At 36.6% G+C, this 116,845-nt stretch overlaps 15 protein-coding genes, 1 long non-coding RNA gene, 1 other non-coding gene and 7 pseudogenes across 22 annotated transcripts; 11 read left to right on the forward strand and 13 right to left on the reverse strand.

The window, feature by feature from the left end:
• Positions 1-9,318: 9,318 nt before the first annotated feature.
• LOC106362974 lies at positions 9,319-9,963 on the reverse strand. Its single transcript, XM_013802789.2, has one exon. It carries the CDS (start codon positions 9,961-9,963, stop codon positions 9,319-9,321), a length of 645 nt encoding a protein of 214 aa, XP_013658243.2.
• An 898-nt stretch (positions 9,964-10,861) lies between these two features.
• On the forward strand, positions 10,862-15,581 carry LOC106366768 (probable sucrose-phosphate synthase 2). Its single transcript, XM_013806428.3, has 13 exons — positions 10,862-11,190; positions 11,267-11,356; positions 11,537-11,781; positions 11,879-11,942; positions 12,204-12,908; positions 12,991-13,095; positions 13,186-13,317; positions 13,400-13,576; positions 13,709-13,762; positions 13,846-13,908; positions 13,982-14,875; positions 14,963-15,090; positions 15,170-15,581. Exons 1-13 carry the CDS (start codon positions 11,008-11,010, stop codon positions 15,447-15,449), a joined length of 3,120 nt encoding a protein of 1,039 aa, XP_013661882.2. The 5' UTR covers positions 10,862-11,007; the 3' UTR covers positions 15,450-15,581.
• Positions 15,582-15,849: 268 nt separating this feature from the next.
• Positions 15,850-19,607, reverse strand: LOC106366767 (DEAD-box ATP-dependent RNA helicase 15). Of its 2 annotated transcripts, XM_013806427.3 has the most exons (12): positions 19,475-19,607; positions 19,181-19,312; positions 18,906-19,006; positions 18,260-18,432; positions 17,929-18,160; positions 17,718-17,836; positions 17,149-17,205; positions 16,869-17,053; positions 16,613-16,757; positions 16,418-16,501; positions 16,257-16,320; positions 15,850-16,159 (listed from the first exon to the last, which is right to left on the reverse strand). In XM_013806427.3, the coding sequence occupies exons 2-12, from the start codon at positions 19,291-19,293 to the stop codon at positions 16,149-16,151; spliced, it is 1,284 nt and encodes a 427-aa protein (XP_013661881.1). In that variant the 5' UTR covers positions 19,294-19,312; positions 19,475-19,607; the 3' UTR covers positions 15,850-16,148. The 2 variants fall into 2 exon arrangements, with proteins under 2 accessions (XP_013661881.1, XP_048607856.1); XM_048751899.1 differs by lacking the exon at positions 19,475-19,607 and having other exon boundaries at positions 18,260-18,563.
• Positions 19,608-22,327: 2,720 nt separating this feature from the next.
• On the forward strand, positions 22,328-23,729 carry LOC106364414 (probable sugar phosphate/phosphate translocator At5g25400). Its single transcript, XM_013803997.3, has one exon. The coding sequence runs from the start codon at positions 22,480-22,482 to the stop codon at positions 23,530-23,532; it is 1,053 nt and encodes a 350-aa protein (XP_013659451.1). The 5' UTR covers positions 22,328-22,479; the 3' UTR covers positions 23,533-23,729.
• A 702-nt stretch (positions 23,730-24,431) lies between these two features.
• LOC106362973 lies at positions 24,432-28,809 on the reverse strand (annotated as a pseudogene).
• Positions 28,810-29,877: 1,068 nt separating this feature from the next.
• LOC111198369 lies at positions 29,878-34,290 on the reverse strand (annotated as a pseudogene).
• Positions 34,291-35,333: 1,043 nt separating this feature from the next.
• Positions 35,334-35,857, forward strand: LOC106365446. The gene is made up of 3 exons (XR_001273496.3): positions 35,334-35,403; positions 35,537-35,579; positions 35,673-35,857. It is a non-coding gene; the product is annotated as an uncharacterized LOC106365446 (long non-coding RNA).
• Positions 35,858-35,952: 95 nt separating this feature from the next.
• LOC106362972 lies at positions 35,953-41,105 on the reverse strand (annotated as a pseudogene).
• Positions 41,106-41,785: 680 nt separating this feature from the next.
• LOC106366766 lies at positions 41,786-43,495 on the forward strand. The gene is made up of 5 exons (XM_013806426.3): positions 41,786-41,873; positions 42,193-42,424; positions 42,507-42,799; positions 42,904-43,028; positions 43,128-43,495. The coding sequence occupies exons 2-5, from the start codon at positions 42,212-42,214 to the stop codon at positions 43,133-43,135; spliced, it is 639 nt and encodes a 212-aa protein (XP_013661880.1). The 5' UTR covers positions 41,786-41,873; positions 42,193-42,211; the 3' UTR covers positions 43,136-43,495.
• A 536-nt stretch (positions 43,496-44,031) lies between these two features.
• On the reverse strand, positions 44,032-47,560 carry LOC106362970 (annotated as a pseudogene).
• A 532-nt stretch (positions 47,561-48,092) lies between these two features.
• Positions 48,093-51,043, forward strand: LOC106366765 (annotated as a pseudogene).
• LOC125575423 lies at positions 48,714-49,159 on the forward strand. The gene is made up of 2 exons (XM_048752887.1): positions 48,714-48,810; positions 48,873-49,159. The coding sequence occupies exons 1-2, from the start codon at positions 48,714-48,716 to the stop codon at positions 49,157-49,159; spliced, it is 384 nt and encodes a 127-aa protein (XP_048608844.1).
• A 3,983-nt stretch (positions 51,044-55,026) lies between the features above and the next one.
• On the reverse strand, positions 55,027-56,937 carry LOC106366763 (putative inactive serine/threonine-protein kinase At5g11400). The gene is made up of 6 exons (XM_013806425.3): positions 56,643-56,937; positions 56,327-56,553; positions 56,106-56,241; positions 55,888-56,024; positions 55,467-55,584; positions 55,027-55,392 (listed from the first exon to the last, which is right to left on the reverse strand). The coding sequence occupies exons 1-6, from the start codon at positions 56,719-56,721 to the stop codon at positions 55,091-55,093; spliced, it is 999 nt and encodes a 332-aa protein (XP_013661879.1). The 5' UTR covers positions 56,722-56,937; the 3' UTR covers positions 55,027-55,090.
• A 201-nt stretch (positions 56,938-57,138) lies between these two features.
• Positions 57,139-58,027, reverse strand: LOC106364412 (annotated as a pseudogene).
• A 517-nt stretch (positions 58,028-58,544) lies between these two features.
• LOC106364411 (protein ANTI-SILENCING 1) lies at positions 58,545-62,532 on the reverse strand. Of its 2 annotated transcripts, none has more exons than XM_013803992.3 (12): positions 62,221-62,532; positions 61,421-61,817; positions 61,174-61,342; positions 60,212-61,095; positions 59,981-60,007; positions 59,810-59,902; positions 59,615-59,693; positions 59,441-59,531; positions 59,249-59,348; positions 59,048-59,164; positions 58,875-58,958; positions 58,545-58,786 (listed from the first exon to the last, which is right to left on the reverse strand). In XM_013803992.3, the coding sequence occupies exons 2-11, from the start codon at positions 61,790-61,792 to the stop codon at positions 58,902-58,904; spliced, it is 1,989 nt and encodes a 662-aa protein (XP_013659446.1). In that variant the 5' UTR covers positions 61,793-61,817; positions 62,221-62,532; the 3' UTR covers positions 58,545-58,786; positions 58,875-58,901. The 2 variants fall into 2 exon arrangements, with proteins under 2 accessions (XP_013659446.1, XP_013659447.1); XM_013803993.3 differs by having other exon boundaries at positions 58,545-58,790; positions 62,221-62,531.
• Positions 62,533-62,951: 419 nt separating this feature from the next.
• TRNAF-GAA lies at positions 62,952-63,024 on the reverse strand. The gene has a single exon. It is a non-coding gene; the product is annotated as a tRNA-Phe (tRNA).
• A 127-nt stretch (positions 63,025-63,151) lies between these two features.
• On the reverse strand, positions 63,152-65,606 carry LOC106366762 (GTP-binding protein At2g22870). Its single transcript, XM_013806424.3, has 4 exons — positions 65,005-65,606; positions 63,946-64,015; positions 63,591-63,753; positions 63,152-63,495 (listed from the first exon to the last, which is right to left on the reverse strand). Exons 1-4 carry the CDS (start codon positions 65,492-65,494, stop codon positions 63,277-63,279), a joined length of 942 nt encoding a protein of 313 aa, XP_013661878.1. The 5' UTR covers positions 65,495-65,606; the 3' UTR covers positions 63,152-63,276.
• A 320-nt stretch (positions 65,607-65,926) lies between these two features.
• Positions 65,927-70,012, forward strand: LOC106366760 (beta-adaptin-like protein A). The gene is made up of 10 exons (XM_013806422.3): positions 65,927-66,183; positions 66,399-66,915; positions 66,993-67,117; positions 67,225-67,423; positions 67,674-67,902; positions 68,001-68,167; positions 68,259-68,579; positions 68,669-68,845; positions 68,929-69,372; positions 69,497-70,012. The coding sequence occupies exons 1-10, from the start codon at positions 66,131-66,133 to the stop codon at positions 69,785-69,787; spliced, it is 2,523 nt and encodes an 840-aa protein (XP_013661876.1). The 5' UTR covers positions 65,927-66,130; the 3' UTR covers positions 69,788-70,012.
• Positions 70,013-70,171: 159 nt separating this feature from the next.
• On the forward strand, positions 70,172-72,396 carry LOC106366761 (coiled-coil domain-containing protein 25). Its single transcript, XM_013806423.3, has 6 exons — positions 70,172-70,433; positions 71,250-71,377; positions 71,533-71,636; positions 71,723-71,810; positions 71,910-71,971; positions 72,055-72,396. The coding sequence occupies exons 1-6, from the start codon at positions 70,321-70,323 to the stop codon at positions 72,205-72,207; spliced, it is 648 nt and encodes a 215-aa protein (XP_013661877.1). The 5' UTR covers positions 70,172-70,320; the 3' UTR covers positions 72,208-72,396.
• A 6,779-nt stretch (positions 72,397-79,175) lies between these two features.
• On the forward strand, positions 79,176-84,272 carry LOC106358530 (transcription factor MYB3R-4-like). The gene is made up of 12 exons (XM_013798347.3): positions 79,176-79,457; positions 79,675-79,807; positions 80,318-80,372; positions 80,680-80,737; positions 80,832-80,926; positions 81,048-81,151; positions 81,256-81,384; positions 81,469-82,912; positions 83,164-83,390; positions 83,485-83,599; positions 83,711-83,896; positions 83,990-84,272. Exons 2-12 carry the CDS (start codon positions 79,734-79,736, stop codon positions 84,083-84,085), a joined length of 2,583 nt encoding a protein of 860 aa, XP_013653801.1. The 5' UTR covers positions 79,176-79,457; positions 79,675-79,733; the 3' UTR covers positions 84,086-84,272.
• Positions 84,273-84,437: 165 nt separating this feature from the next.
• Positions 84,438-87,272, reverse strand: LOC106355381 (aspartate aminotransferase 3, chloroplastic). The gene is made up of 10 exons (XM_048751902.1): positions 87,017-87,272; positions 86,488-86,559; positions 86,319-86,380; positions 86,140-86,223; positions 85,965-86,064; positions 85,744-85,864; positions 85,500-85,663; positions 85,252-85,389; positions 84,940-85,156; positions 84,438-84,859 (listed from the first exon to the last, which is right to left on the reverse strand). Exons 1-10 carry the CDS (start codon positions 87,203-87,205, stop codon positions 84,654-84,656), a joined length of 1,353 nt encoding a protein of 450 aa, XP_048607859.1. The 5' UTR covers positions 87,206-87,272; the 3' UTR covers positions 84,438-84,653.
• An 11,631-nt stretch (positions 87,273-98,903) lies between these two features.
• On the forward strand, positions 98,904-104,246 carry LOC106358528 (protein EMBRYONIC FLOWER 1-like). 3 transcript variants are annotated; one of them, XM_048751903.1, is made up of 8 exons: positions 98,904-99,189; positions 100,051-100,218; positions 100,412-100,587; positions 100,683-100,820; positions 100,894-100,956; positions 101,028-102,115; positions 102,370-103,859; positions 103,981-104,246. In XM_048751903.1, the coding sequence occupies exons 2-7, from the start codon at positions 100,124-100,126 to the stop codon at positions 103,825-103,827; spliced, it is 3,018 nt and encodes a 1,005-aa protein (XP_048607860.1). In that variant the 5' UTR covers positions 98,904-99,189; positions 100,051-100,123; the 3' UTR covers positions 103,828-103,859; positions 103,981-104,246. The 3 variants fall into 3 exon arrangements, with proteins under 3 accessions (XP_048607860.1, XP_013661871.1, XP_048607861.1); XM_013806417.3 differs by having other exon boundaries at positions 98,905-99,189; positions 100,689-100,820; XM_048751904.1 differs by lacking the exon at positions 98,904-99,189 and having other exon boundaries at positions 100,079-100,192.
• A 3,145-nt stretch (positions 104,247-107,391) lies between these two features.
• On the reverse strand, positions 107,392-108,703 carry LOC106364410 (annotated as a pseudogene).
• Positions 108,704-112,534: 3,831 nt separating this feature from the next.
• On the forward strand, positions 112,535-115,286 carry BNAC03G04890D. 2 transcript variants are annotated; one of them, XM_022697889.2, is made up of 8 exons: positions 112,535-112,701; positions 112,785-112,871; positions 113,315-113,354; positions 113,460-113,503; positions 113,625-113,786; positions 113,871-113,924; positions 114,586-114,723; positions 114,804-115,286. In XM_022697889.2, exons 1-8 carry the CDS (start codon positions 112,606-112,608, stop codon positions 115,197-115,199), a joined length of 1,017 nt encoding a protein of 338 aa, XP_022553610.1. In that variant the 5' UTR covers positions 112,535-112,605; the 3' UTR covers positions 115,200-115,286. The 2 variants fall into 2 exon arrangements, with proteins under 2 accessions (XP_022553610.1, XP_013659444.2); XM_013803990.3 differs by having other exon boundaries at positions 112,538-112,701; positions 113,315-113,503.
• Positions 115,287-116,845: the final 1,559 nt, after the last annotated feature.

Raw genomic sequence — 116,845 nt, forward strand, 5'->3', positions numbered from 1 at the left:
CCGAGTCATGAGACGATCCCGATGCACGGGAACTGCTCACCGAACTACGTCGAAGACGGGCTGCGGGGCGGGCTTCATCCTCGGCCCTAAAAAAAAATTAATACATCAAACATATTCTCAAATCATTTCTATTTTTAATGTTTTCATTTATATATTTACAAAAGGTTTTATAAACGTTTTAAAAAAAACTATTAAACCTTTTATATATATATATATATGTATACAAAATTATTAAAAATTTATAAATATAAAAAAATGTTGTTAAAAATTTATAAATGAAGAAAAATGTTGTTAAATATTTATATTTTTTTTAAAAAAACGTTTTATTATACATAGTTTATTAGTGGAAACTTATAAAAAATTATAAAAAATTTTAAAATTTTTATTATACATGATTTACATATATATATATATGTATACAAAATTATAAAAAATTTATAAATATAGAAAAATGTTGTTAAAAATTTATAAATGAAGAAAAATGTTGTTAAATATTTATATTTTTTTTAAAAAAACGTTTTATTATACATAGTTTATTAGTGGAAACTTATAAAAAATTATAAAAAATTTTAAAATTTTTATTATACATGATTTACATATATATATATATATGTATACAAAATTATAAAAAATTTATAAATATAGAAAAATGTTGTTAAATATTTTAAAAAAAATTTAAAAACGTTTTATTATATATATTTCATTACTGGAAACTTGAAAAATGTTTTTAAAAATAAAAAAAAAACGTTTTACAAAATCAAAAAACGTTTTTAAAAATCAAAAAATGTTCAAAAAAAAATAAAACAACAATCCAAACAACAATCCTAACTTATATTCCTAAACTATCAATCAAACAACCTAAAATCCGAGATCTAACATCCAAAACCCTAAACAATTGAGATTAAAGAAGGTTTGAGATGATTCTTACATGATTTAGGGTTTGGGGGAGGAATCGCCGGTGTAGAGGGATGAATCGCCGGTTTTGGGGGAGGAATCGCCGGTGAATCTCCGGTGGAGAGAGGAATTTAGAGAGAGAGATGCGGAGATAACGAAGAAAGAAGGAGGAGGGTTATTATATCAGACGATTCCGACGGACACGGGTTCGTCGGTATTCCGTAGGTATAATTAAAATATACTAAATGCCAATTCGCGAAAATTTTCAAGCGGTTTGGTTATCCCGGGCAAATTTAAATTCCGACGGAATGTGTCCGTCAGTATATTCCGACGGACACATTCCGTCGGTATATTCCGACGGAATTTGGACGACTTAGTGTTTAGGGTGTTGATTTCAAGTTTCTAAATGCAAAATCCAAATCTTTGATAATATATATAGTATTTGCATAAAGATTTAACAATAAAAATGTTTTATAACACGATTTTACACAATAACATTTTTTGTAGTGTAAGCTTATATAAATATGATTGTATAAGTATATAATGTTAAGATGAGATGTTATGAAAACAATGATATGCATACATAAATATTTTAATGAGTTGTTATATTAGAACGGTTGCGATCTAATACCATACTAAACACTTATTATGTGTTATTCTCATAGTTTTGGCATCTAAATTTATAGATTTTTATGATTGAAACTTTATAGAAACATATGTCGTCGGTATTTCGTCGGAAAATACCGACGACATTCCGACGAACTTGTCCAGTTCGTCGGCATGTCGTCGGTATTTTCCGACGAAATACCGACGACCTTTCCAATTTTCAATGAAACCCATTGTCATCGCTATGTCGTTAGTATATTGCGAGAGATTTCCGACGGACCATTAAAAAAAAAAAAAACTAATCAGAATCTTCTGAATCTTTATCAAACTCCCCAACCTCGGCTTCCAGCTCTGAATGTACGACAGCATCATGTCCAAACACAGTCAAATTCTCAACGAGTTGAACATTTTCCAAATCTTCAACTGCCTGGGCGTTGCTGGTAGACTCTGGTTGCAATGGTTCATCATCATCAGAAGTTCCATCCACTCGTCCTCTTGGGTTGATTTGTGTTATAGTAACCCATGGATCGTCTCTGTACGTCACCCGAGGGTAACTGATGTAGCACACCTATACATATCAATTATACAAGTATTAGTAAAATATATAACATTAATTAATTATATTGGTAAAAAATTATGAATAGATTGACATACCTGATCAGCTTGCGAACCAAGAATGAAGGGATCATAATATTGAAGTTTCCGCCGCGAATGAACTGATGTAACACCAAACGCATCAATCTTCACTCCTCTATCTGGGGTGGTGTCATACCAATCACAATAGAATACTACACAACGCAATCCAACCATTCCAGAAAATTGGATTTCCAATATTTATTTTATGTTGCCGTAGTAGACATCGTCACCAGAAGAAGATGAAACACCAGCATCATATGTTGTCTTAAAATGACCTTTCCTTGTGAATGCATATCCTCGCGTACAAAATTTAGGATATGATTTGACCACATAGTTTGGTCCCTGCACAAATTCGCGTATCCAATCATCGAACACAAGACCTCTGGCCAAACCATCATTCACCTATAAATTAAAAACATATATGATTGAAAAGTTAATTAGTTTATATATATTAAATTTAAACTAATCATTTGCATAGGGTAATATGATATATGACTCACATAACTACGAAGCCACGCAGAAAATCCGTTATCTCTAAGTTGTCGAAGCTCATCTTCTGTTGCATGCATGTGAGTCATACGCAACTCCGCCATATATACACTATATACAAAAATATTATCAATATGAAATAAATTTATTGAATATTAATCTAACAATAAATGAATAAATATTTTTACCTCTCATATTGTAGAACATCTTCACAGTTGGTGAGCAAATATGTTTGCAAATGAGCGTGCTCAGTGTCCGTAAGTCTCCGATTCGTGAATTTTCCACTAAGTCGTCCTATTTCCTTGAACATGCTTGGGACAGTAACATGATATGTTGCTCTCTCCCCTCTATCATCATGCCGAGCAGGTCTTCGGTGTTTTGTATGCACTTCTGGTGGAAAATAATTTTCAGCAAAGATTGCAGTTTCTTCATTGATCACCTGTGCCACTATAGATCCTTCCACCCTGCTTTGATTTTTGACCATCTTCTTCAGATGATGCATATAACGCTCAAAAATATACATCCATCTGTACTGCACAGGACCACCAAGTTCCAATTCTCTTGCGAGATGAATAGCAAGATGTTCCATTACATCAAAGAATGATGGAGGAAATATCTTCTCAAGGTTGCACATGCTGGCTGGTGCGTTTGTCTTCAAATTATTAATACCCTCTTCAGTCACTACTCTGCTGCATAAGTCGCGGAAGAAAACACTAATCCCTACATAGATAAAAGACATAATTTTCGTAAGTATTAAGTTTTTATAAGCATAATTGTTAAATATAAAAATAAATTAAATTTTAAAAATATAATATACCTGCAATTGCTTCATGAACATTACGTGGCAATAATGCTGAAAAAGCAAACGGAAGGAGGCGCTGCATAATTACATGACAATCATGACTCTTCAAGCCAGTAAACTTTCCTTCGCTTCTATCAACGCAGTTCCCCAAATTTGATGCATATCCGTCAGGAAATTTCACTTTATCTGTAATCCAATCAAAGAACTCTTCTTTTCTAGCACCATCCAGCCGATAAATGGGAAAAGGGGCCGTACCGTTCTCATCAACGTGAAGTTCAGAACGATCACAAATATCGACTAAATCCAACCTTGACTTCAAATTATCCTTCGTTTTACCTTGGATGTTAAGGACTGTGTTCATCAGATTATCGAAGAAGTTCTTCTCAATATGCATGACATCTAAATTATGCCGCAATAGATGACTCTCCCAATATGGCAGATCCCAGAAAATACTCTTTTTGTGCCAGTTATGTAGCTCTCCAACCGCATTGACTCGAATGTTTTCATGTCCACCTACATCTGGCGTCCTTTCTGCATCAAAATACCTAAACTGCTTCAACAAATCTTTCCCACTAACTTCCTCAGGTGGACCATCAAACACCTGCTTGTTCTTCGTAAACGAAGTCTTACTCCTGCGGTATGGATGATCAGGTGGTAGAAATCGTCTGTGACAGTCAAACCAACACGTTTTCCTTCCGTTCTTTAGTTGGAAAGCATCTGTGTCATCTTGACAATATGGACATGATAGCTTCCCATGTGTTGTCCATCCAGATAACATACCATATGCTGGAAAGTCACTTATTGTCCACATAAGTACTGCCCGCATCTGAAAGTTTTCTTTGCGCGAAACATCGTATGTCTCAAAACCATGCGCCCATAGTTGTTGCAACTCGTATATTAGTGGTTGAAGAAACACATCTAGTGATCTTTTAGGATGATCTGGCCCGGGGACGAGAATTGAGAGAAACAAAAACTCTCGTCGCATGCACAAGCTCGGCCGTAAGTTGTACGGTGTCACAATAACTGGCCATAGAGAATACTGCCTTCCATGCTTTCCAAATGGGCTGAAACCATCAGTAGATAATCCAAGATAAACATTTCTTCTCTCTTCCGCGAATTCTGGATATGTTGACTGGAAATGTTTCCAAGCCTTTGCATCTGAAGGATGTCTAATCTCACCATTTGTGGAATGCTCTGCATGCCATCTCATTGCTTTTGCTGTGCGCTCACACTGATACAACCTCTTCAATCTTTCCGTCAAAGGCAAATACCACATTCTTTTGAATGGGATCGGAACTCTTCCCCTCGTCTCCTGATAACGAGGTTTTCCACAAAATTTGCATACATTCCGTGTCTCATCCGCTCTCCAGTAGATCATGCAGTTGTCAATACATACATCTATCACTTCATACGGTAGTTGAAGACCTGCAACAAGTTTCTGAACCTCGTAGTATGAACCCGGTGCAAGGTTATCCTCAGGTAGAATACCTTTGACAAAATCAGTAATCGCATCCATACATTCTTCAGCCAAATTATAGTCTGTCTTAATACCCATTAATCTAGTTGCAGATGATAAGACTGAATGACCATCTCTACAATTTTGATACAAAGGTTGTTTTCCTGCATCCAACATGTCAAAAAATCTCCTAGATTCGGGGTTTGGTTCTTCCCCTCTATAATGATCATGTACCATCTGCTCAGTACCTACACCATAATCTATATCCGTTCTAGATTCTTCTAACCTAATATCAGGCTGAGGTTCACTAACAGGCTGAGGTTCGCTAGTACTACCATATTCATAACCAGTTTCCCCATGAAGGTACCAAACTTTATAATTACGTGAAAACCTTTTCATATACAAATGAGTCCAAACATCAAATTCTTTTATAACCTTATTATTATTGCAAGAAGAGCATGGACATCTTAACATACCACTTTTTGCATCCGGTTGCTGTTGAACAAGCCTCATGAATTCTCCAATCCCTTGAACGTATTCTTCCGTAAGCAAATTGGTGTTCGGATCCAAATGAGGTTTATCCATCCACGAACGATAATAAACTTCTGAAGACATGATTTTCACGGAATTGTTATGACTAAAGAGAATGAAGAGAGAATGAAGTGTGAATGAGTTGAATGAGGAGGGGTTGTATTTATAGGAAATTGCTTACGGACCTCCGACGACTTTCCGACGGAATTCCGACGGATGTAAAGCAGTCCGTCGGAATTCCGTCGGTATTGTCCAATCTCAAACGGCTATACAACGGTCATATATATTTGTCGGCAACGGTCACATGGTTCGTCGGAATTCCGTCGGTATTTTCCGACGAACTTCCGACGACTTTGCTGTTAATCAGAATGTCGTCGGAAATTCGTCGGAATATACCGACGAACTTCCGACGACTACAACGGTTACATTTTTTATCGGAATGTCGTCGAAAAGTCGTCGGAAAGTTCCGACGAACCATATTTCGTCGGGATTCCGTCGGAAATGGCCGACGGAATTCCGACGACTTAATTTTTTTGGATTTGGTCAGAAATTTGTCAGTATTCCGTCACAAATGTCCGACGACCTTGGTGTCCGTCGGAACCTCCGTCGGAATTCAGTGTGTTTTCTTGTTGTGTATTATAGAAATAAAAATAGAAGAATACATTGGAGATGGTCTACACCGTCTTGATGGCTGGTAGAGCGGTGCTTCTGACGTCCAATCTCGTGACTCCAATGGTTTGAAGACTCTTTCCGAATAAATAAAAGAGTGAAGATTACAAAAAAAAATTAAAAAATAAATAACTGAAAATGCTGTTAGTAAATTAATTGAAACGGTTACATTCGTTTGGTGTTTTGGAGTCAGAAAATGACGAAAGTGAGTGTATTTTGCGTGGCGGATTGGAACTTTCTGAAAAAGACTCGAAGATAGAGGGTTGCTTGTGTCCAAAGCGTGAGTTTACAAACAACTCTTGATACTCCTTTTTTTCTTTTTCTCCAACTTAATATTCTTTCTCTTTTATTTTTATTATTTTCGACTTTTGAAGTTTTTAAGAAAAAAGAGGTCTCATCATTTCTTTCTATAACTTCTGTAAATCATTTTTGGCTAGCTCATTATAGGGAAATGTAGGACGTTTTGTTAATAATCAACATCAATCATACTAAGGTGTGTTCTCAAATGTTCCACGCCCTAATCACACGTCTTTTTGCTCTCTTGTTTTTCTGACATGTATGTGGGGTTATGTTTTCAGGTCAAACCGACTTTTAACAAAAGCAGATGACTATATAATATCAACATATTTTCCTGCGAGATACACCTCCTATGTGGTCCTTTTCCTTTTAGCTTGTGTTTGTTGAATTCGAAGACCTTCTCTTTTGAATTTTATTCTCTAAAGAAATAAGATGGCTTAACAAGCAAGTTAATAGAGAATTTTGGTGTCAAGTCCATATTAAATTTTTGAATTTTATATTTGCTTATATAAGTTATGATGACAACCAAACAAAACAGAAAACAATTATTGGACATCAAGTCATCAAGTCATTTCATATCAATTATTTAAAAGACTGACGGAGATCATAAGTTTCGTAACTAATATTCATAAGTTTCGTAAATAATATTTTCCCCCACACAATCATAATCTGCAAGCTTCTATTTTTTTATGATTCATCTTTTCTTAGCAACGATCTTAGTCTTGATGAATTCTAAGTTGATATTAGTACTATTGTTTATTCACATTCCAAAAATAAATGTGAAGAACGGTCAACAACGGCAGTTCAATGATCAAGGAGACCTAAATATTAAAAAAAATCGTTCTTGAATACTTAATTCCAGTTTTGACATCTAGCTACATGTAGCAAAATTTTAAAATAAGAGAAACACATGACGGTCTTAAATATGATTAATCTTAAATATGATTAATGTGTTGTATGCAACCGTTTCGATAGTTATGACCATTAAATACAAGAGGCAAGGCTCGTGTGTTCTGTTCTTTCCTGCTTTGTTCCGTTAAGCAAGTACCTTTTTCATGACTACTGATAGTCTGAATATAGTCAGTAATCATTCTCTAAATACCTTAAATGTTAGTAGAAGCTATTAATCAAACAGTATCCCTTAAATGTTCTTGTAACTAAAACGAATAAGAAACTATTCGTTAAAAATTTGATTACCAATTACATAGCAGTTGAGGTGGGGAAACGAGAAATGAGTGATGACTAGCCCACAGCCACATACTTTCATTAAGATGCGTAAATAACTCTTTAACTTTAGGTTGAGAAAGAGCTAATCCACAGACACTACATGTGACTATGAAAAACCACAAAGAGATTATATAACTTTTATTTTTCAAGGCTATGGCACAATTTCACTTTGGCTTCTTCAGAAAAGAGACCTCGTTCACATTCTTTTTGTGAGTTTCTCTCTTCTTGATAATAGAAATCTTTCCATCCACACAAACAAGATACCTTTTGTTATCTCCATGTCTCTTCATAGTCCTAGATAATCTACAACCATTCACTATAAAGAAGGTGTACTATGAATTTTCTAAATTCGATTCGGATGCAAATTTACGCAAATCACGTTCACATACCCGAGAAGAAAAAATGAAATAGGAGACGCAATATTCAAAGTCAACTGGCGTTTAGTGTGAGATGAGACCCCGTCGGAAAAAATAAAAAAGAAATTGAGGATCAAAGAAGTGTAATTATTAACTGCCGAAGTCAGGTTTAAAAGTCAGAAGAGATCTCATTCATGAAGACTCTATTCATGTGTTAATCACAATCATTGGGAACAAAAGAATAAGTCAAAAATTGGACTATGGTTTAACAACTGGGCAGGCCCATCTAGAAGACAAAAACAATTTACGGCGTAGTAGTATAGATTTCTTAGATGAAGATACTAATCATATTCTCTTTTATACAATCACTAGGTGTCTTGCCCGCATGTGCGGGCATAATCTTCTTATAGATATTTATTATTTTATATTTTGTTAATTCAAAAACAACATGTTAAGTTATTATATATTCTTAACAAGTTTATACCAAACATAAAATAATTTATATATGACAGCAAATTTCATTAAAATATATATGCTAATTATTGTGTTGAAATTTTCTAAACACTCATATATTATAAATGTTTTAGATTATATTTTTATACAAATGTTTTTTCTTCATTAATATTTAATTATATACTGTTTTATATCTTAATTTTTATGATAAAAATATTATTTAAAGATAACAACACAACATATAAGTATTATCTTATTTTTTAGAAATATAAAATATTATTTCAAGATAACAACAAAATATATGAGAATTATCTTTTTGAAAATTTAAATTATTAATATAAAATTCGTTTTTAATTAAATTATTATATATAAAAATTTATTAAGGGTAACAACGACATTAACCAGTCTAACTTTTAACGTGAGAGCTCGATTCCAAAAATTTACTTCGCAAATAATAGTATAGATTATATCAAGATACGTGTATGATATGATTAAGATCCTCTTCATGGTAAACTAAACATGATTTATATATGAGTCTGTAAAATCAACGTGGTTGGTCTGTTTTTTTGTGGAAGGATAAAATAGGGAGAATGATAATGACATCGACACGGGTGATGTTAGGAGAGTTTCTAACGTGCTTTGAGTAAGACGGAGCTAGATTAGGGAAGCTTTGTAATTTTGTATCCATCTCAAAAGGGCTCCAAGGCTGACGCTCAGATAGCTTCTTAATTCTACTTTCACCGCATTACTTTACTTTTAATTGTTTTTCCTTGCTTTCTCTGGTTGTTTTTTGGTGTAAATATTAAAGATTTATACCAGGCTTTTCTTTTACATAGTTGTGGAAGACCACTTATTACAACAAGAAGATAACAGAGCAAGCAGTTACAAGATTAAAAAAGATGTTACGGATCAGGAGGTGGCAGGCGGAAGTAGACGAGCATAGGAGACGGCGACAACGGGGTAGAAGGTGGAATGGAGATGAGTCGATCACGCATCAGGCGATCGACACGTGAATAGATCCCGGCTTCGGTAGTAGATGTTTGCTGGAAGATGCGCATATTTTTTTCACGCCATACGCAGTAGACGATGCACTGCAGCAACAACTTGATAACGCCTGATAGAACTGAAGAAGAAGCGACCTGATGATTTGATAATAAACCAGCAACCTCAAGAAAGGATGACGGGGCAGAAGGGATGGATTGTCCACAGAAGTGGCCCCAGACCCTTGATACGAATGAGCATTGGAAGAACAAGTGTTGATGGGACTCTTGTCCTGCCGAGCAAAGCACACACTGCAAAGGAACAGAAAGACCCCAAGAAGCTAGCCTGTCCTTTGTAGGGAGTCTTGATAGTATTGCCATCCATGTAACAAAAGAACATCTCGGTATCTCCTCCTTGAACCAGACCATAGAATACCATTCGACTATCGGAGCTGTCTCACGGATTGAGTGCCATGTTGCCTTGGTAGAGAACTTAGGAACAAAATGACCGGCCCCATTGCGCCAAAGAAACCTATTAACTCCTCGGGTTGGAGCAGGAGGAGTCATAGTAGATAGAACTATTTGCAAGGTTACAGCAACATTAGATCTAGCAGGTGGAAGTTGCCACTCCCTATTCACTGTGGCATCAGCCACAACTGATTCAAGAGTGATCCTGAGTTCTCTGATTCAAGAGTGATCCTGAGTTGCAACTCCTTGCTTTCTCTGTTGTCTAGTGTTCTGATGACTGATAAGTAATTGTCTAGTGTTCTGATGACTGAGAAGTAATATATATGTTCTTTTTGAGAAAATTAATATAAATAAGATTAAATATAAACTTTTTTGTTTCAAAAAAAGTATACAAAATAAATAGATTTGAAAGGCTAATACAAAATAAAGTAAAAAATAAATATGTAATGCGTGTGTGAACAAATGTTGGGTTCTATAGAGAGAAAACTTCAAACTGTAACAAAATACAACGATATTTTAACCTAAAATATTAATACTTGGTTTTTTTTTTGGTGTAGTATTTTCTTGGTTTTGGCTCTTCTTTCTATTGTTATTTTTTTTTTTACAGATACACCGTCTGACATAAACGTATATGTGTAAATAAACATAGCATGAAGCAGCCACCAATGTGAGAAAATGATGCATAATTCGTGGCATGATCATGGAGAATAGTAATGAATAAAGAAATTAAAATGTAGACAGCTCAAAACGTAATATTCGATCGTATAATAAGATTCTATATTTCCATTGCTTATTGTCAAAGGACAAAAGAGAAGATTCTTATGCTTATGCTGTTTGCCAAGTGTACATCTCTCACTGCTCGTAACATGCTTTTCTGAATATTCAAATTGAATCTTCCAGTATGCTTATGCCTCTGCGTGAGACACATCATCTCGCTTTTAAGTTTTAACATTTTTTTTTTTTAATTTCATAGAACGAATCATTCATTCACATCTCAAAACTAAATAATCAGATATTCGATCAATAATTAAATCTTAAATCATTAAAACCCGAACTATATAACTATTTAATTTCTTGATTATAGAAGATCAGTAAATCACTCACCGAATATCTTAAACCTTTCTGTTTCTCCTTCCATCGAAAATGGTGGGAAACGATTGGGTGAATAGTTACTTGGAGGCGATCCTAGCCGCGGAACCAGGGATCGGTGACTCCAAATCGTCTTTGCTACTAAGAGAGCGTGGCCATTTCAGTCCAAGTCGTTACTTCGTCGAGGAGGTCATCACTGGCTTCGATGAGACTGATCTTCACCGTTCCTGGGTCCAGGTATGCGCATAACACACTCACCTTATGATCTCTGTTGCTTTTTTGAACGTTTCTGAGTGTTTTCTATTGATTCAAGGCTGCTGCAACAAGGAGTCCGCAAGAGAGGAACACGAGGTTGGAGAATCTGTGCTGGAGGATTTGGAATTTGGCTCGTCAGAAGAAAAAGGTTAGTCTGATTTCGCTGCGACCTACAACAATTAGGATCGGTCGTAGCTTGTTGTTTGTTTTGTTGTCGCGCGACTGATCAATTATTAGTAGGAAGAGTTGCAGTGACATTAAAACGAACATGGCTTTTTATTTGTGGAGGAATTGATCATGATGTGGTTGTGAAATGTGATTTGATTAGGTTGAAGGGAAGAATGCTAAGCGTGCTGCTAAGCGTCACCTCTTGCGTGAGAAAGCGAGGAAGGAAGTAACTGCTGATATGTCAGAAGATTTTTCTGAAGGTGAGAAAGCTGATGTTCCTGGTGAGATTCCAACTCATAGTGATGGCAACACCAAAGGAAGGATGTCTCGGATCAGCTCTGTTGATGTGTTTGAGAATTGGTTTGCTCAACACAAAGAGAAGAAGCTTTACATCGTCTTGATAAGGTATATAATGATACTCTACCTTTAATAGAAAGTAATGGTGTGAGTATTCTGGTGATATATATGACTAAGTTGTAAACATTCTGTAATTGTCTTTCAGTCTTCATGGTTTGATACGTGGTGAAAACATGGAGCTTGGTCGGGATTCTGATACTGGTGGCCAGGTACTCTTCTTCCTACAAGCAATTTTTAAAAATTCTAGTCTTACGCTTTGAATGGTAAGGCTAAAACCACTCTGAATTTAACCGTAACAGAGATATTTTTTTTTGTTACTATTAGAACCGCACCTTAGTTAACAGTAACAAAAATCTGTACATATCTACATATATCTATATATTTTTGTTACTATTAGAACCGCACCTTAGTTATTCTGCATGTTACCCATTTGAAGCCTTAAGTTTCTCAATTCAGACTTCTACAATCAGGTGAAGTATGTTGTGGAACTTGCAAGAGCACTGGGCTCAATGCCTGGAGTCTACCGTGTCGATTTGTTGACCAGGCAGGTATCTGCACCGGATGTGGATAGCAGCTACTCTGAACCGACTGAGATGCTGAATCCTCTGGACACAGACAGCACAGAACAGGAGCATGGGGAGAGTAGTGGGGCTTATATCGTCCGTATACCTTTCGGTCCGAAAGATAAATATGTTCCCAAAGAGCTTCTCTGGCCTCATATCCCTGAGTTTGTTGATAGAGCACTTAGCTATATTATGAAAATCTCTAAGGCTCTTGATGAAGAAATCGGTGAAGGAGGAGGAGGAGGACAAGTGTGGCCTGTTTCTATTCATGGACACTACGCAGATGCTGGTGATTCCGCCGCTCTTCTATCTGGGGCGCTGAATGTACCGATGGTTTTCACCGGACATTCTCTCGGTCGTGATAAGCTTGAGCAGCTCCTGAAACAAGGACGGCCAAAAGAAGAGATCAATGCTAACTACAAAATAATGAGGCGGATAGAGGCTGAGGAGTTATGTCTTGACGCTTCTGAGATAGTCATTACTAGTACAAAGCAGGAGATAGAAGAGCAGTGGCGGCTTTACGATGGTTTTGATCCGGTTTTGGAGCGTAAACTCAGAGCAAGGATGAAAAGGGGTGTGAGCTGTCTAGGCAGGTTTATGCCTCGCATGGTTGTAAGTATCATCTCTATTATTCCTCTTAGAGATGTTTATTTTTTACCATGACTTATGAGTAGAGTTGTCATGTGGTTCCTAGGTGATTCCTCCAGGAATGGAGTTTCATCACATTGTACCACATGATGTGGATGCAGATGGAGATGATGAAGATCCACAATCTCCTGATCCACCAATTTGGTCTGAGGTACAATGTAGTCTAATCATCTCTTTGATCAAATGTTTTATGTATTATGATGTAATTTTGTATTTACGGTGAACTTTTTACTTGGGGCAGATTATGCGTTTCTTTTCTAACCCGCGCAAGCCAATGATACTAGCTCTTGCTCGGCCAGACCCTAAAAAGAACTTGGTTACTCTAGTCAAAGCCTTTGGAGAGTGCCGTCCATTACGTGAACTTGCTAACCTTGTACGTCCTGCAGTTATTCTTCACATAATCATATGATTTAGTGGAAGTTAATTCACCTTTTTTTCTCTCTCTTTGATTGCAGACACTGATAATGGGAAACCGAAATGATATTGATGAGTTATCCACCACGAACGCCTCGGTGCTGCTATCAATTCTGAAGCTAATCGACAAGTACGACCTTTATGGTCAAGTGGCAATGCCTAAGCATCACAAACAATCTGATGTTCCTGAAATTTACCGTTTAGCAGCCAAAACAAAGGTAAAAAAATGCTTAAACGTTTACTTTTCTCCACTTTGTATCATTCAGTTATCATTAAGTGTTCCCATATTATACATAATACATAGGAAATTAAACTTAGATTTGCTTCTATCTATCTATCTTATTTTTCAGGGAGTGTTTATAAATCCAGCTTTCATTGAACCATTTGGATTGACTCTAATCGAGGTACTTAATTATCATTTTTCTCTCTTTAGTGATCTATTTTTTTTCATGGTTTCAAATTATATAATAAGATCTGTATCTAACAGGCGGGAGCTCATGGTCTGCCCACTGTTGCAACAATAAACGGAGGACCTGTAGATATTCAAAAGGTTTGCTTCCCATAAAACTTTCCACTATACATCACTGCAGAGTTATAGCTGATTTCTGATCCTGACTTTTCAGGTTCTAGACAATGGTCTTCTCGTTGACCCTCATGATCAACAAGCTATATCCGACGCCCTCTTGAAACTGGTCTCAGACAAGCATCTCTGGACAAGATGCAGACAAAACGGCCTAAAGAACATCCACTTGTTCTCATGGCCAGAGCATTGCAAAACATATTTAGCTCGGATAGCTTCTTGCAAGCAAAGATCTCCCAAATGGCAGAGAGTCGAGTTCCAAAACTCGGACTCAGATTCGCCAAGCGACTCCCTCAGAGACATACACGACATCTCCTTGAACCTAAAACTTTCCCTGGACGGCGAAAAGAGTAGTGTAGATACCAACTTAGACGCTGAAGACACCACCACCGCTGAACGTAAAGCCAAGCTGGAGAAAGCTGTTTCAACCTTGTCGCAAAAGAAGATCTCAACTGAGAAAATCGACTCAAAGATGCCAACTCTGAAACGACGGAAACATATCTTCGTCATCTCTGTTGACTGCAGCGCAAACTCTGATCTTCTCTCGGTGGTCAAAACAGTTATGGACGTTGCTGGAGACTCAACAGGGTTTATACTCTCGACCTCAATGACTGTATCCGAGACTCACACAACATTGCTCTCAGGAGGGTTGAAGCCACAGGACTTTGACGCTGTTATCTGCAACAGCGGGAGCGAGCTCTACTTCACAGCCTCAGCTTCTTCCGAGGATAAAACCGCACTTCCTTATACACACGATCCGGATTACCATTCTCATATAGAGTTCCGATGGGGTGGGGAGAATTTGAGGAAGACTTTGATTCGTTGGATTAGTTCTGTTGAAGCGAAGAAAAAGCTGAAACAAGGAGAGATTTTGTGTGAGGATGAAGCTTCTTCGACTAACTACTGCTTATCTTTCAAAGTGAAAGATCCTGCTTCGGTAAATACTCTCTCACTCTCAGGCTAGAGTTTTCTTTCTTCTTGAGAGAGACTCCATTGATTCGTTTAATCTATTATGTATATGCAGATTCCTCCAATGAAGGAGCTGAGGAAGTTGATGAGAATCCAAGCTTTACGTTGCAATGTGGTTTACTGCCAGAATGGAGCTAGGTTGAACGTGATCCCTGTTCTTGCCTCACGATCTCAAGCCCTTAGGTATGTTTTGATCGTAAACCAATCATATCTACACGTCAACTGTTTAGGTTCGTGTTTGAGCTCTATGTGTTTTTTTCAGGTACTTGCTAGTGCGGTGGGGGATTGATTTATCGAACATGGTGGTGTTCGTGGGAGATTCAGGTGACACAGATTACGAAGGCTTGCTTGGAGGGGTTCACAAAACTGTGATACTAAAAGGAATAGCCAGTGACTTGCGCGAGCTGCACGGCAACAGAAGCTACCCAATGGAAGACGTTACGCCACTCAACAGTCCTAATATAACAGAAGCTGACGAATGTGGCCGTGACGCTATTAAGGCCGCCCTTGGGAAGCTTGGGATAAATCTCCTCAAGCCTTGAAGCTGTTTTCCTCTATTAAAGAAAGTTTTTGTACCAACATGCCACGATGGTGGAATTGATAATAAGAAATACACTATACAGATAACATTGTATAATATTGAGCAAAATATAATTTTTTGTGTTTGATTTTCATAGTGATGTATTGGAAAAAGCTAGGTAAAATCGTAATTGCATAGATTTAATCTCATGAATGTCAAAAACACAATGTTTTTTATCAACTAATTTTCGGATATCCCTTGAGAATTGTCCAAAAGGTAAATGTAATTAAACGTACGGGTGTTTGTTCGGATCATTGGTAGAATGCGACTAAATACGAATCACTGTAATCACAACTAAATATACAAAAGATTGCAAGACAATAACTAATATCAAGGGCGATTATTTTCAAAATTTTATAGCGTTGAAAGGCAAGAGGTAAATCTGAGATTAACTCGAAGGAAGAACCAGTACAAAACGAACTCTAAAGTTACACAAACTACTAAAACACAGAACAAGTAATGTCTGAATTCTGACAACACAAGGCATCATATTCGCTTGTACACAAATCTGGCTGAGTTTAAGAGGATAGTGCAATCTAGGAATCCTCTCTATATCTCTCTCTCCTTTTTAAAAGGTTACAAACGATAACAAAAGGGGATAAGATGGCAGGTAAGCATAAAGGGGAGGGATCATTGCAAACTCTCGTAATCTGAAGTCGTTTTAGGACGGCACTGCACAGTGAAAGAAGAAAAACATCAGATCTCAAAACCAGAAAACAGAAAAAATGTAGCTGCTTTTGCAGAAGGGTAAGAAAGGATAGACGCTTACTGTAAGTCGACGTATCAATCTGCTCAGGAAGTTCCTTTATATCAACCTCAAACCTATCTTGTACCTGTAAACCAAAGAAATTACTTCTTCATTAAACACCCCCAACTAATTTAAATTCAGAAGCAAGACAACAGACTTATGAAGAAGATCAAACTCCAGACCTGGTTGAGAACTTCCGAATCAGAAGCTGATGCCACGAATGTTATTGCAAGACCCTTTGTTCCAAACCTTCCAGCTCTACCAACCTATACCATATAACCAGTGTGCTGATAATAAGTTCACGCTTCTAAGATTACCTAATGAGAATCAATAATCTATATATCAATTCAGGGCTTTATAAATAAAACATTACATACCCTGTGAAGATATGTATCAGCAGAATCTGGCATGTCGTAGTTGATGACAATGTTGACACGCTCAATGTCAATTCCTCTCCCTACCAAGTCTGTCGCCACCAGAATTCTCTTGTGCCCTTCCTTGAAACTTTTGTAGTGAGTCAGCCTACATATCAAATCATAGTGTATATAGGTTAAGAGTTGGTTTCCATGAACAAAACTTAAGAAAAAGTAAGGTTGATTCAGAATAAACAATTTAATGAGAAAAAACACAAACCTCTCTTCCTGAGACATGCCGGAGTGAATGCATATTGAGGGGAAATTGCACTCGATAAGCAACTTGTTCAGCTCCCCAGCTCTGCTAACGCTCTTCACAAATATGACAACTTGATTGAAGTCCAATGCGTCAAGAAGATCATTCAACTTGCGGTTTTTCTCCATCTCGCTCAGTTTGATGTAGTGCTGTAACAATGACAGGACACAAACAGAGTTACAGTCGGATAAAAAATAGTAATAATATCAATCAATATGAAAGGTATTAACACGCGTTAAATTACCTGGACAAGTCCATGAAGAGTCAATTTGGCTTCATCATCAACATAAATCTCCATTGGCTGAAAGGAATAGATATCAGAGTAAAGTGTATTAGCAAGCCTTCCTCAGGTAATGATTTTCATTACAGAATCGAGGACGGATGAAAGACCCCCCAAACTGAGATCCTCCTCCACCAGGTTTCCATGCTCAAAGATCAATATTGCTTGGAACATTAAGGCCCGTAAACCAGAGCATGAAGAAACCTTGAGACCTCCCTACACCCCGACTCAAAACCTATCCCGCACCATTAGCATTGCAAATACTAAATAGAAAAAGAAAAACACAAGATGACAGAAGACCCACTGAGCAAAGACATAACTGAACTACACCAAAGCTATGTTACATCTCCAGTTGAACCACACCGAAGCTATGTTACATCTCCAGTTTCCTATTCTCTAAACCCCTACATACTACCCAAGTAATTATTGGATCGAGACCGCGCGTCCAAGGATCAAATGGCAGGTCTCTCGTGCCAGAAGGTACAAGACTACAGAACTTGTAAACCGAGAAAGTATTGGTCGTGGGACATTACATCTTGCATAAATTTCTTGCAGACAGGGCGTATCTCTTTGCTGAGCGTTGCTGAGAACATCATAACTTGTTTGTCGTGGGGAGTCATCTTGAAAATCTCCTGCACATCCCTCCGCATGTCTGATAAATAGGACCAAAAACGTTAAAACATGCAATATCAAAGCATTGGTGAGATATATATTTATGCACGAGGATGCTAGAGATATACATACCTAGTGACTCGAGCATTTTATCACACTCGTCAAGAATAAAATGCCTCACATTCTTCAAAGAGAGATCTTTGTCCCTGGCGAGTCCAAGAACTCGACCAGGTGTTCCAACAACAATGTGAGGACATTCATTCTTCAGCAGTTCTTTGTGAATTTTGTTGTTGACTCCTCCATAGAACACTGAAACCTTTGTATCAGGCAGGTAGGTACTGAATCGCACAAACTCATTGCAGATCTGCACGCAATTCGCATCATCAAGGTATGAGAAAACTTCGGGACAGACAGCAGAGCTATTTATTAGAAGCAGAGAGTAAAAGAAACAAATATGACATACCTGGTATGCTAACTCTCTTGTATGGCATAGGATAAGTGCAGACACCTGGCCAGGAGTCGGCTCGATCTGTTGCAGAGTCGAAAGCACAAACACAGCAGTCTTCCCCATACCAGACTTAGCTTGGCAGATAACATCCATGCCCAAGATAGCTTGAGGGATACACTCATGTTGCACTGGTGGAGAACCAAAGAAAATTGCACCGAAGAACCGTTTATAAGTAGAATATTATCTCCATATATTTAATTGGAGTCTTTACGAAAAGCTGAGCTCACTCCAAATCAATAGATTGAAATAGCGTTTTTACCTGAAAAAAATAATCAATGAGATGTCAGTGGACAATACAGAAATCAATCATAACAAAGAATCGAACTTCATGATAAACACATACTCCCAAAACTAGACTAAGTTATCTTCCACCAACCTATCTTGTCGAACATAGGTGATAAGCATAGGACAAAGAAAGATGCATAAAGTATTCTATATATCAACATATCTTTTCGTAAGTAGACAATTAAATTTTACTGGACAATCAAGAACAGCTCACAGAGAAGTAATTTCTGTTTATATAAACCATATCATCCGATAACAAAATGGTACAAAGACAATAGAAGGCGGCATACTCAAAAAAAGATTAAAAGGTACTTGCCTTCAGATGGATGCTCAAATCCAGAGTCAACAATAGCTCGGAGAAGCTCCGGTTTCAAAAGGAAGTCTCTGAATCCTGAACTGTGTATCCCAACGTAACCTCTGCCACAAACAAAAAAAAGCTATTAGTTTCCAAGATGATTTGCGTTAAATAACTAACAATTTACTACTCTCATAGGCAAACGACTAATGAATCCTCCGTAATCTCAGAACAAACTCAAAATTTAAGCAGCCGTTATCATGAAACGGATCGAGAAGCGAAAAAGAAAAACTCACTTCTTCACAGCGTCGCCGTTAACTTTATTCCCAGAATCGAGAACCTTCTCGTCCTCTTCCTCATAATCAAGGAGCTCCTCCTCATAGGCTTCGTTGTCCCTAGCGTCTCCCATAGTAAGCAAATTCTACAAGCTGCACACAGAAACTTCCCGTAAGATTTCTAATCCCAAATCAAAAACCTAAGACTCACTCAGTGACAAATCATCTCAATAGTAAACCTCCGACGATAGCTATATACGACTAGGTTAATCGAGCTCCGATGAAAACACTGGAGATCTTGAGGTAGAAATTTACCTGAGCGAAGAAGCAGATTCGGTTGGATCTCGATATCGATTGACGGGAAAAAAAATTTTAATGCCTTACGCCGCGTTGATGTTCAGCGATTTATATAGATAGGGTTGCGAGCGAGGCTATCGTGGGCTTTATTGTATTGGGCCTACAATTTATATGAATCGGCCTTGTCGGACGATAATATATAAGTGAGCGAGGCTAAGTGAGCGAGGCTGGGCTTACTGGCCCAGAAAAATTTATCCCGGGTTTGACTTAGTCAACCCTTTCCATAGTCTCGTTGCTACATATCGAACTCTAGTCTCAGAGAACTCGACTGAAGATTTTTCTTATAAACATTTTTCCTTCCTGATTTAATTCTTGTTCCAAACTAAAATTTTAATTATGTAATTAAATAATGCATGGATATGAGCTGAAGCGGTTAAGAATGATAAGTCTGTCAAGGGTCTTGTTATTCTTTCCTTTGAGACTGCTCTCCTCACTTCAGGTTTCAGCTTCAATGAACCTAACACTTCTGGAGCAGAATCCACAGGATGTTGAAGCTTGGATTAAGCACCGATGATGATGCTGAAGCTGAAGTTGATGAAGATATATTGCTGATGGCTGACGGCTGACGCTGTGGACAGCAAGATGAAGTTAATTAAAAGTTTCAAATCTTGTCACGTGCCATGTAATGCCGATGGCCAAATTAGTTAGTAATATTCTCTCTGCCAAAAGGCACTCAACGTCCTCTTAATTCTTTAGATACAAATAACTTCAACGTTATCTTTTGTTATCTATTTAGATATAGAGAAACCATAACTAAAAGATAGGACAGTTTGATGGGAGTTAGTAGTAGTGAACAAATCATACAATGGGTTAGGTAAACATTTGGACATCTCCCATTTTCTTAGTTCACGGAAGTGGTCCAAACGAAAGGGATATATATGAACTATAAAATAATATCACTCTTATTAAACCATTTTTATCCATACACAATAATTAATCTAGCAAAAAAAAAACCTGAAATCGACAAACTCTTCATGTGAAAATGGAGAAAGCCACCACTATTTTGTGTGTGTTTGGATAATGATATGTCACAATCTCTAAACTAAAACATCCACAACCTCGTTGTGATGACTCCATTGAGAAGAGTCTTAATCTAATATATAAAAGAAGGATTCAAAAACTAAAACCTTTATACACATTTGTGATGACTCCATTGACATCGGTGATGATCAACAATTAGAATGACACTATATATGATTTTTCCTAGAAGGTAAAAACATTGTGACGGTTTTACCTCATCCGTCAGAAAATTTTGACTTGTTAATAAGTTGAACGAAGATACTTATTAAGACAAAGATGCATAAATTCGATAAACCAATTATGAACATAAATTTGATAAATCAAATGAACATAGGAAAATAGATCACAATACACTCGGTGTTATTTTATGGAACAGTGATTTCACATGCAGTTAGGTCTGTGACTTTTGTTTTCGATGCTCATAATTTAGATGTGGGTGTGTAATTATACCATATAGAATTAAAACCTCATATGAAACTTTTATTTCTACCTCCAATGAATCTTGAGGAGAAGAAGTTGATGTTGTATGACCGCACCAACGAAAGCATAACCTTCAAATGCAATTGGTTTATGTCAGGACGGTGTGGTTGGTAATAAATTAACATCACTTGGAGTAAGTGGCGTTATTCAACTCCATATAGTTTCTTCAACACACTTCCTAAATCCTAGTGTATAATATTAATTGCAAATTAGTAACATAATAATAACAAACACAACAAGAAAGCTGCACATTTCAACAAAGCTATTATTTTTTCACATACATCCCAACTGATTACATTCTTATCTATAAAAATGTCTCAAACATCAAAAATCAAAGTCTTCAAAGATAGATGAATAACAGTCTTTGAAAGCTAAGTACCAACCTACAGAAGACAAGTACATTATTGATCAATTACAAGTAGAGTGTCTCAATTTTCAATCCCATTTTTTTATATCTCTGGATTCTGGATGCTAGAGCTAGTTAAAAAAAAATCGTTGTTCCTTTATTTTCCCTAGTGGGTAAAGCACTTACAAGCGACAAATGCATTGAATCACAAATCAATCACACGAAATGCGCATTGGAGGCCACGTGAATTTGGTGCGACGCATGATCACACCTGAAAGCTGGACGCGCGTTGCCCAAACACCAATTTACTCCTGGCGTTTTATGGACCCAAACTATCTGGCTTTGACTGCGATTTGTGGACCCATTTATTGACTAAAGGGCAACACTTGTAAAAAAATTTGGAGACCATGATGTTGTTCATGACATGTTTAAAAATCTTATTCACTGAGCCAAATTTAGGGTAATTCTCTTCATTTTTTTCTTTCTATAAGATACCTATTTTGTTTGTAAACAAATTACTTTTAAAATGAATTACGGATTTAACCAAAAAATTAAATCAAATAAATTTTCATTTAGATTAGGATTTTGTTTCCAATCATGTAAGCTAAACTAAACAACACTAAACTAACATAAACTCTAATACTAGTTTATTGGAAAAAATCTAATTACAAATAGTATCTTCCCTAAACTGAAAAAAATCTGTTGGTTTCTAAACTATAAAGAACTAAAATATACATACTATTATGACTATTAATTTATAAAAAAAATACTAGATTTATACTTAAATATCATACTATTTTCATGAACAAAATATTTTGTTCTTTTGGAAAACGTTCTCAATTAATTTAGTGATTACTATTGATTATTTCTAATTATTCGTCACTATCTTCACATTATTATCGTTTAATTCTTTTAAAAATTAATATATAAAACGATAAATGCGACAACATGGAAGAGCACAACTGAACCACTTCTCTCAAAAAAAAACCCAAACACACTATAAAACCCTTTTTCTCGCTCTCCCTCTGTTCATCTTGCTGAACCCCCACCACTACCGTCGTCCTCCGCCTCACACCCGTCGCACAAAGAAAGAGCCAACTTCAACATCATCACACAAATGGGGAAAGGCGGCACCCTCAGCGACAGCGTGATAAAAAAAATCATCCTCTCCTACAGCTACGTAGCGATATGGATCTTCCTAAGCTTCACAGTAATCGTCTACAACAAATACATCCTCGACAAGAAGCTCTACAACTGGCCTTACCCGATCACTCTCACCATGATCCACATGTCCTTCTGCTCGACACTAGCGATCCTCCTCATCAAAGTCTTCAAACTCGTCGAGCCGGTGTCAATGTCGCGCGAGACTTACCTCAGATCAGTCGTACCCATAGGAGCACTGTACTCTCTCTCCCTCTGGCTCTCCAACTCCGCTTACATCTACCTCTCCGTCTCCTTCATACAGATGCTCAAAGCTCTGATGCCGGTGGCCGTTTACTCCATCGGCGTCTTCTTCAAGAAAGAATCGTTCAAGTCTGATACCATGACGAACATGCTATCCATCTCCTTCGGCGTCGCGATCGCAGCTTATGGAGAAGCGAGGTTCGATGTGTTTGGTGTGTTTCTTCAGCTCGGAGCCGTTGCTTTCGAGGCGACGCGTTTGGTTTTGATTCAGATCTTGCTCACTTCCAAAGGCATCAATCTTAACCCGATCACGTCTCTCTACTACGTCGCTCCTTGCTGCTTAGCGTTCTTGTTTATCCCCTGGATCTACGTGGAGTTCCCTGTTCTTAGAGACACGTCTAGCTTCCGGTTCGACTACGTCATCTTCGGGACGAACTCGTTGTGTGCGTTCGCGTTGAACCTCGCTGTGTTTCTTCTCGTGGGGAAGACTTCTGCGTTGACTATGAACGTTGCTGGTGTGGTTAAAGATTGGCTGTTGATTGCTTTCTCCTGGTCTGTGATTAAGGATACTGTGACTCTTGTTAATCTTTTTGGGTATGGGATTGCGTTTTTGGGGGTTGCGTATTATAATCACGCGAAGTTAAAGGGGTTGAAGGCGAAAGAGGCGCAGAAGAAGGTTCAGCAAGGTGATGAAGAGGGTGGGAGGTTGTTGGAAGTGAGGGAAGGTGGTGATGTTGAAGGTAAGAAGAATGAGTCTGAGAACTAGTTTTTTGTTTTACTCAAAAAACGCATAATAAGAGGTGGAAGTGAAGTAAGATTATGATTTTGTCCTGCTTCCTATTGATTTTGCTCATAAGTAGTGTTGTCAGAATCTCTTACTGTTTTCCTCTTTGCTTAAAAGCTTTTTATTCTCCTTTTGTTTTGTTTTATTCAAGTTATTGCGATTATAATGGTGTTACCAAATCATTGTTTATGGATGGTAGATTTTGTGAATCTCTTTAGTAGAATGGTGTTACCAAACGTCCTCTTGCCACGTTTCAGTTAATCAATGTTATTTTGTCTTGATTGCTCAAAGAAGTAGGCTTGAGTGAAAATTTTGAAAGAACAAGCTTCAAGCAGCTTTGTGTGTTAATTGAAGCGTTGACTCTTCTCACGATTTTTCTATTTTTGAGCAATGACAGGGGAAACAACCTTTTGTCATCGTTAGACACTGGATTAATTTCAACGACAAAAAAAAAAAAAAAGATTAAGAAATGAGTTTAACAAAAATGTGCACATCCCTCTAACAAACTGCAACGTGACAATTGACAATAACAAGCAACAGACCAGTACAAATAAACAAGTGTTACTTATTAGTGTAACAAAAGCTCTGCATATTGCCATTCGTTTCATCTCCGCTGATCTTCTTGGATCTGGTTCTTTAATTGCTCTCTCCATCAACCCATGTTTTATACGGCGCAATTATCTCCTGACTGCGTTCAGGGTTTGAAAACATCATGTTCTAGCTTGAATCATCTGCTGCCGAGTCATCAAGATAGTTCTTTTCTTTCAAGAACGTACCAGAGCTTCTAAAGATCATCATATGACTTTAGACGCAGCTCCGAAGCTTTCAAACCTCAACCTATAGCACCCAAGTAATTGCAAATGATCTTAAAACAACCCCAATACAAAAACATACAAATCCTTAATTCTAACATTACAATTTTCAAAATTTTCCACGGCATAACCTTAAAAGGTAGAGAGGGCCAATAGTGGTTACATGAACATAGAATCAAAAGGATCCATAAACATTCAAATTAATTGAAAAGGAATTGGTTACAATCCTAAGCCACAATGAAATCTTGTTGGTACTTACTTGTTCAATTAATTATATTGTGTAAACAATCCTCAGGGAACAGCATATATTGCAAAGGGATGGATTTTGAAGTAAATGCAGAATGAGGTGAGTGAGGAAAAAAACGCACCATAGACAACAGGTTTGTCTTCGTCTTGGCTTATGTCGGAAAAAAAAAACAGAGGAATACACTAGAACACAAAACAGAGACCGATTGATTAACTTTATATGTTTCATATCCTCCATGGCCACCATCTCTCAAGCTCTCATCGTGTTCATAAACATCAAGGGATCTCCCAGCCTTGAACTAGCCCGCATTCTCCTATCTTCAAACCACCATATATTTCCAGCTTGAACTCAAAGAGAAGCTCGCTAGAAGTCACCTCTGCTTCAATTAGGAATGTGTACAGATGCTCTGCTAAAGCCGAATTCAGAATTTGCCTGCAGTTTTTATACACAACTTCCACTACCATTGATTTCTCTTTAGAGCAAGCGTCGTCGCCCCCTTTATTAAGCAGCACGATACAAGCTTTAAATCTCATGGATTTTGGTAGAGGCTTTTCAGTCAACTTGATTGTCAATGGACCGCCACCAGTAGCTCGGTGAGTGAAGTGTGCAGGCACTTGTCCACCTGGTAAGACTGCACATCCACTAGTCTTGATGATGAGGTCTCTCGCCTCTTGATTCAGTTTGAAGCAGTTGGCAAAGATGAGCCAAACCCGTGGATTGGAAAAGGAGCACTCTAGAACCTCCAGGGACTCGCAGTCACTTGCATCCATGACACAGATGGACTCCGAAATTTGTGGGAGTGATACCAATTTCGGGCATCCATAGAGGGAGAATCCTTTTAGATGAGAGATTTTCTTGATACAAGGAGGAACCTCTCGTATCTCTGTGTCGGTCAACCACAGTCCTGTGATTCTTTCAAGAGCATGAGGGAAGTCCTTGAGGTTTTCAAAGTATGACATCTGCAACGAATAAAGACGAGGCCATGACCTGATCGAGGGAGGCACTTGTTCTATTGCAGTTCCTATGAGGTAGAGAACTCCAATATTTGAGGAGATCTGTGGAAAACATTTCAACCTGGAGCAATCACGGAGATCAAGCACATGCAAAGATTCCAAGTTGATGTCGGTGGGAAGGACCTCTAGCTTAGTGCATCCTTGTAATTCCAGCCCATGCAACTTCTGAAGGTTTCCAATGAAAAGAGGAAGTTCCACCAGATTTGAGCAATTACTAAGATTTAAATTCTCCAAGTTGGTGGCATTCCCAACGTATGATGGGAGCTCCACCAGATTTGGGAAACTACTAAGATTCAATTCTCGGAGATTAACGGCATTGCCAATAAAGGAGGGAAAGTCCACAAGACTTAAGCATCCACCCATATCTAATTCTTCCAGCCTATTTCCAGTCAATGAAGGGAGTTTGATTAGACTCGAGCATTTACATAGATTCAATCTCTCAAGGTTAGTGGCAGTTGAGAAATCAGGAAGCTCCTTCAAGTTTTTAGAAGAACTCAAATCCACCCACTTGAGACTTCCAAGCGGCTGTACATGCAAATTACAAAAAATACATGTTTTATACACTTTAGTAATGAAACAGATATGAGAAGCACGTGTCAAAGAAAATTACACAAACGGGTGTGTGGTAAAATCAGTTTTATCTTATAGCAAAAGATATACAAATGATACATTGGAAACAAAGAGAAAGAAATCAAAATAACTTACTTTAATTCCTTCCCATAATTTCTCAAGCTTGCTGTGACGCATAGTTAGTTCGACAAGGAACTCCAAGTTTACATTGGAAGGAAAACATGTCATTGGAAAATGTTTCCACTCTAGTAACTGAAGTTTATGAGATATATAGTTCGGACCTCCAGTTAATTGCAATGTATTGCGAGAACCATTGACTTTTAAGAATTGGAGATTTGACATTCCTTTAAAGGTTTTCTCACTTATATCTAATTCTTCCCCGATTCCTTCGTAGGTGAACTTTATGCCTATGACACTTTTACTACCCTGAAATAAAGAAACAAACCAGAAACTAGAGTGAGTTAGTTATCAAATAAACTAAAATTTCCAGGGAGCAATGCAACGAAAGCCACTTACGGTTGAATCACCAGTCAGCACCTCACAAGTATCTCTTTTGTCGTACAGAAACTGGCGCTGTCCAGGCTCATGAATGGATTCTTTACAAACAATATCTCTACCTAGTTTTTTCTAGCAAACTATGCATCCTTATAACTCCCCTCTCCCAGTCGATGGTTATGAGAGATTTCTCAGCTAAGACGTTAAGTCTTTGCCTCACTTCCAAGAACTTCTTTGCAAGATGCCCTTCCACTTTGTGAATCTTTTCAGAGTTGAAGAAGCAGGCTATATGAAGAAATAAATCTTTATCTTCATCATCTAAAGCATCATAGCTGAACATCAAAATGCTTCTAATATCAGCGTCAAGTCTAGTCTTTAATCTCGGTAACGAATTTGTCCACTCTCGCTTGGACATTCCCCGAAAGTAGGAACCCATAACCCTTAGCCCCAAAGGGAGTTCACCAGCAAGTCTTGTAACTTCCCTTGCAAGCTCCTCAAAACCATCTTTAGGGGACATTTGACCTAAAGAATATGTACAAAAGATTTGGAGAGCCTCATCATTTGTTGGAAAATCTACTTTGTAAATATGGCTAATTCCATGTGCTCTAAAAATTTTCTGATCTTGTGTTGTGATTATAATCCGACTCCCGGGACCAAACCACCAAGTCTCTTTCGCCATCGCATCTAGTTGTACTGACCGGTCAACGCCATCAAGAACAACAAGAACTTTCTTGTCCTTCAACCTATTTGGTGCAACTCCCAAATGAGAAACAACCATATCCTTATGGTTAGTTATTTGAGACATGAACTGTTGTTGTAGTTGCAACTTTGCGCTGTAGTCATCGGAACACAGTCTTGTGTAGTTTGATTTGATATCATCCATAAAGACACTCAGTTGAAAACTGTTGGAGAGTTGGTTGTATGCAACTCTAGCGATTGTGGTTTTCCCAATCCCAGGAGGACCCCAAATACCAATCATCCTCACCTCATCTGAATCTAGGCACAACAATGGTTTCATCCTTTCCAAACGAGCTCCCATCCCAACTAACCCGTCGAAATCATTCGATGGTGTGAAATTATTCAGAATGTTCGAAATATCAGTGGCGATTTTCTTGACCATGGCCGCTTCATCATCCCTAACAATTGGAGAGTTCAATGCATCCATTAAATATGAATTTTTTTTTGTGTATAGAGAAAGCAGGAATAAAAAAAGAACTAACCAGTTGCTTGAATGATAGCCAGCGATTGTGGCCATTCCTGCAAAAGCTTGTCTCCATCTCCCAATGTTTTCCTTTGTTTCACCAACACAAGTTTTTTTAAAGACTTTCCCAAAATCTCCAGTTAGCTTTTTCACATCAGATGGATCCACTTTGTAGAAAATAGGCATTACAGTCTGACCCAACTCTTCTCTGCTCTTCATAATCTCATTAAGACACCATTTTGAGGAGGCATAGTTCCTAGAGAACAAGATAATTGCAATCTTAGATCCTCTAATCGCCCTAATGAGCTCCGGACCAATAGATTCTCCTCTTCTGATTTCATTATCAACGAAAGGAGTGATTCCTTTTCTTTGAAACTCCATCTGAATGTGACTGAAAAGGTTTCTGCGGGCATCTTCCCCGCGAAAGCTGGGAAAGACATCATGCATCCAGATGCGAGAAGAAGAAGGTGGAGGATCTGAAACAGGAGACAAAGAAGATGAAGGTGATGAAGAAGAATCCTTTTCATCGTTACTATCATGATGGGACCGAAGTTTTCTCAGAACGGTTAAGAGCCCAATTGCAGCAGCAACAGTGGTAAGGAAAAAAGAAGAATCCATTAGTTAGTAATTAAGTATGATGGAAACAGAATAACGTAATACTGAGCTTTAAAGGGAGCTATGTGGGTGTTAAAAAAAAAAAAAAAAAAAAAAGGGAGCTACGTGGAGGAAGAAACTACAAAAGAAACTTTGTATCTATTGAAGACAGAACGTTGATTAGGAATGAGGAAACCACTAGCAAAAGAAAGTGGACTGGCTGCTGCTTTTCTCCATATACCTAACTTCCTTGAAATTTCCTCACTGAAATAACGACGGTAACAGAAAGGTCCCACAAGCGTCAACTAGCAAGAGAGGAAACATATCCCAGAAAAAGCACATCCAACTCTCAAATATAAAAATAGAGAATCAAGAAGCACAGACGAGACAGTGGAAACACACACAACTTTTTGTTTGTTTGTTAAAATACAGTAAAAAGGAAAGCAGACAGTGGAAACACACACAACTTTATGTCTATTATATAGCCGATTGATATAATTTCAAAGCTAGCAAACTGTCCAACGAAACGAAGTAAAATTCAAATTAACTTTTAGTAATTGTTGAAAAAGGAAATCAACCGGACCGAAATCAAGCTTAGTCGACTTATTTTCTGAGAATGCTATCTGAAGCATCAAAGTCAACCGGGGTTAGGGAGCTTGCTTCTCTCGAACTCCATCCTCTACTCTTCTATCTTCGAACCACTACAAATCTCCCCTCCCTGGAAGATTGGTCACTCTAACAATGCTGCTAACAACAGCATTCTACACACACCATTAAAGCATTCAGAAAATAAATGTGAGCTGGAACATTCAACTAAAAATAGAACTGATCCAAATGTAAAAGGAAAGAAACAATCCTTACAGTAGGTCATTTTGATCTTCTGTAAACCTTTTCTAGTGATTCAATATGAGCCTTCTTCAATCTCTGTTGCATCACATGGACTGCTTCTTCTTTTACCTTTTCCTCATGTTCGACCTCTCAGCTGATGATGATTCCACTGGATCAGGTGATGAGTTTTCATGTGCTGCTACTGGCGGTTTTTCCATTGGCAGCATGTCACTTAGCATTGGAAGCCTTTCGTTTAATCTTTGGCTAATGATAATGGTCGAAATCATTCTTGGTGCTCTGGCAGTTGCAATTTTTTTTTAAACAGGGGATGTGGTGGGAGGCATCTTCTTCCGTGGATATACAGCATAATTGAATGGTGAATCATAGTCATCCCATCATGTCCCAAGAACCAAAAAATAACACCTGCTTTATACATTGCTTAAGGTAAGAGATAAGAGTAAGAGCCAAGGCTCTATGTTTGCTCTGTCAAAACTTGCTTGGTTTAAAGTATGTTATGATGTTCTACCAGATTACCAAGTCCCGATGAAAGAAACCTTTTTTTTTTCATTTGCTCTCTGATCGTTTGAGATTGGATTAAGTTCAACGATAAGAAAAAAAAAGATTAAGATATATGAGTTAAAAAAAAAAGTGCAGTAACAAGCCTATTCAGCACTAAGTGTTGCTTATAAGTGTACCAAAGGCTCTACATATAGCGTTTACCATTCTTTTCGTCTCGGCTGATCCTCTGGGATCCGGCTCTTCAATTGCTATATCGGTCAACACATGCGTGTACGGCACATTGATCTCCTCACCCACATTTGAGTTTCATTTAATTTCATACCACCCATCAACTTTTCAAAAAAAAAAAGAAGAGGAATACACTAGAGAACAAAAAACAGAGACCCAATAACTTTATATGTTTCAAATCCGACATGGCCACCCCCACCTCTCAAACTCTCATCAACATGAAGGGACCTCCGCGTCTCGGACTAGCCCACATTCTCCTATCTTCCAAACAGCATCCCTTTTCAGCTTGAATTCAAAGATAAGCTCGCTGGAAGTAACCTCCGCTTCGACTCGGAATATGTACAGATGCTCTGCTAAAGCCGGATACAGCTTTTTATTGCTATTTTGATATATGACATCCACTTCCATCGAGTTCTCTTCAGAGCAAGCGTCATGGTCAACTTTATTAACCAGCAAGATGCAAGCTTTAAATGTCATGTACTTTGGAAGAGGCTTTTCGTTCAACTTGATTGTCAATGGACCTCCACCAGTAGCTCGGTGAGTGAAGTATGGAGGCACTTGGCCACCTGGTACGACTGCATATCTACAATTATTCTGGATGATGAGGTTTCTCGCTTCTTGATTCAGTTTGAAGCAGTTGGCGAAGTTGAGCGTAAGGTATTGATTGCGAAAGGAGCACTCTAGTATCTCCAGGGACTTGCAGTCACTTGCATCCATGTAACGGATGGACTCCGAAATGGTTGGGAGTGTTACCAACTTTCGGCATCCCTTGAGCACGAATACACTCAGACGAGACATTTTCTTGATCCACGGACGAACCTCTTGTATCTCCGTGTCTGTCAAGCACATGCATGTGATTCTTTCAAGAGCATGAGGGAATTCCTTGAGGTTTTCAAAGTATGACATCTTCAACTCATCAAGACGAGACCATGACCTTATCGAGGGAGGCACTTGTCCTATTGCAGTTCCTATGAGGTAGAGATTTCTAACGTTTGTGGAGATCTCAGGAAAAAATTTCAACATGGAGCAATCATTGAGATTAAGTTCAAACAAAGATTCCAAGTTGATGTTGGTGGGAAGAACCTCTAGCTTAGTGCACCCTTCTAATCTCAGCCTTTTCAACTTCTGAAGGTTTCCAATGAAAAGAGGAAGTTCCACCAGATTTGAGGAATTACTAAGTATCAAGTCCTCTAGATTAGTGGCATTCCCAATGAAGGAAGGTACCTCCAACAATTGTGGTAGACTACTTAAATTCAATGTCTGAAGATTGACGACATTTCCGACAGTGGACAATCCACGGAGATCAAGACTTGAACATCCAGCGAGATCAAGATCATTCAAAAATTCCAAGGTGATGTTGTTGGGAAAATTCTCTAGCTTACTGCATCCTTTTAGTATCAGTGTCTGCCTGCAACTTATGCAGGTTTCCAAAAGAGAGAAGAAGTTTCACCAGATGTGAGCAGTCACTAAGATTTAAATACTCCAGGTTGGTGGCATTCCCAACGTATGAAGGGAGCTCCACCAAATTTGGGAAACTGAAAAGATTCAATTTGAGGAGATTAACGGCATTCCCAATAAAGGAGGGAAACTCGACAAGACTTGAGCATCCACCTATATCTAGTTCCTCCATACTATTTCCAGGCAAGCAAGGCAGTTTGACTAGACTCGAGCAATTACGTAAATACAGTTTCTCAAGTTTCGTGGCAGTTGAGAGATCAGGAAGCTCCTTCAAGTTTACAGAATCACACAAATCCACCCACTTGAGACTTCCAAGCGTCTGTACAAATAAATTACAAAAATTGGTTGTTTTATACACTTTTGTAACAGAGCCCTTAAACAAAGAAAAAAAGCTTCATAAACGGGTGTGACAAGATCAGTTTTTTCTAATTCAAAAATGTACAAATACTAGATTTGAAACAAAGTGAAATCAATAAAAACAGCTTACTTTAATTCCTTCCCACAACTTCTCAAGCTTGCTGCCAATCATGATTAGTTCGACAAGGAACTCCAAGTTTACGTTGCAAGGAAAACATGGCATTGGAAAATGACTCCAGTGTAGTAATCGAAGTTTATGAGACAAATAGTTCAGACCTCGAGTTAATTGCAATGGAGCGCTATAACCAGTGACTTGTAAGAATTGGAGATTTGACATTCCGTCAAAGGCTTTCTCACTTACTTCTAATTCTTCTTCTATTTTGTAGTAGTCCAGCTTTATCCCTATGACACTTTTACTACCCTGAAAGAAAGAACCACACAAGAAAGTAGAGTTTGTTTGTTTACGAATAAACTAAATTTTGCAGCGAGTAAAGCAATAAAAGACACTTACTGTTGCATCACCAGTCAGCAATTCACAAATCTCTCTACAGCCGTACAGAAACTGGCGCTGTCCAGGCTCATGAATAGATCTTTTACAAACAATTTCTTTACCTAACTTTTCTAGCAAACTATGCATCCTTATAACTCCCCAGTCGATAGATATGAGAGATCTCTCAGCTAAGACATTAAGTCTTTGCCTTACTTCCACGAACTTCTTTGCAAGATACTCTTCCACTTTGTGAACCTTTTCATAGATGAAGAAGCAGGCTATATGAAGAAATAAATCTTTATCTTCGTCATCTAGAGCATCATAGCTGAACTTCAAAATGCTCCGGATATCAGTATCAAGGCTAGTTCTTAATCTTGGTAGCGAATTTATCCATTCTTGCTTGGACATTCTCCGAAAGTACGAACCCATAACCCTTAGCCCCAAAGGGAGTTCACCAGCAAGTCTTGTAACTTCCCGAGCAAGCTCCTCAAAACCCTCTTTAGGGGACTTTTGACCAAAAGAATATGTACAAAAGATTTGGAGAGCCTCATCATTTGTTGGAAAATCCACTTTGTAAATATGGTTGATTCCATGTGCTCTAAGAAGTTTCTGATCTTGTGTTGTGATTACAATCCGACTCCCAGGACCAAACCACCAAGTCTCTTTCGCCATTGCATCTAGTTGTAATGAGCAGTCCACGCCATCAAGAACAACAAGAACTTTCTTGTCTTTCAACCTATTTGGCGCAACTCCCAAATGAGAAACAACCATATCCTTATGATCGATTATTTGAGACATAAACTGTTGTTGTAGTTGCAACTTTGCACTGTAGTCATCGGAACACAGTCTTGAATACTTAACTTTGATATCATCCATAAAGACACTTAGTTGAAAACTGTTGGAGAGTTGGTTGTATGCGACTCTAGCGATTGTGGTCTTCCCTATCCCAGGAGGACCCCAAATCCCAATCATCCTCACCTCACCTGAGCCTAGGCATAACAATGGTTCCATCTTTTTCAAATGAGCTCCCATCCCCACTAACCCGTCGAACTCATTTGATGGTGTGAAATTATTCAGTATGTTTGAAATATCAGTGGCAATTTTCTTGATCATGGCAGCTTCATTATCCCTAATAATCATGCGCATTCATAAATAAGTGTGAATTTGTAGGATGTCTTTTGTATAAAAAAATTATAGAGCAAGTGGGAAGCAAAAGAACTAACCAGTTGCCTGAATGATAACCAGCTACTGTGGCCACTTTTGCCAAAGCTTGTCTCCATCTCCCAATGTTTTCCTTCGTTTCACCAGCACAAGTTTTTCTAAAGACTTTCCCAAAATCTCCGGTTAGATTTTTCACATCAGATGGATACACTTTGTAGAAAATAGCCATTACAGTCTGACCCAACTCTTCTCTGCACTTGATAATCTCCACCAGTTCATCAAGACACCATATTGAGGAGGCATAGTTCCTAGAGAGCAAGATAATTGCGATCTTAGATCCTCTAATCACCCTAATGAGCTCGGGACCAATAGATTCTCCTCTTTTGATTTCATTATCGCTGAAAGGAGTGATTCCTTTTCTTTCGAACTCCATCTTAATGTGACTTAGAAAGTGTTTCCGTACATCTTCTCCGCGGAAGCTTGGAAAGACATCATGCGTCCAGATGCGAGAAGAAGAAGAAGAAGAAGGTGGAGGAACTGTTGAAGGAGACAAAGAAGACGAAGGTGATGAAGAGGAATGATCCTTTTCTCTGTTATCTTCTTGAAGGAATATAAGTTTTCTCAGAAGAGTTAAGAGACCTATTGCCGCAGCAACAATGGTAAGGAAAAAAGAAGAATCCATTAATTAGTATGATGAAAAGAGGATCAGTATTTCAGAGATATAGAGGGAGCCTATGAGGCCTTGTATACATTGAACACAGAACGTTGACTAGGAATGTTAAACTACTAGCACTAAAAAAAGTGGACAGGCTGGTGCTTTTAAAATAACAGAAAGGTCCCACAAGCGCAACCAGCAAGAGAAGAAGCTTAAATACACAAGCAATCTCTCAAATATATAAAAATAATGATATCCAAGAAAAATACACAAGTAACTCTCAAATATATAAAAATAAAGAATCAGAAAGCACAAACATCAACCCTTTTTGTTTGTTTGTAAGAAAACAGTAAAAAGGAAAGAATGTAAGAACCATACGAAACACAAGCAATCTTTCAAGAAAGCAGTGATCAAAAACTGAGTTCCCTGAATTTGAAAAAAGAAATCAAAGATTCAAAATACTTTACAAGGATGTTCATCCCTAACGCTGAGATCTGAAACATCAATCCTCTTTGTCCTATTTTCATAAGGAAACCCATTGATCAATATCACCTCTATTTACTAATCTGTATACAATGTCGAGAGAAAAATCTTTAATCTAGCATTGGAAATCGTAAGGCATAGTAATCCAAAGATTATGTTTATGTATCATACAACAAAAATAACATTTGAATTACGAAGATCTATCAGACCAACAAAGAAAATTAGTTAAGAAAATCTAAAGACTACAAAAAAACCCTGTCTACAGTTTTGCGATTTTAGCTCTCACAAGTCACATCACTTGCAATAAAAATGCCGAGTACTATCGCCTGACGACGAAGATAACGCCGGAGAATGGAGATGAAAGGCGACGCTGGGGAAGATAGAGCAGAGCAACCACTGTAACTTTTATTTTAATAAAACTGTTTGCTGTTTTGTAACTCATGCTGTTTTGTGTTAATAATATAACAAAGCATGTCGTTTATCAAGTTTTTGGTTTATTAGGCTTCGTCTTGATCGCTGATTTTCAACGGGTCACTTTCTCCTTTAAACGTCGTCATTTCTCACTATTTTTTTTTAAAAACGCATGCTGTTTAGTGTTTATAATATAACAAAGCATGTAGTTTTTTAAACTTTTCGTCGTTATAGTCTGCTCACAACAGAAATATTCTCTCTCTCTACAGAAGCAACTGATCTTTCTCTCTGAGCTTGATAATGGCGCAATCAAAGGGATGGATTCAGAACGGTTGGTTCTCTGCTTTACTCGTCTCCTATTCACAAGTCTTCTCATCTATGCAAATTTTTTTTTTTCAATTTGCTTCTTTCGTTTAATATTTGGTGCTCCGTTCCTAACACAGTTGCAATTTTTATTTGAACAGAGGATGTGGTGTGAATGATAATGAATCCGATTTAAGCATAAATGTAATGCTCTTTTTTTGTTTAATTTTTTTTCTCATATTTGGTTTGTGGGAGTAACATGGTTTATCTAAATCTTGACTACGCTTTTACTTTCAGATGATACCTTGACGGAAGAGATATACGCTTAATGCATGAAGAAAGGACAGAAGCTTTGACTTTTCTTCTCACGGTTTTTTTTTTTTGAGTTATTCCTCAAAGTCTTGGTAGAATTTGTATTTTTTGAGCCAAAGAGAAACTTTTACTCTCTTATCGTTGCACAGAAGGATACTACCTTTTTTTTTTTATCCCAACCAAAACAAATCACTTTCTGTCGACCGGCTTTACAACGCATTTCTTTAAGCGAAACACTGAAGTTTCAAAATTGGGAAATAATGACAGAGGAAACAAAGCTTTGTTATTTGCTATTCTAATAGTTAGACGTTGGATTACGTTCAAAGACAAAAGCTTATGACATGAGTTTACAAAAAAAGTGCACATCGCTCTAACAACTGAAACATGACACTAACAAACAATAGACCAGCACAAAGAACAATACAAAATCTTCTTCAGCCTCTCAGGTACTAATTGTTACTTGGTTGTGTACCAAAGGTTCTACATATTAAGCTCGGCTGATCTTCTGGGATCCCTTTCTTCAACTGCTCTCCCCGTCAGTGCATGCTGTATGCGGCACATTAATCAAAAGTTAAAAAGCCAACATTGTATTTACCGTTGTAATGCGTTCAGGGTTTGTAAACATGCTTAAAGCATCTGACACCGAGTCATCAACATAGTTTTTTTTCTTCTTTTAGAAGAACATACCAGTGTCTGAAGATCATCCCATGACTTTAGACGCAGCTCAAACCTCGACCTAAAACATCAAAGTAATTGCAAATGATCTTATAACAGTCCGTCAACAAAATTATACAAATCCTAAATTATAACATTACATTCTTCAAAATTTCCATGGCGTAACCTTATAAAATATGCTGAAAGATGGACAATACTGTTACACAAAAAAAAATCAAAAGGGACCCTAAACATTCACAATACTCAAAACGCAATTAGTTACAATCTTAAGCCACAATGAAATACCTTTACAGCTTGTTTAATTAAAGAAAATGAACAATGAGAAGAGAGAGAAAAAAAGCACACCGTAGACAACAGGTTTGTCTTCGTCTTGGCTTCTGTCGGGAAAAAAACACCACACTCCAAAGAAAAACAGAGGAATACACTAGACAACAATAAACAGAGACTCTAACTTTATGTGCTTCACATCCGCCATGGCCACCACCGCCCAAGCTCACCTCGTGTTCATCAATATTAAGGGACCTCCAAGTGATGGACTAGTCCGCATTCTCCTATCTTCAAAACATCATCGGTTTCCAGCTTGAACTCAAAGAGGAGCTCACTGAATGTAACCTCTTCTGTGATCGGGAATGTGTACATATGTTCTGCTAAAGGCTGAGTTAGCTTGCAACTGCTATTTTTATACATAACAACCGCTTTCGTCGATTTCTCTTTAAAGCAAGTGGCATGGTCACCTTTATTAAGCAGCAAGATGCAAGCTTTAAATGTCATGTATTTGGGAAGAGGATTTTCAGTCAATTTGATTGTCAATGGACCTCCACCAATAGCTCGGTGAGTGAAGCAAGCAGGCACTTGTCCACCTGGTAAGACTGCACGTACACTATTCTGGATGATGAGGTCTCTTGCCTCTTGATTCAGTTTGAAGCAGTTGGCAAAGATGAGAGAAACATCTTGTTTGGGAAAGGAGCCCTCTAGTATCTCCAGGGACTTGCAGTCACTTGCATCCATGTAATAGATGGAATCCGTAATCGGTGGGACTGATACCAACTTTCGGCATCCCTTAAGCACGAATGCACTCAGACGAGACATTTTCTTGACCCACGGAGGAACCTCTTGTATCTCTGTGTCGGTCAAGCACAGTCCTGTGATTCTTTCAAGAGCATGAGGGTATTCCCTGAGGTTTTCAAAGTATGACATATACAACGCATCAAGACGAGGCCATGATCTGATCGAGGGAGGCACTTGTTCTATTGCAGTTCCTATGAGGTTGAGATTTTTGATGTTTGCGGAGATTTGAGGGAAACTTCTCAACATGGAGCAATCACGGAGATCAAGTGCATCCAAAGATTCCAAGTTGATGTTTGTGGGAAGGACCTCTAGCTTATCACATCCTCTTAATCTCAGCCTCTGCAACTTTTGAAAGTTTTCAATGAATAGAGGAATTTCCACCAGATTTGAGCAATTACTAGGGTTCAACTTGAACAACTTAATCAATGAAAAGGCAAAACTCATTTCCAATGTAGATCAGAAGCAGACCCATCAAACCCATCTCAAATAAGTTGAATCAAACCTATCATACGATTCATACCAGACAAGAGAGGGGCGTCGACGGAGAGGGACGACGCTCGCGAGAGAGATATGATGAAACGATAGATTTTTCCCCAAATTAATTTTGTTTTGAAACCCTAGGTTTTTTTTGTTCATTGGACGGCCCGTGACCATAAAGCCCAAACCCGATAATGACCACTTTTTAAATGGTTTCCTGAATTATGCCCAATCAAAACCCATGGAAAATATGGATTTATCCAAATTAGGCCCATTTTATATATGGACACGGGCTACCATTTGGTAGCCCAACCATTTAACACCTCTAGGTTCAAGTCCACTAGATTAATCGCATTCTCAATAATGGAAGGAAGATCCGACAATTGTGGTAGACTACTTAAATTTAATGTTTGGAGATTGAGAGCATTTCCGATAATAGAGCATCCACCTGGATCAAGACTTAAGCATCCAGCGAGATCAAGTTCATACAAAGATTCCAAGTTGACGTTGGTGGGAAGAACCTCTAGCTTACTGCATCCGTTCAGTATCAGTTTCTGCAACTTCTGAAGGTTTCCAAAAGAGAGAGGAAGTTTCACCAAATCTAAGCAATTACTAAGATTCAAGTACTCCAAGTTGGTAGAATTCCCAACATAGGGAGAGAGCTCCAGCAGATTTGGGAAACTACTAAGATCCAATACTAGGAGATTACCGGCGTTGCCAATAAAAGAGGGAAACTCCACAAGACTTGAGCATCCACCAATATTTAATTCCTCCAGAATATTTCCACTCAGCGAAGGGAGTTTGATTAGACTCGAGCAATTACGTAGATCCAATTTCTCAAGGTTAGTGGCAGTTGAGAGATCAGGAAGCTCCTTCAAGTATATGGAATAACTCAAATCCATCCACTTGAGACATCGAAGCGACTGTACAGACAAATTACAAAAACATGGTTGTATAAATGATAGATTCAAAACAAATAGAATTAAAAAAATTAACTTACTTTAATTCCTTCCCACAACTTCTCAAGCTTCCAAGTTTACAATGCAAGGAAAGCATGTCATTGGAAAATAACTCCACTCTAGTAATCGAAGTTTATGAGATAGATAGTTCAGACCTCCAGTTAATTGCAATTTATCGCGATAACCATTGACTTTTAAGAATTGGAGATTCGGCATTCCTTCAAAGGCTTTCTCACTTCCTTGATTCCGTAGCAGCTGAAATTTATGCCTATGACGCTCTTACTGCCCTGAAATAAAGGACCAAACAAGAAAGTATAGTTTGTTAGTTATCAAATAAACTACATTTGCAGAGAGAAATGCAATGAAAAGACACTTACTGTTGCATCACCAGTGAGTAATTCACAAATTTCTCTTTCATCGTACAGAAACTACCGCTGCCCAGGCTCATAAATAGACTGTTTACAAACAATTTCTCTACCTAGTTTTTCTAGCAAACTATGCATCTCTATATATCCCCACTTGTTGTCGATAGATATGAGAGATTTCTCAACCAGGACATTAAGTCTTTGCCTCACATCCAAGAACTTATTTTCAAGATGCTCTTCCACTCTGTGAATGTCTTCAGAGCTGAAAAAGCATGCTATATGAAGAAACAATAATTTTTCATCATCATCTAAAGCATCATAGCTGAACTTCAAAATGCTTTGAATATCAGAGTCAAGGCTAGTCTTCAATCTTGGAAGGGAATTAGTCCACTCTTGCTTGGGCATTCCCCGAAAGTAGGAACCCATAACCCTTAGTCCCAAAGGGAGTTCACCAGAAAGTTTTGTAACTTCTCGAGCAAGCTCTTCAAAACCATCTTTAGGGGACTTTTGACCCCACGAATACGTACAAAAGATTTCGAGCGCCTCACTATTTATTGGAAAATCTACTTTGTAGATATGGTTAACCCCATGTGCTCTAAGAAGTTTATGATCTTGTGTTGTGACGATAATCCGACTCCCGGGACCAAACCACCAAGTCTCCTTTGCCATCGCATCTAGTTGTAGTGACCGGTCCACGCCATCAAGAACAACAAGAACTTTCTTATCCTTCAACCTATTTGACGCAACTCCCAGATGAGAAACAACCATATCCTTATGGTTTGTTATTTGAGACATAAACTGTTGTTGTAGTTGTAACTTTACGCTGTAGTCATCGGAACACAACCTTGAAGAGTTTGCTTTGAGATCATCCATAAAGACACTAAGTTGAAAACTGTTGGAGAGTTGGTTGAATGCGACTCTAGCGATAGTGGTCTTCCCAATCCCAGGAGGACCCCAAATCCCAATCATCCTCACCTCATCTGAGCCTAGGTATAACAATGGTTCCAACTTTTCCAAATGAACTCCCATCCCAACTAACCCATCGAAATCATTTGATGGTGTGAAATTATTCAGTATGTTTGAAATATCAGTGGCAATTTTCGTGATCATGGCTGCTTCATTATCCCTAATAATCATGCGCATTCATAAATAAGTGTGAATTTGTGAGATGTCTTTTGTATAAAAAATTTATAGAGCAAGTGGGAATAAAAAAAAAAGAACTAACCAGTTGCTTGAATGATAACCAGCTACTGTGGCCACTTTTGCCAAAGCTTGTCTCCATCTCCCAATGTTTTCCTTCGTTTCACCAGCACAAGTTTTTCTAAAGACTTTCCCAAAATCTCCGGTTAGATTTTTTACATCAGATGGATGTACACTTTGTAGAAAATAGCCATTACAGTCTGACCCAACTCTTCTCTGCACTTGATAATCTCCACCAGTTCATCAAGACACCATATTGAGGAGGCATAGTTCCTAGAGAGCAAGATAATTGCGATCTTAGATCCTCTAATCACCCTAATGAGCTCGGGACCAATAGATTCTCCTCTTTTGATTTCATTATCGCTGAAAGGAGTGATTCCTTTTCTTTCGAACTCCATCTCAATGTGACTGAAGAAGTCCCTGCGTACGTCTGCCCCGCGGAAACTAGGAAAGACATCATGCGTCCAGATGCGAGAAGAAGAAGGTGGAGGAACTGTTGAAGGAGACAAAGAAGACGAAGGTGATGAAGAAGAATCCTTTTCATCGTTATCGTCATGATGGAACCGAAGTTTTCTCAGAACGGTTAAGAGCCCTACGGCAGCAGCAAGAGTGGTAAGAAAAAAAAAGAAGATTTCATCAGTTAGTATAATGGAAAGAGGATCAGTATTACAGATCTGTAAAGGGAGCTATCCGGAGGAAGAAACTATAAAGAGGCTTTGCATACATTTAACACAGAAGGTTGACTAGGAACGTTGAAACTACTACCGTAAAAAGTGGATCCGTATAACGTTGGCCACAGAAAATTACAAAAACGACGGTAAGAGGAAGGCCCCACAAGCGCAGCTAGCAAGAGAGGAGGCTTAAAAATAATGATATCCAGGAAACTACACAACCAACTCTCAAATATAAAAATAAAGAAATAGGTTCGACCTGATCTACAACATATCAGCTGATGATAATTCCATTGGATCAGGTTATGTATTTTCAGGTACTGCTACTGGCGAGTGTAGCACTTAGCATTAGAAGCCTTCGGAGGCGGCTTACGTAGCAGACGTAAACCGGACTTATATGAAGCGCATGCATTCTCTAGACGACATCGTTTCTCTCTCAAAAGGAAGAGAAAACTCATGCTATTTTGGGCTAATAATAAAACAAAGCCTGTCGTTTAATTAAGTCTCTCGTTTGTTATGCGTTCGTCGTTATCGTCTGGTTTCAACGGCTATACTCTTCCCATTAAACGACGTCGTTCCCCTCTTAAAATTAAAACGAAACGCGTGCTGTTTTGTGTTTATAATATAACAAAGCATGTAGTTTAATAAACCTTTCGTCGTTATAGTCTGGTTCCAACAGGTCCACTCTGTTTCTCTGTCTCTACAGAAGCATGAGTCAATAGCTTCACGGGTTTACTTCCACTTGATCATTCTCCAGATCCCTCTCTTCAGGTAAAATGACATTAAAAACAAACTCTCACCTTCGTAATTCGAACCCTCGATTTCGTCATCTAACGAGAGATGCATCTATGAATACAAAGCATGAGTCTTTCTCATGCATTGGTCAGTTCATTTTGATGAAAACTTTTATTACCGATTCAAGTTCCCAAGTTTCATGTAGTTCCTTGTGCCATGTTCTAGCTTATGGAATCTATAAGCTAGTTTTCATTGCTTAATCAACTTGATCAGTACCATTCATTCATAATTCATTTACTTGGTTCCCTCTCTCTCTCTCTGGTTGATTCTGACTTGAATCACATTGTGAAAACAGGGTTCCATGTAGATCAGGAATGTGTATGTCGCCCATCCACATGACGTCATCTCAGTTGATTTCTAGTGAGATCTTTCCTGTTCCAATGATTAAGGCTCTACTATACCCTGGTGCTATCGTCAATGGTCTTGCCACCAACATGACGTTTCCAAAGTGGGATAATGTGTTGGATCTTTACAATCTCACCAATGTCAAAGATGCATCTGCAGTCTCTGATCTTCAGCGCCTAGAGGTTTGGTTTTTTTCTCTCTCTATCGTTTGGTTTGTCTTTGTGTATTGACCGGTTAGTTACTAAGTGAGTTGTTTTGGGGCAGGTTCTTGCAGGGACCTACTTTTCTGTAGCTGGGGCCTTTGTGGGTTTGCTAAAGCCCGGTAGTATGGGGATGTTTGGATCGTTACTGCTAGTTTGGGGTCTTGTCAAAGAAGGGATCTTAAAGAAGCTAATGAATACTGACCCGTCCAGCACCGTTTACGTGGACCCAACCATGGTGATTGCGATGATCTGCGCTCTCTATATGATAAATTATAACTTGAAGAAAGCTACGAGGGCCGCTCCTACTCATCCAATTGCTAAGCCACTCATGAGCTCTTCAAAATCTAAGCTCAAGTGAGTTTATTTCAAAGACTTGTAGGGTTTGTTGTCTTGTCTTTGTTGCCACTGCCAGAAAGGAAAATGAAATTGTCGTTGTGTTTTTATGGGGCTCTGCTCAGTAGTCAGTATCTTTCGATATCAAAGAACATGAACACAGTTTTCAGATACCCGAGTCCTGAGGAATGGCTCTTCAACAGTTACTACAGTTATCTGGACGCTTACAGCTTGCTACAACTCAACTCAGGTTATATATCAATAATAATCTTCTTAATTAATGTATCGATTCCATTTTCTTGCATATATATGGTTATTTAATTTCAATAAACCGTTTCATTTATGGCAGATACATAAAGCTGCTGGGAATGAAACTCAAACAACAGTTCATGAGCAAGAGATTGATGAAAGTGAAGATGATGAAGAACATGTAGAAGAGCATTTCGGAGAATGATAACGATTCCATTTCATATTCTTCGCATTTTTGGCTTGTGAACTAAATTGTTTCCATCTAAATCTTGCCTACGGTTTTACTGCAGATGATAACTTGATGGAAGAGATGTGAGCTATAATGATGAAGATAAGAGAAGAGAAAGAAGCGTTGACGCTTCTCACTATTCTGTATTTTTGACAGAGGAAACAAACCTATTTTATTTGCCCTCTCATATTAGACATTGGATTAAGTGTTACTTATTAGTATACCAAAGGCTTTGAATATTGCCATTCGTTTCGTCTCAGGCTGATCTTTATGGATCTGGCTATTCAATTGCTCTCTCCACCATCAACACATGCTTTATTCAGCACATTGATCTCCTCGCCTAAATTCGAGTTTCAGATACATATATTTAGTTAGAGGAAAGGATTCGCATTTCATTTCATAGCACCCATCAACTATTGATTTTTTTTTTTTTTTTTTTTTTTTTGCAAGAGCTAAACAAAGCCAGCTTGGTATTTACTTTTGGAATGCGTTCAGGGTTTGGAAACATCAGGTCGTATGCGCATCTTATCTTTCAGAAGAACTTATCAGAGCTTCTGACAATCATCCCTCCCATTACTTTAGACGGAGTCCCGACAGGCCCGTTCCTTCTATAAGGCACATAAAGCATTTGCTTTAGACCACAAAATATAATTGTAATTGGAAGGCCACATTTTCTAAGATGTTAGTTTTGTTTAATAGTCAAATTGTTCAAAGGTTAACCTATTGGTTACTGTTCCAACCATTCTCTAGCAAACTTCTATTTCTTTTTGTTTATAATTTAATTTTGAACAACATATTGTTTGTATTGGAGGGCTACAATTTCTTTAAAGCTTGAAGCCTCTCAAAAGTATGGGACGGCACTGAGTCCCGAAGCTTTCCAACCTCACTTAAAACACCAAAGTAATTGCAAATGAACTTAAAACAACTCCATAAACAAAAGACATACAAAAACAACTTTAAAATAATAATATGACATCTGAGGAAAACGTGTGATACTTCAACTCCTTGAGGTTTTAAAAGTGTGACGTCTTCAACTCTTCAAGACGAGGCCATGAGTCCCAGATCGTGAGAGTCACGTGTTCTACCCCAGTTCCTCTTAGGTCGAGAAATCTAATGTTTGTGGAGATCTGAGGAAAACGTGTCAACAAGCAGCAATCACTGAGATCAAGTTCATCCAAAGATTCCAAGTTGATGTTCGTGGGAAGAACCTCTAGATTAATGCACCGATTCAGTAGCAGTGTCCGCAACTTCTGAAGGTTTCCAAGAGAGAGAGGAAGTTCCACCAGGTTTGAGCAACCACTAAGGTCCAAGTAATCTAGATTAATGGCATTTCCAACAAAGGAAGGGAGCTCCAACAATTGTGGTAGACTACTTAAATTCAATTGTTGAAGATTGACGGCATTTCCCATAGTGGAAAATCCACCGAGATCAAGACTTGAGCATCCAGAAATATCCAAAAATTCCAAGTTGATGTTCGTGGGAAGAAACTCTAGCTTACTGCATCCGCTCAGCATCAGCTTCTGCAACTTCTGAATGTTTCCAAGAGAGGGAGGAAGTTCCACCAGACCTAAGCAATTACTAAGATTCAAGTACTCCAAGTTGGTGGCATCCCCAACATAGGAAGGGAGCTCCACCAGATTTACGCAATTACGGAGATCCAGTTCTCGAAGATTAACAACATTCCCAATAAAGGAGGGAAACTCCACAAGACTTGAGCATCCACCAATGTATAATTCTTCCAGATTCTTTCCAGGTAAGGAAGGAAGTTTGATTAGACTCGAGCAATTACGAAGATTCAATTTCTCAAGGTTAGTGGCAGTTGAGAGATCAGGAAGCTCCTTCAAGTATATGGAATAACTCAAATCCATCCACTTGAGACATCGAAGCGACTGTACAGACAAATTACAAAAACATGGTTGTATAAATGATAGATTCAAAACAAAGAAAAATAAATAAAATAACTTACTTTAATTCCTTCCCACAACTTCTCAAGCTTGCTCTCAGTCATGATAAGTTCCACAAGGAACTCCAAGTTTACATTACCAGGAAAATATGTCACTGGAAAATGACTCCACTCTAGTAATCGAAGTTTATGAGATAGATAGTTCAGACCTCCAGTTAATTGCAATTTATCGCGATAACCACTGACTTTTAAGAATTGGAGATTCGACATTGCTTCAAAGGCTTTCTCGCTTATATGTAATTCTTCCCCGATTCCTCCGTATCTGCACTTTATGCCTATGACACTTTTACTACCCTGAAATAAAGGAACAAACAAGAAAGTATAGTTTGTTGTTAGTTATCAAACAAACTAAAATTTCCAGGGAGCAACGTAATGAAAGAAACTTACTGTTGAATAACCAGTTAGTACTTCATAAATCTCTCTTTCGTCGTTCAGAAACTGGCGCTGTCCAGGCTCATGAATAGATTGTTTAAAAACAATATCTCTACCTAGTTTTTGTAGCAAACTATGCATCGTTATAACTCCTGAGTCGATAGATATGAGAGATTTCTCAGCTAAGACGTTAAGTCTTTGCCTCACTTCTAAGAACTTCTTCGCAAGATGCTCTTCTACTTTTCGAATATATCCAGAATCGAAGAAGCAGGCTATATGAAGAAATAAATCTTTATCTTCATCATCTAAAGCATCATAGCTGAACTTCAAAATGCTTCCAATATCAGGGTCAATTCTAGTCTTTAATCTTGGTAGCGAATTTGTCCACTCTTGCTTGGACATTCCCCGAAAATAGGAACCCATAACCTTTAGCCCCAAAGGAAGTTTACCAGCAAGTCCTGTAACTTCCCAAGCAAGCTCCTCAAAACCATCTTTAGGGGACTTTTGACCCCACGAATACGTACAAAAGATTTCGAGAGCCTCACTATTTATTGGAAAATCTACTTTGTAGATATGGTTAACCCCATGTGCTCTAAGAAGTTTATGATCTTGTGTTGTGACGATAATCCGACTTCCAGGACCAAACCACCAAGTCTTTTTTGCTAACGCATCTAGTTGTATATACTGGTCCACACCATCAAGAACAACAAGAACTTTCTTGTCCTTCAATCTATTCGAAGCAACTCCCAAATGCGAAACCACCATATCCTTATGGTCGGTTATCTGAGACATTAACTGTTGTTGTAACTGTAACTTTGCGCTGTAGTCATCAGAGCACAGTCTTGAATAGTTTGATTTCAGATCATCCATAAAGGCGCTAAGTTGAAAATTGTTGGAGAGTTGGTTGAATGCTACTCTAGCGATTGTGGTCTTACCAATCCCAGGAGGACCCCAAATCCCAATCATCCTCACCTCATCTGAGCCTAGGCATAACAATGGTTCCATCTTTTTCAAATGAGTTCCCATCCCAACTAACTCGTCGAAATCATTTGATGGTGTGAAATTATTCAGTATGTTCGAAATATCAGTGGCGATTTTCTTGATCATGGCTGCTTCATTATCCCTAAAATTCATGCACATTCATAAAAAATTATGAATTTGTGGGACGTGTATGCTTAAAAAATGTATAGAGAAAGTGAGAATTAAAAAAGAACTAACCAGTTCCTTGAATGATAGCCAGCGATTGTGGCCACTTTTGCCAAAGCTTGTCTCCATCTCCCAATGTTTTCCTTCGTTTCACCAGCACAAGTTTTTCTAAAGACTTTCCCAAAATCTCCGGTTAGATTTTTTACATCAGATGGATGTACACTTTGTAGAAAATAGCCATTACAGTCTGACCCAACTCTTCTCTGCACTTGATAATCTCCACCAGTTCATCAAGACACCATTTTGAGGAGGCATAGTTCCTAGAGAGCAAGATAATTGCGATCTTAGATCCTCTAATGGCTCTGATCAGCTCGGGACCAATAGATTCGCCTCTTTTGATTTCATTATCAATGAATGGAGTGATTCCTTTTCTTTCGAACTCCATCTCAATGTGACTGAAGAAGTCCCTGCGTACGTCTGCCCCGCGGAAACTAGGAAAGACTTCATGCGTCCAGATGCGAGAAGAAGAAGGTGGAGGAACTATTGAAGGAGACGGAGAAGACGAAGAAGAATCCTTTTCGCCTTTATTATCATGATGGAACCGAAGTTTTCTCAGAACGGTTAACAGGCCTATTGCAGCAGCAACAGTGGTGAGGAAAAAAGAAGAATTCATTAGTGAGTATGATGGAAAGAGAATCAAATATTACAGATCGCTAAAGGGAGCTATCTTGAAGAAGAAACTATAAAGAGGCTAAAGTATACATTTAACACAGAGTTGACTAGGAGCGTTGAAACTACCGGAAAAAGTGGATCCGTATACCTTTGTCACAGAAAATTACAAAAACGACGGTAAAAGAAAGGCCCCACAAGCGCAGCTAGCAAGAGAGGAGGCTTATTAAATATAGTTATATCCAAGAAAATACACAACCAACTCTCAAATAGATTAAAATAAAAAAATATGTTCGACCTCTCTGCAACACATTCAGCTGAATAGCTGATGATAATTCCATTGGATCAGGTGATGAGTTTTTCGGTACTGCTACTGGCGATTTTTTCATCTGGCGAGTGTAGCACTTACCATTAGAAGCCTTCGGAGGCGGGTCACGTAGCAGACGTAAACCGGACTTTAATATGAAGCGCATGCATTCTCTAGATGACATCGTTTCTCTCTCAGAGGTAGAGAAAACTCATGCTATTTTGTGCTAATAATAAAACAAAGTCTGTCGGCTCCACTCTTATCATTAAACGACGTGGTTTCTCTCTTAAAATTAAAACAAAACGCGTGCTGTGTTGTGTTTACAATATAACAAAGCATGTAGTTTAATAAACTTTTCGTCGTTATTGTCTGGTTCCAACAGGTTCACTCCGTCTCTACGATCACTCTTGAGCTTGATAATGGCGAACCCGGCGCAATCAAAGGGATGGATTAAGAACTTCTCGTCATTAGCTTCACGGGTTTACTTCCTCTTGATCATCCTACAGATACATTTCTTCAGGTAAATTGACACTTAAAAACAAACTCTCACCTTCGTAACTCGAACCCTCAATTTCGTCATCTAACGCGCGATGCGTCTACGAATAAGACATTTGTACAAAGCACGAGTCTTTCTCATGCATCGGTCGGCGTATTTGATTATCCTGAATCATGTTTCCAAATTTCATGTAGTAGCTTATGGGATCTCTAAGCTAGTTTTCATTACCTAATCGAATTGAATCAAAGAGAAAGTTTGATAATTGTTTGTGGGTTTGAACTTGATCAGTAGCATTCATTCACTTGGTTCTCTCTCTCTCTCTCTCTCTGGTTAAATCTGACTTGAATCACAATCTGGAAACAGGGTTCCATGTAGATCTGGAATGTGTTTGTCTCCCATCCACGTGACATCATCTCAGTTGATTTCTAGTGAGATCTTCCCTGTTCCGATGATTAAGGCTCTCCTATACCCTTTGGTGCTATCGTCAATGGTCTTGCCACCAACATGACGTTTCCCAAGTGGGATAATGTGTTGGATCCTTACAACCTCACCGATGTCAAAGAAGCATCTGCAGCTCCTGATCTTCAGCGCCAGAGGTTTGGTTTATTCTCAATCGCTTGCTTTGCTTTATGTATTAACCGGTTAGTTACTAAGTAATTGCAGGGAGCTACTTTTCTGTAGCTGGGGCCTTTGTGCGTTTGCTAAAGCCCGGTAGTATGGGGATGTTTGGATCGTTGCTGCTAGTTTGGGGTCTTGTCAAAGAAGGGATCTTAAAGAAGCCAATGAATACTGACCCACAGGGGACTGTTTATGTGTACCCAACCATGGTGATTGCTATGATCTGCGTTTTCTCTATGATAAATTATAACTTAAAGAAAGCTACTAGAGCCGCTCCTGCTCGTCCCATTGCGAAACCTCTCATGAGCTCTTCAAATTCTAAGCTCAAGTGAGTCTTTTTTGCCATTGCTAGAAAGGAAAATGAAATTGTCGTTTTGCTATATGCTTTCACTTTCCTTGTGTTTTGTTGTTTTCTGGGGGTCTGCTAAGTATTCAGTATCTTTCAGTATCAAAAACTACATGTATACAGTTTTTAACGAGTTTTGTATCACACCACATGAGGTTCCAGTAGAAAATCATAATTGCAGTTTTATTATCCGTTAATAATCCCATGGTCTTGCTTTTCTCCACTTGTTCATGTCACAACTTCTAAACTGTTATTCTTGCGCAATGAATCCTTGATTCCTTGATATATATGCACCTCTATAACTTCTCATTACAGATCTGAGAAGCCTATAAGAGTCGCCAAAAGATATTCAGATGACTGGTAAGTCACCCACCAGCGGTATTCCTTTTTGGTCAACGTGTGGTATCACATGTTAAAAGAGTATTTGTGAGAGGCAGACACGATTTGGCGTTGACATTTTAATTCCTGTCCGTATTTTTTAATCTTTCTCCAGTAGTGCAAGAGACAAGCTGTCTCTCATCTTTACCAAATTCAAGGCTCCGTTTTAGTTGAAGCCATATGATTCATGACTCAAAATCAGGCTATTATGGAGCCATGGAGGATCATAAACTGAGGTATCTACAGAGTTTTATTCTTGGAACAGCTTTAAGTTTACAGGACCTTGTTATAGTAGCAAGGACATGGGAAGAAAACGCTCGTAACTGTTACGCCGAAGATATAAGACTTGGTTGCGATGATTTTGTGAAAATGTTAACCGTGGAAGCAAGTTTCCTAGTTGAACTTCTTATGAGGTCTCAGTTTGATGTGAACAGCGGTATGGAGGATAGGATATATGGGAAGCAAAACATGATTGGCGATGTGAACCATGACATTATGTTACTTGAAAACCAGCTTCCATATTTTGTTGTGGAGGGGATGTTTGGATTGCTACATGTTGACTACAGACGGGGACTACCTCCTCTTAGTCGAATCATTCACAACCACTTCAAGAAGTTCTGGATGAGTATCCCTTCATTTTCAAGAAGCATTTCTGATTCGGAGATTTGCCATCTTGTTGACCTTCTTAGATCTATTCATCTGCCATTGGTTTTGAGCTTTCCTAGAACAAGCAGGGGAGGATCGACTCTACGCTGAGTGCAAAAAAGATTCATAACGCCGGCGTGAAGCTCAAGCCTGCAGACATCAACACCTGCTCACTAGACATAAGCTTCACCAATGGAGTTCTTACTATTCCCAAAATCAAGATCAGTGACATCACAGAAGCCCTGTACAGAAACATCATCTTGTTTGAGCAATGTCATCGCTTAGATGCTTACTTCTTCCACTATATGAGGTTCCTCAGCTGCTTCCTCAGATCCCCCATGGATGCTGAATTGTTCATTGGCAATGGGATCGTCGTGATCAGGCGTGGAAATGCAGAAGATATCTCGAGGCTGTTCACTACCATATTGAAGGAGGCAACTCAGATAAGTTACAGCGGGTTTTATTATCAGACGGTCTATGAGAATCTACAAGGGTTTTGCAACAGGCCTTGGAACAAGTGGAAAGCAACTCTGAGACGTGATTATTTCCACAATCCTTGGTCAGCTGCTTCCGTTGCTGCTGCTGTTTTTCTTCTGCTGATGACTTTCATACAGGCTCTATGCTCTATATCAGCATTGGAACTTGTGAGGCAGTGATTTGAAAATCATGATCTAGATTGTTTCTTTGTTACTCTAACATTCTCCATGTTGTTTATTTTGCTTCTCTTCTTGATTTTAACTCCTTGTTTCTCAATAGTGTTATCTTTACAAGATACATTACAACGAATGCTTTTGTTTTGACCGTTACGGACTTGTATCCAAATTAAATAAGATAATTTAAATGACTAGGATGCAAGCGTCTGTTGTCCAAAGGTTTGAATAATTGCCTTCCAAACAATAGACCTAGGTTCGACTTCGGTCAGAAGTTTGTGAATCTTCTTACTATGCAACTCATCTCCAAGGAAAGCGAATGTGAGATGAGTCCTTTCTTTCTGAGAAAGAAGAAGATGAAGAAGACCCTTCCAGTAATGATAATAATGATTTGTCTAAGAAGGCCTTGGAGTTTTGATCTCTTGTCACGCTGGAGTGGAGAAGCTATCTCGGGGTTTGGAAGGAAAGTTACATGATCCTGAACAATCTATGCGCCAGTTAATAGACCTAGTGGTGGAAATGAAGAATCAGTCTTCTAACTTCCACACGTTATCTTCTCTGGTTTTGATGAATCTTAAGCTGTAAGTGATCAAATCTAACTTAGCATTGTTGTTATGATTCTCATAATCATATTAGCAATCAAGGTTATATAGGTTTTGATGCAAATAGTTTTTTTTTTTAGGGTTTGAATCAAAATCAAACAAAGACTTTGACTCAACTGATGCCATATCTCTGCTGAAATCTTTCAACTAGGGTTTTCAATTTCGATTTTCTGTTGAAATTGGGTATAAGTGAAAGGGTTAATTATAATTTCTGGTCTGATTGTTGTAATTGGATCTTAATCAATCTTAATCGGGTTGTTATTGGTCTAAAACTGGTTTACTTAACCAAAACGGTTTTAGTTTATAGGTTCAAACTGAATAATTTAATTTTGTGGGATTACGGCTTTCGAACTTTTATTTCGGAGAGATATAAGAGTTATGCTATAGTTTCATAAGAAAATAAGTTCCAAACTTTTATTTGGAAGACATCTGAGATGAGGTCATAGTATGGAAGACATATGGGAAGATACAATACTTCTCGTGGGAAAATAGTACGTTTTTCCTAGATTCCTCTTGTCACTATACTTTTAACTGTCAAAACTAACACTTGTGTTGAGTTGCTTATTACTTTTTGATATATTCATGAACAGATTGCCAAACGTTTATGGATGCTTGGCTTAGATAAGTGGCTGTCGTAAATATAGCTATTCTCTTATATGGAAAATGCTATTTCAGTGCCTAAGTTGAATAAGCAAGGGAGAGTTAAACGTCTAAATTTTTCTTTTTTTCAACTGATTTCGATTCTAAGTGCTTATATGTTTTGTGTCTTGACCAAATGATAACAATATGGGTCATTCAGACTGAAATCGTATACGCGGATAAAGCTAGAAATGGTGATCGGTTTAGCTCAACAATGGGATTTAAATCAATCCATGACGAGGTTCCTTGGTATCTGGTAAGCTTGTTTCCAATGGTATTTTAAATAAAAAAAATCTTTACAATAGTGAGATAATCTCATTTTTATAAAGTTAAAATTCTCTTCGTAAACATCCTCACAACAGGCTGATGCCACTGGCAGAGTGTATGTTGAGGGAATTCAAAAGGAAAAGGGCTTTGACTTGGTCACTTATAAAAGAAAAGTTGTGCATTCCTTAGAGAGCTGAATTTTGCTAGAGAGATTGATAATGGCCAAGAAATTAAGGTTCCATCTTTTATTTTTTATTTTTTATTTTGAATATTATGTTTCTTTTGATATGAATTAAGCAAGTAAAATGATTTCATAAATACTTGGAGTAAAACACATTGAGTGTGCTCTTAAGGTGGATTCAACTCTGGCCATTGTTGGTAATGTAAGTTTGACATTTTAATTTTCGTTTATCAACCTATTGAAATATATAAGACTAGTGTTGATCTTTTGATTCGTTAATTTTCATGCATTGCAGGCTGCAAAAGACGACAGAGAGAATATCAACATTCGAGACACACTGTTTGTTTGTCAATCTGATGTTGAATACAATGTGGCCAATCGATGGTGTTTGGACAGTCAATGTAAAAATAAATATTACTCTCATTTTATATGACAATGACTAGTATTTTGACAAATAATTGGAAGTCATATGTTTATTTCAACTTTTTTGTGCATGGATATCAGGTGGATGGCTGCATTTGTCTCTTCTTCAGTATTATTTGCAACTGAGGTATTGCTTACTTCTTGAGTGATTTGTTTGAAGATATGAAAGTTCGAATCAAATGATATTGTGGCTTTTGTTTTGTGTTTCAAAGCCTAAAGAAGTTTTCGCTTAATGAGACTTCCTCCCAAATTGCTGATGGTTTCAATTTCCTCTTCCAAGTTGTGAACTTTGTGTTTACTTCTCAACGGGAATTCTTTTCTGTCAACTATAATGTGTCTTTCCATAACAATTTCAGCGATTTGATGATGCTTGTCATTGTTTCTTGAAAAATCAGCAGAAATCAAGCATTCAGCATGGTAAAAAAATGGAATCTTTTCTCAATGCAGCATTTTTCCAAAGAGATCTAGGCACATGAAAAAGCTATTGAACAAGAAAACAATCATTCATAAAAATATCAAGTTTTGTACATATGTATAAAATTCATTGCAAGATAAAAACACAGATAATTTCAGACCATAAACACAATGAAGATGAACAAACATAAAACCAAAGCATAATTGGCCGTTTCTTTGGAGTGCTCATCCTGCCAGTTGAAAAATCAACATTAGAGGTTACAATAAACAACATTAACCTATAACACTAAAACAAATATCTTCATAAAACGAAACCCCAACATGTGAAGAACCCTCGAGAATGAAAACAAATGCATAGTGGCCTCATAGGTTGGAACATAAAGCAAATGAGAAATGAAGAGGGAAATAAAATCATCAATCCCATTTCTTAAGATAAAACATTGTGTTATTCACTATCCGGATAAATAAACAGCACTTAGTGGGAACATATTTCATAGAAAATATGTCAAAGTACAAAGATTTACAGAGTCTAAATAAAATTAAATATTTTCATACATTTGAGAGAACATAATTTATTTTGAAACAAACAAAACTCTTCCAAAAATTCATTTAGCGATGGATATTGGGACACCTGTTGGAATTCGGTTCATATCTACTCAAATTTCAAGTTTTGGATTGGATCGAGATCTGTCTCATTCGGATCAAGCAGAATCCGAAGTGGAAAGATTCTGTCCCGGTGTAATTTCTTGTGCTGATATCATTGACAATTAGAAAACATTTTCATTAGTTTATGTGTCAGTCAAATACTGTCTGCCAGATGAGTTTTTTAAGTAGCTTGCTTTTCCCAGTCTCTAGAGGCAACTATTCTATTACATAGAGATTTAAAATGGAAGTGAAGTTTCACCAAAGTTCGACCAGAGATCTTCACTAACTAACCAAAAGGTAAGTAAATTCTTCCCTACTAAAAACTGTATTTTCAGGCATCTAAGTGAATTCTTCCATTTAGCTTTAGTCGAAATTTTTAATATTAAGAATCTAATATTAAGAATGTTCTACATTTATCCCAATGAACTGTTTATCGAATGGTTGCAATTGATGTTCAATCCCGAAGAGAAGAAAGAGATCTTCTTGATTTCCTTAAAAAAGGCACTCAACTAACAAGAACAGTTCATGACATTTTAAAGAAAGCAAGGACTTTTACGGAATTGAGTCTTAATAAAATGAAAATTAATTGATGAAATATAAAAAATAAGGTGTGAAAGACTCATATATAGCTTGGTATCAAATTTCATCTAGTCTTTTCTTTCCTCCTCTTTTGTTTCTGTGAAAAAGCGATGTTTGTCACCGTTTTGTAGGAGGAAGAAACAGAGTCAAGATAAGATATTGGAAGTGTAAGGAGATTAGATGTTGGAGCTCTTGGGTTCAAGCGACCTCTCGTTGCAATCTTGATCATATTAATGTCTTACATGGCTTATTTTATATCCCAGCAAAAATCTAGGAGTCTTTAACCTTTTCAAAGTCTCGTAGGCTCAAGTTTTGTTTTTCTCTCTTTGTCATAATATACAATGTCAGATTATATATTTCAGTTCTTATGTGTGGGCTAATCTTCCATTACATCTTGCAGATGTCTAACTTGTTAAGCGAGAATTATGTATTGTTGAAGTTGAAAATGATTATTACAAATAAACATTTTCAGTGTCAACTCTACACATTAGTCCTTAATATCTGCGGATATCATTCAAACCATCCAAAACTTGTTGCATCGTTGGTCTCTTCTTCGTGTCCAACTTGATGCATCTTTTGATGAGTTTTCCCATTTGTATCACCGCATTGACAGGATAGTCGTTTCCAAGTCTTGGATCGATTATACTCATGATTTTATTCTTATCGGACAAGAAAGGTTTAGCCGAGATGGCACTTTTTATGTCTCTCGCTCCTCTACGGAAAGCTTTTAAACCAGTTAAAAGCTCAATCAAGATCACACCAAATGTATAGACATCGCTCTTCATGCCCAAATGACCTTAAACATAAACATAAGTGTCTTTAACATCGAACCATCAAAAGATTAAAAGTTAAGCAAAAGAAAAAGTATACCTGAGATTACATATTCAGGAGGTGTGTAATCAGTTCTTCCAATGAATGCGGTCGAGATACTATCTTCAAACAAGCGTAGCTCGTTCGATCCAAGATAAAACAGTTTCGCATTGTAGTGCTGATGAATTCCAAACTTAGTTGTTAATTTTAGTGAAGGTCATAAACAATAAAAGTTTAAAGTTTGGTCATAAACAATAAAAGCATAAGAGGTGAAATGATATATCTAGAAGAGTGGAATAGTCATTACACAAAAGTTTGTTTCTACTCTACTTCTACTACTAAAGTATTGAGTTAGATGGTTTGACTATAACCTAAAACCAATTAGTAATAAATGGAATGATATATCTATTTTATATATTATTTAAGATCTTTTCCAACTCCTGATGTAAGACATTGTTTGATTGTAACATAGAGTCATTACCTCGTCAAGGAAAATGTCATGCATTCCGAATTCTCGAGATAACGCTCTGTTATTAACCGAGTGGAGAAATGCAAGACATTGAGCTGTTTCAATGGCTATCTTAAGCCGTATTTCCCAAGGCAAGGTTTCTTCTTCTTCTGTTGTGAGAGTCATGAAACTGTATACTAAGAAACTACACTCATTTTTCAAAGGACCCATTAATTAAAAGAGATCTTAACTTCCAAAAATGTGAGCTTCAAGACTTCCTTTGTGGAAGCATTCAAGAACCAAGAGTGATTCTTTAACTTCACAGCAATAGCCTAATAGTTTGACCAAGTTTGGATGAGAAATCTTTCCTAGGCACCTAATTTCTGCCTGCAACTCAATAATTTTTGTGACCACCAGATACATACGTATAAGTGTAAATAAAATTGCATAAATATGGACATATCTTGGTTACCTTCCACTCTTCTAGTTCCTCGGAACTATGTAGAACACAGTGCATGACAGAAACAGCGAGTCCTGTTCCGTTTTTAGATGGAGAAAATGTGGTCTCATTGACGTATCCCTGGTAGAATAATCGACCGAAACCATTATTGTCAACTACAAGCCTATTATGTCCGAATTTCTTTGTTAGTTTCTTCACTTCCTTGGAGCTGAAGACTCTCAGATTCTCGTTTTCCAGCTCTATTTCCACATACAAATATAGACTTGAGTTATGTATTTAGATATTGTATGTAAGCAAAGGTGAAGTGCATTTAGAAAAGGAGATGTACCTGGAATTGGAGGGATGTTAAGAGGCTTGGGAGAAGTTGGAGGAGCCTGTTCTTTGGAAGGTTTTAGACAGTTTCCCATTGTAGATGGAGATGATAAATCTGTAGATTTTTTTTTTTTGTTTCAAGATCTGAACATATCTTCATTTTGGTTTTTTAAGAGGTTGAAATTGATTCCAAGTGTGAATGTAGCTTCAGAAAAGGTTGGATACTGCCTCAGAATTCAACCCTTTGAAAGAATCAATTTCTCGTAAAATGCAAAAAAGCAAATAAGTCAACAATAACCCACAAAAATCAAGTGCTCCTCCGTTCATTCAATGTGGACATAGCGTAAACCCATTTAGTTTCATACATCAAATTCTTTACTTTTCTTTGCTATTTTCCAAGAAAATAAGGATTCTCCATTTTTCAGAAAATATATTTTTACCAACTTTTAAAAGACAATAACTCAGACCCAACACTTTTGTTGCTGTTGCCAGTAACAAATAAAATGGCAATATACCCAAAAACAACACATATCAATATCATTCATTACAAATGGAGTTGCAAATAAAAGGGGTCAAAAGACCAGACTAATCTGCCAAACAACTCAGATTTGCACTCCCAAAAACTATACATTTTTGTCCATCATTTCCCCTAAGATTACTTCATTGATACAACACCCTCGTTACTGTACTTATTATGGGTGTGCAAACATAAATAAAATAAAGAAACTTCACAACCAAGGATTCATCAGATCAGGCAGATACAGTTGCATTGGGGATAACAGGTGCAGGTGATGCAACGACTTCAGTAGCTGCCTTCTTTTGTGCTGAAGCCTTTGAGGTTGAAGGGCCTGATTCAAAGATATCCAACGTCTCTGGAAGGTTTTCTTGAGTTTCATCGCTGTATATCTACAGGAAGAGAGATCATTACATGAGTCAACTATGATGTTTTATGTGAATGATTGAAGAGAGATGGCTGATGAACTTACCTCAAGCTGAGTCAGCATCTCAATGGTTGCTTCAAGGTCACCGGTATTCGCCAGGTACACATCGGTGACAGACTCTTGTGAGAGACCAGAGAATGTGACCAGAAGGTACTCAATATCCATGTCTATATCCATCTCCAAATCCAAATCATCGTCTCTTATCTGCTTGTACGCCATCTCAGATGATTTCTCAGGCGGCATGGACACTTGGACGCCTGCAAAACTTATCTCTTGTGTGGTGGGGTTGGCAAACACGAAACCTTCCACATCAGCATGGCCCGCTCTGTTGGAGAGTGGTACATATGATGCTGCATTCGGATTCAATGCAAATGCTCCTCCTCCTGGCTTCATTGCTCCTCTGTCTTGGTAAGAAAGTTACTGCCAAAACCAAATTCATATCCATTATTTACAAACAACATAAAAGAAAAAGACAAAGAAGATAGCAATAGTAACTTGTATAACACGGAAAAGACAAACCCCTAAGGTATGATAACACAAACGTTTATATAACATGACACAGACCGGAGAGAAACTGAACATATGACAAATAAGAAAGGCTCTAGAGATGTTACGTTTTAGAATCTGGTTGCGTTACTGCATGAACAAATCGATGGAGGAAAACCTAATTGAGAAATCAAGAGAAGAGTCTCCACACAAGGAAAAAAAAATGAAGGGAAGAAGGAGTGATTATATGGGGAAAGGATGGTCTTGACCTCGTCAACGAGGGACGTAAAAAGGACAAGGACAAACGAAACATCAGGAGAGAAAATGAGCTTACCAGAGAAATAAACTAGCGTTGAAGATCGCTCGACCAAAGAGAGAGAGAGAGAGACTCTAAACGTGTCAATGGAAAGAGACAAATGCCACTAGTGTAATGATGATGGATTGTATATCCGTTTTATGCGACTAACCAAGAATTAATTATTACGAGGACGTGGGGACAATTACTTGTATACCAAACCGGAAATTAGATTCATGAATTCGGTTTACAGTTTGGTTAAGTAATAATAGCAATTGATATCCATACTAGTATCAAAAAACAAAGAGTGGACAGGATAAGTAAAGTCAAAAACGCCATAGCCATGGCTCTTCTCTGTCCACTGGCTTTGATGGCCTGGCATGCTCACTACAATAGCAAAATGCTTCAGTCACCGTCTTAGGAGAGATGTACATGTTTCTGTCTGAAAAGAAAACAGATAACTTAGCTCTTTTAGAAGATGATAGACATGTTCATCTAAGAGTCTCAAGAGCTAATAATAACTTACACAAGAAAACACCAGATGATTCTGAAGCTAAGGAAGTTTAGCCTTGAAGTTAACCCGCAGCGATTTTTTCACCTCCAATTGCCTCTACGAAGGTTTTTAAAGATTCAGTTAATTTTTAACGGACTTAGAAAAATACAGGCACACTACGATACGGATTCCTACGATACTAGTACCTTAATAGCCATTTGAAACGCATGGTCAGATCTAGCTCGGTGCAAACACCATTCCATTGCCATTGCATACTCAAGGGTGTTAGGCTGAGAGCCACGCGAGGTAGACACTGCATCTCTCTGGAAAACAAATATAAAGACCAGTGAACAATACATGAGACTTGTTAAAGGACTTGTGTGTGATAGGTCAGTGTAACACAATACCGCCTCTCGTCGCATTTGAGTTTTCTGTAGTTTGGTATGACCGTAGAATGATGACAGCTTCCCTGGAGGATTTATCTTAGCAAAGACAGCAACAAGGGGCCTGTTAAACAGAGAAGAAGATCATAACGCACACATGCATACACACCATATAGCACATGAACATTTGACATGGATATGTCATAAGCGGTTTACCTCCCACTTGATAGCAACAAGCATCCCTTATCTAGTCTTTTAATAGCTCTTTCTGCACTTTGTCTTGAATTGAATATGACCAAAGCTTCACCTGTACATCAACCGGTGTGAGATGCCACAGTAATGATCCTCATTCTATTTCTAGTAACTGAGAACCGTAAATTGGTAGCTTACCAGTATGAGAAATAGTGACTGATGTACGCTCTATCATCCTCGCCGTAGATTGCTCATTCAAAGCAGAATATACTATATTCTGAAATATATTTATAGGAAGGAGAGAGAAGGGATGTTCTATGAGGTCACATTGATTAATCAAATACAAAGTACGTTTAAGAGACTTCTAAACAAGCTCTTTAGAATCGATAATACCTGCACTTCATCCGATGTGTACGTAGGATCCAAGTTTTGAAGAAGAACCAGTCTCTCTTCCTTTTCTGCTTCCCTCATACTTTCTTCCCAAGGCTGGCCATGGTTTAGAAAATCTTAAAAGTCAGAAACTATCAAGAAAATTTAGAAACGAATATAGGTGAAAATACTTACAAGAGGTCGAAACCATTTGCTGTTTACCTGAGATCAATAAAAAAGGAAACACAAATCTATTAGATGAACCTCCATGCTTACAAGCACTGTGGTAACAAGTAAACATAATGAGAAAATGACAGAACATCACTAGAATCCTACAACATACAAACCTGCTACTACTAGAATCAAAGGCAAAATCCTCATGAAACAGCCAGGTTCCAAACCAATGTAATAAAATATAAAACTTACAGCATCCGGCTTTTGTTTCACTTCAATTACTTGATAACCTCTTTCATAATCATCTGCCAACTCCTCAGCGCGTTTTAATAGCCTACCATCAAAGCTAGGCTTCTTTGCAGTTTTTGCGTCTCTTCCTTCAGAAACTGACACACCAAGATCTCGCTTCTCCTTGACCAAACTGGGCTTCTCAGGAGGGACTTCATCTCCTGTCTCTTTGTCTTTAGGTCTCTTAAAAGCTTCCGAACCTCTTTTACCATCAGAACTAATATCTCTAGGTCTCTTAAAAGAACCTGTATCTCCTTTACCATCAGAACCATCTAGTTTCCGTTTCTTTTGAGGCCTATCATCAAATCCGCTTGACTCTTTACTGTATCTTTCTCCAGCGGCAGCGAGCATAGATTTTTGTTTAGCCAATGGATTCTTAACATCATTTGCTTGGGGTTTCTCGGAACTGGAATGATTTACCCTGGAGTCAGAATCTTCACAAGTGTTACTGTATCTTTCTTCTGCAGGCAGAGATTTCAGTTTAGTAAATTGCTTTGTAACTTCTCTTTCCTGAGCTTTGTTGCCATCACAATGATTTCCTCTAGAACCAGAAGCTTCACAAACGTCATGGTCTTTAAGATGGACCGTGCTTTCCTGCACACTAGAATCCTTGTTAGACCTTTCTTCTGCAAGTTTACTGTGACCTTTTTCTTTCCCTTCTTCACGACTATAACTGCTTTCTCTAAGGTCAGAAGATTCAATAGAGTTGTCTTCAGTTTCCGGAACTGAAACACAAGCTGGAAGACTGTTTAGTTTCAAACTATCTGGATTTACATTTATGTCTTCTTGAACTTTCTGTACATTAGTTGCTTCTTGCTTACTACCAGCTCTGTTGAAGAGAAACATAACTGCATATGATGTAAACAAAATAATCAAGTTATAGCTATAGATCACATAGGAGAAACATGAAAGCTAAAGAAATGTACCGTCAACTCCAGCAATTTTATCATCTATTGTATCCAACACTCTAGAGCTTCCAACATCAAATACTCGGCGAAACACAAAGTCTGCTGACTCAATTTCTTCATCTGTGGGTTGTGGATTCCTTTTATCCTTCGAAATGCATACAACAGAGCATTTTCCACAGATTGCTTCCTAGTGAAAACAAAGTTTATCAGTAAAAAAGTGGTGCAGAGGCCAACCATCGATTACATAAGGAGGAGAATGAGTTACCAGTGGGTTGACATTAGCGAGGCCAGGACCTTCACCAGACGCCAAAAACAGTTCCTTTGCAAGTACATCTTGGACTCCTTCAAGTAAACGCGGCGAAATCTCAGAAGGTCTAAAGAACCAGAGAAGCTTGACTTGCCTTGGGTTTTTAGCACGCTTATTAGTGTGTTCCCAAATTTTAATGATCTTAGCAACAAAGAGTTCGTGAGAGTCTGGTTCATTGGCATCGCCGACTAAGACAGAGTCATAAAGAGAGTATTCATCACCGTCAAAGGTGAAAGATTCATAGAACTGGACATCTTTCTTCTTCCCACCGACTATTCTCTTTTTACCCCACTTAAATTCTAAGCATTCATCTCCTGATGCCTCTCTCATCCTCTACAAAAAAGAAGCTTTCTACCTGGAACAAGCAGCAAAAAAGTGCAGTTAAATCAAAATTGCTAAGTCTGACTCTGATTCAAGGTAAAGATTAGACACTGTGTGTCTTAGTGTTTGACAATATGTACAAAAGATAATCTATCTCAACAAACTAAGCAATCGTTATTAGCGTTGTGCATTAAATAAAACCATCCAATACACTGGACTAATATGTGCCATGACCAAACCATAAGTAGTCAGGACTCAGTAGCAGCAAGTTGGTTGATCCACGAAGAGTATAATATTTAAAGAACCAAGATCAACAAAACTACCCAAAGGTGACATTTTTAACGCAATGTAGGTTGATATAATAAGCTTTTTAGTGTTCTTGAAAAACAAGGATTAACTGGTAAACAAGACTACTAAAAATGACAACTTTTCTTTACCTTCTTCACACTGGAGAAATCAAAGTTTCCAACTTCACTGGTGAGTCCGAACAGATGATCGAACCCTAGAAACCAATGCTCGAAACCAGAGCAACCCCGAGTTCGATTAGGGAGAGGGAAAACGCATGATTCTTCGTTCAGCAGTTACGCTACTTCCTCCCCTCTCGTCAAATCTCTTTTCTTGATATTTTAAATTTTGTCGAAGATTTGTTGCAGTTTTCAAGAGAACTGCTGTATAGGGATCACTCAGTTCATGTTATTTAATTGATGAAACCGCTTGTCTTTGCCTGGGCTTCTCCGTGTACTTTATTTTAAACGGATTCTCTTTCTTTTTTTTTTTCTTTTTTTTGATGGAATATTTCCTTTTTTTCCGAATTGTATAAACTTTAGATAAATTCAAAACCAATACTTATAATTTTCTTATAGATAGAACTCAATTAGTCAGATATAATCAAATTAATTATGAGTCTTTATGAAATGATTATCTCATCGGACCAGAACAAACATAAACACTCATAACTCATTGTTAAGAGAGGTTAAGATATGGTTTTCTGATTTTGACCCAAAAAAAAAAAAAAGATATGGTTTTCTGATTAGAAGAAGGACACAAAATAATGTTTAGTCTTCGTTAGTGCAGAAAAGTTTTAAATTATTGGGTTTAGAGATGCTGGGCTGTGCAATTCCTATCATAAACTTAAAACGACATCGTTTTACTTCGGAAAAAAACATTTTGCGGTGAGCGTGGATCGAACACGCGACCTTCAGATCTTCAGTCTGACGCTCTCCCAACTGAGCTATCCCCGCAAGTTGTTAAAACAGATATATACTTCGTATTGTACATTATAATACATTAGTTGCAAAAGCTAAAATAAACATATTGACTACACTAGTCTTTTGTGCACTATCAACGACAGAATACAAAAACAAAATCTTAGCGTTGCATGAATCAATAACATTGCCCAAGAAATGGTACACAAACTGTTTTTAGTTGTGCTTTGTTGTATAAGTCTCAATCCTAACAAAGATAATCTGAAAAAGTGTGGTTGGGTGGGTTCTTTAGTGTTTGAGCCAGTAGTTTCTTAGCTGAGCCATATGCAACAATATCTCGTCCCTGCCTTGGTTCGTCACACTGCTGGTCATAATCCATGGTGGTGTTGTCTCAAAGAACCCTTGGATCAAATCTTGGAACTCCTTTATATTCTCCTCCGGTCTCTTCCCTCCGTTTTTCTTCTTCTTCCTCTTGTCGCATTTCGTGAATACCATAGTCATCGGAACCTGAGATTATAGATAACACCAATTCATTCCGCAGGGACAACTAATGGGTTTAAACGGGTTCCTTAATGTTTAGAAACAATTCTTTATTTTTATACCTGGTTTTGACCAAGCCAGCTAGCGTAGTCAAGATCGATTTGCTTTGCAGGAAGGCTGGCATCAACTAGCAAAAATACTGAGACTAATGTTGATCTGTTCAGGAAATAGTCTTTGGTGAATTTGTTCCAATCTTTTTTGAGCTCATGCGGTGCTGATGCATACCTGCAATTAACAAAAGCATCAACTTCAGTTTTTATAAGCGAAAGTCTGAGAAATTTCCCAGGACACAAACTGTAACTGCAATTGAGAGTATGATTGAAAGGTGAAAAGACTGACACAAAGTTTCAGAACATTCTCATGGCAAAGGTTTCATAAGCAAATGAAAACAAAAAAGATATACAAGCTTAAACTTACCCGTAGCCAGGCAAATCGACCAAGTACCAATTGTCGTTGATCCGGAAATGATTAATGCATTGCGTCTTCCCTACATGACAAATAAATAAATGACCAAGAATTATAATGGAACTAAAAGTATGCTTCATTTTTAAACACTCTAGAGAAGAAGAAAAACATTAATTCTTGCAAGAATCTCTTCTAAAGGAATAAATGCGCATAAACAATCCAATGGTAGGATTGCTTTACGGTTGTACAATAACTTTACAAGCATTATCCAATCTAACAGATCGTAAGAACAAGTTACATCTCCACACTATACTGACAGTACGTCCAATAAACATCCAAATCCCATTGGCATGAAACTGTTAATAGCAAGAAAGATCAAGCATAACAAATTAATCAAAGATTCCGTAGAGTGACGCAGCCTTGGTAACCATTAATATCACCTGAACAAGTACTAGGAACCAGCAAATAACGATACTACAAACGAAAACGTGTTCGGTCTAAACAAGTGTTGTTTACTAAGGTGTGAAATTGTTATAGCAAGACCAAGCATAGACAGTGCCAGTGCCCCCCTTCACAATCACTAGGAACCAACATATGCGAATGATAAAACAAATATGTTCTTCCTAACCAAGCGAGGGTAGTGTGTTGACTCTGTCCTATTGAATATTAATCTAGACTAGAGATCGTTTCCCACTTGGGCACAACAGAATTTAAATACTATAGAAGCACCATTTCAATCAAGTGACCAAAACTTCAAACAAAAGCAAACTGATTTCTCCTCACTGCTTTACCAACGCTCTAATATTCTCCTCACGAACACCATGAACTGAGTAGATCACTCTGTCCTTCAATTCAATTCAAATTCACATGACATTTAAATTGGAAAAGCCATGCTTCCCACTTAAGAGGAGCAAGCAAGTATATCGGCAAGTTCAAAAAGCCACTATCCACACCAAAGAACGAAACTTTTGCCACTATCCCCACCAAAGAACAAAGCTTTTCTATCCACAAATCTAATTACACCTAAAATAATATCCAATTATACTCACGACGGAGCAAAACTTATCTTACCAGGTTTCTTAGACGTCAAGGCAAGTCGTTTCCTTTTCACCAACGAATTGAGCAGCGAGGATTTCCCAACATTGGACCTCCCGACAAGCGCGAACTCCGGCAGCCCATCGGCCGGACAATCTTCCGTCCGGACACTGCTCTTCACATAGTCTGCCTGGACCACCTGTGCGTCTCTAGCGTACTTGCTCAGCACTATGTTCGAGCCCTTCAGTATCCTAGCCGCCAGCCTCGACGGGTCGTCGCCGGAGATATCCGTCTCCGGCGGAATAAAAAGCTTGTCGAGCGGAATCTCCATCGGAGCATCTTCTAGATGGGATGAATCCGAGACCGGCAGTGGTACGGGTTCAACCGTGGCGAGACTGGAGAAAAGGGTTTTGGCTAGCTTAACCGGCGGGTTAGGGTTTATGAGATTGAAATGCGAAGAAGCGAGAGAGAAATGGGATTTGGCGAAGATGGAGAGATGAAGTCTTGGAAGCTGAGCTAAAATCATTATCTTCACTTCTTTTATATCAGTATAGTCGTGTGTGTAGTTTTCTCTATCTAGATTCTGAGAGCAGCCATGGATGTTCGAGGAGAGAGGTTGAAGAAAATATCCGCAGCGAAACGCAGCGTTTTGTTGGTGGAAGCTGGGCGAGAACTTTTTTTATTTAAAATTCGTCCCCTATGTTTTCACCATTGTGTAAATTCGCCACAATCTTCTATTAATAGATAGTTCATCTAGTATAATGATGAACAGGTTAACTTTATACAGTAAAAATAATATAATTCACAGGTAAAACTGGTTTTCCTGGTAAAATTATGACTAATAAGAATGTTTTATAAGGTTATCTCATGTAAAATCTTAATCATTTGTCTTCTTTGGATTAAATTTAAAATAAAAGGGAAATTAATAAAACATAATAAGTAGGAGGAGTAAATAGCAAATCGGATCGTTGGCGTCTTCTTCTTCCACCTCTCGACGCACGAGACTCCACCAGTGAACCAAAATATCTCTACAATTTTAGCAGCACCATCTTCTGATCTCAGCTCGATTCTCTCCGATCGGGTGACATCTCGTTGGTTTCTGCTCCGGTGGATCTCTCGGCGTACAAATTCAAATCATATCTCAACCGCAACCATATCGGCGATGCCTCCTCCAGCCGCTTCGTCGCGTTATCCGTCACCGTCTCAACCGTCAGGGTAACTCATTCTCTATCCCTTTCGTCTGTCTCGATCAACACCGCTTAGCTTCACCTGCATTCATTAGATAAGAATCAGCGATCAGTTTTATGATTCGATCACAATTGTAGCGGATCTAGTTGTAGGATGTCGTCTCGATTAAACTTCGATTAATGTGTATTTGTATACGTATGTGCGATAACGTGAAATTGAAACTGTAATCTGTTATTTTCCAGGAAAAGCGAAGTGACAGATCTGAAATCTCAGCTTCGCCAATTAGCCGGAAGCAGAGCTCCAGGAGTCGACGATTCAAAACGCGACCTCTTCAAGAAAGTGATCTCCTACATGACTATCGGCATTGACGTCTCCTCCGTATTCGGAGAAATGGTCATGTGCTCGGCGACGTCAGACATTGTCCTCAAGAAGATGTGTTATCTCTACGTTGGAAACTATGCGAAGGGCAATCCTGATCTCTCCCTTCTGACGATCAATTTCCTCCAAAGGGATTGCAAGGATGAGGACCCTATGATCCGTGGCCTTGCTCTGAGGAGTTTGTGTTCTTTACGAGTGCCGAACCTTGTTGAGTATCTGCTTGGTCCCTTGGGGAGTGGGCTGAAGGATAATAACAGCTATGTGAGAACAATCGCTGTAACTGGAGTGCTGAAGCTTTATCACATCTCGGCCTCGACGTGTATCGATGCTGAGTTTCCTGCAACGTTGAAAAGTTTGATGCTTCATGATTCAGATGCTCAGGTTAATTTTGTTTTTGTATGTTGAATATTCTTTTTGACTAATTCATGGTAGCTTTTTGATATAAAATTTGCTGTCAGGTAGTTGCTAATTGCCTGGCTGCACTTCAAGAAATTTGGAGTTTAGAAGCAAGCCACTCTGAGGAAGCGTGTCGGGAGAAGGAATCTTTGCTTAGCAAACCACTTATATATTATTTCTTGAATCGGTATGTACTTTAGCTCCTCCTGTAACCTTTAATCACAATACCTTGTTGTTGTAGTCGTATCTAAAAGGGAGAAGCAAATTTCAGTATGGTGGTGTTTGTTTTTGCAGGATCAAGGAATTCAATGAATGGGCGCAATGTCTTATACTTGAGTTGGCAGTAAAATATGTGCCGTCAGATAGTAATGATATTTTTGACATTATGAATCTGTTGGAAGACAGACTTCAGCACGCCAATGGTGCTGTTGTCTTGGCAACAGTCAAAGTGTTTCTGCAGTTGACACTCTCCATGACTGATGTTCATCAACAGGTACCAAGTCCACCTCCTTATCCTTAAATCTTGGAAAAATTGTTCTGGTGGAAAAAATTTTGTGTAGGATTTTATGATGATAAGTTTGTGCAGTAGTTTCCGTAGTGTCCAAAAAGTGAGCATGTAATTACTTTTGGTGACGTTGTCTGAAAGCTTGAAAATCAGATTTTAGTTTCCAGCAAAAGAAAGTCATCACCTAATAGTGTCAATCATGATCACTGTCTCACTGATACCAAACGATCTTGTTTAGGTGTATGAGCGTATTAAATCTCCACTTCTGACTCTCGTTAGTTCTGGAAGTCCGGAGCAGTCGTATGCAATCTTGAGCCACCTTCATCTTTTGGTTGTCCGTGCGCCATTCATATTTGCCTCAGATTATAAGCATTTCTACTGCCAGTACAATGAACCCTCATATGTCAAAAAGTTGAAGCTTGAGATGTTGACTGCTATTGCAAATGAAAGCAACACTTACGAAATTGGTATTGTTGCCATATTATGTCAATATAGAATCTGGAATGAGAAAACGTTTCGTTTTGGCTCTTTAATGTGATTGTTTCGTGATTTTCTTTCCACTCAGTGACGGAACTATGCGAGTATGCTGCAAACGTCGATATTGAAATTGCAAGGGAATCAATTCGGGCAGTTGGGAAGATTGCTTTGCAGCAGTATGATGTGAACGCGATTGTTGATAGACTTCTTCAGTTTCTGGAGATGGAAAAGGACTATGTCACTGCTGAAACTTTGGTAAACTATCATACGCACTATTCACGAGATGATTAGCCGTCATATTTTTTGCATTTTCATTATGAATCTACTTGTCTGGTTCCTCCTTTAGGTTCTTGTGAAGGACCTTCTAAGGAAGCATCCACAATGGAGCCATGACTGCATTTCTGTTGTTGGCGGTATCAGCAGCAAAAACATTCAGGAACCGAAAGCCAAGGCGGCTCTTATATGGATGTTGGGTGAATATGCCCAGGACATGAGTGATGCTCCTTATATTTTGGAGAATCTGATCGAGAACTGGGAGGAAGAGCATTCGGCTGAGGTCCGGTTGCATCTCCTAACCGCAGCTATGAAATGCTTTTTCAAGAGGGCACCTGAGACTCAGAAAGCCCTAGGAATAGCTCTAGCTGCAGGGATTGCTGATTTTCACCAGGTATCATCCGATCTCTCCCTTCCAAATTTCTCTTGTTTTGAAACCATTGGCCCATTAGATCACTTGTTCAACATTAACTGTTGGAGTAGGATGTTCACGATCGAGCCTTGTTCTACTATCGGGTTCTGCAATACGACGTGCATGTGGCAGAACGTGTTGTTAGTCCTCCACAACAGGCGGTTTCAGCCTTTGCTGACACTCAAAGCAGTGAAATCAAAGACCGTATATTTGACGAGTTTAACAGTCTTTCTGTGATCTACCAGAAGGTATGTTTCCTGACTTTACTATTATTCAGAGGTTTTTTTTTAGTTGCTTACATAGTATTATAGTAACATCAAAATTCTGGCAGCCATCTTACATTTTCACGGATAAGGAACACCGAGGGCCCTTTGAGTTTTCAGACGAACTTGGAAGTACTTCCATCACACCTGAAGTCTCCAGTGACATTGTTCCAGCTCAGCAATTTGAGGCAAATGACAAGGACCTGCTTCTGAGTACTGACGAGAAGGATGACAACAAAGGACTTTCCAGTAACAATGGTTCCGCATACACGGCTCCATATGAAAGCTCTAATATATCCTCGCAAATGCAAGAACTTGCAATCTCCGGCCCTGCCGCGTCCGCAACTACCACACAATCTAGCTTTGATTTTGACGATCTCCTTGGTTTGGGTTTATCAACAGCTCCTGCTCCAACACCATCACCGCCTCTTTTAAAGCTTAACGCAAGAGCTGCTCTAGATCCACGCGCCTTCCAACAGAAATGGCGCCAACTGCCCATATCATTATCACAGGTTTTTCTTTTCCCCCACAGTGTTCACCTTGTGATGCTATTCATGAAACCATTATCTACATTTCTGACACGATTAGATGCATTTGGAGCGATTAGTATTGTAACTTACTTAACTTCATTCGCAGGAGTATTCTGTGAACCCCCAAGGAATCGCGGCCTTGACAGTTCCACAATCACTTATCAAACACATGCAGAGTCATTCCATTCACTGCATCGCATCGGGAGGTCAATCTCCAAACTTCAAGTTCTTCTTCTTTGCTCAAAAGGAAGCAGAACCCTTGGACTATCTCACTGAGTGTATCATAAACTCTTCATCGGCCAAAGCTCAGATAAAAGTGAAAGCGGACGAGCAGAGTACCTCTCAGGCATTCGCCACCGTATTTGAAACAGCCTTGTCCAAATTCGGCATGCCTTGAAAATAAAAACTCTTTATGTATCTCAATAGAATTCGCTGGATTGGATCTCTACATTAATACTGTTTGAGCTTTGGTGTCTCTCTCACGTTTGATTTCGTTGTGTTCTTTGTGGTGTAGAGCGTAGAGATATTTTGTTATGGAGAGGTACTTTTATCATTCGGCTTTTGGAAAATGATTTGGCCATGTTAACGTTACAGATTCAATACATTGACATTGTTGTGGATTCATGGATTCTGCGATGGTGCAAGATCAATATGTTTATCAAAACTTCTGGGTTCAATAAACATATAAAAAGTTGTAGGCCTAATACGTTAAATTTGTAAAAATGAAGGTTACTTTCGAAATATCTATTTTACTAAGACAAGGAAGGAAAGAACAAAAGTCATCGGTCTTATTTGCGTGTTTTCTTTTTATATTCTCTAGAGTGGTTACGATTTCTTCATTGTTTGCAACTTGTAGGGAAGAGAGGGGAGACAGGGAAGAGAGAGGGGAAACCCTAGATTCCATTTGCTCCGTCTCTCGAATCGAAGGCGATGGTGTTCTACTTCAAGGCCCGACCAGATGCTGGCGACTACACCATCTTCATGGGGCTTGATAAGTTCGAGAACGAGGAGCTCATCAAGTACGGCTTCCCTGAAGACGTCTGGTGAGCGAGAAAGAATATTCTTTATTTTTATTCCGATCATCGCTTGTTTCTGTAATGGAATCGATGTTATTTTAGTTGGTTTGATTGAATTTTGGGTTTGTTCCCCTTGTTTATGCTCAGATGTTTTGGTGTATGTTAGATTGGTGAAAATATGTGAATGATTGGGGAAGAATACAACCCTATTACTCAAGTTTTGTTTTTGATTATTCCACTGAGTTAAAATTAAATCTGACTAAGAAGCTGTTGTTTATTATGTTCTATCGAATTTTGTTATCTTTTGATTTCCGGGTGACGTTCTTTTTCAGAACTTTTGTGCTTGAATTTTGGTAGAATGGATTTTTGGTTTCTGAAATTGTTTGTTTGTTTCTTTAGAGATATGCATTAGAAACGATGGAAGATTATGTACTAGCTCAAATGTTATCATCGGTATTGTATTTTCCTGATATTGTATGTTCCCCACGCATGCTATGTTGGCTACATTCAAAAACTTTGATGTTTGTAGATATGAATAGGTGTCTGTTAGCTTCTAGTTTGACAGTTTCGTATTTAAAATACGAACTATTGAGAGTTTCATGGCTTGTTGGTTTAGCTATTTGATCGCATGTGCTGTTTTAGCATTTCGTTTTTGGTTTAGTAAGTTCTTTTTCATGACTGAGGTGTATAAGTTAACTTATGAGTACATCACGTCTGTCTTCTGGTCATAGTATTCTTATGAATTTCAATATCTGATCATGAATAGGCTGGTTTTTACCAAGTAAACACTAGGAGCTTCACCTACTCAGCATTATTGCTAAAAGCACTTTTGGTTTGATGCAGGTTTCACGTTGACAAAATGTCCTCAGCTCACGTTTACCTAAGGCTTCATAAAGGCCAGGGTTTTGATGACATTAATGAAGGTGTGCTGGAGGACTGTGCTCAGCTTGTGAAAGCCAACTCCATTCAAGGTAAAACCTAAAGCCCTTTTCCGCTTGTCGTGAACTTCAAATTTACATAACGCTTAGTCTTGGAGTATCAGTTTGTCCCCATTTCTTATAGAAGGAGGGCACATATAGGTTATATTCTGTTTTCTTACCGACTGGCTTCTGGGATTATGTGCCAGGCAACAAGGTGAACAACGTCGATGTTGTGTACACTCCGTGGTCCAACTTGAAGAAAACCGCCTCCATGGATGTTGGTCAAGTTGGTTTCCACAATTCAAAGATGGTAAGCTTCTCTTCATCTCTCTAGAAAATTTGCGTTGTGCATACATGAAAACTGCTCATGCCTGGTTTGGTTGTGTGTTCTTTAAGGTCCGGACTATCAGAGTGGAGAAACGAGTCAACGATATAATTAACAGGTTGAACAAAACAAAGGTTGAGAGAACCCCTGATCTGAGAGGTAAGTCTTTGGTTTGTGGGCATACATCTTTCTCGTTCTTATAGTTTTCTTGCATATGATTATGACGTGACTATATCAAATGGTTGTTTCATAATGAAGCCGAGAGGGAAGCAGTGAATGCTGCAGAGAGAGCTGAGAGGAAGCAACATCTGAGGGAGAAGGTCAGCTTTCTGTTTTGGTCCTTGCCATCTTCTTAATCCTGGTTAGGACTTGACTCAGATCTCGTTGTTTATGGGTTTTGCAGAAGAAACGTGAAGAGATAGAGAGGCTGGAGAAGGAGAGGCAAGCAGAGATGAGGAGCTACAAGGGATTGATGGTAACTGATAAAATGACATCCAACAAAGACATTGCTTCAAGCAACAAATCTCTTCAAGAACTCGAAGACGATTTCATGTAAAACTCTGATTTGGTTCTTTGACTCTTTTCGCCCCATTGAAATGTTTCAGAGGATTGAATCTGAGTTGGTGAGAAAAAACAGAGAGCATTTGCACAGGTGAGCCAGTGATCTTGTGCGATCATGGTTTACTCTGCCTTGCTGTGTTTGTTGAAAATCATTTTACTACCCTTTATATTTTAACTTTTTACATTTTGATCCCAGAATTAAGTTACTGCTTCATTTTTTTAGCACTAACACATGGGCAAAATAACCGGAACCGAAGAACCGAGCTGGAACCGAACCGAAATATTCGAAATCAGAACTGGACCAATACTCTTAAATATCCTAACGGTTTTTATATTTTTATATCCGAAATAACCGTACCGGAACCAAACCGAGAACCGAACGGGTATCCGAATATATAAAAATATTAATTATATATATATATAATATAACTAAATATATATCTTTTAATTTAAAATTATATTAAAAGTATCAAAAAATAGTTGAGGATAATTAAATTATTATAAAGTATCCGAACTATCCGAAAGAATCTGAAACTATCCGAATAGTTTTATCTGAAATATCCAAAGTAATCCGAAATATCTAAATTTTTTTATCTAAATTATTCTAATTATTTGACATTTTATCCAAATTATCTGAACTATCCGAACCAAAATATGTCAAATAGTAAATGGATTCTCTAACTCTCTATCCATCCTCACTAGCACCGCTTCATATTAACCTGATGCTGATCTAATTAGCTCTCGAAGTCGGTGTACGGTTTTGGATTTGACTAACATTTTTAAATTACCATGATTATAAGGCACAATAACCATGAATTTTCCTGTGTTTCAAACTTTCAATAAATGTTCTTAATTCATAAAATGTTGACGAAAATATATCATTAAATATTTGGTTTAATACATCCATAATTCCAATTTTTTTCTTGTAACATGCAAGGCTGCACAAAAACAGTTCATATTAATACAATTTGAAATCTACTTGAATGGATCTGCAACCTAAAGTCCCATGATTTGAAATCATCACAGTGTGTGGCCCCAAAGTTAGTACAAACGATCAATAGCCCAACTAATCTATAGTGGAAATTAAAATATGTGGGTAAAACTCAAGAGAGGAAAAAGAAGGGGGGAGAAAATGAGGAACAACGATAATGATATGTCCTAGGTGTTATAAGATAAGCATTGAAATGATCATCCACTTCTTTACCAAACTCAAACACTATGATCATCCACTCCTTTACCAACTCAAGCACTATGATCATCTACTCATCAAGCACTATGATCACCCACTCATTTACCAAATTAAGCACCATCTTTGTTATTTTATGTATTGTTGTTCACTATAAATACCATCACTCATCTCACTCTTTTGTACACCAAAAAAACAAGAACAAGAGTTTATAATCAAAGAATCATTACATTTTCTTCTTCCTCCTTATAATAAACTCTCTCCCTTATATTAGTGTTATTTGCTTCCTACGGATATTAAATTCTACTCTTATTTAAATTTCTCGATACTGTAAATTATAAGTTATTTCATAACACGTTATCAGCACGATCACTCTGCGATTCGGTAAAATTTATTTGTATCATTTATACCCTGTTATAATGGTCGGTATACCGCCTCTACTATTATTTATATCATGTTATAATGGCCGGAATACCGCCTATATTATTTACTAGTAATTTAATTTATTTATTGGTCGGCCGAGCCACCTTATATCCTGTTTATTATTTATTGGTCGGCCGAGCCGCCTTATATCCTGTTTATTATTTATTGGTCGGCTGAGCCGCCTTATATTCTGTTTATTATTAATTGGTCGGCCGAGCCGCCGTATAATTTATTTATTATTCTGCATTGATCGGCTGAGCCGTCGCATGATTTGTTGTCATATAACATAAATATTTCATTGTCATAATTTTTCACTTTTATGAAATTTTATAGATTTGATTGACCGTTTAATACGATATTTTCAGACTAATTTTTGGTGCACTCGATTTAACCCCAACGGTCACAAAGAAATTTTTTCAAAAATTTCCCCTTTCTCCAACGGTCATGAACAGTAATTTTCATCTATAAATACAACTCATTTTCACTCCATTTCATCATCCAAAACATTTCATCTTCTCTCAAAAATTTCAAATCGCTCTCCTCCGATTTTTCATTTCAAGAAAGATGATTCGCGCACTTTTGTTTTTATGTGCCATTTTTATTTGTGTTTCTATTTATGGTTTATTCGTTGGAGAATTTACTCCGAGTGAATTTAAGATGAATATCGGTTTAATTTTATTTACATCGCTTCTCCTTGTAATTTCTTGTATGATTAATGTAAACGGTTTTTAAATTATGAAGTTCATAATAAATGATTCATTTTAAAATTGCGAAATTCTAAAAAAAAAAAAAAAAATATATATATAGTCATTTATATATATATATATATATATATATATATATATATATATATATATATATATATCAACGCTTGTCTATATGTAAGAATAATAGTTATTTTATGAATTAAATTTTGCTTATTATACTTTAATATGCTTCATGATTTAATGGTATTAAGGAAACATACTTTATGATTCATGGTCTAACATCATAAAAGAAATTATTTGTAATCGGTTAGTTTTGTTGTCGATTAGTCTTTGGTCTAATATCATAAAAGAATTTGGATTATATGTTGATATTTACTAATGTAATGGCCATGTTTATATGAGCAAAATTTAAAGTTTTCAGGATTGTGTATTCTCTCGGAAAGATATGTACAAGTTATCAGCCAATTCAGAAACGTGAACAGCTGAAACTTTCATCGCCGATATACTTCTGTTTATAAGATAAGTATTTTTATGCTTTATATACAAGTTTAACAAACTTGATTAGATAAATCAATTTGCATGAAGTTGGCAGTGATATAAATTTGTTCATTAAATTGATTGATAGGTTAAACTTTGTTAAAAAGCATGAGAGTAATAATATAGTCTATATAATAATTACTATGAAAGTTTTATTTATTTTCTGATATAATAAGACACCTTTGTTAATACATATTTATATATATTTGAAATATTTTGATTTTATTACCATTTATATTGAGGATTTTAAGTTTAAAGCTTGACTCTAAAAGATCCATAAGTTTTGGAAGATAATATATATAAAAAAGGTATTATCACCTGAAGTGATTACCTAAAGCTCATTTTGTATTTTGCATTTAAAGATTACAAGACCTGAAGTCGGTAAATAAAGCCAACTATGTTGGATGTTAAGTTTAAAAGTAAAATTTCTTCAAGAAATTGTTTTATGATGCATATATATTGAAAAATATCTATTGATAAATCACGTCTAGTTGATTATGATTCATTCTCCTGAAGAGAATATGACATTTAAAAACTCATAAATTGTGGTTTTAGACGTGAGCATAAATGAGGTCAAGGTCCAAAGAGTTTCTTTATAGAACTCATACTCTCACTTAAAGTTGAGAAAATAAACATGGTAATAAAGAAAAGAAATTATGAATTCATCTGAAGATGAAAGAAAATTTATTGTGTGTACAATACAAGGTAGTAAAACTTATAGAATGCTTAAAAAGAGGATATATATGATGCTCCAGAAGTATACATAGTATTACTGCACATAAAAATTTAATTTAAAGTTCTTAAGAATGCAATTTAAAGTTCTTAAGGTATTGTATTTTTATAAGTATCAAAAGTTAAAAGGATCTACGAAAAATACATAACCCATGTAGGATATGTTGTTGATTAAGAAAATGAGATACATTCGAGATTGATAAACCTGTAGTATTATACTCTCGAGGGGAAGAGTTAAAGAATCTCACTTTTTATGATAAGTCAAACATCCAGAAGATTATGTTTACACTAAAACTAAGATTAATGAATTTTTCTCAAAGTAAATCCGTAAGATTTTGAGACACTTATGTTGAGACAATAAGCAAACGAAATGATATATACATTTCAATCAGAAATAATTCTCAAAGCAGTATAAGTATTTTAGAGAAAATATCTACAGCCTCTTATATATTGTACTACACAAAGATTAGTATAATGAAGATAAATGTATAGTAAACTAGAAGTTTACATTTGGCATGAATCAGTTAGACCATTTTGGTTCATTAATAATGCGAATATATACTTAAAGGTCATATGCATAGTCATATAAGAACCAGAAGATTCTTCCGAATGATTTGACATATGTTGCTTACCCATAAGATAAAAGGGTAATATGGTTTTCACCAGCCAAAATAAGATATTGGCATAAATAACGAAGATGTTAGTGGACTGATCACCCACTATGCATTTTTATAATATTGGTGAATTCACTTCTTAAAGTCTTTAACGACTATAGCACATTCACTGAGATAAGTGCTAAACATTTTGAGCAACATTGGATCGCATCAAGCCAATAAATTTCACTAGTTCTCCCCATCATTGGTATAGAATCAGAAACCAATCATTTTCATCTAAGAATGTTGGATGTTGCTCCGCCACAGAGCTTCAAATGAAGATGTGTTTTCAAATGAGGTTGGAAATATATGTTGGATATAAATCTCTATTGACACTTAAGAATCCAGAGCCATCCCCGAAAACTATAAGTAAGGCTATACATGAATTCTAAAAGTGAGTTAGTACTTCCAACATAAGGGGGAGAAAATAAACAGCTGGAAAAGAAAATAAGTTGAAATGAATTATCATTGATCCTCGGGCTAAACACAATGTGAAATAGAAGTCCAAAAGATAATTCATTTCAAAACTTACTAAAGCAGTTGCCAGACACGACCCATATAAATATAGTGATCAAGTCACATATACCAGCTGTAAATGCTCCAATAAGAATAAATGTTCTACAAGAACAATATCAAACTGCTAGTCACGCCTGCAGCGTGGTAGACAGATTGGTTCCAAAGATAAATCCTCGTAAATGAAAAGGAGCATATATTGATAATGGTCAAAACGAGGCAATATAGTTTTGTATGATCTCCAGAAGAGAAATTAAACATGACTGACGAAAATTCAGGTACCTGAGACAAATGAAGAGATCTCAATAAGTTATGTCATGTATGAAACAAAATGGAACCGATAAGAAAATTGACGTCGATGATATTATACATGCAAAGTAGCAGTTGATATAATAAATGAGAAAGAGGATCATGAAAGAAAGTCTATTGAAAAGTGTACACAAAGAAATGATTGGCCAAATCAGAAAGATGCAATAGACAAAGATATAAACTTCTTGTGAAATAGAGAAGTATTTGGACCAGTAGTCCATACACTAAAAGGTGTAAAACAAGTGAGATGTAAATGAACCGTTGCACACAAAGAAGGATCAATATGAAATTGATTGTGAAGAGACATAATTTCATATGGTAGATGCAACTAGTTTCAAGTTCCTTATAGTCTGGTAATAAAGGAAGAACTTGAATAAAACAATCCACTTGAAAAATGTTAATCCCTGAAAGTATAATCCATGAAGGATTGATGATATCAAAATCATGTTCCCGGGAACTCTGCATATTCGATCGAATTGAAACAAACTATTTTATGGGATATATGAAATATTATAAGGTTAACAAATGTATCCATTTGTATTTATCAAGAGATTATAAATCAATAGAATCATGATTTGAATATAATCAAAACTCCTGAAGAGTTATAGAAAAATTATATTTTGAAAGAAAACTCTTGACAATACTATATTGTTTTTATGTATTCTAAACTGGAGATCTAAAACTGAGATGTTATCATAAAGATCCTTAAAGTATTTTATTTAAGACGCTCGTATATGTTTGGTCCTGAAATACCATACGTAAGAGTGTTATTTAAGAAAATTATTAATCTTTTTCATTACTGAAAGATGTAATTTCATATGAAAAGAAAGAAAATCATAATAGTAACTTCTATAGTTACAAATGAATAATTCGTATGTACGAGACGAATTTCTATACGATTATATGTAAGAAATTTGGTTTGAAATCCAAATAGACCAATAAACTATTGTCTAAGTCAAAAGAGAATTATGGACAAGAAGTCTAAAGGCCCTAGATATCATAATAGAAATGAATAGAGTTTATTCTCTTAAGCTTAATTCTCTGAAGAGAGTTGATTGGAATGCATATCCTGAAGATATTGTTTCCAGGGAAAGAAATATGATAGTAAGTGTGGTTGTACTCTTTTTCCTTATCATGGTTTTTTTTATCCCATTGGGTTTTTCCATGACAAGGTTTTAACGAGGCAACAAAGAACATACAAAAGATAGACACCCAAAGAGAATGTTACAATTTGAGAGATGAAAATCTATCATTGTTCTAAAGGTTCTATGACTACTCATTCGAGAGGGAGCTTACGTAGTTGTACTCTTTTTACTTTTACTACGGTTTTTCCCATTGGGTTTTCCATGACTAGGTTTTTAACGAGGCACCACGTAATACAAGATGGATGATCAAGGGGGAGTGTTATAAGATAAGCATTGAAATGATCATCCACTTCTTTACCAAACTCAAACACTATGATCATCCACTCCTTTACCAACTCAAGCACTATGATCATCTACTCATCAAGCACTATGATCACCCACTCATTTACCAAATTAAGCACCATCTTTGTTATTTTATGTATTGTTGTTCACTATAAATACCATCACTCATCTCACTCTTTTGTACACCAAAAAAACAAGAACAAGAGTTTATAATCAAAGAATCATTACATTTTCTTCTTCCTCCTTATAATAAACTCTCTCCCTTATATTAGTGTTATTTGCTTCCTACGGATATTAAATTCTACTCTTATTTAAATTTCTCGATACTGTAAATTATAAGTTATTTCATAACACTAGGTAATATGTCCCTTGAGAACTTAAAAAAAAATAGGAGACGATGAGACAAGAAAAAATATTATAGGAGACACGTGGCAGATAATATTTAAAATAGACGGCTGAGATTAACTTAGACTCAGAGCCGCTAGATAGGAAAAACGAAACGTTTTGCAAATTCGAAGTTGCGCCATTCATGTTTTGAAAATAGCTAACGCCGACCGTTTAGATTTCTCTCTTTATCTTCCTTGTCCCATTTGATCCCAAAAGTTTTTAAAATCACTCCTCTCTCAGTTAATCAGACAGTCTGAAGTGTGTTTTTGCCTCCAATCTGAGATTTTTCGTTTGCGATTTGGGCTTAATTGGGACCATTGTGGTCTCCCTAGTTGAGATCTGATCGCTTCCGTTTCTGAAGCTCGTCGTCGGTGAGTTCTCTAGTTTCATAGTTAGAGATCTCGACCTAGGTCTGATCAATCGTAGTATCTAGATTGATTAGGGTATATGATGTCATATTTGAATTGATTGTCTGGATGTTCGAGATGTGATCCCAAAAAACACCAATTTGTTGCTGTAATAAAGTTAAGCTTGGTGTATGTTTAGTCCTAATGATGTAAATTGACGGAGTGGGGAATAACTTTGCAGAGAAGAAAGACAGCGCATGGGAACTGGGGTTACTATTTTTGCATTTTTATTGAAGAGATATGGAAAGTGAGTGTGCAACAACTCCTCCTCCTGATGGGCTTACTGAAGGGAACCCCTCGAAATCACGTCAAGGGTATGCTTCTTCTTGTTTTATATAACTTTTACTTAATAAGGTGAAGAAAACCGTTTTCATGTCCTCTACATATCACATCTATTCATGCCCACATGTTTTTTTGTTTTGTTATTGTTGTTTCCTTTCTCTTTACCCCTGTTCGTTTTAAAGACGCCCCTAGTGGCGGCAGCGGCCAACAATTACCCTATAAAAGAAGAAAATTCAGAGTTTTAAAGACGCCTCCAGTCGCAAGCTGATAATCGGGGGGAAGGAAACCGGAGTTGCCGCTGTCGCTGATATTTTCAGCGTTCTCCTTACTGACTTTTATTTGCCGCAGCGTCGAAATAAACAAAACGGATTTGTCTTGACTGTGCTGTGTTCGCCCTAACCGTAGTGATAATTCAGAGACGCAGCCGCGTTGGTAAAACGAACAGGGGTTTTGTGTTTATCTGTTTGATTTACTAGGTTGTAATGTTTGGCCCTATCTAGAACTGAGTTGCATGACAATCAATATGTGTTTTGATTTTATAGGAGGACTAGTGGCCCAACTAGACGTTCTACTCGAGGTCAATGGACGGCTGAAGAGGTATAGTTTCATGATTCCTTCAGCTTTTATTTTAAAAACATTTTTTACCAGTGCCGCTTGATTCAATTGGTTAATCTGGTTTCATTTGCTTGATGCATGAAACAAAGTCCACCCTGTGTGTGTTCATTTGCATGATATCATTGATCATGCTACATAATAATTACTTGTTCTTTATACCTAAAATGCAATTTTTCTTAGATTATATCTATGTAATGCACTAAAGCAGAGACACACAAGAAGTGGCCTTTTCAATTGTGCGTTTCGTCATTCTTTGATCTGCATATTTGATCATTTGTTGACCTTGCAGGATGAGATTTTGAAAAAGGCTGTCCACAATTTTAAAGGCAAAAACTGGAAGAAGATAGGTAAAATTTCACAATTTGACATATACTTTGCTGACGTTTCTTTGGCTAATTCGATCTCACATCTTTGCCTGGTCTGCTTTTTCTTAACTTCCAGCTGAATATTTCAAGGATCGAACTGATGTCCAATGCCTCCACAGGTGGCAGAAGGTCCTTAATCCTGAACTTGTTAAAGGGCCGTGGACAAAGGAGGTGACACATCTTTTTTCTTCACTACTTTTATATCTGCTTCTTGCGTACTTAACCCTATTGGCTTTATACTTCCTAAACATCCTCTATGAGTGCTTATTGCTCTCATTTGACATGTGTGTAGGAAGATGATATGATTGTTCAGTTAATCCAAAAATATGGGCCGAAGAAGTGGTCCACTATTGCTCGGTATTTACCTGGCCGTATTGGAAAGCAATGTAGAGAGAGGTATGCTTATATGTACTGTTCTCTATAAACAACAGTGTTTTATTAAGCACTTGAAAGCTTTTCAATCTCTAGATTTTTCAAAAGGGTGTGATTGATCTCAATAGGTGGCATAATCATCTCAATCCTGCCATAAACAAGGAAGCTTGGACTCAAGAAGAAGAGCTGGTTCTGATTCGTGCTCATCAAGTCTACGGTAATAGATGGGCAGAGTTAACAAAGTTCTTGCCTGGAAGGTACTAATATTTTTACTGTCATAAGATAACCGTGCATCTCTATTTGTTCTAGCAATTTATTTTGCGTTGCTATGTTATCAACAGGTCTGACAATGGAATCAAAAACCACTGGCACAGTTCAGTTAAGAAGAAACTAGATTCCTATATGTCCTCTGGCCTTTTGGATCAGTACCAAGCCATGCCTCTAGCTCCTTACGAGAGAAGCTCCACGTTACAATCTATAGATGGTAATGGCTGCGTAAGTGGACAGGCGGGGAAAGAAGTAGAAAACTGTCAGATTTCAACCCTGGCTAGCTGCTCCATATCTGCAATGGATTATCAGAATGGAATGATAAACATGGAGCATCACTTTCACCCCTGTGGAAACTCTCACAAGAATGAGTATTATTATCCGGAACTGGAAGATATCTCGGTCTCCATCTCAGAACTCTCTTATGAAATGGAGGACTGTTCACAGTTCCCTGATCATAATGTCTCTAGCCAGGATTGCCATTTTGATTTTCAGGAGCTGTCGGATATTTCACTTGAGATGAGACATAGTATGTCAGAGTTACCAATGCCATACGCCAAGGAGAGCAAGGAAGCTTCTCTGGGAGGTCCAAACTCCACATCAAATACAGATGTGGCTACTTACACCAACACAGCAAACGTTTCTGAAACAGAATGTTGCAGGGTTCTTTTCGTTGATCAAGAGAGTGAAGGGCTCAGTGTTTCTAGATCTTCTACTCAAGAACCAAACGAGGTTTCTTCAACAAAATCTCCTATGCAGACCTCTTCTTCAAAGTCTATTGCAACAGCTGCTTCAGGCAAAGAAACTCTCCGGCCGGCTCCTTTGATCATATCACCTGATAAGTATTCCAAGAAGTCATCTGGATTGATATGTCATCCTTTTGAGGCAGAACCAAACTCCAGGACAAATGAAAATGGTGGCTTCATATGCATTGATGGTCCATCATCAGCGCCTAATAACTCCAGCGAAGAAGATCAATCATATCATTTGAATGATTCCAAGAAGTTGGTTCCAGTGAACGACTTTACTTCTCTAACAGAAGTTAAGCCACACTCTCTTCCTAAGCATGAGCCAATGGAGCAGCATCATGAGGATACGGAAGCATCATCATCAAGTCTCTCTTTTCCAAGCTTGGACCTACCTGTCTTCAACAGCGATCTCTTACAGTCCAAAAACGATCCGTTGCACGACTATAGCCCTCTTGGCATACGCAAGCTGCTGATGTCCACCATGACGTGCATGAGTCCCCTTCGGCTGTGGGAATCTCCCACTGGTAAAAAGACGTTGGTCGGTGCGAAGTCAATCCTGAGGAAACGCACACGTGATCTCCTGACGCCGCTGTCTGAGAAGAGAAGTGATAAAAAGCTTGAGATTGATATAGCAGCCAGTCTTTCAAAAGATTTTTCACGTCTGGATGTGATGTTTGATGAGATTGAGAGTCGAGAAGATTCAATGTCTCTTGAAAAACCAGAGCAATCTTGCTTGGATGCAAGTGTCAAGGAGAAGGGTGTTGAAAATGTAAGTCTCTTCTTTCCTTTAAGAATTTAAAAGGCTGTTGAGTTATCAATCTTCATATGAAACTTGGTTGTGAGTAAGTACTTGGTTTGATTATGAATCTGGTTGGTAGACTTCATGTCATGGTCATCTAACCGTACATAATAGAATGGTTTTGCTTTCTCAAATTAATTCACATTCATCATTTCGTTTCTGTGCATTTTTTTTTTTTACCTGTCATGTTATAAACAGTGAACGGATAAAACGTTATGCAGGTCGAAAGTTTATCTGGTGTTCTTTCTGAGAACAATAATACCAACAAGCAAGTACTGTCTCCTCCTTCTCAATCAGTAACCAAAACAGAGAAAGCACAGGTTTCAACACCAAGAAATCATTTACATTCTTCTGCAAGTCTTTGTTTGGTAATAAATTCGCCTTCTCGCGCGAGAAACACCGAGGGTCATCATGTTGACAACGAGACACGCAATGAGAATTTCAGCATGTACATATACTACACACCTTCACTTTTTTTTATATTTTTCCATTTTTGCTTTCAGTTGTTGCTATAATGAATTTTGCTTCTTCTCTGTTTACAGTTTCTGTGGAACTCCATTCAGGAGAGGTCTTGAATCTCCCTCGGCGTGGAAATCACCGTTTTACGTAAACTCTCTCTTGCACAGCCCAAGGTTTGACACAGATATAACTATCGAGGTATCTCATTATTAGGCTCCTTCCGTTATATATTCAACCTCTTGCATGCATGCATTGCCAAATTCTTTTAGCCCATATATAAAATGGCAGTTTGTGCTTGTTTCTTTCCAGGACATGGGCTACATTTTCAGCCCTGGGGAGAGAAGCTACGGGAGCATAGGACTTATGACACAGAGAAATGAGCTTACGAGTGCGTTTGCAGCATTCGATGCCATGGAGGTCTCACTTTCAGCAAGTAACTATGATGATGCAAGGAAGATGAAGGAATTGGATAAAGAGAATAATGATCCTCTTCTCGTAAAATATATACTCCCATTAATCATTCACTCTCTAAGTAAATTCTATGATTTTAGAAACGAAATAAAAATGTTTTTCTTTCCATCTTTATAGGCGGAGCGTCGAGTGCTGGACTTCAACGATTGCGAGTCTCCCACCAAAGTAACAGAAGAAGCCTCATCCTCTTACCTCTTGAAAGGATGTAGGTAAAAAGGCCAGGAACCTCGATACATAATATTCATTGCACGTATATGCATCTTCTATAAACAGACTCTGTCCCCTGGTTGGATCAAATTCTCTGTTTCTTCTTCTTTTAATGGATCAGCTTGAATGAATTTATGTAGATACTGTGTATTCAATATAATATAGTATATACATCCCTCATAATTGCCTGCAATGAGTATGCATGTCCATATACTTGGAACTTGCAAGCAATGAGCATGTCCATATTTTTTTGAAGCAATACACGTGCATATGGAGTATATACCAACTTTTTAACTTCAACGACCAGTAACAACATTCTTATTCTATGTTAGGTTCCATAAGCTAGAAACCCTTAAAAGATAGAACCAAAAATTGAAAATTGGTTGCTGTCTACAAAGTTACATTGAGAATGTAAATAGTAGAAGAGGCACAAAACTCTCTTGCCTACTTTATTAACCCCTGAGATGAAATAACAATAATATTAGTGACAATTAACTTGTCACTGCCGGAAATACTGAAAGAAGGTAAGATTCTTTATTATCACCATGTAACCGTGGTGGTGGTGTGAGATGTCTCAGAGGGCTTTGGTGACAACGGCATGGATAGCGTCTGCAAGGTGCGGTACAGTCTTCGAGCTCAGACCAGCCATACTTATCCTCCCGTCGGATGTCATGTAGATGTGGTACTCTTTAGTCATGTAGGAGACTTGAGCTGGGTTTAGCCCTGTGAAGGTAAACATACCGATCTGTTTGATGATGTGAGTCCAGTCTCCAGGCGTGCCTGTCACATTATTTCAATGTTACTTAACAGTGTGATTTGCTGTTTCCCTATGATAATATACAATCACATAGGACCTTTACCTCGAGCACGTAATGCCTCGAAAAGCTGTTTCCTCATGCTGATGATACGATCAGCCATGGCTTTCAGTTCCAGAGTCCATTCGTTGAACAAGTTCCTGTCACGGAGGATTACAGCAACGATGGATGCACCATGGATCGGAGGGTTTGAGTACATTGGCCTTATTACAAGTTTCAGTTGGCTCTCAACTCTTCCCGCTACATCTGCTGCTTTGCATACCTACAAGCAAGCCCTTTATTGTCATATTTCGAAAAGACAGTAACTCACAGCAGCACCACAAATCCTGAGATTTTATTTATTAAATTGAGTCTTACAATGCTGAGAGCTCCAACACGTTCTCCATAGAGTCCCATGTTCTTTGCATAACTCTGAGCAACGAGCAATTCTCCTCCATCAGCAACAAACATCCTAATTGGTTTCGCATCTGTATCCAGACTTCCACTCGCAAAGCCCTTCAATGAGAAAAGAGATAAGACGAGTATTACCATTTATCGAGAGCAGAAATGGTTTAAACATCAGCTGGTCCTATACAACAACAAAAGGTTCCAGAGAGCAGGTGTACCTGATAAGCACTATCAAAGAATGGCATCAATCCTTTGGAACGCATCAACTTTCTGATTTGCTCCCATTGTTCAAGGGTTGGATCAACACCAGTTGGGTTATGAGCACAGGCATGGAGAAGCACTATCGAACCCTGTGGAGCAGCACCAAGGTCTTCTAATAAACCTGTGAATAGAAAAAGAAGAAGAAGAAAGGGTTAGAGTTGACCAGCTTAACAACTTTGAAAAGATTATGAGATTTCTCACCTTGAAAGTTCAACCCACGTGTTGATGGATCATAGTAGCGGTAAGTTTTCACTGACAAACCAGCAAGGGTGAAAATTTTCGGATGGTTTCCCCATGTTGGCTGAGGAATATAAATTGTTTTCTGGAAGAAAAAAAGAAGATCTCAAATTTATATGAATGTTTATTAGGATGATGGAATTCAATCAGACGTGAAAAAAAAAATATACTTTAAGCATATCTACCTGATGATAATGCCTGGCCAAAAACTCCCCTCCAACTCTCAGGGAACCAGTACCAGACAAACACTCCACGGTTGTAACCCGATTCTCCCGAATAGCAGGACTAAGTCACGTATGAAAACACCAATCAGAAAGAAACTGATGAAAACATAAAGGATAATCAGAGACAACACTGTACCTGTCAGCGCCTAATATGAGCTTAGCGCTTAACTTGTTGAACTCAACCAATCCAACAATGGGAAGATACTCCTTGATCCGTGACCTACAGAATAATCACACAACAACATTATCATCAAGCACCCATTCATAAGGTTGTATACTAACCAAAACTCAACCCAGAGGGAAAGAGAGATAAACCTGTCATTGATAAGCTGCTGCTCAGCTTTCCTCACAACATTAAGAACCAAAGGTTTCCCCTCCTACAAACACAGCACCATTTATATAAAAAAAAAAAAAAAAAAAAATTCCAACAAGACATAACACCATTAGAGGAAAGAGCAGAGACAAGCTTCACTAATTATATTACCTCAGTTCGGTAAGCACCAACTCCCAAATTCAGCTTGATTGGGCTAGGGTCTTTGTTATATGCAATTGTCACCTGTTCAAAACAAGAATATATATCTCAGAGCTGATAACAAATAACACATGTTTCTAAATTTTCCAATAATCATCCATGAAAAAAAAAACGAGTAATTAAGTAAAATTATATCTGTTCTGCTAATTAAAAAAAAAAAAAGCACAAACATCAACGCTTCTGATAATACATAACCTAAGCTTCTAAAATTTTCAAATAACTATCGATGATAAGCTTCTAACATTATATCTGTTGTACGCATTAACCAAAGCCAAAATCAGTAGATCAAACATCAAATTCTCTCAATCCATATATCATCGTGACACCATCGAGATCGCACTAATCAACACCCGATCCAGAATCACAAAACAAGCTAGAAACATCAAATGCGTACAACAACAAACACATCCAAAATCAGCGTCGAATACGTTTTATCTATATACACATACAAATACATCAAAGGAGGAGAAGGAGAAGGTACCCCGAGAATAGCATCCTCGGGAGCTTGAACAAGATGAGCGAAAACAGAACCTCCCGCGCCTCCCGACGTAGGCGAGGCGAAAACGGAGCTCACGCGATCCGCATCTGTCCCGGCGGTGAGGTGACGGAGGAGAGCGCCGATCCTGCGATCGCTCGGCGACGACGATGAAGAGAAGTCGTTAGTTTTCATTTTTCTTTCGATTTGTTGTGTATGACTGAATACGAATTAGCTTCATTTCGTTCCCTTATTAATAACAGTTTGGATTTTTCATTTTTTTTTTTTACATAATCCAAAGATGGTGGTTGCCACGTAGGGTTTCGCATAAAGTTGCGTGCCCGCGTTTACGTTTGATATTATGATAAGGGACGGACCATCATCGTCATCAAAGATAATACATTAAAAAGTCTTTGTAAGATTATCCTTAAAATCCGGCAAGAAATTAAAAAAAATTCAAAAAGTACTTCCAAAAATAGGGTTAAAATTCACATTTTAACTGAGAAAGCAAAATTAGCTTCGTTTTATTTGACTATTAATTGTTTTCTTTCAAACATTAGTTTTCAGATCTCAAGTGAAACTTCTTAATCATATTCATTATATTTTTTATTATAGTGGTTTTCGTTAATTAGTTTATCGTTAAATTTCTCCGATTTAAACTCTTTGGACATTTAAATTAACGTAATCATTTGTTATAAAAATTTGAAAAAAAAATCTAGTTTAGTAACAAAAACCTTATATGTTTGAAATGATCAGTGTTTAGCTTTGTGTTCATTAGAAGAGCATAGTAGAAAAAATTTACGATGACGTATATATGAGCTACAACTTTATTGGATTTTGTCAACGAGTATAACTGGACAAGATTAAGATCTGGTTTAATTTATTTAGATATGTATTATGACAAAAATGTTTTCGAGTTCGTTGGAATGTTGAAGCTTGCTTCATTAGAATATAGATGATAGAAATTCCATTATAGATTTAAAAAAAAAAAAAGGTGTTATATACGTCCCTTCAAGAATTCGCTTAATTAATTAAGTTGATAGCTCAAATTTAATATGATTTTTAGATCTTCATTTTAGATGATTGTGATAAATTTAAATTTGGATTATATATATATGGAACCGTTTAGGTAATGCCAGAAACAAAATTACAAACTTAAGGCTACTGTTCAAAGGGAAGCTTTCGATCTGAAGTCCTGTAAAATATATATACTGTTTTAAAGGTTATCGGAGTTGTTCATACATATATACTTAGTTGATACCGACATTTTCTTGCATTAGTTCAGAATTAAAATCATATGTTCTAGTATATATACCTGATCGTATAATGCACCGTCTTCGGTTAGGTGCAAGGACGAATCTATAAGTAAATCTTAGTGGGGTACTGGTTAAAAACTTAAAATATATAGAATCGATTACTACGTACAATAAGAATTATTTTATAAGTTATCTAATAAATTCTTCTGAGTGTACATTATAAGATTATAATAATATTAAAACATAATTTACCGGATGTATATATCAAATATGTGAACCCAATTTGCCTCTCTTTGCGTCCAGTCATGGTTAGGTGTTGATGGTCCACTTTTGACAAGGTCTAATACTTTTTTACGGTTATGTCTTTCTCGTAGTGGAAGTGGCTCTTGGGTTTGGCATACGGATGTTGATGTTTTTACATCTTAATGATGAAGATCCAATTCATTGGATTATCGATGGCTTCATTGAGATCATTATAATCTGTTGGCTTTGGAACTTCATCTGGTTTTAAATAAATTCTAGATGCTAAATTAGTCTCATAGTCTTCGTTTTTGTAGTGGGAGTTTTTAACAAACTTAGTTATATAAATAGAATCTTTCAACTCTGAACTATTACATAACGCAACTTAATAAAGATCTATTCAATTATAAACTGTCGATTTTAGTTTTCGACCGAATAAATTATATGGATCTTTAGATTTAATTATTTTGATCATAACAAGAAACCATAAATGCTGAAAATGATACCTGGGAACTTAAATTGCTTACACGACAGTGTAAGTGTTAATTGGATGTTTGTGATGTAATATTGCAACGGCTCATATCATGGCGTGTTTGAGCTGTAAGTTTGTACCTCGCTTGAGCTCTAAATATCCTCCTTCCTCTTATTCCACAAAATTCGAGTTTCTATAGATTAGTACGCCTTGCGAGGTAATCCAACATGGTAGCTAGTAACTAACAATTACTCTCTCCGTTTCAAAAAAATCTATATTTTAGAAAAAAAATCTCCTTCAAAAAGATATGTGTTTGACATTTTCAAATAAATTAATTGCAAATCGTAAACTTCAAAAAACATAATACTCCCTATCCGAAAGTAAGATTTTTTAGATTTTTTTTCTAGTTCCACAAAGATAGATTTTCTATATTGTTAAGGTAATTTTTTATACTTTTGAGGAACATTAATTGAGAATATTTGAATTGATTAAATTTCATTTGTGGAAAGTTATTGGAAAGTGTATAATAAAGTAAAAAATAAATTAAATTATAAACATTTATTAAATTCTTAATAAGCGTGCATATTCTAGAAATCTTACTTTCGGGAATAGAGGGAGTAGTGTTTATAACAAAATTATTGATTAAAAATTATTGGTTAAAAATTATTGGTTAAAAATTATAACGGAAAATAATGTACTGGTAGCTAAAATTTGATATATTTTCTTAATAAATGTGAAAAACTTAAAACATATATCATTCTGAAACGGATAGAGTATTTAATCTGATTTTCTTAACCAAAAAATAAAATAAATTATTTAATCTGAATTTACCTCCAATTTCTGTTTCAAAAACCCTACCGCCTATAGTCATCGAGTATAATAAGTAACAACTGGATTTTAAGAAGTGAGAGCAATGTATTTGCATGAAAATTATTTTGGCGGTTCATGTTTGACAAATTAAAATCACTATCCAACTAAGTTCCCACACAGAAATCAATAGAAATTATTGTATACAAACTTATCTAATAATTATTTCGAGTAAAACTAACAATGGATCTAGAAATCGGAAATAATTTACCTTTTGCAAAATGTTACTACGTAAATAAATACATATCTGACGTGGTCAGTTACGTTTTAGCTATATCAAGTGCTGTTTGTGGGTGTTTCTTCTTCCAGCAACAATGATGCGCTGGATCGTGTGGCTCACATGAAATGCCTTTTGTGTTCAACCCAGTTCCTAGGTACTCCCTCTGTTTCATTATAAATGTTGTTTTAGGTTTCGATACACGGATTAAGAAAACAATCAATTTTGTACATTTCCTATAAAAAATACTATTACCTATACACCTAGCCATATTTCAACCAATAGAAAAATAAATTTTACATTGAAAATCGAAAACGACACTTGTTTTGTAACGAAAAAAATTCTCTAAAACGACACTTAATATGAAACGGTGGGAATATAAGAAAAGAAGGGATTCACATAGGCTAGGAATATTCTATAAATATTTTATTATATTAATATTTTTTTGTTCAAAATATCACAATAAAAATTTGAATCAATTGTTGGACTTATTTAAGTATATGGAAAATGCTTTATGAAATTTTCCTAAACATTTTTTCTTGATATACTACTCTTTGAAAATTTAATAAGATATGTGGTTTTAGCATTAGTTTGTTTTTTCATACTGTGACCCATACATTTATGAATAAAGTATCCAAATTGAAACTAATCAATAACTATCATGGATAATACTCAATTTGGCTAAAAAAAACTAAATAGCATATCAATACTTACTAGCAAATTTGATTAGCATGTCAAATAATAACTAACTTTAGTATATAAAATATTTTCAAAATAGCACATCAAAATAATTAAATATCTTATAATTAATACTAGATGCAGTTTTGTTTTTTTTCTATAGACTATGGTTTACAAATTACGTACAATTGATATTAGCCTAGGTATTCTACTGAAAGTTATACTAATTAAGACATAATTCACTACAAGAAAACAGCGGCATACTGAGGGAAAAAATCGTCGGTATGTCGTCGGAATAACGCTATTCCGATGACATACCGACGAAAAAAGTCTTCGGAAATAACTCCTCGGAAATTCATCTTTCCTCGGAAATCCCTCAGAAATTTCCGACGGAATTCCGAGGAAACCCTATTTCCGAGGACCACAAGTTCGTCGGAAATTCCTCGGAATATTCCGAGGAAGATGTCGTCGGAATATTCCGAGGGATAAACTTCCTCGGAATATTTCCAAAATTAAAAAAAAAATTATAAATTTACTTTTTTAAATTGAAATTCGAAAATATAAAATTAAAATTGAAATAGAAAACATATTTAAAATACAAAAAATAATAAAATAGTTTTTATAAATAAAAAAAATGTTTTATAAATACAAAATTAGTTTAGTACATATGAAATCATCTTTTTATAAATACAAAATAGTTTTTATAAATACAAAAAATAATAAAATAGTGTTTATAAATCAAAAAATGTTTTATAAATACAAAATTAGTTTTATAAATATAAATATTTTTATAGATATGAAATCATCTTTTTATAAATAAAAAATAGTTTTTATAAATACAAAAAATAATAAAATAGTGTTTATAAATAAAAAAAAATATTTTATAAATACAAAATTAATTTTAAAATATGAAATCATCTTTTATAAATCCAAAAATTGAATTTATATACAAAGAACGGTTTGTATATTTAAAAATAGTTTTTATAAATCAAAAAATAAAAAAAATAGTGTTTATAAATCAAAAAAATGTTTTATAAATACAAAATTAGTTTTAATAAATATAAATATTTTAATAAATATGAAATCATCTTTTATAAATCCAAAAATCGAATTATATACAAAAAACGTTTTGTAAAATCGAATTTATATAGAAAAAAGGTTTTGTAAATACAAAAATAATGAACAATTTTTAAAAAAAGTTCTAAATCAATTCAACACAACCAAATCACAATTCTAAACCTATTACACAACAAATCACAATCCTACCCAATCACCCTAACAAAAATCTATCAAAAACCTTCTAAAATCATCAAATCTACTTAAAAACCTAACAAATAGGACCTAAGAGAGTGGGATAGGGTCCTTACATGATTTGTAAGGGAATGGAAAGGATTCGCCGGAGAGATCGTCGCGAGAGAAGGTGGAGAACGCCGGAAGGAGAGAGAGATCGCCGGAGAGGAAGAAGAGAGAAATGGGGAAGAAGATGCGTTCGAGTTTATAAAACCTTGGGTCCGACGGATATTTTCCGTCGGAATTCCCTCAGTATTTTCAATTTCAATTTTTCCGAAATATGTGGCGGCTTGTTTGCCCGGTTAAATGAAAATATTCCGAGGAAATTCCGACGGCCACTTAAATATCCGTCGGAATTTCCTCGGAATATTTTCATTAATTCGAGGAAAAAGAATATCTTGTGCATGTATTTCTATTAATTTATATTGTTCCTCGGAATTTCCTCGGAATATTCCGAGGAAATACCGAGGAACTAGTGTTTGGAGTTTCAAAACATCAATTTTTTTTGCCGTATTTCATTTCTTATACAATTGTAATGCATACCATTGAGGATTCTTTGTATAGATGAGCATAAACCATGAAATAACAAATTTCAAAACGAATTGTAAGTATTCCCTTTACCGTTCATTAAAGTGTATAAGTGTTTCTCTTATGTTGTGGGGATTTCGTTCATACAATCGGAAAAGTGTTTATTATAGGGTAAGGAACAAATTTTTGACTTCATAATGAACGTAAGACACTTAATAAGGGTTATATAGGTGTTATTCAAACCGCAAAAACGTTGTTTTCGGTTTAAAAACCCTATTTCCTCGGAATATTCCGAGGGAATTCCGAGGAAACCCTTTTCTTCCTCGGAATTCCGTCGAAATATTCCGAGGAAATTCCGAGGAACTAGTGTTTGGGGTTTCAAAACGTCAATTTTTTTTTAAACGGATCGATCGATGGATATATGTCCAAAAACGCATCGATCGATCACTAAGATGGACCAAAGCGTAACAATGTGATCGATCGATGAGATTATGCCATCGATCGATCGAGGATATCAATTGTTCCTCGGAATTTCCTCGGAATATTCCGAGGAAATTCCGAGGAACTAGTGTTTGGGGTTTCAAAATCTCGAATGTTTTTTTATAAACGGATCGATCGATGGATATATGTCCAAAAACGCATCGATCGATCACTAAGATGGACCAAAGCGTAACAATGTGATCGATCGATGAGATTATCCCATCGATCGATCGAGGATATCAAGTGTTCCTCAGAATTTCCTCGGAATATTCCGAGGAAATTTCGAGGAACTAGTGTTTGGGGTTTCAAAATCTCGAATGTTTTTTTATAAACGGATCGATCGATGGATTTATGTCCAAAAACGCATCGATCGATCACTAAGATGGACCAAAGCGTAACAATGTGATCGATCGATGAGTATATGTCCAAAAACGCATCGATCGATCACTAGTTCGTCAGAATTTCCTCGGAATATTCCGACGGATTGATGTTTCCTCGGAATTCCGTCGGTATATTCCGAGGAAATTCCTCGGAAAATTCCGAGGATTTCATTTTCCGTCGGAATGTCCGTCAGAATACCGCTGTTTTCTTGTAGTGATTCACCAGTGAATGATTTGTCTATACCTGCATGTGCAGTGCATATATATTGTATCAACTTCAAGCTTATCTCAACAATATATAGAAATACCAAATCAGCAGGAATTTTCGATAGTTTAGTCAAAGCTTGAAATTAATTAGGAAATCCAGTTTTTCTTTTTCTTTTAATTCGTCTATTGTGCTACGGCTTTTAGTTTTTTTAGGTCAGTGCGCCATTTTAATTGTCTTGACCAACACTGTATTGACTTTTCGCAAACAGTAACGGGTCTGAAGAAATTTATAAAGGTAACGATAAGTCGATAACTAAATATATAATAAGTTTAACATATGTATATATACAGTTAAAACGACAAGAAAATTAAAACAAACTTTTCTTGCAAATATACTGTACGTTCACTCATATATTATAGTCTCCTTTTTATAAGATAATTTCTAATAATCTTTATATTGTAATCCGTCGTTGTTTGTATGACTTCCAAATAACCGGCTGAATTATCATAATTATTATTTTTGTTTGTTAAACCTGGATATTCAGATCACCTAGGTTACAAGTCACCCCAAACATCCTTTGAATCATATCTACCACAGCTACTCTCAAAATAGATGCATGGACATATTGATATATTATAAATATGAACATGTTGGGATTTTAGAACAATTTTGGAGAATTGTGATTATGGAGAAAAATTAAACACAAGTTATGATGTAGATATGTTTATACGTAAAGCCTATATAGAGAACTTTTAGTTAAATAATGGCGTCGAAATTGAATTAATTTTATACTTACTTAAGTACCACTGAAGTTGCGGTAAGAAAATAAAAGTTGCGGTAAGAAATATATATATATAAATAAATGATCTAAAATATACTTATAACTCGATCAATTTTTACATTGCCTCGTAATTGCCGATTAGTGTAGTACTCCTATTAAAGATATTTTTTCGGTAATTCATACTAAGGATTGGACACACATAAACCACAAACGAGTACTCCCATGTTTTGGTGGAAAATTGGAGTTAATTGATATCATTGTGGCTTGAGGGTTTACGTTGCCACCATAATTACGACCTAGTAATATCATCATTAGTTAGAAAATGACATATACGAGGTAACGAACACACACATATGCATGCATTATCATTATGCGTTTTAAGTAAAAATATAATGATTAGCGGAAGAAAAGCTGAGGTGAGATTATACGTGGTTCATGAAATTTAAAACTCGAACATCGGAAGTACCACACTAATATCCCCTGGTTTCACCTACAATATTCGTTGCTCCTCGATCAGTTTAACCTTACGTGGCTTATAATAGTTGCTACTATATATTTATAACCCTTCAAAACGATTTTTTTAACTTGAAAAAAGTGTTCTCTTTTTCGTTTTTCAAAATATTACTTGTTTCTTACATTTTTAATGAAAAGATTACGTGTCCGAATCCATCAGGAATAGTTTTCTTGGTTAAGTGACATACTATTGAGGTTCTATTATTTGTTTGCTTGTGTTCTTATGTTTACGTGTTAGTGTTTATATGAAACTACAATCTTTAATATTTAAACAAACCTATTTTGTAGATCTTCAACACAAAGAAAACAAATACAAACGAAATTAGGATCCCAAACTGGCTATATGAAACAGTCAAATAGTGGCCGTGTGATTTTGATGAGATTATATATGGATCCAAAATTCTATGGCGGTATGAGTTATATTGTTTTGCGTACAAATATTATAATAAAATGTTTGGACTGTCCGGTAAACTAAACAGATCTGGTAAGTGATTTGAAAGTCGTCTAAGAGCTAACACATCTCAGCATAGTAAACCGTACGCAAGTGTATCTGCGTCCAAAAACTACTAGTTAGCTCGAATGCTTATAAGGAATTTTAATGGCCCACAGAGAATGCGTGTATAATTAAACACGAACAGCCAATATCTGAATAGTCTTATATGGCCCACGATGCAAATCAACAGGCAATATAATTACCACTCTTTACTTGATTAATGAGCTTTTAAATTAAATCTGCTCCATGTATTTTTTTTTTTAACCACTCCATGGTATCTGGTGTTCACCTTCAGCTGAAGAGCGATTATCACCTACCATTTTTTATAATTAATAGATTTCGGATCTTCAATATATAATTGTTTTAGATTTAGAGTAAATAATTGACAATACATGTGAATACGAACATCATTAATATATATGATAAACCTAATATTTCTGGGTTAATAAAGTGAGCTATCTTCACAGAACGCTTACACCCTTTTTATTTACTAAATATGACTTTCGACAAATAGTGTCTTCATATTAGCCATCGATCGTTGTTAATAGATGAATCAATAATCAATGTTTCCGACAGAGAACTTATATGTATATATTGGCTTACCAACTAAAATAAGCTATCATAGGCCAAGGGATTGTGTTTCCCAGCTAAAATATCGAGTTAAAAGTTATGTATTTTGTAAATGAAGATCAAACACACTCGAAGGATTTAAATTTTTGAAGGATTTGTAAGATATATGGGTGATACACAGATCCATGGAACTGAGTATATAAACACATATATATGTATCAGATAGATATGATGATGTTGGGGTGTGTGTAAGAAGTAAAAATCCAAGAGTTAAAAAGCGGAGAGAGAGAAGGTTGATGTGGTTGTCGAGATGCTAACAGAGAGGCACATGCAAAGCTTAAATGATGGTATCGCTGGTGGCCAAAGCATCTCCTTAAAGCTGTTCTTTTTCATCTAAGTCCTCTTTTTTTATTTGCCTTTTCTCTCTCTATACATTTATATAACTAAGTGATTGTGTTTATAACCTTTTCAATATATACCATGTGTATACAAACTTACTAATGTGCATTTGTGCACGTATGCAAACCTAAAAGTGTATCAATTAATTATATACGAAATCTCCTTTCTCTGGTTACAACCCCTGTTCTAAAAATAGGCGGCCGTCTCCACGTTACGTCACACGTCCATTTCGATTTATGCAAAATAGGTTAAAAAAATTGGATATCCAATTTTCTCTGCCTAGACCGCCTAAATGACCGCCTAGCCGCCGCCTAATCTATTTTTTTTAATTTTTTAATTTTATTTTTAATAATATTTTTATTTATTTATTTGATCTAAAATTTTATAAATATCATTTATATTCATAATTTTGATGAAAATTCCACTATATTAAGTTTATATATTCTATATATTTGTGTGTTTTATATAATCTTAAACATAAAAATGTATTAATGTTATACACAGTTAAAGATTAACTTTTATAACATAGTAAACAATCTAATTCTGCCCCGCATAATTTCCGATTAATCTTTGATTTTCTCCCAACCGTCCGACTAGCGCCTAACGCGTTCCCGAACAGGGGTTACAGCTAAGTCTGAGGATAATATTTCAAAAGTGTGTGAATCTTGATTTATACGGTCTACATGAAATGTTTGTTTGGTTGAAGATAGGTTCCTTGAAAATTAGCTAGAAACTTGGATACTATATATGTCATGTAACATTGCATCTAAATGTTCAAAGTGGGCCACTAACACGTTTTAGTTTATACATCACAATTTGTCAAACCACAACTAACTGCGTCAAACAAGAAAATTTGATCTTATGTACCTGGCAAAAGTAAGTTGCACATAAGTTCAAAAAAAAAAGTAAGTTGCACATATATCTCACTCGGTGGGAAGGAAAAGGAGATTAATATTTTTCCGATATAGACTATAGTAACAAACCTAAATTTCTATAGAAATAACAATATTATAAAACTTCAAAGCCGACAAAAACTAGGAAAGAAATAAGAATACAATTTACCGAAGAAAGAATATAATTAAAAAAAAACAGTATACCAAGGAGAGAGAAATGTGCTATAAAGGATAAAGCCCCACTAAAGTCTGAAGCTATCACGCATCTTAATGTATAATATTATTTTCTAAGAGGCAATACAAATTTACCTGATGCAGTATTATTTTCACCAAGTTTTGTATTAATATACGTTTGTAAAATGTTCAACACAACTTGATGATGCTCACGAGTCACTTCTAGATATATTCGTGTGTGTGTGCTAATACGAGCATATTTAAAAAAAAACGTATTAGCTGTCGAACAGTTAAATCCAAATCTATATTATACCTACGGATTTGATAAACAAATACAGAGTCAACGACTCAACGTCCAACTAATTGATGTATATATATCGAATATGTAAAGGTATAAAGAAAAACAAAGTTGGATTTTTTTTATATATTTTTGTTAAACCTCGCTTACATCATAGGGTATCCCATTAGGTTGGTGTACCATGTGATGATTCTACCACCGAAAAAGCAAAAATCAATTAAAAATACATCTGTGTACTTACAAATATATATATATAACAATGAAAGATTTAACACATCTTTATGTACAAAAACATGGTGTACGTGATAATGTGAACCAAATCATTCTGATTTTTACTGCAGTAAAATTTTGAAATGGGGGAAAAAAGAATGTTAGGGTTAATAATCTTATCATTTATTGAGGAAATGGGCTCGTCTAGGGTAACATCACCTACCCATACAATATTATCATGCTTTTAGGGCTTTTATTTTTTCTCTCTGGTCCCACAATCTTCTCCACTCTCACTTCTTTCACGTCTCCACACGCTCCAATCTCTCCCGTCCTCCGTGCCGACGCTCCCTCTCCGATCCGCGCCACGGCCGAAACGTGCCCACACGCAAAAAGAAAGTCCCGTGATAACCACGCGCGCGCCTAGGGTTTTCTTTTTTTTTCGGACACAACAAATGGGTGGTGATAAGAACCGCAGATTACGGCCACGTGGAGGTCTATAGTTGGTACCTTGTGCCCCATCCTATCACACCGAAACGTCAATATATAAATTTTCAACGTAAAAAAGATGGGTTTCCTTATGTGAAGAAAACACTGAAATCTTGTGAAAATAAATTATTTTATCTTGTTGTTTAATTTTCGGATACCTATTACCCTAATGAAAGCTCTTTACATTAATGCTAAGATATTTTCACTAAAATAATAAAATATTGCATAGATAGAAATATATATTTTTTAACTTTTGACCTATACAGATACATATACGTGTACACAATATATAGAAAGGTACTCGTGTAAATGGAAATAGGCAGACCAGATGGTGACATGGCAGTGTCATGTTCCACAGATGAGTTGTTTTTTTTTATTTTTAATATAAATTAATTTTATGGCAATAAAGTATTAATTTTATTAAAAAACACTCATTTCGACGCAATAAAACCCTCATTTCAAGGATAAGAAAGCTTCGGTTTCCTCTCTCTTCTTTTCTCAACAGTCTCTCTCTCTAAGCCAAAGAAAATAAAAGTCCCCCTTTCTCTCTCTCAGGAAACGTCGCCTTAGGGTTTCAGGAAAATTCGCAGTCAAATTCTACTCATCTCCCGAAGAATCAATCATCGAAACTTATCTAATCCTCTTATCGTCAAGCTTCTCCATCTCCCGGTACGGTTTTCTTCGCTTGCCGCTTAAGATCGAGCACGAATCTCGCATCTTGATTCTCTGGTTCGGATTCCCTTCAGGTGCGTGTTTCCGACATGAATCTCTGATCTGTTTGATTTTTAGGTTTAGGACATGGCTAGATCTTGTGGGAAGAGATTTTAGCTTGACTTGTAGCTGACTTCGTGTTTTCTTTGTCCGAGGGATCTTCACTGTTCATTTATACGTCTCTTCGATGTTCTTACTTTTTTTTTGGTTTTTTTTTGTTTCTTCACGGACTATTCACGTGCGGGTTAGATCTGACCCGTATTAATTGGTGGGTCTTCGTTATCTTTGTTAATCTCATGCGGTTAATTTTAAGTGTCTTATTATCTGTTAATTGGCTTCTAAATAATTTGATTTAAAAACCCTAAATTACTCAGATTAATTAATCTTTACGTTTCTAAGTCGGAAAAATATTGAAACGGGTCAGTTCTAAAGTTTTTTTTTTTCTGGTCATGTAGACAAAGGTTACAGCTTTGGGTGTTCCCGTGTCTGAAAACCCTAATTTTTAGGTCGGTGTTTAAATATAGATTAATGTTGAATTTAAAATGTTAAACTATAATTCACTTCGAACGTATGAAGAATTTTGTTCATGATTTTATGTAGAACTTAGAGTTCAAAGTTTTTAATTTTCATGGAACTGTTGAGTTAAATGGATGGTTGTTATGAATGTTATTTTATGTGGATATTCATGGAATATGCTTGGAACATCATGATTATATGTAAACTTCAATTAATTTATAGTTATAATTGATGTTATATATATGGAGCGTTAAGATTTTGAAGCGTTGGATCTCTTTGCATGCACAACCATTTGATCATCAAGCACAATTATACAGTTTTGATTTGTTACTTAAATCTTTCGGTTTGGTGAAGTTAAGAAAAATTATCGTGTGTAACAGCTCTAGGTACGTAGAGAGTATAATGGTGGAAGTTAATCATCATTAAGGCATATGATCTCCTTCAAGCAAATCAATGAGTTCCTCCATTAAGATCAACTCGATATCAATAGATCTCGCAGGCGCTGCCAACGAGATTAATATGGTAAAATGTGATCACTTCTCCATACGGTGAGCCTACTATATATTGACCTTATGTTATCAACCTTCCTTGTTTAAACTATGATCATACTTTCCTTTACTTTGATAGATATTATTATATGTATTTATATGATGTGATCACTTCCAAATGCATACACTATTAGTAAGATACAAGATGAAGTGACATGAATATATCGAGTTTTCTTCTTATAATTTAATGCAGTGGATTCGTAGCTGAAACGCGTGAGAGAGACGATAGAAAATGTTGGCCATTCTCAGAAGAGAGTGTTACTTTGGAGAATCAACAAAGCTATCCCCTTCCTTCTTTATCTGTTCCAAAGTTTAGATGGTGGCGTTGTATGAGTTGCATCAAAGATATCAATGCTGATGGGATAAAGGGTATACTTACTTATTTCCAATATTTTGTATAAGTGTTCTATACTAGCTAGAGAGAAAGGCTGCTTGAACTTATACATTTAAATGGTTGTTTTAAAATTTAGGACTGCATGCAAACTCAACAAGTATAAGCGGGGAAAAGCTAGATGAAACCTCTTCGGTTATCCCTAGTCAAAGCAAATTGAATCCACTAACAATCACCGATCAGGAGAAAGAAAGGGACAATGATATTGCAGGTAATTAGAATCTGCTTGTTTTAGTTTCATAATTCAAACCAACCGTAATAATTTTGTATTATCATTTTTTCAGGTAGTGCTGTTGTGGAGAATGAGAATGTAAACTGTGAAAGAGCTCATAAGGATGATCAGACAGGTAACATTCTTCTTTGGTAGCAAATTAACGTGTGCAGATGAAATAAAACTAACTTTGTGAAGCTGAAACAGTTACAGCTACTACGTTAGTCAAGAAAGTTCATCCTCCATCTATGGATGCTTCTACTGTTAGAAACAAGATCAGAAAGCTCGCGAGTCGAGAACAAGTAGGCAACAAGAGATCTAAAGTAAGCAAATCATCAACGGATGCCAGCAGCTGGAAAGAGAAGCAAAACGTGACAACTTTTGCATCATCAGAGATAGCTGGTGTGGTTGAGGATACGCCTCCCAAGGCAATCAAGAATCGTTATAAAGACGACAAGGTGTCATCAGAGAGTATAAATCTTGGGTTTCAGCGTAGGAAAACTCGCAAGGTTCGTCTACTCAGCGAGCTGATAGTTGATCCCGAGACCAAAGCTAATGGTGGTAGTAACAATATAAGACAAGAAGAGTCTTCTTCTTCTTCGAAGGCTAGAGGTAGAAAAAGAAAGGTACCACCTGAAAACAACTATGTCAGCCGGAAACTAAGCAAAGGCGGCGCCACTTCTGATCAAGGTGATAGTGATTCAGCAGATAGTGGGTTTGACAGAGATCTTATTAAGGGTAAGAAGAAGAACAGAAGATTCCAGGTTGTTGACGAGTTTGTTCCATCACTTCCTTCTCAAGAGGGAGTCCATGAGAATGATGCAGCAGGTTCTAGTAAGAGTGCTTTGTCCAAGGATAAAGACTCGGTTCCTCAGAGAGCAGAGAAGAAGCTCAAGAAGAAGAAAAACAAGCCTGTAATAAAGGATAACGAGAAGAGTAGCCTGATCAGTTTTAGTTCCATAAATACAAGCTCCCAATCTACTAGAGATTTAATGAATGAAGAAAGGGTTGGCAGTTCACTTGACGATCACCGTTTGGCTGCAGAAGGGTATTTCAGAAAACCTATCCCTCCTCAGGTTAATAATGATAGGCCGGTTACTTCTTTGCATGTGCCAGAGAATGCACATGTTAGGCCAAGTGATGTAGAAGCAAACAGTCTTCAAGAGTTTGGTTCCTCTTCTAGACCAAACACAGGTGGATGGTTGAGAACTGGAGTGGATGCTGTTGACTTCAGCACCACCAACAACAACAACACAGATAAAGGCTTTGCAGATCTATTTTCTGTGCTGCAAAAGGTAAATGCTTTGTTCTTACATATCTACCAGAGGTCATTAGCTCAACTAGAAAGGATCTTGCCTATTGTGTTAAGAGGTACCCAGTTCGAGTGACCAGAGTGACCGCTGGGTACGAAACTAATATTATACTGTGGTTTCAGTCCCGACCCTCCTGGTATTAAAAAAATGGTTTTGTTCTCAGATGACTTTAGCTAAAGCTCTATATTGTTGTGTCTTCCAAATTAGTGTATTAATGGAATCATTTTACTTGGCAGGAAGCTTCTGGTGCAGACAGAAAGGGGAAGACAGTAATGGTCCAAGAACATCATGAACCTCTCGGAAGCCAAAGCCATGATAGAAATGAGAACACACCTGAAGAGGCAAACGATGATATCACTTTGGAGATAGCCGAGCTCATGGCTAAAAACCAATACGAGAGGTGTCTTCCAGACAAAGAAGATGACGTTAGCAACAAGCAACCACCACAAGAAGAAACGCCACACAGATCCAAGAACGCTCTCCTGATTGATCTTAACGAAACCTATGATAACGAGACTTCACTGGAGGATACCAACAACAACACATCAAAACCGCAGCAGAAACCTCTAGACTTCTTCCCATTAAGACAGCCTTACGTGCCTTCTTCTCCGTTTGGGATCTTTCCTCCTACTCAAGAGAACCGATCTAACTCCATCCGGTTTTCTTCTGGTCACAACAACCCCCAGTGGCTTGGGAATGTGCCAGCAATGGCTAACCAGCATCCATCTTCCTCCTCATATAGAGTATTACGTGGGTGTAACACATGCTACCAGAGTGTTCCTCATCAGTACAGAGAACCAGCTTCTTCTCATCAGATCTGGCCACCTTCCATTGTGCAACGACCACAGTGTCATCATCAGACACCAGTTTCTTCTTTCAACATGGATCAGTCAACGAGGCTTGGCCCCAGTAATAACAATACGTGGAACCTCAACTTTGTTACCCCCAACGGGAAGCAAAGATGTGATGGTAATAGATCAATGGACGCCTTCTCTAACGAAAGCTCTATACCGGCATTGAATCTGCTCAGCCTTATGGATCCTAGGTTGAGATCATCAAACGCTCCCGTTGACCACCATGGGAACGTTAATTTCACTAGAAGACATTTTCCACCGTCTAAGGAACGTATAGGGCTTGAAACAGGGGACTCTGGTAAGACAGCTTACCCAAGTAAACAGTCTCCTTTCAATTTTTACAGCAACGGGTTCGCACCTGAGGCTTCCCGGAAGAGTTTCCCTATCGGTCCACCGCTTGGTACGTCGTCGTTTTCGTTTCAAAACGCACAAGCAGCTCCATGGAGTCATCATCATCATCATCATCATCAAGAGAAGATAAACAAGAGCAAAGACACTGTGTTTCCTGGAAGCAACGACCAAGGGAGATTCCAGCTTCTCAGGGGATCTAACTCCATGAAGCTCCCTTTGAAAGAAATGAACCAAAAGAGGAAAGCAGAGAGCTCCAGTAACGCCTCTGCGTTGCCTCCTAAGAACAGTTCAGGGTCCTTTGAGTGCATCGTGAATAGAAACCCTGCTGATTTCACCGTTGCTGAACCTGGGAATGTTTACATGTTAACGAGTGAAAATCTTAAGGTGGTAAGAAAACGTGCACCCTACAAGACAAAAGCAAGTTTGTGTAAAGAGGATGCAATGAAGCAGACTAAGAAGACCGTTGGTCCAGTTACAGAAAATGCCTAAAGATTAATACAAAATGGAAGAGGTTTCTTCAGGTAAATTGCTATGCCTATAGAACTGAGTTTTATTTAAGTTTAGTTACTAGAAGTCTAGAACAGAGATTATTCTTGGTCTCCTTCAGTTCTAACAAAACATGGGTTTCTCTTTGTGAAACAGACGGTGAGAGGAAGAGGGATGCAAAGAGGCGCACCAGTCCTGTTGAAGTCAATAATAAGTCAGAAAGGAAACAGTAAAGCGAATCTTCTCAGTTACTTCCTGTTCTTGGATACACATCTCTTTTTTTTCCTTGTGTTTGATCACTCATGCTTGGTAACATTTAGTGTGTGTATATACCTTAAATTACTGTACTACCCTTGATAGGTCTTGTTTTTCTTAAGATATTTTTGTTGCGCTCTTTTATTTATACAGTCCCTATTTATACCGCTGGCATTATCTTTTTATTTTTCGGTCTAAATGTTACCGTTACGACCGGTATGAGTTGTCTTTTTACAGTGTCAGCTTTAACAACGTCACAGGAAAACCTAAAAATAACTCTTCTAAAGTTTTTCCACTTATCTGAAGAAAACTCAAGCAAGTTAATTTTAAATTTACATCTTAATTTTTGTTTGCAAAGTAATTGTGAATTAACTACAGGTAGGTGGTGGACTTGTGGTTTAAAGTCACTAGTATAAGTTTAATTTGGAAGATGTAAATTCACGCCTTAAATATGGTATTCTCAACGGTTGGCCATGTATATGGGTTAGATTATGAACTACAAGTTTGGACTTTCTAAAATTTATCAAGAAACAATATTCAATTAAAATGCCAAGAGTTGTTGAACAATATGCGAAAAACAAAAACAAAAAATTTTGGTCAAGAAATATGCTAAATTTATAAACCCTAAAAATTACTAAAGAAATGGTAAAAGGTAGGAAATATCTATTGTTACTCAAAGAAGTTGGATATTCGTTGGCTCTATTTGGATGTGAATGGAAGGTGGGAGTGGAGAGCAGTGAGAAATTATATATGGTTTAAAGTTTAAAGCGATCGAGAGTGGGGAGAAAGTTAAGATGGTTTCATCAAATGTAACATGACAAGAAAGGAAAGGTGCACAGAAAAATTCTAAATTAAGCAATGATGTATCCACTGTGGTTTTTTGTAAAAACGCATTTGGTGGATCGCAAAGCTAATCTGTGAGTAATAGTCATAAGAAGATCTGGGTCAAGAACTTCGTATAATCCAAAGATCTGGGTCAAGAACTATATTGTAGACTGAAATTTCAAACTATACAACTAATAGAAGTTGTGGTGTGTAACATATGGGGAAAAAATTAAAAGCAATGAGAGTCAAAGAGTACTTGAAATTGTCGGGAGAGAAGCGGACGGGGGCCTGCGATGCATCCCAGTCGGATGCGTAACGGATCTACATAATGAAAAGGCAGAAGTTGACAAAAAGTACAACTTCTCTCTTTTTATTGAGAAAGAAGTGTTGGTTTTAAAGAGTGTGAATCATTAGTTAAAACTCAAATATATAAGATTGGTGCTAATTAATCACATCACTGTATTGATGCTAATTAACCACATCACTGTAAATTATTTACACTATATAATAACGTGAATAACATCTATAAATATTGGATGTATATACTAGAGTATGATGAAATTTCAAGACTAATAAAATTAAGAATTTGGCGAGGGTACGGTTATGGACTTAACAAGTACTTAACATTGGTAATTGCTTATTCAGAAACTGTTAAATGGTACTAGAATGATTAATTCAATGTAGCTTAGGTGGTTACGACTCGAGAGTATTGGTACCATCATTAACTCATTGTAAAAGGCAAAACAAACCTTCTTCAAGTCATTTCCTCCCTCGGCCAACCTATATTTATAACTAAAGAGATATTCCTGCGGGACTGAGCCCTCATGCCATGTCGGTTCAGCTCTTGTAGGACCGACTTTTGAGTGTTGGTAGTTATAATTAAAGAGCTACTTGGCCCTGATCCATACATTGCATTTAGTAGTTAATTGTGGACTGATCTGCAAAAAAAAAACTGAAAAGGAATAAGACAGATTTAAATAGAACATAAAATCAAATTAAATTCTCTAAACAAGCACCAATTCGTCGGATAAAATCATAGGGTGAATTTGCTAGATAAAATTCTCAGATTATTTTGAATTATGTTTTCAAATAATTAGCACGTTCAAACCAATATTTTATGTCAATTTGAGAACTTTCGATAAAAATAGACGAAATTTAAAATTAATTTACTAAAACCTTTCCACATATAGTTTTTGTTTATTCGCCCAAAAAATCATCATATAATTTCTTCATCTGTAAAGTTCTTTTAGAAGAATGCAAGACTCTTACGTTCATTGGCTATTATATGTTTTGATGTCTAGACTTTGACGTAAAATACTTCACATTTGTGTAGAAAAATAAGTATGTTTTGAATATGTGATGATTTTAATTCCTCCTGTATCTCAAATTAATGGTAGTTCTCGTTATTCTGCTTAACGATTTTGGATTCTGGAGTGACCATATATTTCTGTTAAACATTAGGTATTATTGATATGTTAGATACCTCGTTATTCCTTGTCATGATTCTAGCGAGAAGATCATGATTTCTTATATCTTAAAAATGACAATCTGGAGAAACGCTAGATTAATTACACTAACCTGAATAACATCAATAAAATAATGGATGTATATATTACATCCTCGTTAATTTGTAGGTTCGAAATGTGCATTAGTTAACACGTACATTGTTTTTTCATAAGTAACGCGTACATTGTTTTTCTAATAATTAATTAACACGTACATTGTTGATGTACGTTACTTTCTGATAATTAAAACAATGCAGGTGGACGTGTTACGTATGTCGTCAGGTGTTAATTTTTATTTAACAGTACCTTTGTTTACACCAATTCTGATTTTATAGGAGAGCCAGAATGTAGTGATTTCTTTGGACCTATAATTTATACATGATTCGTATCATTTGATAATTGATTGAAGAGTTGTAAGACTTGCAATATCAAAACCAAGACAAGATATTATAGGTTTTAGTATATATGTTAATTATATAGTACAGTACTAAAGCTATATATATATATATATATATATATATGAAATGACCTGGACATGTTAGGTCTCTGTGACTGTGGATTTGTCTCTCAGCTACTAATCAGAGAAACCATCACATGTTAATGCCAATAGTTAGTCGGAAAACCAAACCAAGAAGAGGCAAAACACACGAGTTTTCTTATTTCTAAATTAAGTATAATCTCTTTCATCAGACAAGAATCATATGGTTAATTGAACCTATACCGACGCCTGAGAAGCTATGATTGAAAATAAAGATTTTTGCACTTGCAAAGACCATTCTAGAGTTTACGAACCTAGGAGTTAACATGTTTGCACACATCTATATCTATAATGTACATAATAAGTAATACTATCAACAAACAAAATAATTAGAAGAAGCAATATAAAAGTTGGTTCGTTCGAATTTCACAAGCGGGTTTGTTGCTAATAAATCATCCGAACAGTTACATCGTCGTTTAGGATAATTTATGTAGGCAGAACGACTATATAATAGTATATGAGATCTCATACTATTACTGTATACACATATAGGAGGCAGAGTCACAGAGACGAAGGCCCTGGCCCACTGGCCCACACTTCTTTAACAAAAGAACTACAAGCCCGTGACCCCCAAACTAGATTTCCAGATTTATTTTAATCTGACATAATATCCACCGTTGGAGTTTACTTTCCTATGTCCCACTCTGAGCCAGATCCAACCGTCCATATTCCTCAAGGGTCGTCAATAGGTGGCTTTTTCTTCCTCCTCTCGCTGCACACACTCCCTCCAGCGCCAGCGCCACCCCCCTCGCTACTTCCTCCGCCGGCGCCACCGCAATTTCTTCGCCGGAAACTCCTTTTCTGTAGACGACGGCAAGTATGCTTATGGCGTATTCTCTCCCTCTCCCTGCCAATCTCGCCATCACCGCCACCATCGCCGGCACCGTCATCGCCTGACCACGAACCTCCGCCGCGCCTTCCGCCGTCGTGCACATGAGCTCAAGCGCAGCTAAAGCTCGCTCCAACTCAGTGATCTCTAGTCCCGCCGCAGTTTCCACAACCGCTGGCGGCTCCCGCCTCAAATCGCCACGTGGCGGTCAACTTCGGCGAGGCAGAGCGCGAGGAGGATCTTGGTGACGTGTTTGGCAGTTACGATGCTGTTGCTACGAAGGCAAGAGACGAGGCCTCGCATGAGACCCGGAGGACAAGTCTGAAGAGCGAGGAGCTTGTTGGATTCGGAGAGGGATGTGACTTGTGAGGTGAAGCTCAGCGATCTGGAATGTTTCTTGGAGAGTTGTTGTGATCGGAAGAGGCAGCGTAGGAGGAGTAACGGTGGATGGAGTTTGATCAAGGTGATGAGGGAAGCGCCATTGAGTGAAACTTTGAGAAGTGGAGGCTGATGAGGATGACGAGGAGGAAGTGGTAGTTTGCTTACGGCGAGGTTGCTGGTGAGGAGAGGTAGGACTGAGAACAGACTGTGTGCAGCGGCGGAAGAAGCCACATGAGAAGAGAGGACGCGATGGCGCGTGGGGTTTCGGTTTCTCGTTTGCCTTCATCATCACTCGAGAGATTTCGAGTGAAGCATGCAAAGCAAAGCGTCTCTTTTTAAATAGTAAGAAAATAATTGGTTCGCACCAAATTTGTCAGGCGTCATACGTTTGTACTCTCCCTAACATTATACTCGTTAATCATATAAACACTCTTAAATTTTAATAATGTGTATTTTTTTGTCAGCTTAATAATGTATATTATATATAGAATATAGAACATTGTCCATGAAAATATATTGTAAATTCAAGGTAATGATTAAACTATTTTTTTTTTACGTATAATATATTTGTATTTTTAGTTAAAATCATAATCTGAAAACGACAGAAGGCAGGATGATCTGGGTCCTTAACACATAAAACTAGTCTGAAACACAGACATAATCTTTCTGCTACCCCAAAACGTTAAAAAGAAGCTTCTATAAATATTTTGCTCAAAAAAACGAAGCTTCTATATAAACTTCAGAAGGTTCAGCGCAAAACTCTCGAATGTGGCAAAGTGTTACAAACAAGAGTCTCTATAAAGTACTTATTTTCCAAAGCCTAACAACAAGAAGCAAGTTACTTAACCAATGGTTATTTTGCTAGTAGTACCAAAAAAATCATATTGTACAAACTGTGAAAAATAATACCTTAAAAGGATCCAACAATCACCTCCATTTTTCGCTTAGTTCTTTCTTCTTTGAAAGGATCCAAGTGATGTATATAGCTGCAACGAGTGCCACAATCGTGATCAAGAGAAGTGCGTAGCTGAAATCATCGGTAAGCGAGTCATAGGTCTTTGAAGGAGCAAGCCTTGTGTAGAAGAGATCTACTCCATAAGCAAAGACGTGTGTTGTTGACTCTAGCTTGGCCGGAGCTGTTACTATGCCTCTTAGACCTTCTACTTTGAGGGAGTGTGTGACGTATGACTGGTGAAATATGACAAAGCTCATTACAATCCCACAAACTAAAACCAGGCACATAAACCAAACAAAAGTATGGACAATGGGTAAGAGTGAACCTGAGGAATGACGGGTAATGAATCCGTGAGAGGGATGATTCCTTCTTCTTTCTCAGCTTGCGAGGGGTTAAGTGTCCGGCGTGGATCCACAAATCGTTTACCAAGTGCCAATATCTCATCATTCATTCAAAACAGTTTTTAGTATCAGTTTTTCCAATACATAGAGGTATTTTTATATATGATATGTAATCTGCAAACCTGATCCCCGATGGTACCAATGAGAAGCTACATTCTTAAAAGCTCTAGATTTTGAATCCAACAATTAGCAGACTTGTGTATCATCGTCGTGTCTAAAGTTTCCATTCATCTTTGTTTGTTTCTGCCAAACCACCGACGTAACACCACCTATCATCTAATCGTTTCTTAATCTCAACTCTTACTATCTTCGTCGTGTGACATGCGATACTTTTCACCATTGTAATTGTAAAAGCTTTCTCCTAAGCATCCAATTTCAAAATTGCTCAAAAGCCTCTAGAAGAAAGAAACGACGACTATGGCGGCAATAAGGGTTTAGACCAGAAACGGAGTTCTCTGCTTCGAAGCAGGAGTCTAGGTACGAGTGGGAGCTTTTCAAGGAGAACGTTAGGCTCAGCCTCTTAAAGAGAACGCAATGTTCTCTCTAATCTCACATCAACCACCAATTAAGAAGAATCACGTCGAGAGAAAATGGATGTAAAGCTTTCATCAAACTTTATCATGATGAGGAGCAGGTCGATAGAAATGGTGGTGGTGGATAACCTTTGCTTGGAATGCAAGCCAAAGGGGTTCTAGGGCTCAGGGAAAGGAAGATGCAGAGTAAGAGTGGTAGGGCTTAATTGGGAGTGTTGACTTGACTGTATGGCAAACTTAGAGATTCTGTGTATCAATGCTGGGATTGAAGATAAAGAACATGGATATAGACGTGTAAGAGAATATCTATCAAACCATGCATTTTTTTTTCCTTTCCATTATCTGTTCTTTTTCCGTTTTGTTGTCAGATTTTTTTAAACGTCTTGTGATCATTCATGTATTGTTGTGTGTTCAAGTATTTTGTGGAGTTGTAAGTTTGGGGATCTAATGAGCTTAATTAATTATTTTCTATAATTGTTACAAGCAAAAGTCACTTAATTGAGGATCATATTTATATAGTTTCATTCTTCATTTTCGGTCTAAATGTTATCGTTAGAACCGGGACGAATTGTCTTTTTACAGTGTCAGCTTTATCAACGTAATCGTATAGATCAAAGTAATTGTTTTCTTATAACATATCAGCAGTTGTCCTCCTATTAAATAGCTAGGCTTATACAACTAACCGGGACCAGAAATAACAGTGACTTGGAATGCTGCGCCCTGTGAAGCCATGTTTCCCACACCATTTGGCCATCAGGAAGGTTCCAGGCTCTTAACATACTTCCTTGTGATGAAAGCGTGATAACATCTGAAATAATATGAAGCAAAGAAAAAAATAAACAGAGTTCAAGACCGTGGCAGGTGAAAGCAAATATAGTGTTTGGTACATGATCCAACTCCTACATTTTTCCAAGGCAATATCAACACCATCGATAGCATCCTTTGTCCCGAGAACATGCCGCCAAACTGCAGCAAATTTGAAAAACAAAATAAGATTAAGAGACTCCAAGACTGAACATGGATAGCAAAAAAATAAAAAAATAAAATGGAAATCAAATCACTAAATCTTACAAATGTCGCCAAGTCTGAGATCAAGGGAAGCAACAACATTCTCCTCGGTAGAGACGATAACACGCTTTCTCCCAGTCTTCCGAGTGTGGAATACTGCGTGCTTCACTTTCCCAATGAACCGTTGGTGCATACACAGTACAACAGATCGCATCTCAATGGTAATCGAAGTATTACATAACTGTCTATGCTAATGAGTTGTAAAATACTTAAGTGACAGTTAATACACTACAGATTGGTGTAATCTGATCTGTGAAAACGATAGTTGGAAGACCAGTAGTAGGTTTACGAGAAAATTGGATGAGAGTTACCAATCCATGAGGCCGATCGACTCGATCTTCGTAAAGAGAGAAAGATACAATTGCAAATGATAAGAAGATGACAAGGAGGAGAGAAACTCTAATCATGACGACGAATTCTCTGACCAGTCTTTTCTTCTGTTAGTGGTGGTACCAGCAGATTTGGAGAGGGACTAGAGTTTTGAGCCTGGGATTTTAATTAATGAACTTTAATTTTAATTTTATTTTATTCGCCTCACGACAACTAATATTTTATCTTTCATTGCTTTTGCTCCGAACGGTGTCGTTTAAGGTTAAACCCGTGAAAGCTCCTCTTCCTGCTCCCAGTTAACCTAGAAATCAAAAGATCCTCGAATTCTCGATCTGAATAACCTTGACTTGACTACCATTTTCTCAAGCCTCATTTGAACTCCCATGTCCATGTGCGACACAGTACTTTAAAAATATCTGAGTAGTTAATGTTTTTTAGTAGATTAAGTGACATTTCATTAACCAAAAGAAAGTGTGTATCTGAGTAGATTAATTGAAATCTACTCATATTAACGTGTAATTAACATTTCTTTAAACATATCTGAGTAGATTAGTGTTTTTTACTGTTTCTTATCAACCAAAATAAAGTGTGTAACTATCTGAGTAGATTAATTGAAATCTACTCATATGAACGTGTAATTGACATTTGTTTTAAAATATCTGAGCAAATTTATATTTTTTCTAATTTTTTTTACTCGGATATCTTTAAACTTTAAAGTAGACCCTTAAAATATTTAAAAATGTATTTTTAATGCCAATTGGACTAGTATTAACAAAAAAAGACATTTGGACTCTGAGAAAAATATTATATATTTTAAAGTATATGAAAATCAAAGTAATAATATATTAAAAAAAATAACTAAAATAAGTAAGCGAAACTAATTGAAACCAATAAAATCCATGATAAAAAAAAAAACTAATAAAATCCAAGTGGACTAGTATCCATTATTAAAACTCCCATGGATTCATATGAAAAATAGCAAAACTTTTAATATATTTATAGTACTATTAATAAAAGTAATAAAAATGGAAAAAGTAGATTGCTCATCTTTCACAATTATAAAGACCTATATTTCAGTTAAAGAAGACTTATATATTTGAACGTGCAAGGAGATCTAACACACATAAAACTTCAAAACATTAAAACATTGACATATAACTCATGAATTCTGTTGTTAAACTCCTCGCGTTCATATTTATATTCACAATTTCTGCAGTTCGATCGAGAGAAATTGAAGAAAATGTGAAATTCTTCAAGGTACATTGATGTATTATATTTATAAACACCAAACTAATATTATATGTATAATATCTTATGGTACTCAATATATTTTGTCATAGTTAAATGAAAAGGTCATATACGATTGTGTGGATATACATAAACAACCTTCGTTGAGTCACCCACTACTCCATAACCATAAAATCCAGGTTTCATTCTGTAAAATGTTATTCTTATATGTTTTTTCTTTTAAGATTTTTATTTTTATATTTGCATTTAGATTACATTTGATATATTTAAAATATTTTGATTCTGATTTTGATTTTATTTTAGAATATTTTTAAACAAAGCACTATTTTCTGTTAATTGTAAATGAAAAGGTCATATAATTATTTTAACTAGTATTTAAACAAAACACTATTTTCTGTTAATTGTAAATTAATTTTGTATGGCTACAACATTGTATTATATATATATTGAATTTGGAAGATTTTAAGTGACTTTATAAAGTCAAAATTTTGAAATATATTCCATAAAATAAGTCTTTGTGTTTTTATGTTAGTTTTAACTTGTATTCTGTATTATTTGGATTAAATCTAATATAGTTTGATTCACATAATATACTTATTGTGTATCTATCTAATTTGAATAGATGGAACCATCTTTTTCGATACCTAACCCAAAATATAAAGGTAAAAAAGGAAATAAAATTAAAAGAACCATCGACTGTCCAAATGGAATGGTTCCTATACAAAGGAACACAAATGAATATGTTGCAAATGGTAAATATTGGGCAGAAAAACATTCTACTCCACTTACGGTCGAAAGCCATGAAACACATGTAAGTACAACTTTTGAAATGGTTAAATTTTGCAAATATCTATAATCTGAAAATTTTATGTTACAGAAACAGAAATCTATAATCTGATATATATATTTGATATAAATTTGGAATTTTGAAGTTTGCCGGAGTTAGAACACAAGATAAAAGCCCTTACCATGGTTTGGCTGCTTGGATGAGTGTGCATGATTTGAACGTTAGTAACGACCAGATTTCCTACACTGCCATATATGTAGAAAGTGGAGTTAACAACAAAGTTAACTCTATCCAAACTGGTTGGATGGTAAAATCAATGTTGATGCTATTTAATAAACCTTCTTACTTTAAAATGTAGAATACTTTAATTAATTTGATGATATATATATAGGTGAATCCAAGTTTATTTGGTGACAATCGCACATGGAGTTATGGATTTTGGAAGGTAAATATATATATTATACATTATTGCATAGCATATTTCAAACCATGGATAAGTGTGTTAATAGTAATTTTCTTTGATTTACAAGATTGCTTTTCATATTCATTAGGGATAAGTAATTGTAAATTATATTTTCTAATTTTTCTTAAGTGAAACATTACAAGTTTTTATTCCTGAATCTTCTTTCAAAATATTAAATTAATATTATATTAAAAATATGCATTCAAAGTATAAAAAATTAAACTAACAGTAACAATACTAAATGGAATGAATACTCATCTTTTTTATGTTTAAATGTTAAGCCAAACTATTTGAAACATAGTACTAGATTTCACTCTTTTGATTTTGTCTCGTAAATTATGTTTTTTTCCTATTTGACTAACCAAACAATTTAGTTATTATAATTATGCAGGTTAATACTAAATGAAAAAATAAAAATATGGACAAAAAAAATAAAATAAAAATATGGACAGTGTTATTAATATTTTATAGTATTTGAAATATAAATAACTAACAAATATATTCATCAGTAATTAATTTAATGCATAGTTATTCTTATAGTATAATTTTTAAAAAGTCTTTTAAACTTTTATGTACATTAGCTTGAATTAATTGTCAATTGTCATCTAAGTTATATTGATATTTTCAAATTCAATATTGTTAGGGTGCCAATGGAGCAGGCTGTTATAATACAATATGTCCTGGTTTTGTTCAAGTGTCAAAAACTGATCTTTTAAGTGCACCTTTTCCTTATCCCGGCAAAGGACAAGGAGAAAGAGCAGTCTATACTAGTATTTTACAAGTAAGATGAATATACTTAAATTTATGTTACTAACATGTTTTCTAGTAGTTAATATGTGTGTATTTTTGAATATATTAAAGGATAAAATAACAGGAAATTGGTGGACAACAGATGTAAAATACAGAGGACCAGATACACATATTGGTTATTGGCCAAAAGAACTATTTGATCTTATAGCTAATAGTGTGGATATGGTTGGAGTTACGGGAGCAGTCCGGGCTTCATCATCTGGTATAAGTCCGCCGATGGGTAATGGTCTTCTACCAACTGAAGATGAAAAAGCGTCTGCACATGTTAAAAACCTTGAAATCTTAGATTCTGAGTTTATAGTCCAAGAAAGTAACAAATATAATTTAGAAAAGGTATTAGATAACAACAAATGTTATGGCTTAAAGGATGGTAAGAAAGGTATTTCCTTCAAAGAATCCATTTTGTTTACATATGGTGGACCTGGGGGAGATTCTTGTGGAATCTAGTAGTAACTTGTTGAATCTAATTAATGGTACAAAGTAATGTTTTCGGTTATCATAATGAATAATGAATAATTTGGAATTTATGTTTCATATTCAAGTATTTAAATCTTTTATTTATGTGTAAAGAAAATATTAAATATTTGGGAAAATCGCATAAAAAATTTTGAAAGTGTCACTTACTAGCACTTTAAACCTTGAAGTTTTTTCATTAACACTTTTAACCTTCAAAGCGACATTTTTATCATAAAAAACTTTCAAAGAAGAAAAATGACCGACTGAACAGGTTAAAAACCGTTTTTTTTTCAAAAATAATTATTTAATTAATAAATAAACAAAAAAATTGAAAAATTTAACAAAAAACTCATAAATTTAAAAAAAAGTGAGAAAAATAAATAAAGATTTATAAAATTAAATAAAAAATAGCTAAAATTCAAAAATAAATAAGATCAAATTAAAATACAGAAAATAAATAATAAATTGAAAAAAATTGAAAATTCAAAAAAGTTTTTTTTCATTTTTCGAATATAATGTCGGAAATTATCATTAGAGATATGCCAAAAACCGTCATTGGAGATATGTCGGAAATGACAGTTTTTGGCATATCTCCAATGATACGGTTTTTGACATATCTCTAATGATAATTTCTGACATTATATTTGAAAATGAATGTTGATCAAAAAAATATATTTGAAAATGAATTTTTTTTTTGAATTTTCATTTTTCTTTTGAAATTTATGATTTTTTTTTATTTTTCTCTATTTTAATTTGATCTTAATATTTTTTTGGATTTTTTTTTTATTTTTTATTTATTTTTTTAAATCTTTATTTATTTTTCTCATTTTTTAATATATGAGTTTTTTTGCTAAATTTTTTTATTTTTATATATTTATTTATTTATTTTATTAATTAAATAATTATTTTATTATATAATATGTTCATTATAGATCATTTACGAAATTTATTAAATATTATTTTCTTAAATACAATGGACTAGATACACATATTGGTTATTGGCCAAAAGAACTATTTGATCTTATAGGTGATAATTTCAATCCCTAAACCACAAATGTTTGTCTTAAACCTCCAAATCTAAAATTCATGGTATACTATGTTTACTATTTGTTATTATATTATAGCCTACTATTATATATCCAATATTAATATCTTTTTCCTTCGTTGAAAAAATCAAATATCACTAGCTATTCGAAGATTTCTATAAGACTTATACGATATATGATTACGTTTATTTTACGATTATTAGCAACAACTTGGTGTAAAAGATATTGCATACGACCTTTACAATGAAATATTAGTGTGTGCAAGCTGTAAACTTTTCTTTTTGTGAATCTTAAAAAATGAGTTACAGTTATTTGGGGTTTTTAAAACGACATATTAACGACATTTAACCAGCAATAAAATTACAATTATTTTTGAATCTTTAAAAGTTTCTTATTTCTTATTGGCCAATATCTTTTTGCAAGGATTGCTATCTGCACCCTTGATTAGTTTTTAATCTAATGGTTCATATTTATCCTATCCCTCCTCCTTTCTCCTTCAGATTTGTTTTCAGTTTCTTCTCACATTCTCTCCTCCTTCCACACTTCGATAATATTTTATTTCTTACTCATTCGTTTCATCTCCATATTCTT

This window comes from Brassica napus, chromosome C3 (assembly GCF_020379485.1).
Source record: "Brassica napus cultivar Da-Ae chromosome C3, Da-Ae, whole genome shotgun sequence".
In the NCBI taxonomy this organism is placed as follows: Eukaryota; Viridiplantae; Streptophyta; class Magnoliopsida; order Brassicales; family Brassicaceae; genus Brassica; species Brassica napus.

Excerpts from the sequence above, each read along its gene's own strand:
- LOC106362974 (XM_013802789.2), bottom strand. The coding sequence starts at position 9,963 with ATGACTCCTCCTGCTCCAACCCGAGGAGTTAATAGGTTTCTTTGGCGC.
- LOC106366768 (XM_013806428.3), top strand. The coding sequence starts at position 11,008 with ATGGTGGGAAACGATTGGGTGAATAGTTACTTGGAGGCGATCCTAGCC. Across the intron at positions 11,191-11,266 it reads TTCACCGTTCCTGGGTCCAG|GCTGCTGCAACAAGGAGTCC; the intron begins GTATGCGCATAA and ends TATTGATTCAAG. Across the intron at positions 13,577-13,708 it reads GTTTAGCAGCCAAAACAAAG|GGAGTGTTTATAAATCCAGC; the intron begins GTAAAAAAATGC and ends CTTATTTTTCAG.
- LOC106366767 (XM_013806427.3), bottom strand. The coding sequence starts at position 19,293 with ATGGGAGACGCTAGGGACAACGAAGCCTATGAGGAGGAGCTCCTTGAT. Across the intron at positions 19,007-19,180 it reads AACGGCGACGCTGTGAAGAA|AGGTTACGTTGGGATACACA; the intron begins GTGAGTTTTTCT and ends TGTTTGTGGCAG. Across the intron at positions 17,054-17,148 it reads CTCTTCATGGACTTGTCCAG|CACTACATCAAACTGAGCGA; the intron begins GTAATTTAACGC and ends TCATTGTTACAG.
- LOC106364414 (XM_013803997.3), top strand. The coding sequence starts at position 22,480 with ATGGGGAAAGGCGGCACCCTCAGCGACAGCGTGATAAAAAAAATCATC.
- LOC106366766 (XM_013806426.3), top strand. The coding sequence starts at position 42,212 with ATGTGTATGTCGCCCATCCACATGACGTCATCTCAGTTGATTTCTAGT. Across the intron at positions 42,425-42,506 it reads CTGATCTTCAGCGCCTAGAG|GTTCTTGCAGGGACCTACTT; the intron begins GTTTGGTTTTTT and ends GTTTTGGGGCAG. Across the intron at positions 42,800-42,903 it reads TCTTCAAAATCTAAGCTCAA|TAGTCAGTATCTTTCGATAT; the intron begins GTGAGTTTATTT and ends GGCTCTGCTCAG.
- LOC125575423 (XM_048752887.1), top strand. The coding sequence starts at position 48,714 with ATGACGTTTCCCAAGTGGGATAATGTGTTGGATCCTTACAACCTCACC. Across the intron at positions 48,811-48,872 it reads TCTTCAGCGCCAGAGGTTTG|GGAGCTACTTTTCTGTAGCT; the intron begins GTTTATTCTCAA and ends AAGTAATTGCAG.
- LOC106366763 (XM_013806425.3), bottom strand. The coding sequence starts at position 56,721 with ATGGGAAACTGTCTAAAACCTTCCAAAGAACAGGCTCCTCCAACTTCT. Across the intron at positions 56,025-56,105 it reads TGAAGCTCACATTTTTGGAA|AAGAAGAAGAAACCTTGCCT; the intron begins GTTAAGATCTCT and ends CTCTCACAACAG. Across the intron at positions 55,585-55,887 it reads ATGACATTTTCCTTGACGAG|CACTACAATGCGAAACTGTT; the intron begins GTAATGACTCTA and ends GGAATTCATCAG.
- LOC106364411 (XM_013803992.3), bottom strand. The coding sequence starts at position 61,792 with ATGAGAGAGGCATCAGGAGATGAATGCTTAGAATTTAAGTGGGGTAAA. Across the intron at positions 61,343-61,420 it reads TCGCTAATGTCAACCCACTG|GAAGCAATCTGTGGAAAATG; the intron begins GTAACTCATTCT and ends TGTTTTCACTAG. Across the intron at positions 58,959-59,047 it reads CGTTTCAAATGGCTATTAAG|AGGCAATTGGAGGTGAAAAA; the intron begins GTACTAGTATCG and ends AAACCTTCGTAG.
- LOC106366762 (XM_013806424.3), bottom strand. The coding sequence starts at position 65,494 with ATGATTTTAGCTCAGCTTCCAAGACTTCATCTCTCCATCTTCGCCAAA. Across the intron at positions 64,016-65,004 it reads CTTGACGTCTAAGAAACCTG|GGAAGACGCAATGCATTAAT; the intron begins GTAAGATAAGTT and ends TTTGTCATGTAG. Across the intron at positions 63,496-63,590 it reads GCTGGCTTGGTCAAAACCAG|GTTCCGATGACTATGGTATT; the intron begins GTATAAAAATAA and ends CTATAATCTCAG.
- LOC106366760 (XM_013806422.3), top strand. The coding sequence starts at position 66,131 with ATGCCTCCTCCAGCCGCTTCGTCGCGTTATCCGTCACCGTCTCAACCG. Across the intron at positions 66,916-66,992 it reads TTCATGATTCAGATGCTCAG|GTAGTTGCTAATTGCCTGGC; the intron begins GTTAATTTTGTT and ends ATTTGCTGTCAG. Across the intron at positions 67,903-68,000 it reads AAGCAACACTTACGAAATTG|TGACGGAACTATGCGAGTAT; the intron begins GTATTGTTGCCA and ends CTTTCCACTCAG.
- LOC106366761 (XM_013806423.3), top strand. The coding sequence starts at position 70,321 with ATGGTGTTCTACTTCAAGGCCCGACCAGATGCTGGCGACTACACCATC. Across the intron at positions 70,434-71,249 it reads GGCTTCCCTGAAGACGTCTG|GTTTCACGTTGACAAAATGT; the intron begins GTGAGCGAGAAA and ends GGTTTGATGCAG. Across the intron at positions 71,637-71,722 it reads GTTTCCACAATTCAAAGATG|GTCCGGACTATCAGAGTGGA; the intron begins GTAAGCTTCTCT and ends GTGTTCTTTAAG.
- LOC106358530 (XM_013798347.3), top strand. The coding sequence starts at position 79,734 with ATGGAAAGTGAGTGTGCAACAACTCCTCCTCCTGATGGGCTTACTGAA. Across the intron at positions 81,385-81,468 it reads ACAAAGTTCTTGCCTGGAAG|GTCTGACAATGGAATCAAAA; the intron begins GTACTAATATTT and ends TGTTATCAACAG. Across the intron at positions 82,913-83,163 it reads AGGAGAAGGGTGTTGAAAAT|GTCGAAAGTTTATCTGGTGT; the intron begins GTAAGTCTCTTC and ends AACGTTATGCAG.
- LOC106355381 (XM_048751902.1), bottom strand. The coding sequence starts at position 87,205 with ATGAAAACTAACGACTTCTCTTCATCGTCGTCGCCGAGCGATCGCAGG. Across the intron at positions 86,381-86,487 it reads TTGGTGCTTACCGAACTGAG|GAGGGGAAACCTTTGGTTCT; the intron begins GTAATATAATTA and ends CTGTGTTTGTAG. Across the intron at positions 84,860-84,939 it reads CGAGGCATTACGTGCTCGAG|GCACGCCTGGAGACTGGACT; the intron begins GTAAAGGTCCTA and ends ATAATGTGACAG.
- LOC106358528 (XM_048751903.1), top strand. The coding sequence starts at position 100,124 with ATGAGTTCCTCCATTAAGATCAACTCGATATCAATAGATCTCGCAGGC. Across the intron at positions 100,219-100,411 it reads TGTGATCACTTCTCCATACG|TGGATTCGTAGCTGAAACGC; the intron begins GTGAGCCTACTA and ends AATTTAATGCAG. Across the intron at positions 100,588-100,682 it reads CAATGCTGATGGGATAAAGG|ATTTAGGACTGCATGCAAAC; the intron begins GTATACTTACTT and ends GGTTGTTTTAAA.
- BNAC03G04890D (XM_013803990.3), top strand. The coding sequence starts at position 112,606 with ATGAATTCTGTTGTTAAACTCCTCGCGTTCATATTTATATTCACAATT. Across the intron at positions 113,504-113,624 it reads TCGAAAGCCATGAAACACAT|TTTGCCGGAGTTAGAACACA; the intron begins GTAAGTACAACT and ends GGAATTTTGAAG. Across the intron at positions 113,925-114,585 it reads GGAGTTATGGATTTTGGAAG|GGTGCCAATGGAGCAGGCTG; the intron begins GTAAATATATAT and ends CAATATTGTTAG.